Below are 140,710 nucleotides of genomic sequence, written 5' to 3'. Positions count from 1 at the left end.
GTTTTGGGAGGTGAACAGGAGCAAAGAGGTGCTTTTTTTACTTTTGTCAGAGCTGAGGCCAAGGGTGTCAGGAACTGGCGACGGTGTGATTCAAGAGCTGTGGGGTGCAGGAGGACCTTCACTGTGAGCTCTAAATGGTGGAAGAGGAAGGGAGATAACTGTGAGGTAGCAGGGGGATCCGGTTCTGTTACAGTGGATCTGAATGCAGACAAGCTTGTTTGTCTGTAGATGCCATGTCTATGTGAGAAAGATTTGAGGGACCTTGCTGCAGAGGGTTGTCAGTACCTGTTGCTTGCTCTGTCAGTGGTGAAAATGTCCTGCAGCATAGCTGGAAATAAAACTGCTGGTGGTTTTGGCTTGAGTTCAGTGCAATCATATCAGAGGATAATGCTGACTCAAACTGTTTGTTATTTATTAGCTGGTTAAGTGAACAAACCCCTAAAATTCAATCATTGCTGGGATTCATAGAGTTTGAGAAGAGTGGAGGATAACTTACTCAGAGGCACACCTCATCATCTCTCAGGAATTCAGCAAAGTGGTCAGGTCCTGAAGGTCCTGGGAAAGAGCAGGATAAATGAGCACATAACTGAACTTCAGGCTCTAGAACTGCTGCTCCAATTTACCTCTCCCCCCTGAGGGAGCAATTCATCATCTGGATTGGTAGCACGCCATGCACTCTGCTTGGTGTTAGCCTGTGTTCACTATGCAGATATATATTTTTGGGGACTAAAACTCAGGTGGTGTGTAATAGTCAGCTCACCTCCAGCAGCCCTTGCTGTGAGTACTTTGGTGTGTGTTTGTGTTTCAGCAGAGCACCTGCTTAACCACAGGGCTCCGGGAGGGCTTCTCCAGGTGTCCTCCCCCATCCTCGCAAAGCACAGCCACTGCACCTGTGAGTGAGAGCTGTAGGGTGAGGGGACAGGCACAGTGACCTCCCTGGGTGGCTGCTCCTTGGGGCACCTCCATGCAGAGGCAGGGCATTGCTGGGACCTGCTCTGGCACGTGCTGGAGAGAAACCCTCCTTCACTTGGTGGGAGGGAGCTATGGCTTCATGGCTCCCTTAATTTCTTCTTTATTTGCAAGCCACATTTGTTTTCATGACCACATCCTGGCCCTGCAGGTCTGAGGTATTGTGAGCAGGTATTGTGTCACTCTATCCTTCCCTGACAGGTCACTATTTTTAACCACCCTTGAGAAACGCTGGTGTGAATTTTCATTCCTTTTTACCAGCCAGGACAAAAAACGAACGAGTGTGTGGTTAACTTAACTGACTGTGTCTTTAAGATGGGATCAAGGGGAAGTTAAAAATGTGCAGATACAGAGGTTGGGGGGGGAATTTTGTCACCGTTCTCATTTTCACTAGCCTCCTACTTAAAATTCATCCAGGAAAACAGGCAGAAGAACACAACAGCTGCTAAAATTACTAGGTGGGAATCATTTTTAGCAGGCACAAGAGTCTTGCGGTTTTCCTGCTCATGCTCTCCCCCTCCACTCCTACCTCATCCCCAGCTGGTTGCACTTTCCTCCCGAGAGGCTTTCGTGTCGCTGGTGTCTCTCGAACAGCGGCCAGCCCAAGGCAATCTGTCAGTGATGTGTGGCAGCTGCCCCGCCGGCCCCCGCCGGGACCGGCCCGAGGAGGAGCCCTGGTCGCGGCTCCACGGCCCTGGGGGGACTCGCTGCTCCGACCCCACCACTGGCACAGCTGACACGAGGTCCTTGGAGATGCAGAGGAGTGCGAGGAGGAGGCAGCAGCTGCTCATGTTTAGGTTTTGCCAGAGCAATAAATTTTGTGTTAGTACTAAGCAGTGCATGCTCCAAATTATTCAGTATCTTAGGGTTTTTCTTCCCTGACAAAAGTCAGTGTTTGCTTAGAATTTTATTTTTTTGGAAGCAGCGTTGCTATTAACTTGATGGTTGCCAAGGCCAAACAAAGTGCGAAGTGTCCTTTGAGAAAGCTGCGTGATTCTGTACATTAAGAGCTGGGGGATGCCAGCACGCAGTCTCAGCCTTGCAGCGCCTCACATGCTTTTCTGATGTTGCCAGGCTCCTATAAACGCTTTTCTGCATTTTTTTCAAGAACATTTCCTTGCCTAAACTGCAGAAGCTCAAGTCTTGCATTCCTCGGTCTGATGCTCGCTTGGTAGGGGAGTGCACATGCACAGCTCATGGGAGGAGCGTGCAGCGGCACCGAGGAGGGCTGGCTGGACAGGGTGGAAGGGTCGCAGCCCGAGCCAGCACAGAGCTACGCCCAAACACTGGCCGCAGCCCGGGTCCCCACCCCGAGCTGACCATGGCGTTACGGAGCTGTTAACCCACTAACCCTGGGCCCCCTGACTCACTGCTGGATGCGAACAATAGGCCTGAGCACTGGGGAAACAATGCCGATTGCTGCCCGGGTGGGTGTCGGCAGCGTTGGTTACCGAGGGCTGACAAGGGAGGTCCTCGAGATTACTCTTGAGTCTGTAGAGGCACCTCGCATCGAGAGCTGGGGCAAAATTTGCAGGGCACAGTGTGCGTACTCCAGGTCAAGCAGTTCCGGGCTGGAAGCCGCCTGAAAAAATATCCCTTGGCTTGGATGCTTCCCTCCTTGCCCCCAGCTTGCCAGCGCCCTCTCCCCTCTGTGTGCAGCCGGTGATGTCAAGCAAGAGAGCAAGGGAGCTGCAAGGCAGAGAACTCTGCCTTTACTCCTGCTGTGAGGCCACACAGATCAGTCCCTGAGACACCTACTGCCTCCACCCCGCAGCAGAAACCCGGAGAAAGCTGCCAGTTAGTTCCCTCCTAGAACATGTGGTCGTCACTGTGGCTGCCTGCGGTCAGTGCGTTGCAGGCAGAGCTTTGTCGGGCTCGGTGCGGAGAGTGTGTGCTCAGATACGTTCTCTGAAAGCTTCACTGCCCTCCGCCACCTCTGGAGCAGCAGTGAGCGGCAGCCGAGCGGTGCTGGGGTAGGGCTGGATCCAGAGCTGCAAGCCGTCGGCCCTGCAGGTGCTGCTGCCAGGGGTGCTGCGAGATGCAGGCTGTGGCCACTGCTGCCTGTCCACTCCCAGCTGCGGGCTGGCGGTGGGGCCAGGCAGCGCGGCGTGCTTAGCGGGATGTTATGGTGGCAATGCTGTCACTGCTGCTGGTTGTCACAGGGGATGGTGAACACATGTGCTGCTTCTTGTGCTTTCCTTACTTGGGCATTGGGATGCCTGCAGATGCACGCCCTCTGATATCCAGCTGGACTTACCCTGTAGTGAAGTAACTCCCCCAGTCTGCAGCAAGAGCACACAATTCCTTTGGCTGCCTGTAAATCTCCAGCCTGAAATCACATCTTAATACCATCTTCTTTCCAGTCAGCCCAGCAGTGGAATGCAGCAGTGAAATGCAAACTGAACTCCGGTCATGCACAATGTTTGCTGACCATTGCCAGTTTGTGCCCTTCATGCAGAATCTGTGCCCCCAGTGGGGCTCAGGGTGTCTGCCTTCAGCCTCTGCAGGGAGTCTGCTGGCATAGTTGCAGCTCTTGGACTCTTGTCATTGACACATCCTTGGGGGGCAAAAGTGGATGCAGCTGCCCTGGCTCTGAGCTGTGCTCCCACATCCCTTTGGGTTGCAGGCATGCTCCCCTCTGTGTGAGGGTGGCTTGTCTGTCTGAAAGCATCAATCCCAAATCACTGAAGCTAAAAAAGGTGCAAAGATTTAATATGTGGAGGAAAAAAAATTCCACAGAGAGAGTTAAATGCTTTCCTTTGGCTGCAGGGTGAGCAGGACCACTCAGAGCTTGAAGACTTGAAGCGTGAGACAACAAATGGTAGATCACAGTGGATTGGCTGTCTCTGAGACTTACTATGGGACTTACTTGATGGGACTTACTATGTCATGTTGGGTCAAGGCAGAGCAGTTCATTTTTCTAGTGCTTTTATTAATTCTGTTTCTTTGGCTGTTGTTTTGAAATTATTTGTAAAAATGGTTTAATGCCACTGGATTTTGTAAAATAGCATTCATGTGCACAGATGATGTAGTAAAAAAAAAAAAGGAAAGCTAGATGTTTCTTTTAGTTGTAAGGATGATTTCATTTCTGGGGTGAACTGGAGGATTGTATGATGGTTAGTTACAAAAAGCATAGAAACTGGTGTGGGACAGTGGGCAAGACAATCACATCTTGCTCTTCTCCACCTTTTCTGCACCATTCTTTTCATGACAAAATGAAAGGGAATGTTTTTTTCTCTTCACAATAATATGAATTAATTTTCCAGAAACCATCCCGGCCCAGATTGCCTTAAGCAGAGTTATAAAACTGCATCTGGTTCAGCACACAATTCACGAGAGAGGACGGCCAGACTGTACCCTGACAGCTGGCTGACATGCCCTTCCTGTGGGGTCCTGCTGAATGCAAACCCAGAGCCATGGCCAGCCCTTATTTGTACAACCCCCTTCTTGGCCCTGCTCAGAAATGGGACTTTTGCAGTTTGCAGCTAATGCTTCTCTCTGCTGTTATGGTCTGACTCCTGACTAAGGTGGAGGCGGCAGAGGGAGGAAGGGGCTGCTTACCTCTGTGGGTGGACAGCACAGCAGCATTTCCCAGATGTTGATGATATTTTTACTCCTATTTAATTACTTGCCTCTGTTAATGAAGTTTGTAATCTCCTTCCAAAGCTGTTTCAGAGGGTGTCTGAGGAGTGGGGTGGAGGGGGGCACATCCACCCACCACAGCACATGAGGGAATGTCCTTTGCTGCCAGTGTCACACCTGAGCAGCGTCAGCAACACCCTGCACTGCGAGGGCAAAATAACATTTTCCTTCCACCTTCTGTTTCATTGCCTTCTAAACTCAAAACACAAGTGAAAGAGCAAGGGTGTCGGACTGAAGGGAAACAAAGCTGCAGTAACCTACATCAGAGTGCCAGGTGGGTCAGTGAAACAAACTTGGAAACTAAGGGCTCACTATGGATGCAGTACATTAGAATATAGAAGAAAATATTTTATATCCATAGGAGAAGAGTTGACACATTATTTAAGAAAAAAAACCATTGAGATAAGCCAAACCTAAATGTACTTCAGGAGCCATGAAAATTAAAAAATTAGAGCAGTGATGCATTAGCCTGGAGATCAGCTGTGAATCTGAACCTGCAGCTGCAGAGGAGACACAAGCAGAGCACACAGCTACCTGCAACACTTCAGAGCTGTAAAGCTTCTCATCCCCACGTCCCCACCCTCCTGCCAGTGCTAGCTCACAGGTGTCTTCACACTGCCTGAGCCTGAGCTATCCTGCTTGTCTGCAGCAAGGGGCTCTGCAGATGAGTGTAAGCCTTTCCCTTTCTTCTGCCTGCTGGAGCTGGGAGCAAGGCATGGCAATGAGAATCTTCCAGCATGGTTAGGGGTTACTCTGGGAGCTGGGCTGGTGGTTCCCATCCAGCTGACAGTCTTCTGCCGTGGTGAGTGTGTCATCATTGCCTCCCAAGCCTTTAAATATAGCTTAAACTTACAGCGAGAGGGTTTTGCCTTGCTTTCAGTGGGATTTTGCAGCCATTTTATCCCACCTAAGAGAACTCAGTTCCTTCTTTTCCCCCTTTTGAGACATTTGGAGCATGGCCCATTCCATATTTCCAGGAGCTGCTTCCTCAGGAATGAAGCTGACAGTTTTTCAATGGCTACTTACAACCTGCAGATAACATAGGTTTGTATCCTGTTGTTCTTTGAGAGCAGGGCCCCTCCAAGAGCAGGCTGAACTCTGTATCAAGGAGTCAAAGGGTTAAAATAATATTACTCAAGTGTGTCATTGCTGACTGAGGTCCTGGACTTAACAAAACCCCAAATTGTTCCTGTTCCACTGATGTAATTCATTATCCTGAATTCTACCCTTTTAAAATTATTTTAGTACTCTTGTGTCAAAGTCACAGCCTAAACATGTATTCTTTAGTTGTTCTCTCAAAAACTGGCAGAAATATGAGTTGGATGATAAACCAGTCCTGATCTTGTCTGTATTTGACATCATTCACCTGGTGAGCCAGTTTCCTGCTGATCAGAGTGCTGGGGTGGATTCTGTCCCCTCTCCAGGTGTCTCTAGCCCATTCCCTCCTGTCTAGTCATGTAAGTGGATCCAATTCCAATCCAGTGGAACTTCTTAGGACACGACTCTCTCCTCCTGGTGAAGCATTTACTTTATAAGCAGTTATTTCTTAATTTTTTTTTAATAGTCTTAAAGCTGGGGCATCCCGGTTTTAGGGTCCCAGTGCTGAAGTGGTTTCATTGATACCAATAGACCATTGACATAAATGAGGACAGAGTATTTTACATGTATTATGTATTCTCTGGCAAAGAGCAATGGAAAACTGGAAAAACAAAACCACAGACTATAGAGCAGAATGAATAAAAACAAAAAAATAACTAGGTCCTTTATTTTAGGAAACTCTCCAACAACCTCCAGTATGCATTAGTGAGATATCAACTTTCTGCCTTGCAGAAAGAACTATAAAATATTATATCCTAGCCCTGCACACTTTAAAGTTCCTTGTCCTTTATTACAGCCATTGGTTTATTAAAACTGGAAATGGACCTAGACTAAACCTCTGCCCAACTATGTCTGAATGGCTGAATCCAAACCCTGCACCTTTTGAAAACTGGTCTCTAATGTTTAAAACAAACCCAAGCCCAATACAACAGCAAACAGCTTCTCATTTCTCTTCCCTCAGGTTCCTCCCTGAACAAAAATCCCTGCACCTGGACATACAAAGCTGTTAGGTTCATGGGGTAACTCCTTACCCACTACTGTTAAAGGCAAAATGCCCAGTGTGGTTAGCAGTGTCTCAGGATTAAAACTCGATGCCACCTGAAACTCTTCCCAAGCATATATGATCAATATTGAGTTTGAAAGTATATATGTGTTTATTTTAGGTCTACTGATGTGATTTGTTCTATTTGTAAGACTAACTGGCAGTAAAAAATACTCATTTCCTATCACTTTTTTGCATATTGCTATTCTCCTGTCCTTGTAGTTTATGGTCTCTATTAAGGAATGTTGTCCTCTGGATCATTTTTATTGGCTTTGCTTTTTAAAAATCAGTATTCATGCTTAATATAGCAGTTTTTCTGGTAACAAAATTCATAGATTAAAAAAAAAACCAAAGCAGCCCCTCTTTCCCTTGGACAGATTTGAAATGCAATTACTATTATAAGCTATAAATAAAGGCCTAGTAGTTGATGTTTAGTGGGAAACTCTCCCAGTGTATTTCAGTCTCCTCTGATAAGAAAACTGCTGACTTTGCATTTTGGGGAGCTGTTCCTTGTGCTTTGTGTTCCTGCTGTAGCTGCCAGGGGTTAGCCAAGCTCCAGGCTGCAACGTGGCCAAACCAGGAGCTGCCTGTGCTGCTGGGCTGCCTTCTGAGGGTAACACCACACTGGTGGCTGCTGGGTTCTACCCACAAGCTTCTGGATCAGGCAAGCTTGGGCCATTGTCCCCTGGATCCTGCTCTTGGTGGCATCTCCACCAAGACCTGGGAGGGGTCTGTGACAGCCTTTACTGCACCTGGGCACAGCTCACACCCTCACCATTAGGTAATCCAGGTCTGCATGTAATGATGGCTGGTTTTTATGTTTACAGCCCCTGTAGAGGGTTTGTTCAGAGGAGATAATGCAGCTCCACACTGTCATATATTGTCATCTTGTCCCATGGTAGGACACTGGGACAAGTGTCAGGCTCCAGCACACAGCCCCTGGGTGAGCAGGGACTGGTCAGCTCTTGCTGCAGATACCCTGCTGCTGGTTTCATCTGCAGGCTGATGCAGGGGTGTTTTGAGGAGAGATAGGAATCCTTAGTGACAAATTTATGGGGAGACAGAGGATTCTCTAGTGATAAATGAATGGGATAGAAGTCTCTACTGGTGAATGAGCAGCTTCAACTAAAGGCAGCAACTGACAGATATGACTGAATTTCTGCATGAGTTTTACAAAGCAAAGTGAAGGGTTTGAAGTGATTGAAATGGCACCTAAAAGTCTTGATTTGCAATACCAATGTTTTCTCTTGACCTCATTTTGTGAGACCCTTTTGTACCAAAGACCAAAGACCATTCATGGACCCAAAGTTTTCCTGAAGGGTTTGTAATTTGGCAAAGGTAATTTGGCAAAGGTGCCTCTAAATGATCTGTCAGAAGTATTGGCTTTTGAGCAAAATGTGCTGTGTTATTGGGGTTCCCTGCCAGCCTGGGCTAGGTATTTCTTTTTTCTTTTTTCTTTTTTTTTTTTTTTCTTTTTTTCTTTTTTTCTTTCTTTCTCCATAGTCTGCTCCAGCAGAGGAGCAGCTCAGGATAGTTCAGTGGGGAAGTAAAGTAATCCCTGTCAGATAAAAAAGAGCTGTAAAAGGACTCTGGTTCTAGTGGGTGAGGGCCCAGTAAAAAATATGACAATCCAACTCAGAGTCTGTTTCAGTAACTAAAAAGAAATAATAAGAAATCAAGTATTTAAAATGGAATTAATTTTCACTTTGGATTGTGGTCAGAATGGAATCAAGTCTAACTCCTTCAAGCTATGCTTTCCCTCAAACACCATTAGTCTTTAGAAGCTTTCCCAGGGGAAGCCAGTTCATTTGTCTCAGAGCACATCATGTTGCTGGACTTTGTCTCAGTGGAGAGGGAAGGCTGGGCTGTAACTGCAGTCTCTCCTAATGAGCTCATACTTGTCACACATCCAGGACTAGATGGGCTTGTCTGCCCCTCACACCCACCCAAAATATAGCTGTGTCCCAGGGAAATGACCTCCACCCTGGGCCCCTCAAGGCCTGGGCGATGCTGAGGTACGCACAGGCTGATGCATCCCTGCCCCGGGACTGCCGGACCTACAGGGCTTGTGGAGTCAGAGGCATTTTACAAGGATTACGACATCTTAACCAATTCCCAATCGGTAATTTTCATCAATACCAACAGAAAACCACTGCTGATAAAACATATGGACAGAATGATGATAAACAGGTAATGATGATGGCAGGACAATAATGAGAGTGACTTGATGTTTTTTACACAGCCAGCTGCAAAGCTGTACTTCTGCAAGCAAGGGGGCAGCACATTTAGAGTGAGCATAGCATCCTAAAATCTGCTCATCTGAAGAAGTTAAGGGCTGCTGTGGAGTCAAAATCCAGCACGAGCTTCCATTATGCTGCTGTGGCAAAAGGGCTTCTGGAATTCTTGGGAATAGGAAGCAGAAAGAGAGGAAGTTTAAACAGGAGAGAGAAACAAAGGTGTGCTCTTTGTGGTTCAGGGACTGGTTTCAAAAGTTGTTGAAAAATTAGGCAAGTGGCAGAAAAGAGCAATAGAAATTATTTGGAGTAAAAGAAAATGGCTTAAAGAGACACTTTAGCTTAAAGGAAAATAAAATGGGAGGGAGGGAAAGAAATATCTGAGTGACATCATATAGGTGGAATGTGGGAAAAAATTACCAGGTACTTAATTTACTGTATGAAAGCACACACCTGGAATCTGAGGTGTGCAAATTTATATAGGAAATGAGGATAGGTTCCTCTCTTTGAAGATGTGCTGGAAGAGCTATTATGCTATATAATATTAGAGTCACTGGCTGAAATATAATGACTTCCATGAGCTGTCACAATAGATGCTTTAACACTCCATTGTGGCCTCTGACTGCATTTAAACCGCCCTTTCCGGATGTGGATCTTGCCTTCCCAGCACTCCTTATCATTTCTTTCTACTCTCGTTCTCAGTCTGTTCTTGGAGGAATTTCTTCCTCTCTCTCTGTCTTTCTCTCCACTTGTGTTTTTATTAAACCACTGCAGACAAAAACTGGCAGTTTGAAAGGTCCTGAAGGGAGTTAGTCTCCCAGCTTCATCTGAATTCAAAGAGAAATGGGTGCCAAACACAGACCTTGTGAAAGCCTTTACCCAGAGCCCTGAAATTTAGTATAGCTTTGAAAACCTCGTAAAAAGCAAGATTGCTGATAGTGGGCTGTCTTGAGTTTATTCCTTCATCTTAAGCACTTTTTCTGGTGGGGGTTCTATAAATATGCACACTGATGACTAGAAATAAGAAAGTACATGTCTGGCTGTCGCACACCAATTTTCTGCAAGGAAAATCACTACAGTTTTTAAACTAGCTCTTTATCTCAAAGCAGCAAGTATCCAGACAGTTGTCTCCAACTGTTGTTATTAAATTCAGCAGGAAATCCATCCTGTCCAAAAGAATTATTAGTTTCCATTGCTCCTGGAAATGTCCAGAGATGTTAAATTGTGTGTGTTTGTGTTGCTCAAGTAGCCGACCAGTGAGCAGGGCCCTGGTTTGATTTTGTCCTTGAGCTCAGGGAGTTGGGTGGCAGCTGTAAAACTGAAGTCAACATCTAAGCCAGGGGGTTATTTATGAAGGCAAAACACCCCAAAACACTCCAATTCCTCCAGCTAAAAATATGTTTCACATCAGAGGGTGGTATTTGAAATTAGTAGTTTAACGTGTCAAAGAGGTGTCCAGATGCCATTAGCGGCATTTTTTGCCATGAAGAAGTTGGTATTTGTCAGCTATTTCTGCCCAGAGTTGTGTGTGATGCCAGTTTCCCTTTTTACATACAAGAGGAAATAACTGTGGTGGCAATCTGGTCTTTGTCAAAGCTGTAGGTACTCAACCACAGAGCACTCCTTATTCATACCATAAGGCCCTTTGGGAGTGGAAATCATCTACCAAAGGAAGAGCCGAGCAAAAGGAAAGTGGGAGAGGATTTTGCCTTGGCCAGGTGCCTATAGCAGAGTCCCCCTCTTGCCAGTGTCACCTCTGTGTCAGCAAAGAAGGAGCACCCTGGGGACCTGACCCCTCACTGCGTGGAGTCCTGGGCTGCAGAGACCCAGCAGTCCCCTGGTAACTGCTGAACTCAGTGTATTTTTACAAAAATTGCAATTTTCACGTTCAATATATTTCTACATCTTTAAACTATAATGTTTATTATCATCATCATCATCATCATCATCAATATGCATACTTTTTTCTCCTCTTTTATAGCACCCTAGGGACCTGACCCCTCGCTGCATGGGGTCCTGGGCTGCAGAGGCCCAGCAGTGCCCTGCAAGGCTGCTGGGGAAGCACTCCTGCTGCCAGTGGTGCTGTGCTTCCAGCCCCCTTGTTGCTGCCTCACTGTGAAAGTGGCCAGATAAAAGGCAGCTATCAGAGGTAAATCCTGCTGCTCTGCCGGTCTGCAGCGCACAGGTTTCCCTCTCCTCCTTTCTACAGCACAGGAGAGCTTGAAAATATACCCTGAGCTCCCCCCTGGACCCCTTTTCTTGGCCAGCAGCCACTGATGGGATGGAGGAACAGGCATGCTCAGCCTTGGCGGGACCTCATGCTGCAGTGTTACCCCTCCGGTTCTGTCAGCCCTACCAAAATGATGGATGTTATCCTGCCATAAGCCAGGCAGCCTGGCAGTGTATTTGCAGTACTCAACCACCAGCCCCTGTTTGTTTTTCAGAAAAAAAGAACTCTAAGCTCTAATGTGTTGAGAACAGGCCAGATTTATCTTTAAAACTTTGGTTCAGCTTGAAAATCATTGTTTTTCTGGCAAACTAAATACATGAACGTTTTTAAGGGGCTCCTGCATGAGGTCTTCATTTAGCTCTCAGTAACACCACAGCCCTGTATAGCCATCTGGCAAAAGTCTTCTGGAGAGATATGACAGACAGCCCAGAGACAGCCTTCAGAAATAACCATGCAGCACTGACATGGTTCAGATGTTTGATTTTGCCAAAGATCCTTCCAGACATATATTAACTAGGCTTCAGTGAACACACCCCCTCTCAGAGGCTCACTGCCAGCACGGCAGCGGATAACAGCTGCAGTCGGTGGTGCAGGATGTCCCATGATACCAAGGGGGAATGGAAAGGTTGGAAATGCAGCTGGCCAGGAGCAGCAGCCCCCCAGCACCAGCACAAGCTGCTAACACAGTCCTGGGGACTTGTGAGAATCATGCTGGGTGCATGACAGTGAGTTTTGCCTCAGCCAATAGGTGCATCCCTGGGCTGGCTTTGGAGGCAGCAGGTAGAGTTTCTCAGGAATTGCCAGCATTCGCTGTGTCCTTTCCATCTTGTCCTGGGTGCATGACAGCATCCCCAAGAAGCAGTCACCTGGCTGGGCTCACCTGAAGTCAGTGAAATCTGTGCAACTTCCTTGCCAGCATGGGACAGGTTTGCAGGACAAAAATAGGGGCTGTATTGGCCCTTCATCTGGGTGAAATAGTTGATAGCCAACAAGCTGATGTGCTGAGGTTCCAGCTGCATTGAAGCTGACCATCTCATTAAGTTTTAAGGAACAATTTCAAATACATATGTAATTTTAGAAGGGAAGTGGGTTGTTGTGCTGCAGTTGGCCCCCCGCTTACTTTCTAATCCCTACATAAATATATGACAAACCCCAAAGACTGGATTTTATCTGTTGTGCTTTATTTTCACCCTTCCTTATGGCTGGGATGCCTGTGTCTGAGGAGCATTTCTCTAAATGCTGACAAAAAAACTGGCATGGGATTCTGCAGAGGGTAAGGGCATCTTCCCACGCACTACCCAAAAGCACCAAGCTGCCTGCAGGCTGTGCTTCTCTCTATATTATTCTGCCAGGTTAGTGGGGCTGGCACTGTACCAAAGCAAATGGTAATTCATTAAGCCTTCAGATCAAAATTTGGCAGAAAATAGATATAGAAAAGGAGAAGTATAGAAAATAAAACACAGAACACAAAGATTTGAATATCAGCAGTTGATTTCTTCTCCTATTTTCAGGGTCTATTTCTGCACTCCAGGAACATTGACACACATTTAGGATTCAGAGCTTCTTCATGTTTTGACCTTCTCTTTTCCCTTCTCTCTGCCTCCAAGCAGGCATCTTGGCTACCAGGAATTTAGCACACAACCAGCCAGTCAGTGTGGCCAGCACTTAGGTCACCCATGGCTAGCTGGGAATCCCCAAGTTTCTAGTCAGCTTTTTAACCTTCTCTGAGTAGTTTTCTCTTCATTCATAAAATTTTCCAGGGATTTTTAAGTTCCATTTATAGAATATTACTTGCAAACTCACGAACTTTGGTACATTTGGAAATTACCATGGAGAAATAAGAAAAAGGAGTGTGTTGTCCCACTGTCTCTGGGGCAGCATGCCCTTCCCACCTTCTCTAGCACTGGGAACTTCACGCCACGTGCACTCTTCATCAAGGCCCCACAAATGAGGCTTTGGCAATTAGTAACAAAACTAAAATACAACCATTCAAAGAAACATTACTAGAACCACACATACAGACTAAAACCACTTTTCCAGCGCTGAGTTCAAGATGGATAAAAACCTTTGCATGTCACGGGGTTCCCAACAAGGAAGAATTTGAGGAGTGTACCCTTAACATTTCCTATCTTTCAAGTGCTATGTTTTACTATCTAATTGCTTACTGCTGTCAACTCTTGATTATCTGGTGTAGCGAAGAATTGGGATGACCAAGACAAACTAAAAACAAAGATAATACAAAACATGTGGCAATTAAATGGTAGGAAAAAAATCCAAGAGCAGTGTGGAAGTCTGAGTAGCACTGACCTGGGCAAGGGTTGATGTGGAGAACCATGTGATGGAAAAAGTGTGCAGCTTTTGTAATTCACTTTGGGTTCCCTGTGTTCCCAGAATGATTAATGCCCAGCTTTGTTAACCTGCCCGTGAGTGGCTGAGGACTGTTTTATTTATTTTTCCTTTGTGGCCACATCACTCCAATAAAGTGTTTTACCCTCTGTGTGTTACTAGTGAATGTTTTAAGCAAGGTCAGCACAGGGGAATGGCGAGCAGTTCACACTGTCAGCCACCCCCGCAGGTCCCTGCCAGCCCTGCCAGAAGGAGTTGGCCATCCTGGCCAGTGGTGATGCCCTCCCAGCCCTGGTCCTGGGTAGGCAGTGCAGGCTGTCTCTCCACAGCAAACCTGCTGCAAATGGAGTTCAGTACAGGTGTATGCAGGGAAGTGATTCAGGAATCATTCCCAGATGTTGTAAAATGTCTCCAGCTCCCAGCCAAGCAGCTGGGGGTTTTCAAAACAGCTTACCACTGGCTGGAAAATGTTTATAGGTGGAACCAAAAGGCCAGAACAGTCATTTATGTTTGATTGTTCAGTGTAAGACTGAATCCCTTCCTTGGGCTTGGGCTACTTGGGCAGGTAGACTGCAAGGAAGATGTGCAAAGCTTTATCAGGCAGCTCATTCAGGAGAGCTTATGACTTTCACAGGGCTACTTTCTGACCGGCTTTTTTCCAAAGTAACCATCCTCGCTCTCTCCCTCTGGCACTGTGACCCTGGAACAAGCGTATCACAATTTTGGCATGTGTGGGACATGCTACCACAGTACAGCAATATTATATGGCAAGCACAACATATGTTTTGGAAGAGAGTTCAGTTTATTTTAGCTGCTCCAAATTTACTTGACCTGTTTAATCCAGCTTTCACACTACATCATTTCAATGACTGGGACTGCTTTTAGGTCGTGCCCCACAGAACATATGCAGCCAGTTGGCCTTTCATCTGTATGCTTAATTGTCCAAAATTATTTCCATGTGATTAATATAAACACCCAACATCCATGATAGGCCAGGCCACTCCATCATCCAAGTTATGTTTGGCAGGTGCAAGGTCTATCCCACTGAGAAAGGAATAGTGTGAACACAGCACGCTGGAGAGGAGTCCAGACTGCTTCCTAGCTGGGTGTTATCTGCTTGCTCCCTCTCTAGGCTGGGTTTGAGTTATTACTGACTCAGTCACCTACAGGACACCAGTGATGGGCAAAGCTCGTGGCACAGCCCCATCCCGCTCTGGAAGCTGAGCTATAGCATTGCTTAGTTCTTTGCTGCTCTGCAAGCGGAAACAGTAGCTCAGGTGGTTAAGGTGTGGGAGCTGCTGCCATCCCCAGTGATACTCAGACATGCCTCTTCTTTTGGGACCTCCCCTCTGAACCCACAGAGGATCACTGCAGCTGCAAGAGGGGCTGTGGTCCTGAGATGAGGTGAAGGCTCAGGGCCACGTGAGTCCCAGGGCTGCTGCAGGTGGTCTCTGGCACATGATACGCTAGGGGATGGGACAGCAGAGAGTGCCTTGCTTATGGATCACACCAGAAGTACCACAGGTGTTGTCAAGGGATGAACAGCCACAGTGGCTACACCCTCACCCTGCTCCCCAGTGCACCTGTGCTGCGGCTGTAGATGTGTCCTCTGTCTTACAGGGACCTTATTGTAGTACCCTGAGTGGGGCCCATGCCCCATACAAAATGAGGTGATTGCTGCGGCATCATTTCTTTACAAGAGAGCTTCTCTTTCCCCTCTTCTACCCTCGGTTTTTTCCTGTCAACAGCAACAACCCTCACCCCTGCCTGGCAGCCACTCCCTCACCAGCCAACTGAATCATCCTGGAGACAAGAGGCTTTTTTGGGTGCTAAAACTTTACAAGGCAAAGACTTAGAGAATACACCCATATGCCCTGCCTGGAAACTGGCTCCCACCTCTGCGGAAAAAGCCAGACAGTCTCAATTAGGCATTCGTGGAAAGTGGGGACAAGCTGGGGCTGGAGCCAGAAGCTGTAAAATTTTCCACGTTTGCCAGCACCGATCCTGCAGAACCGTCTGCTCATTCCATCTCGGCCTCCTTCTTGCTAGGCAACAAAATGTGCTGAAAGGAGAAATCAGGAAGATCGTTTTCATACCCAGCATTCTCTGGTTGGGATTTTTTTTTTGCTGTGCTGCAAAACCATTGCACTGTGTAACTTGTCTTCCCTAAAGCTGAGGGGAGCAAAGTGCTCCCCCAGTGGTGTGCTCCACCCCAAGGAGCTGTGCAGTGGCTCCACCAAAACAAGCAAAGAGGCTCCAACCAGGCCATTCTTGGGACAGAAAAATCAGGTTCATCCCTGATGGGAAATCCTCCTGGAGCTCTTGCAGTGAGGTTTGACAGAAGGAGCTTTGGGAAGAAGAAAAGGCCAGGACTATTTGGCTGTAACCCAGCTGCAATTGGCCACACCTGGGACTAGTAGAGCAAGCACGAACTCAGCTCACAGCCCTTAGAAAGCTGTGCTGTCTGCCTCATTTTTTTGGAGAGACTTTTTTGGTTCTCTGCTAAGCCAGTGACTGGGACCGTGTGAGAAAGACCAGAAATCACAATTGTGACTGGAATACAGAGACCTTGATTTGGTTCCTGCAAGGGCAGGGAGTTGTCTGTGGTCACTTACCCGCATCCTTCTGCAGAGCAAAAGAGTTTCTTAAGAGTATGACTGGAAGTGGAGAGCACCAGGGTGTTTGCCTGTGCTGCAGGTGGTGTGGGGCAGGGTCTGGAATGTGTGTGGCAACACAATTAAGGTTGTTTGGAGGGGACAGCATGTTAATGTCATTCCAAATATGGTTTTGAAAAAACAGGGACGGTGCAAAGCACGTAATACAACTTTGGACTTAAAACGAGCAACAACTGTAAAATACAGGTAGTGGGGAGGACTTGGTAGAGGCAAGAGAAAGTGGGGTAGTACAAGGCATAAAGGGACTTGAAATTTACAGTTCCAGTTGCTTTGGGCACAATCACTTACAACCTATATCTACAGGTGAAGTAGACTCTGATGAAGTTCACCAATTTTATAATCTAAACATACATGTCTCACTCCAATCACTGAACAGACTTTACCCAGCTGAGTTTTTTAAGAAATTAGTTTGGGGGGGTTTTTTGTTTGTTTGCTTGCTTGCTCTGGGTAACAGAACACAGCGTTGGAGTGAATTAGTAGCAGATTTGTTTTTCTTTTTCCTTTTTCTTTTTCTTTCTTTCTTAGGTATCCCCAAAGGGGATTGGTTACATGCCGGAGATCAGACAGTATCTGTGCTAAGAAAAAAGTGCCTTTTTTAACTCTTAAGAAAACCAGAATATGTGCCGGGGTGAAAGTGAGGCTTATATGCCGATCACTACCTGCTGTATTGTCTATCTTCACAAAAAGAACCCAGGTGACAAATTTCTCCCTCTTATCATATTTAAAAAGCTGTTTGAAATCAGTCAGATTTGCTTGTAAGGTGTTGAAGGGAAGATCATGTTTATCAAATGCATTAAATTCTTATTTAAAAAAAAAAATCTAAGATTTACTTCACACCTACAGTCCTTGAGAGAGCAAATCACACATACCTCAGGCTAAATTTCCTCTTTGCTGGGACTGTAAAGCCTTATTTGAGACCCTATTGTTTCTTCTCTTGTGCTAAATTCTTGCAAAGAGGTGCACAGGGTTCAGTGCAGGAAGGAAATCAGGGGAGAAAAAGGTCACTTTCTTCTCTTGGCTACATTTATTTTACAAAAGCCTCCTGATGTACTTTCTTTGGTCTGAATATTTCTGTCTGCCTCAGACTGACATTTCCTCCATGCGTAGAGAGATGGGCAGAGATAGTTGTGGCAGAAAAGATAAAAGCTTTTCTCAATCCAGACACGTACATCTCATGCCTTTCCTTCAGCTCCTGGGTGTGAAGCTGCACCCTTGGAGTAAAAGACATGACTTAAAATCAGTAGATGGGGAAACCTGGGTGCAGGCTGACCAACCTCCTTGTTAATTCAGGGTGTCCTTGGCTGTGGCTCGGTGCTGGCTAGAAAGGCTGAGCACAGCACGGCTGGAACCTGGCTGCCTCCCATGGTGACATGGTGCGTGGCTTAGCCAGAGCCTCTAACCTCATTGTTATGAGCTCCGTTTACTGGACCTTTTGGATGCTAAGAGGTGATTAAACACCTCTTAGAAATTTTCCTTGGCGCAGTAAATTCTTTTGTGACCCCAGAAAACCATATGGTAAGGCTAATCGAGAGCTAAACCCTGTCCTTGCCGCTTGGAGAGCAACAGTGCTGGTGTGGCCCGGCAAACAGGACTGCAGTGTATAGAGGCATTTAAAATAGCTTTAAACACAGCTAATTAGGAATAGCTTTTTTAAAAATACTGAATGAAAGGAATTTAAAAAAAATTAAACATTCCCCCCCCCCAAAAAAATTTGCTACAGTAGTGCAATATTCTGTTGGAGGCTAAAAATTATGGTAGTTTTCGATTAGTTTCCTGCCAATTAGCCCAACTAAGTGTGAGCATAAGTGAGTTGCAAGGTCTTCTTTCAGAGCATGAATGCTGCAGAACTGAAGGGTATTTCCCTGGGCATGTCTGTTTGAGTCTTGCCCAGCAGCTGTCAGGTGCCTGCTGGGTGCCACATATTTCCTTATACATGGGGCTGAAGTATGTTTACATTGACATATTGCAGCTCCCAATGTCACACAAAAAATAATCCTTGGGCCAGACAACAATCAGACTAGCACTTACTCAGATATCCTCTTTCCTACAGCAGTTTAGTAAGGGAAAAGATACAAACCACAGGCAGTCAACCTTCTGCTGGTGTCATCTCTTGCTGCTGGCAGCTTCTGTGCTTTGGGACTTCCTGAGTAGGGTCACAGCTTCGTGGTTAATAACCCTTGAAGAGTTTAATTTTTTTTTTAATGTGGTTTAGTAGTTGGTTTTGATCTCATTTATTCTTTTGACAGCTAGAATATCCCATGACTATGCATTTCAGTCTGCTGTGTGAAATTTTTGTTTTAATTATATTACCTCAGATGTTTGTATCCAAAATTCCTCTTTTCTAGGAGAGTTTTAGAAGCAATTAATATTTCTTCCCTTATTTGTGCATTTATTATATTGTGGGATACTAACACATCTGCCCTTAATGATCTCTTTTCCAGAAGATGGAGGCCCAGTGCACAGTCGCCTTTCACAAGGAAATAACTTCTTTCATTTCATCATTCCTGAATTTTTTGATTTCTGTTTTTTCCTTCTAAAGTGATAAGGATTATATAATGATGTTTTCTATTTATTTTTTTGTTCCTACTTCCAAATCCTCTGTTTGTGTCTTTTTTTAAACTATTATGACTTTGAGTTGAACAATCCAAAATGACACAATGCACTTATTCCTGACTATTACTAGCTAATTTAAAATCTGTTTTTCAATATGCACCATTTGGGGCATCTTTCACCGAGCATCAGGGATTCAGCTGCCACTTGTGTCTGGTTTTGCTTTTGCTCCTCTGAATCAGTGCATTACTGTTCATCTCCCAAGTTAATAAACCTAGTTTCATTTCTTCAAATCCTGGAACATGTTGGTGTGAGTGGTTGTCTTTATTTAACTCAGACACTTTTGCTTCAGTTTAATTAAGGAAATGCAAGAATACTTGTAGCCAAGTATCCAAAGATGTAACCACACCTTAGTAGCTGGGCAAGGTATTAGTTTCTTTGTGTAACTGCTTTGTGTTCACAAATTGTCTAAGGCATTCAGAGGCGTCCACAGGGCATGTTGGAATCAATTTTAATTAATTGATTTCAATGTGTTCTATTAAAGATTCTGTGTAGTGGAGCTTACTTGTGTATATTCCTTAGTGAAATTTCTACAGCTGCAGAAGCATTAACTGTGTTGATCTTTCAATTCCTGTGAACATTAAAAGGAGAGTTGTCTCTCCTAGATGTGAACTGAACTATCCTTTGCCTCCCAGCAGCCTGTGAGGATTCCTGTTGGTGGCACTGATGTCTGTGCTCTTTTTTCCTGTAGCGCTGTTGAAGAGGGCTCTTGGGTTTGTGCTGCAGCAGGCACAGCCAGGCAGGAAGCTCTTGCACCTGTGGAGGAGCTGGTGCCCACCCCCATTCCCCTCCATCCCTTTCCCACCCCCCACACAGCTGGCTAGCACAGATGGAGCCCTCAGCAATCAGGGCTAGTAGCCAATATAAGTGAGGCAGAGAAAAAGGAGGCCCTTTTCAGGGGTTGTGGGTTTCAACTCTGAATTTTAACCTGAGGGTACTCAGCAGAGGTTTTTTTTTTTCCTGTGCTAGTGCTATTTGTCTATTTATCCTTGGTTTAATTTGTAAGCAGACAGTTTTGAGGTCTTGCTTCCTATTACTTCTGCAGTGTTTTCCTGTGTTACTCCTTCAAGTTTTGCTGGGTGAAATCAAGTGGGGTATGTCTGGCTCCTTGGAAATCCTTTGAGTTGTACTTCCTTATGTTGCAGAACTCTAAGGAAGCCTAATGGAAAAACTGGCTAGTGTTAGATTTCCCATACCTGCCACTTTGATGTGTTCTGAAATTGTCTAAGAGAGAGCTTTCTTATGGTGTTCTGGCATTCTCTTCTCTGGCCTCAGCTGGTGAACAGGAAACTAGAGTGGTGATTAGAAGAAAGTCTTTCATTTACACCCTACTCCCCTTAAAATGTACATAAAGCATTTGGTATGATTTGCTTTCTTTGCAAGCATGGAGTTTGGTTGGGTAAGCTGGGCACGTAAGGTCCCTTTTTACCTCTTACTAAAAAAAAAAAAAAAAAAAAGGAAAAACTTAATGATGACAGTATTTTTATTTAGCTAAGCTCACGGCATAGAAATAAAGCTTTCAAAGAATGCCCAGGGTTACTGCTGCTCCTGGTCTCTCTGCCCAGGAGCCATGTGCCTGGGCAATGCTGTACCCAGGGCTTTCTCACAGTGCTCTGTTCTCTTCCGCAGCGGTGCTGGCTGCCTCTGCTGCCCTGGGATGCACGTCTGGGTGCTCCAACACCTCACAACTGCTATTGCCTCTGCTTTGGTCTTGGTTCTTTGGATAAAGACACCATAAAGGCTGACTGAGGTAGGTGTTTCTCAGCAGGTTCATTTACAAAATGTCTTACAAAGATTGCAGAAGGATTGTGAGAGGTATTAATCTGTTTGGATGAGGTTTTGCAGTTTTGGTATAATGACCAGTTTTCTGGGTTTGGTTATCTGAAATGTGTTTGAGATACAAATGCTGAGGAAGAGCAATTGCATTACTTTCAGTAAAACAAAAGTACTTGATGAGTAGGAGTGCTGGTTGTCCCCACACAGGAGTTAACACATTATCTGCTTCTCTAAGTCCAGAAGGTGAACACTAAAGAAAAGCAAACCTAAATGTTGCATTCTAATTTTTAGGATCACAAACTACATATAATGATGAGTAAGAATTTTATATGCTCCAGTTAAGAGATTTCTTTAGTTCTCAGTGGGAAGACCTGGCTGTCAGCATTCAGCCCTTGGTGTTTTGGGTTCTTTTTTCCTTGTCAGCATCTCTTGTGTACAGACTTTTGCAGAGGGGTATGGAGACATGAGCAGCCTTTTAAATATTTGACTGTGTTATATGGCAGTGAATATTCCCCTTCCTGGGGGGGATGTTAGGTCTAGTCTGTATGCCTGCTATACAGTGGGGTGATCTGAGAAGAAGCTTTTGGTGCAATGTGACTAACATGAGGAGTAGGAGCCTTGGTGTGCTGTTTAAATGGCCTTTCATTTAAGAATAATGGAACAGCTTTTTATTTTGAAGTATCAGTGTTATGTGAAATCCCTGTTAATGAAAGCACTATTATTTTCCTGTAGTGGGAATCATTTGGCCCTTCCATTGCAAGCAGGTTGGTGCACTGTCTCTTGACCTCATTCACACAGAGCAGGAAGGGGAAATGCTTCGGCCATGAAAAATGACGGAAGAGTAGTTTGATTGGTTTTGTTGATGCCATATCATTTGTGTCCATCTACTTTAGCTTTAAATATTAAAAGGTTATTTCTTTGAGGAATCATAGAAAATGTGGTAATAGGGAGCTAAGACATTGTGGTTCTATTCAGCATGTTTTCTTGTCTCAGTGAGTGCTATATCTGAGGTGTTTGTGGGTTTTGGAAGCCCCAGGTCTTCTGTAAAAAGAAAGATGTAGTTCAGTTCTGAGCTTGGCTTTGTGGCTTGTGTTTGCTATGGGAAAGTGCTGTAGCCAAATTTTAAGTGAAGAGCAGTATGTTTTATTTTTCAAACAAAAATTTACCAACAAGTTCTGAATATGTGCTTTCCCTTTCCATGGGGCTCAGCTGGGGATGTCTTTCACCATTTGATGAAATAGTCACTGTTTTTGAGGCTTCAGAATGGTACAATTCCTTGTCAACCTCTTCTTCCACCATTGCCTAACAATGCACAAATGTGGACATGTTTTTGCTCTCTCTCATGTGGACCAAATGAGGACTTGCATCCAGAAATCAGACTTGCTATGTGATGGAAATGTGGTGAAGCTCTCCAAGTGGCAAATACACAGTGTGTTTTGTAGGGATGATCAGGCATAAAAAAATGTGTGCTGGTGTGTCTAATAAAAAATTTCTGCTTCTTTTAAATAAAGGTTATCTCTTTTGTTAGAGGCAGGATACCTAAAACCAAAGTTAATTTCTTGGCACCCTTCTTTTAACTTTCAATCACTACAGTATTGTCAGTCTCAGGAGAAAAGTACTTGCCACTGAACTTTGGCTGGGAGTGTGAAAAGAGCATTGCTAATACACAACAAGCGTTTAGTAGGTCTAGTTCTTGCTAACTTCTTGTGGTTTGCAAAGAATGATGAATGTTATTTTTCACTACAGCAACTTTCTGGCACATAAACTTTCCTATCCAACCAAAGGCTACAAGTATAGTTAGATTATAGAAGGTTTTCCTTGAGAAGGAATAAGCTGTTAAAAACAGGAGCTGGCACCATTAACCCAAGGTGTCCCACTAGCAGTGGAGAGCTGTCACCCTGATATGACCAGGCTCCTTGCAACAGAGGCACTTAGTGCAGTGGAGAAAGTCTTCTTCCCAATGGTCTGGGTCACGGCTGTGGTAGGGCAGGTTTGCTCCTCAGACTGGCCAGGCCATAACCAGGAACCCACTGCAGCTGGGAGTAAATTGTCAAAGGAAGGAATGTTCAAGAAAACCATGCCACACTCTTGCTGGTTTTTTTTGCAATACTTTAATACAGCATTAAAATGCTAGAATACTAGAGGAAAGCTGTATACTATCCAGCAAATAAGGCACATGTCGGAATGCCATTTTATGGACAATCCACAACAGAGGTTTTACAGTCTTGGCAGCAACACAGTCACCAGATGAGCAAGCTGTCATCTTGATTGCTGAAACAGAACTGGTACCTCTGAGGCCTTTGTCCATAGGTTTTGTTTGTTTTAGCTGTACAAGTTTATTAACAGTTACAGAAAAAGAAATTACACAATTTGCAAACTGAATCTGACAAGGTCAGTGGGTACAGTTAAACAAATATAATAATCATTAGGTTAATTTTTTTTAAAGCTCAAGAAATTCATAAAATAGTGTTAGTTTTAGCACTATTACACAATGCAGTGAGTGCTGTACTAAATAACCTTTTAAAGGAAACAAGAATCCAGTATAGGGCTGGGCAGACCTCCCATTTTAGCATGGTAAAATATCAAACTAAAAACTCAATCCTTCATAATATAATCAAACTACATGAAATGTAAAGTGTAAAATGCTTTGAATACGTGCACATGCATATTCTATATTGCTATGAGTTCTAATTAAAATAAACGTAAACCCCTACAATAATCTACTTCAATCCTTTTCTCTTACATCCTTTGATTGATATTATTGCTGTAGATGATACTGCATAGCTGAGCTCACAGTCTGCAAAGAGTTGTGAAAGTCAAGTTAAACAGTGTCCCAACCAACTTTCTTCCCCTCTAGTTATGGGGAAGGAAAGAGCCACCATTTGAAACCCACCACTTGTGCTTCGGAGTTTCTGAAAGCTGAGTCTCCACGGTGCTTTCAACGCCTTTGTGTCTCTCACAAGGCCATAAAGTGACAGTATACTGATATTTGTTCCTCACTTGCTACATGTCTAGTGATAGCTTTTCTAGCACTCGTTCCCCAAATACACATAAATAAACCGTATAAGCATTTTCATATAAGTCTAAGCACTTGAATAATACACTGGTTACTTAATACTGATATTTTCATCCAAGGATAACAAAAACAATATGGCTTAAAGAATTGCAAGGTTTTTTGTCAGAATTATGTACCAACTTTCATATAATATTTTATGTAGACAATATTTCCTTCTTAATGTAGTTCTGTTGCATACTTTATACAGACAAAAGCATTGTAAAAAAAAAAAGTAAATTATTTCCATAAATATTTTCTTGAGGATACCTCCTTAGTTCTGCAAAATACTGCAAAATACTTAAGAAAACTCTTACCTCTGTTAGTATCCTAGTTGAGAGGAAGGCCCTTCTGAAAGCTTCCCAATTGTAAAAACTTTGCCCAAAAAACAAACAATACTTTTTTAAAAAGGCCCTCAAATATATACAAAAAAGTTACTGCAAAGAGTTTCCAGATAACAATTCAGTATTATAAGAAATATTTGTAACCATTCAAAAATTTTAACATCTAAAAAGGTTTCCAAAATACACACATAGTATTAAAAAAAAAATTGAAAGAAACTCTATGTCAAGTATAACTCAAGATAAATACACATCTGCAAGTAAAACTGTAAAATACTTCATACAGGGGTAAACATTTATATCAATCATCTATAGCTAGTAACTGCACACGATTGTCCCTTTGAAATTCATCCTAGAAACACAATCCATCATCCCTATATCTAAGATCTCAAACAGCCCTCTGAGCACTTGAGCAATATAGCAAACTCAATGAACAGCACTGGTTTTGCAGATAAGAAAGAGATATGGGTGGAAGCCCAGTTGGGAGTGGAGTGATATCTGAAAGAATGATTTTTCTATGGGGATAGTTCAATCACATTATAAAATATGTTGGCAAAGGCAAGTGGAAAATATATGTCTATCTACTTAACTTGAAAAACACGTGTTTATGATTTATTGCTTACTGTTCAGTGGACAACTCTTAGAATCCCAAAGAGGACAAAAAAAAAAAAAATCTTCTATGTGACTGTAGGACAAAGACCACTAGTCTGTGGAGTCTGACATTTCCAAAAGCTCTAAACTTTTAATGTTTTAAGTAGGTTTCAGGTTTTTTTAAAAAATGCTAGAGTGTCACAGGTATACAACCCATGTATAATCTAAATTTCATGTTATATAAAAAGGCAAAATGTAGATAATACTTCTAGGTATAAGGCTTCCCTCAGACATATGTAACTTCACATTTTTAGTTTAAAAACTAAGTCCCATATAATGGGGAACTTCAAAATACACCTATTTTCAGAAAGAATATATACTCTTGTGTATTTATCTGAAATTAAATAGCAACTTTGAGACAAAAATGCCTCAAACGTTGCTTGTGTGGCATCATTTTACATCTGTTGTAGCAGCAGTAGGGACTAGCTAAAATGGGGCCATCCTTTCAACTACTAGGATATTTATTCATCACCTTTAAATGAAGTATTTGTAATAACTTCATTGTAGCCTCATTAGGTTAAAGCAGCTAAAACCCATGACACACATTTCAAATTACTCAAACATTTTTCCAGAGGTGTGCCGATGCTAAATTTGATATGAAATGTTATGACCAACTCATGGAATAAATTGTGGGGTGTTTATTTGTTTGATTGTTTTTTTTTTGTTGCTGGTTTTAAAGAAATAAATAGAAGTTTAAAGAAAATCTCAAAAAAAGGTGAAAATTAAAAAAGAAAATAGAATAGGACAGAAATGTTGGTGGGCTGTCAACAGCAAGCAACTGAGGTTGAAAATCCAATTTGCCAAACAAATGCACAGGGCCAAACTGCTCTCAGGTACACCCCTAAAGAATACTCAGTTTAGGGAGGCCTGTATTGATTTAAAACTTTTTTTATTGATGCTTGCTTCACTCCTGCCAATACTGTCTATTAATACCTTCAACATTCGCTAGCTGATGCTTTCAATGCAGAGCTAGTTAGAGAACATCAGAAAGCAGTCTCTAAAATTTAAAAGATAAATCAATTTCTCTTTTTTCCAGTCAAAAATCTGCACCTTTACCTTTTTTTTCTGATTTGGAAAGAGCTGTAACCTATAGATAGGTTACATCTATAGGCGAATTACCTTTGTGTGGGGAGGGAGTAGAAGTAATGTCTATTTTGTAATCAATCATCCTTTCTTTCCTTTGAAATAAAAATTCAGAAATGTCCCTTCTGTGCCACGAACTAAAAGCCAATGGTCATAAGCTGTTATGACATACACAATTATGTGGATGTGTTTTTCCAGCAACTCCCACTCCGCTCCACTCGATGTGGAGCGAACGCTCGGGCGCAAAGCTGCAGTGCCAGCAGCCAGGCCATGCCGGGAGGGTCGGGGCGATCCGAGCTCGGTGCTCCTGCCCTGCCCGGCCCGGCTGCAGGGAGGCGGGTTCAGCCTGCGCAGGGACGCGCTGCCCGGTGTGCCCGGTGCCACCCGCACCGCCGGATCTGCGCCTCCGCCTTAGGCAGTACAAACCACGGCAGTGTCGCTCATTGCTTCCCCACACCTTGTGTTCTTCATCTGCTTTCCCCCAGCGCCAGGGCAGGGGGAAATCTGCTCTCCTCTTTGTTACAGATATGCTAAGTATCACTTAAATACTTTATATGTCTTCTGCCTAGAAACACATCAATCATATAAATACTGAACTCTCATAAGTATGCTCTCAAGAATTATTATGCTACACCTATAGACGTTGTGTTAAAGTAGATCACGTGTATTTTTAGTACAATCTAAAAATCCATAAGCTAAAGGCATTGCATTGCAGAGTTGAATCTGGATAAGCAATTCTTAATAGGGCACTGTCATGAAAATACCAATGCTTATAATGGCATCTTTTAGTAAGCTTTTTTTGTCAGAATCTGCTGGTGTGTGATACAGTGATACAGCTATATCAAGAGCTGTACTATTTTACTGGTTTTAGTGGTTATCATAACAGGGAGATCATTTCAGTACTGAAAAAAATGTTTGATAGCAACATCATAGTTTCAGGTAGAAAATAAAATAATGTTTTCCCTTATCTTCATCTAAGGGGATTTTTCTACATGTTGTTTAGCTAGATGTGAACCATCTAGGTGATTTTTTTTGTTCCTGTACTATTAAGTGCTCAAGAGGAAAAAATAAATCTGGCTTAAAATGCTGCTCTTTCAAAATTACTCATGCTTGAAACAAACTATTGAGATTAATCCTAGAGGTCAAGCTTAGAAAATCCACCCCTAGATCTGCTTGTGTATTTTCTTATTTGTATGGACAGATTAGTATCTTTGTTGAGAGAATTTGTATCTAAGTTAATTAGTGAATCTCTGCAAAAGAATGTGTTTGCATTTGAAAATGCTAAAACTGCATATCTTCACTGAGGCAACTGAACTGTTTATTAGTGTTACCTTCAATAATATTATTTTCAGCTATTTTAGTTGGAGTTGCCAGTTGGGCAAAAGTAGCTTCCAAGTGATTAATTTAGTTAATTCTATTTTAGCATTACATAGCACTTTTCATCCAGTGATGCCAAAATGCTTAAGAGATATTAAGTAAACCTCACAACTCTCCTGTGAGGTAGGTATGCTGAAGTATTATTACCCCCTTTTTGTAGCTGGGGAAACTGAGGTCCAGAAGGATCTTCTGACTTGCCCAAAATCAGGGAGCTATGGGAGAGCTGTGGTCAGAAGCCAGGAGTCAGGATGCTTATACATTGCTGTGAGCAGCAGGCTGGGTCACTTGGGCTACCCATAAATAATGGAGTTTGCAAGATATGTACATGCTACTCCCAACAAACAAGCAGATGCAATTTTGTCCTGCTTATAGCAAAGCAGGGAAATGCCACGAGTTTGACCCTGCAGCAGATTTGTCAGGAGCTTCACGTTCCCTAGGTGAATACTCATGATAAGTTCTCTACTTTCTTTATAAGAGCTTGTCTTGACATGCTGGTAACATCCTGCTCTCACTTGGCATAAACCCCCCAAAGTCTTTGCATTATGGAACTAGTCCTCAGAACACATTTAGTTCACATCAAGTTATTTAAAGTGTTTTCTCTAAGTATCATTCACACAAATCAATCTCCCTAAAGGAAACTTCATAAACATGCAAATTGGTGATGTAAACTCCCCCCCCCCCCAACTTCACACATTATTCCTCTAATTTTTTTAGTGAATGCTACAAATTAATTGCTTGTTGTGTCCTTTTGCCAATGTACTCTCACACAGACATACAATCAGGATACTGTCTCGAGGTACTTTCAGTTTGTATTTGCCAATCCCTGACGAGATGTTCTTTGCAGCAGGATGTCCCTGTGCAAAGTTCTACCTGAAATGGGACAATGAAATATAATTCCTAAATTTCTCCCCACGTATGTAGGTCTTCTTCAGGAAGACATAAAGAAAGAGGGTTATATAGAGTGTTCTCCGTGCCTTAAAACACCCCTAGGGCTAACATGTTTCACATCACAACAAATTTCTATAGTAGAAAACAGGACATAAAAATATTTCCAGAAAGTGGCTTTTAAACTACTATAAATAGTAAGTTTGGCTTATCTTTTAGTTAAGGGTATTGGGGTCAGTTTTAAGTATTCTTATCCCCTTATTCATAGTAAATTTAGTGTGCTTGTAGCCTAATGAACACTTCATGCACGTAGAAGGGGCTATGTCAATGGGATTATATGACAAGAGAAGGATCTGGTAGTTGCATAAGCCAGCCAATTTTGTCTCCTCCAAAAACCTCTTGGAATCTTATGGCATTCCCTTCCTACCCAACCCACACCCCTCAAACAATTATTCACTTTTTTTTCCATGTCCTGCAAAAATTATTTTGCCTAAACCCTGCCCAAGAGATGGTAACAAATAGAAAAAAGTCCAAGAAATCAGCAGCGCAAAACTCTTAAGACTTTCTAAAACTGGGAAAGCAGTAATTCTCCTTTTATGCTATGGCTTGTTTCATCTCCCTTTGTCTTGTCATATAATAAGAACAGTGTTCATGTTGTGGGTGAGTGCTTACAATTAGTGGCCCCACAGTTACTGAACCTCTGCAAAAGCCATACATGTAACAAAAATATTCCCTGTGAATATTATTCCTTGCCTTTTGAAAAGTACTTCATTTCACCTGGCTGTGATATAGGGTCTGTGTAAACAATCAGCAGAACCTGTAACTGTAGTTCTGTTGTGAACATCATCAGTAATACCTTATGTGTGTACATATATAAATTTACATATATATGTATACAAATCATAGTCCTGTAAATACCTATTGCATGCATGCACATGCACAGGAGAAATGTTACATTCTATTAATGGTAAGGCATATTATTAGATAGGCAATATTGGCAATTATTTTAGCTTTTATCTTGATCTGTTGTGCTGCTGTTGATGGCATGCTGCCAGAGAATCTTGAAGGATGATGGGGATGGGAAGAGGCCACGTTGAAGGTTTATTGCACACGGCGGCAGTAGTAGCCCAAGACTTTGCACTTCTCACACAGATGCTGAGGGTGTTCTTTGCTCTGGTCTGACACATCTAGGCCGTCCGGCTTTTCCAGGGGTCTCTGCAGTGGTGGGAAGGAAATCAGATTAGATCCAAGGTTTTGTCCTTGTTACTCTTTATTAAGCATGTGAAGTCTACTTTTATGCCCTAACTGAGCTTTCTACTGGTAATTTAAAAGGTACTGTTTCTTTCCTGAAGGTATGGAGTGATTTTTTTTTCAGCCCTTCAGCTCTACATTGGTTCAGAGCAACCTCACATTTAATGTCATTCTTCACAAAGGTGCTGTTAACTTTGTTGCAGACAAATAACAAAAATGCTGAATTGAGGACTTCATTTATAAAAGCAGTAACAAAAGAGTTCATTTGCTTAGCTCCAGTAACTTAGATGTCCCAAAGGCAGTAACACCTAAAGCATGGGAATCCCATTACCCAGCAATGCAGAGCAGGGATTATCAATGTTAGGACCAGCTGCTACATGAAGCAAACTGTCATAACTATGCACAGGTACTACATAGCTAAATGGTGCTTTCCCAATAGGTAATCCCATCTTTTTGAGGCTGAAACTTTTGAAGCAGAGCAGCTGCAAAGCTTTTAATAAAATTTTAAAAAATTCCAAATTTATACAAAACCAAAACAAAATCCAACATCATGACACAATCCTTTGCACTGAATCTGAGTAATAAATGATTTACTTTTAATAATATTCATGAAATCACAGTGTTGGAGGAAACTAAGCTGATTCATTGTTATTAGGTATTTGTACTTTCACTTTCCCTGGCATGTGAAAGGCCTCACAGTCATTCTGGAAATAAAATACCCATGTTAAATATTGTGACAAAACTAAAGGTTTGGAAAGTCTAATAGGTAGGGAAATGATAGAGGTGGGAGGTAGAAATTAATAAAGTGCACCATTTGCTTGGAAAACACTCCCAAGTTCCCTAACCCATAACTGATCTGTTTTCATGAAATGTATCTGAAAGGTTGTTTCATTGCATAGTGCCATGAAGGCAGCAGTTCTTCATGGGACTGTCGTAGACACAGCATGTGGTGTGAAATCTGAAAACTAGCCATAGTCTTCTCACTGTTTTTACAGGGATATTAGACCATTGCTTATATCTTCAAAATGTGATTCTTGGAGCAGTGGGTGGGTAAATAAAAATTACATAATCTTGGCCATTTATGTCTTAACACCTTTCTTAATCTTAAAGACTTTTCTTTATCTGTAAGGCCTTAAAGTACACCTGATCATCTAAGATTTCATTTATAAGTTCTTTGTCAAGCCACCTACCTGAAACTCTATGGACAGGAACAGAGATATTTTTTTGGCTATGTAATACTGCAAGAACTGCTCATAAATCAGGGAGTAGAAGGGTTTCTCTCTCTGAATAGCTAAAATGGCACAAAACATATTCTATCATCTTGAACAAGGGATGTCTGTGAATTCTTGCTTGCTTGTACTGGATTTTAAGTGCAATTATTACGTTGCACAGCTAGGCAAAACAGTATATAGGAGTGACTCAGTAGTGATTGTCAATGGTTTGTTTCTGATTCAGTGTCTTGAATCATGATATTGTCCTGCACCACGAAGGTCTTTGAGTCTAATTTCATTTGCATTTTGACTGCAAAGTGGATTTCCTGTGTCAGATGAGGAAGGTGGATGGACTCTTCATCCCCAAATGCCCTGCAACCCCACTGAGCTTTAAATGTTTGATGTCACTATGTTGGGATTTGAGATCAGAACCAGCAATTCTGTTTCTAGGCTTGCAGTCCAAACACTGGTCCAGATACTGCTTATTCCACAAGACAGTCAAGTTGAATAAGTGTGTTTGGTCAGAAAACTGCCCTTCTACCTCATCTACCACTTACTCCACCAACATCTGCCCACAAATATTCTTCAAGAATTTGCATTACATAAATATACAAAGATGAAGCATAGGTTCTGGAGTCCCAGGGGTTAATTTACACTCTTCAACAGTGAATGAGAGTTTTGAAATGCTACACTTGAAACAGGCTATTTGACTCAGCTCTGATTGCTTCTACATGCTAGCTGTGCTCTGATTAAAGAGAAAAATACAGCAGTTATCATGTTTATTGATATAAGCCAGATTTTTTTTTTTTAATATGCAAGGCCTTGGGAATCATTTTTCCTGGAAATAGTGCAAAGGACATTGGGAATGCCTTAAAGCGCCAAGAGTTTTTGGATGGTTTTCAGAAACAATAGCTCTCCATAGTTTGCTTTCCCCCGGCGTTGATTGAGCTCAGCTTTTTGGCCTGCAAAGCATTTTGATTTCAGAACTGTTATTGTTACCAGTATGTTACAACAGAGGCTGGGGAGAGAGGGGTTACAAATGCAGGAAAGCAGGTTGCCAAGGGCCAGCTGGAAGGCATGAAGCCGTGCAGAGCCCAGACTGCATTCTGGTGAGGTGGTGGAGGGCTGAGGCTTTGAAATTGGTAGTGTACTTGTGTGGTTTGTGTCTCAAAACCATTTCAACCCAGCTTTTGCATAAAATGAAATCCCACCTTATCTCCATTTGCCATTTTCTCTTCATGGGCTTCTTGTAAAGGCAAAAAAGAACCCTTTAATCACCGTGAGTAAAAAGTGTTCTTGTCCTGCTGCTGTCTGTTACTAATTGAGGAGAACCTAAAAGTAATAACTTTATACTCTTGGAACCTTCCTTACACCATGCTAAAAGTGTAGGATGTTAGTCACAGAGCTGTGTGTCCATCAGGGCTGGGCAATTCTCCCCAGCTCTGGTGGGGTGGGAGCAGAGGGGAAGGAGAGGGCACTGGCACAAGAGTGTGCAGCAGAGCCTGGCTGTTGCACACTGTGTCAGCTCTGGGGCTGCCTGAGTTCTGCAGGAGACACCAGTAACTGGGAAGGTTGCAAGAGCTCTGCACTGCTGCTGAGGACTCAGCCATGCATTTGGGCAGGGTGTGGAGAAGGGGACAGGCTATTTGGCTGAAAAGTTAACACTTTTCCTTAGAAAGCAGTGAAATAGGGCTTGTAGAACAACAGTAAATCCTGCTATGTTCCTCAGGGGAAAGGTATCCTTTTTTCCATTAAATGGAGAGTTTAACTGTAAAAGTTAAATTTTGTTGTCTTTTTTTTCCTTTTTTTTTTTTTTTTTAATGCAAGCATCCACAGTTGTATTCTTCCAGACTTCACTTTTGTGCATCTTTGTTTAATTTTCTCCTGGTAGTTGCAGGGTGGAAATAATCTTGTGCAGCTCCACCAGGAAAGCATTTGCTGGTGGTGAATAAAGATATTGCTGCAGGGGAATGAAGCTGACAGGAATTCAAACTTATATATCAATTCCTGACCTGCAAATTAACTTTTGACTATGAGTTATTGCTATCGCAGTCTAGATGTACTGCATGACCTGTGCATTCCCCAACAGTCAGCTGAAACCCTAAAGCTCCCAAACAAAAAATTCATCCTTATGAAGTGTTAGGTGTTAAAGAAAGCATCACTAGGACATCTTGAGGGAAATTGCTTCCACTAAGGTGAGGAATGGAATAATGTGCCTGCTTCTGTTTGTATTTTCTGCTGTGGAATGGAACAGTTTAATTGCACCACTGATGGATAGAGGATCATATCAGAATTTAAATGAGACAAAACACTTTAAAATAATTTTCTGGACTCATTTACATCACATCTTAATGCAGCAAATGAGATGATTAAATGTCAGATTAGGAATGTGAATAGAAAGATTCTGCAGCTACTGCTGGCAGGATAATTGTTAGGCTAACAGTCTTAAGGAGCCATGCTTCCCTCAAGAAAAACATGCTATCGTGAATTTGTAAATTTTTAGTCCAATAAAAAAAATTGGGCACCAGGGAAGAAAAGATTAAATGCAATGTCCATTCTTGAGCAGCAGACCCTCTGCTTTTCTATCTGCCTGGGGGAAGAGGGACATGACCAAGGCTCTGGGCTGTCGCTGTGAGTCCAAGAGACAGTGATAAGAAGGCAGCAGATCAGAGGCAGGATGCTTAAAGAGAGCAAGCAGACTCTGTCAGCAGCATGCCTCTGGGACAGGCCAGCTAAGAATGAATGATAACAGCATGAGGTAAATGGTGAAAATCTCTTTTTTAAGAGTTCAGAAAAGCAGCAGTCTGAGGTGAACTGTATTCCCATAGCTGGAGTACACAAGTGTGGGCATGCTAGGGAGGGTTTATTAAATCTAATGAGTCAAAAGATCATACTTGACTTGAAACTGTTGAAAAGTGTATCGGGCTTGAGTGATCATACCCACCCCTCCCCATACTGAGGGAAGCAAGGTGGCTGTGGTTGCACTCAGATATGGGAATTATGATGAGACCACTGAATTGCCCATGAAAGTAATAACTTGAGTATCATGAGGTATGTATTTACATACCAAATTATTTCCAGTCCAACAGTAAATTCCTGACAGCTGGAAGAAAATAGTGTCCAAGAGGACAAGTCAGTCACCAGATGGCTGGTTCTGCATCAGTGCAACAGCTGTCATCACAAACAGCACTGGCCTTAGCCACAAAGTCAGAGAAGAAGCCTTGATAAGAGGCCAGCCAGGAAATAACCACGGGTGCAGATGTTGCTGCTGTAGTAGGCAGGGGAAGAAAATGAGAATTCAGAGCTTGGCATCTGGGCTGTTACACTGCCAAGAATGCTGGTGAATGACTATAAGGACTGGCTCTGTTGCTGAAGCAGGGTAACAAGGAGCATAAACAACCATACAATCCAAATTCCTTGGAAGAACAGGAGAGGTTTAAATCTTGTCTGAGATGCCTATGTATGTTTAGAGTAGCTAAAGTAACTATCTGGAAAACAACTTTTGAAATTGCCATAGAGCAAATTTGTATGGGTAGTTCTTTAGTCTCCAGTAAGGCTTGAGCTCAATGGGCCTATGGTTTTTGCCCCATGTTCTGTGCATTGCTGTAAGCACTACCATGGGAAGGTTTGTCACTTGAGGGAGTGGTGAAAATGCAGAAGGAGGAACACAGTGGAATAATTTAGCAAAGCTTGCTTATGGAGAAGTTTTGCAGCTCAGGTGTGACAGCCACCTGATTCCCTACTCGGTGGATGAGTTGGGGATTGAATGGCAGCAGCCCTCCTGTCAGGCCCTTGTGTTACTTCTTGTAATACATGCTCCACCATCTCTTTTAAATAGAGGTTTAGAGCTGTATTTATAGAGCACTCTAAAGTATATACACAGCTGTAAAAGTGCTGAGAAGACTTTTCCTGCCCCAGAGAGATTAAAAGCTCATTCTCACAGCTAGGCCATGTGGACTAAGAGCATAGGGCTGCATTGAGACATTCCTTGTGGGGAACTGGCCCAGAATAGTTTCCTGGAGTGAAATGAGCCTCCAGGAACAATGAGCAGGTGGCAGTAAAGTGTGGCTGCTCTCCTCTCCAGGGACTCACTAATGAAAGGTATGCATAGGAAATCAGGATTTGAGCATAGCTGCACAAGCCATTCACAGAGCCAACATATGTGCTTAAATGGCTACCCCAGAGCTATCCAGAGTGGAGATTATTATCTTCAGTACTCTGATATTATTGCCTGAGCCAGTTACATGGGAGTACTTCAGCACCAAACCATTCTTTGTGAGACATGGACAAACCTTACAGTAGTGGGAAGTCCATGGATTTAGGAAAGTGGCTGGGGAAGATGAAATACTGCTGTGGAGATGAGGATGGGAGAAAAGGGCAAAAAGGGCAAGCCTGGCAATTGAGAAGACACTCCTAATTCACAGCGATGAATATTGAGCAATCCTGAAATAAGATTTTCAAATTTTTGTCCTAAATTGGGCACAAGCATCCTACTTTCCTACAGTGACACAGCAAAGCTTGGTGGCCCATGTGGTTGGATTTCAGCTATTTGATAGACTCTGTAAGGTTTGATCTGTTTGGTGACAAACTGGGAGAATGCAGAGATAGTCACTAGGCCATATAAGAGGCTGGGGAAGAATCCTCAGAGTTGACTGTTTTGTCTTGCCTATACACACACACCTTCCTGGGTCAGCCACTGCCTAGGACCAGGTGTGCAATGGGGGGGTTGATTTGACCTGGTGTGAGTTTTCCTGATGAATACACTGAATGGAAACTTTCTATCATATGCCCTCACCAGGGAACTGTGGTCCCTGACTGTTTTAGATATGGGCTGAGATGTTTACAGTTTTTATAATTTTGGAAGCTCTTGTAACTTTACAAAAGGTTACTTCATGTTAAGGGACCAGCAGTCATTTTCATCTGCTGATAAAATGACCATTATTTTTTAAATTATGTTCCAAGATATCTTTTTTTTGTCAGGTTACAATTATATGTTTACAAAATGATAGGGCAAAGAGTAAGAATAGAAGATTATGAATTCTAGCACATTGCTGAAGAGAAATATTGACAAGATTGCTTGAAAGCAGAAATAATTTATTTCACTAGAAGTAAATACTATCTGATCTTGAAAGGAGGTCAGACTTCTACAGTTCATCTGGTTTTTGTTAAACTGAAGAAAAATTCAATTTATTGATTATTTGTACTATGATCAATCACATCACATATTGTGGTGACATTGCTGTTTTGTAGTGTCTGTCTGCTGTTTTGTTTTACTGCAACACTTTATTTTTTTCAAATGGAGTTAAAATGACACAAGAGAATCATGGTGTGTAGGGGAGGCAAGATATTTCTCAGGTGAATTATTTAAGTTGGAAAATCTGTCCAGTGGAAGATTCAGTTGAGAATGCAAATACTCTGATCTGATATAATAAATGCAGAATGACACACATAACTGAGGACATCCACTGAGAGGGAAGTGAGGGCTTAAAAACCTCTAGAAAATGCATAGGAAATCAAACATGAATGAGGCCTCTGCTATGGTACATACCAACAAGATAATCAAAATCTAAAGACTAAATAGGAAACATATCTAGAAAATGTTAAGGTGGTGTAGCAGTGCTATTTAAAAAAAGATAATAAAACCATATTATGTGCACAAGACTTTTTCGTGCTTTAATTCTCAAACTAGAAATATTGAACTTTTGAAATCGTTCACTGTGCTTTTGCAAAATGCAGTTTTTGGTATAAGAGTAGCAGTGACTAGGTATAATATACTTTCCAAAATGGGGCAGAATAGCTCCCCATTGATAAATTTTTAGAGAATCTGGTGTGGCACTGGATGCATGTCCAAACACCACATATGGGATTTTTTAGACAAGCTGTCTAAACAGAGGTAAGGAACAGTAGGTGTTGGAAGCTCTGAGATTCTTATGTTAAATTAGTGTCATTAACCAATGAGTTTTGTAGGTAGGAGTCAGCTTAATATTGTTCTCCTTTATCACTACTCTTTGTAAGTAGAGAGAGCCCCTTGAGAAAATCCAACTAGTGAAAAAAGCAGTACACATGGGAAGTAATTCTGCTGACACCAGTGGAATGAAACAATAAATTTGTGTAAATATGAAGAGAATCAGAAGAGCTAGAGGGCCAATTACTATTGCTGAACTTTTATTAGTCTTAAGATTAAAAAGCCCCACAGTCTCTTTCTATAAGAAAGGCAGGTAAAGATTTTGGTTTTGAGGTAATTGTACTGAAAAAAAGAACATGCAAATTTTGCAGCTCTGATGACACCTGTCCAGATTTCCAGAGCTGAGACAGCTAATCCGGGAAACATTCTCTGTGTTGTGTTGCAGTCCATGTCAAATTCTTTTTAAGTCTTACCCACGCTTTACAAAGTCAACAGCATTCCTAGCTCCGAGCCTGTTGCCATCAGGTCTGCATTTCTCCTACCTGTTTGTGAGGATAGACATTAATGTGGCACTTGATACATTCTTGTCCCATGTTAGCCCAGGAGTTTCCACTCATCCATTTTCTCTTGCATTTGGGGCACTTATATTCACCAAAGCAGCGTTTCTTGCCCTGGTATGGTGTCAGACCTTCTCCTTTTGGACGAGCCTACAAAACAAAGGGAAGTAGCAATGAATGACTGAAAATGGGTGGGTGTGGGCATGTGTAGTAGAAAAATAAACATTTTTTAAATTAGGAAACTTTGGGCAGAAGATACTGAAGGAAAGTATGAAGGATGTGTCCCTTTACTGAAGAATTCATAGGTTGAAGCTAGAGTTTAACAGTTCTGAGAATGGTAAGAAGTATTCAAAAGTTCAAGAAAACATAATACTTGTTAGTGACACTGAGTGTTTAGAAATATACTCTTTCACTTTTTGAATAAATAGTTTTAATATTAGTTTCATTATGATAAAATCATCTCTATTGAGTATTTATCACTAGCAATATATATATCATTAGGAGGAGTAGCTCATTAGTAATAAAGGACTACTTTTTTACTAGAAATTCCAGTTTAGAAATCTAGTCTATTTTCCACTAAAAACCTGTAGTTAAGAAGATTTTAAATAGTTCTGCTTTTCACAGCCGATATGTTATCACATGGGAGTGCACAAACTGAGATTGAGTATGAAGGAAAGACATTTTGACTAGTGGAAATAATAACTTTTATTAACTTTATCTGTTTGCTGGCTCTTGGTAAATGGTTTCACTATTTCTGCCTTTTGAAAGAAACAGGAAAGGATTCTCAAATGGTGTGTTGTGATGTCTGAATGTTAAATGTTCCTTAAAGAAAGCCTTTTTATCTAGGGAAGCCAGCAGAGTTGACAATGACTGTACGCAAATACCAGGTTTATTTTTTGTACATGCATTCACTCACTAAAATTGTGTGTTGTGCTTAACAAAACATGGTGAGGTATGCGAAGATAAGGGTGTTGCATACAGCTGTGCTAGGATAGCTGTAAAGATGAAGCTGTTTTCCCAGAGTCCCTAGCAGGTGTTGAAACACTGTCCATGTCACTGTGTTTAGTTTGTTGCTGCCTAGAGGGAGATACTTTGCCTGTCTAGTGGCAGTGTACTGTGATCACCTATCAAAGGGTTCTTTGTCCCTTACTTACATGTCAGACCTAAGCAGCTTTACTTTTTTAAGGCTTCCAGATAAAGTTTACAAAAGTGAAATGAGCCATCATGCTGGGAAGGCATTTGTTTTTGTTTTGGGAGTTTGTACGATTTCTCAGGGTGCAGGTCCAAATTGCTTTCCATGTGAAAACACGGGTTGCACAAGCAGGTGGTTGGCAGAAGACCTGAGCTTGGCAGGAGCGCTGAGACTCAGGCTCCAGTGGCTGATGGAGATGGTGAACACTGTGTTACCTCCTGGGTCGCATGTGGGAGCAAGAAGGGAAAGGAACATTGAGTGCGCTCTCCCCCGCATGCTGTGGGTGGAAGAGCAGGGGACACCAAATCTACTCCAACCTTTTTCTTCCTTTCTGTAGTGTCAGTAAACAACATTCTCTCTTTTTTTTTATGCTTATTCCTCAGCATAGCAATATTCTTTAGAAGATTGGCTCAGTAGCAACCTCAATTACAAAAGGCAAATTTCTATAGTAATGTTCTTCTGAGAAGCCACTGTAAATATTCTGGCTGACAGCAAAGATAAAGCTGACCAGGACACATATATTTACAGTAGTATAGCACAGAAGAAAAAATAGTGCATTGATATAGTAAGAAACATTCAGACTTCCACAACTAAGTGAGTGCTGGCAGGCACTCAGAGTGTAGCTCTCCAACCCATGGTGTGTCCCTTGATAAGGATGAGAGATTTCAAGTGAATGTAGTGCAGGAAAATGTCAGTTTATGGAGACATCCTTATTCTGGATACTTAATTTGGTTCTGCCTCTGAGGAGCTCATAGCACAACTCAGTGTAAGAAGCCACATGCTCTCTTCATTTAGAAATTGTTATGAACAGAAACCCTGTGCCCAGAGAGCTCCTGTATTTTAGAGACCTCACAGATTGTTTTCTTTGCAGTTTCTATTGGGGGGGGGGGTGTTATTGAATGGAAAACAAATTATTTTTGATTCTCTGATTAAGTCACCCTCTATGTAAACTCCTCCTGCAGCCAGACTTGAAAATGCAATTCAGTGCCCCTACCAAGCAGCGGTCCTTTCAGAAAATGCGCAGTTCACAGGGTTCATTATTTCCAAAAGAAATAGTACTGGCTTAGGAGACAGAGTGCATCTTGGAAGTCTTGTAAATGTTTACAAAGAGTATTTGAACATAACACTCCCACAGCAATGTTATGTCAGCCATAAAGAGCATTTAAACATCAGACTCCCACAGCAATATGCTTGTGCCAGCCACAATTCCCAGATGGGAAACTTTCAGAGACAGCCACTTGGGCGGGCCAGTGACTGTGGGTTTGTCCAGGTCACATACGTGACTTCAGAGACACCAATGCCCTCACAAATGCACAGGGAGCACTGAAGATACTGATCTGTGGAGTCCTCTGTGTGTACAGCTAGGCATCAGAAATGGAGGCTTTTCAAATTAAAAGCTACTTTTAAAATCTGGCTTCTCCAACTTTCTTGGTAAATCGGAAGCAGAACCAGGAAAAGAATGTACGAGGCCTGACACTGTTGGTTATTTCCTGTTATAATTGCTAGACTAAACTTTTGATTTATTTTTATTTTAACTTTTTGACTGCCACAGCTCCCTCCTCAGTCAGTAACTCTAATTAGTTCATTGGCAAAGTTACAACATTCTCTGTAGGTGTTTTGCCATTCTGCTTTATGTATGTTTATGTGTTGCCCTAATAGATATTATTTTCCTTCCCATATCTTCAGTTTCCCAAGCCATGCCCCACAGGGAATTTAGACTTACAAACAAGCAAGTTCATTTTCTCTAGTGGGAAATATCATTAGGAACCACTGACAGCAGTGAAGGCAACCCTCCAACTCCCTCCACCCTGCAGAACCAAACAAAACAGGTATTTGACAGTATTTGGTAGAAGGTGAAATCTGAGTGAGATACACTAATGGCCTGGGAGATCTGAGGCTGGGTGTTCTGGTTTGTTTGTTGTTGGGGTTTTTTTGTAGCTGTTGGGTTGGTGTGTTTTTTTTTTTTTTTTTTTTTGGTTGCTTTTTATTTTTTTAATATAAAGTATCTGGCTCCAGCAGGAGCACAGCTGAATTGCATAAACATTTCCAAGAAACAGCCTGCTCCTTGGCACAGAAGCAGACAGCCCTGCCCACAGGGTGCTCGAGCACCCGGTCACTCTGCAACTGAGATCAGTGCTCATTCAGCTGGAGGGCAAGAACTATTTTCACCAGAGGTTTTTCCTTAACTAAATGCCAAAAGAGAGCAAGAAGACACATTCTGTCATTTGGTATTAACCTAAAAATCCTTACTTTACAGAATGTGAGATTTACCTTGTTTAAACCATTAGCCTCCTATTCTTTCTCCACCCCAGCTCCATTTGAATGGTGGTTAATTATAGACTTAAGTCCTGCAATTCCTGTACTGAGCATTCTCTTCTTACTCTGTCTGCAGATAGAGATTTATTTATTTATGTGCAGAATTAATCTGGCATAGTTATGCTTCTTTTCATAATGGTACAATATTTTGTTGTTACTCTATTGAAATATACTGTCCCGTTGCCTGTAGGCCTAAGTAAATCTTAGGCCTGGTTTCTATCCTTAGCTGCAAAAACTTGGTGTGTCTTCATTTGGATGTTTAAAGGATTTACTGCATCCTGGACAGGTAGGCCTTTGGGGAGGATCAAAACCAAACAGATTTTGCTACGAGGATCAGAAACTAGCCATTGCTTGAAGTATGCCTCAATGTCAAGATCTAGGTATTCGGGAGTTTTGTGATGTTTTGACTTCAGACAAGCTGACACAACTGCCATCACCTTTGCAGGTGTACCTAGTCAGTGTGTGTGTTTGCCTTGGCTGGAAATAACCAATGTACAAAGCCAGTGAATTTTGTGTGGCACAGTAACAAAAATTACCTCAATATTCCATCTCTCACTGACACCCAGCTGTCTCTATTTTTCGTCTTCTTTCTTTCTTGAGCCAAAACCACAAATTGGCCATCATAAGATTTTAAAAGTGTTTAAGTTGAGCTTTTCTGCTGGTAACTGGCCAGTCCAGCTCTCTGTCAACCCATCAGAGAGTGCATCTCCTGAGGGATCTGCCAAATCACTTGGCAATGACGTACATAATAAAGGACTCTCTGCTTTCCCTAAACAATTCCCTCAAAGTATCAGTTTGCAGAGTCAGCAAAAAGAAAACATGCCGCCCTCCCCCAACATGCCCTGCTTAAAACTAGATTTATTATAAACAACATGAGGCTGAGTTTCCTCAAAGCAAAATGCAGAGACACAATTTAATGCATTTCTTCCCCTCATCTCCCCCCAAGTTTGTTTTACACAGCTGAAAGGGCTCTGTACAGCACAGAAAAAGATGAAATCAGCCTAACATTGGTAGGTGGATCCCCTTCAGAGAAGAACTCTGAGGGTCTGCTTGTAAGCATGCTTCATCAAATGAAGGGGAAAGGGTATCAGCAAACAACAGCTTGATGCATTGACTGGCTCATGAGTGGTTTGTGGGAGTGGGAAGGTCAGAGCTGTATTTTGAAATGTGAATGCTCCAACACTCTCAACTGAAAGTCAGCACAATTGGGAGATGGTATTAAAAATGCCCTACTACTGTTATTGTGTGCTACTGTATGTGCCTATCATATCTTTTAATAAAAATATGATAACGCATCCCCAAGAGGTTCAATTAGAAAATGAAAAGCATAAGGACTGATTCAGTGTACTGGGTGTTGTGGCATTCTAGTCCTGAGGCTGCAGCAAGTTGCAGAGCGTTGGGAAATTCACAGAAGTGCTCTCACCTGTCTCAGCTCTGTGCATACTGTGTAAAGAATGAGGACACACTTTGCACACTTATGCTGAAATGGCACATAAAAGGGAATCTTTGGATTGGTCAACCTTTTTTTACTTTGTCCTTCCTCACTTTTGTGCTCATCTAAATCTTGAGTGTCAACAGACTACAGAGGCAGATAGGTGATGTGTTTAGGAATGACACTGCTGATGTCTGACAATGAAGACTTCTGAGGTATTGATTTACACCAAGAGGCATCTTTAATAAGTGTGTGCAATATAGGAAGAGCATCTAGGGGATACAGAAACCAAACTAAGGCTTTTTTTGGCTTTGTCTCTATTTTATTTTGTGTATTAGTGATATGATGAGAAGTCTTGATACAGGTCTGTTAAGGGAAAAAAACGCATAATGGTCAGGAAGGCTCTTCACTACATCATTACTATTTAAATAGAAAGTTTTATTTGTTTTGCTGAACAATAAGAATTATGGAACTTCTAGCTGTATTGGATATTTCAGATTAAAGATTTATGATAGGTAAAATTATATCTGAGCAAGACATGCCTGAAAAATAAAGAAAACTTATGCTTGTTTGTGTAGCTTAAAATAGGAGGCCAGTATGTGTTTTATTGGACTGGGATTTTCTTAGGAAACTTGTCTGTGGCATGGCTTAGGGCTACTTCAACCTCTGACTGGGGAGTCTTCTGTATGGTTTTCCCACCTCTGCATCCATAGAAACTGACATTTCATTGAGTTGAATTGAAGCTCATTGGTTGTTGCTGATCTGAAACCTTCTGTCACATGTGTGCCACTGAGGTCCCAAATAATGAAGCTGTTACAGTCAAGTAAAGTGTACTTTACTCAATTTCCCAGGAGTAGAATGTTAAACAAAATATGCAAGTTTGTGCAGTATGCAGTACAAACCAGCATTGTTTCTTTTATTTTTCTTAAATACCCTATTTCTGCTGTAACAAATGTTTTCACTTCCCAAGTCTTAATTTTTGCTAAGATTTAAAAGCATATTGATTAAACTGTGTCAATGAAATTTTACAGGTAAATTTTTATATGACAGAAGCCCGGTGTATGGCTTGAATATGTGCCTCTTGATTACTTTGAAAAACCAGTGTTGTCAACAGTGTTGTGTATGTTAACTGTGATTTTGATCTAGTTTCCACAAAGGTAAACCAAGAGAAAGGTTTAGCAGTTCGTTACTAATAACACGCATATAGTTTCTGATGATGATTAAATAAATAGGCATAGTTGCTATGGACATGTTGATCATAGTCTAGAAATCTGAGAATCTGGCTTGGCAAACATTCCAACAGTTAAATCAATATCTGGTTTCACAGATTTTTCAGAGTCCTAGCCATGCTGTCAGGAGCAAAGATATGATACCGTTACTATGCTAAGTTAGTTTGAAGCTGAATAGTTGCTAATTGGCAATTCTGCAATTATCTGATGTGTCAATTACCCAACAGTGAATGGTCTGAGAGGTTGATAGTATGCGTTTTCTTTGCCAGTCCTACTCATCATTCCACAGCTAATATAGATATAGGAAACACGTAAACACTCAGTACCATCCAGTCTGAGTAAACAAATCTGTTCATGAATAGCATGCTGCTTTCACAGGCCTCTGTCCAGATTAAAAAGATCACATTGATACAAGCAAACAGTAAAATAAGTATTTGGTAGAATGGTAACGTGTGATGGGACGGGTGTTGGACTTCCAGCACCTGGATTGAGTATAGAGCCTTAAGAGATTTTCTCTCTTTTTCTGGTCAGATTGTACCTTAGCTCTTCATCTGCAGTGGGGAAAGGTCTTTTTGCTGTTTCCTGCCACTTCTGCAGTTCTTGTGGCATTGAATAAATCACTTTGGGCTACCTATGGTAATGTAGCTTGTGTAGCATAGTGGAACCTTGACCTTCATCTCACTTATATAAGTGCTATTATGAATAAAACAAGCAAATAATACTCTTTTCTTTTTCAGTCAATCCTTTTCATAGAAGAACATTTGAGTGCATACTGTATTGCATAGATACCTGTTGTCCCTATAGTGGAGCCTTCTATTACAAGGGCAAACTCCCCTTGCCTTCACAATTCTAAATAATCTCAGATATACTTCTGCATTTCCTAAATGTTCACATGAATATTCTAGGTATGCTTATATATTTAGTATATCATGTGTCATATACAGGGCAACAGGCAGCCATCAAACATTTAATGTGTTTGGTAAATTTTCAGAGCCACAGAACTCCTCCAACCCTACCCAAATCTTCTGTTAAGGAAAGCTGCAAATAATTATCTTGGTTGACTGTATTTCAAGGATTTATTTTACCTGCATGTGCTATTCTTTGCTTGTTGAATGACCATGAAAGAGCTCCCACATGAGCTACCTATGCTTGTGGCCAAACACAGCTTTAATATGCTTGTTCCTGTAGGACCTTGAAAACAATTAAATTACTTGGGCATATAAATAGCTGCCCAATGAATCTTGTTTTGAAAATATTGCATAACTCTGTCAAACCCAAAACCTAAAGTTTCAAGAACAGGTCCTTATGCATGTGAAGGTAACCATTAACATCTGAACTAGATATTAAATTGTGAAACAAAGCAAGCAAACTAAAAAAAAAAAATCACTTAGGAAATTGCATAGTGAAAATTGTTTTCAAGGTAATGTTTAATGCAGTACAAAGTAAAAAAGGGGGTGGGGCTAGAAAGTGGGGATGAAGTGTGCCTAAGCAAACCTGGGTCTTTGCTGTGTAATTTAAGAACTGTATGACATACAGAAAATAGGGATTTGCATATCAAATTAGGCATGTGGAAGAGTTAAAATTACACTCGCCTGCTGGGGTGCAGTGAGGCACTTCTTTTCAGCATTACGAGATCATATTCTTCCAAACAGCTTGAGATAAAAGGAAGTGGTCAAAATCTTTCCTTTCCCTTCTCTGATACAAAATTGGACATGCTGAATTAATTATGAAGAAACTAGGAATGTATTCATTTTAATAGTTTCCTGATGTTTGGACTCTTTTGTTCCTCTTCATCCGTTGCTTAGAACATACAATAGCAATACTCTCCTCCTCACCCTCCCCCTCTGGTGGCACACTATATTTAATGTGTTCATATTTATTTACTAGTTGGAATCAGGGTTTTGGAGAAGAGAGAGTCAAACCCTTGCTATAATCAAGCATTACCTCTTCCAGGCTGAGGCCAAGACTCATATTTCTGGACTTGTTTAACTGGTTCACCTCAGACGCCTTCATGTGGATTTCACAATTCTCCTAGGGCTAACGTGGCACAGCTGGGGCACTGATCTAGTGTGAAACTGGCAGGTCTAAGGATTGTGATCTGTCCTTTCAAAGCTGTGGAATAGTTCTGATGGACCCCTTGCCTCCCCATAGGTCATGAGGCTGTTCAGAACAAGTAGGAAGGCAGACGGATGTCATTGAAGGCAATTCTATTCCAAATCTAAGTGAGTAGCAGGTGCTTTTGGAGCCAAATTCAACAACTGGGATGCTGCTTTCTGCTTCACTGCTGTTCTGAGATGTGTTTATGCAAAGTTTCTACCTGAAGAAAATATATGGCTTAAATTGTGATGATGAGATAAAGCTACAGATCTCCAGTTGATTCTGTGATGATATTTCTTTCCTTATTAAGTGTCCAGGTAAAGAAGACTAGGGTCCAGACATGGATGTAGAAATGTCCAGGCTAGACTGGGTACACCCCTATTTGGTCAAAGCATATTTTCAAGAGCATTTGGATCAGAGAATTTTCCATTTCATGGGGTGACCATAGAGCTTATGTTGGTTTTTGGTGTGTTACAGGTTAGAATCTGAGGCTTTGCTCTTTTCCAACTATATGCAAAAATAATAGTGTTGTCCTTACTATTTGAACTGTTGGAAAGATACATTGGAAATTTAATTGCAGACATGGCAACTTCCAAAACATTTAGTACTTGCTTTTCATGAACTACTGTACCTTAATCTTATACTGGGTGCAGCTGGATATAACTTTGGTGTCAGTTTACAGAGGGGAGTAGAGAAAACAGCTGTATTAAAGAACTCCGTAGATGCTGAGAGGACAGAGGTTTCTCTGCTGCTTGAGTGGCACTGTAAAATCCTGCTGTATGACAAACCATATCTTTTGGTGCCTTTATCCTTTTGTAAATCTAGACCTGTTGTGGCTTTCCTCCAAGCCAAATATCTGCTGTGCTGCACTTGCGGAAAGTACTTGGGGAGGGACTTTAATGTATCAGTGATCTGAAGAAGAAATGTCAACTTGGGAATCTGCTACTTTGACTTGTTCTTTAGAAACACAGTGTGTTGATGTCCTAGGATGTCAGGGGAGATGACTGCTTCATGTAAAGGCACTTCTTCATTGGAGGTATAGTTGTTTTAGGACTTGGATGATGCTAACAAGGATATTACAACGAATAAGAATTTTGTTCCAATCAGTATATTTGATGTTCATATATCTAAAAATAACATTAATTTCTTGCTTAGTTTTTAAATGAAACTGCATCATCCCAAAATATTGTTATTCCCATACTTACAGTTTATAGCCCACAAATTTAAACTCATACAACAGATACTTTAATATTATTACTTAACTAATTTTATTACTTAATTAATAATAAAAAAATTAAGAACTATATCCAGTTTGTATGAAGTTTGCTGCATAGTCATTGTCCTCAGCTGACAGTGACCAAAGGATGAGTGCTTTGTACTCTACAGGCTGGGCAAAGGGTGTGCAGGGGAAAGCATTGCACTTGGAGGTGGGGAGGAGAAGGAGGTGGCAAAGCAGAGAATATTTTAATTCAATGCAATATGAAATGCAGCCTCAGCAACTTACCACTCAGGAAATTGCTTATTTTGCTCTGATTTTGTTATGTTACTTGTTGCACCCTCTGGACCGGCACACTTTTTTTTTTTTGTTCCATTCATACGTGTATGAATTATTATAATGCTGGATTTCTTTTAGCCTGAATTATAAATGCTTTTGCTCATGTAAAGGTTTTATCTCTTCAAAACAACTCTTGGAAAGTAAAGGAAATACTGTTAAGATGATAAGGGCAAGTTTCAGGGGAAAGGATGTTTCTAGGAGAATTCAGCCTTCTTCCTTCCTTCTGTTCTGAAAGGCACAGGATCTCTTTCAACTACCCACTAAATCCCTAAGGCTTCAAGACCTGGTTCATGGTATATCCACACACTGTGTGAGAATTGGTATAACTGGAGTAAGAAAATTCCAGCAGGAGAGTGCTGGATCATGAGAGTAATGTGATCTTGTGGTTAAGGCACAGGACTGGGTCTCTGCAAGCCCAGGGTTTCATTCCTGGCTTGACTACAGGCTCTTTCTCTTGGTTTGTGCCCAAGTTACTTGATCTCTCCATGTTTGAATTTTCATCTGGAGTATGGGCAGTGCTAGTGTACCTCACATTCTGAGAATTTAATCAGTGTTTGTTACTACAAAAGTGAGCAGTATGCATGACTCTTGTTATACAATTCTCAGTCAGGAGTTTTGAACAAGGACTACCATAGGCCTGTCACTGGTGATGCTGGCCTCACCCCTTTGAGCCATTTTTTATAAAGTCTCTGCTTTTGGATGTTTTTATTCTGTTTGTTTTCTCTACAACCTGACTGGTTAAAGCAGTCAGAACTGTCATTTTCCATTATCTGCTTGTGGCATCTCCACTGATATATTATTTAAAAAAAAACAAACAGCATAATATAATACAAGTACCTATGGAGTTGTAAGGATTTCCAGCTAGGAAATTCTTTATGCAAAAGATGAAGCTTGGACTCTCTTAGAAAGCTTTCCCCTGTACCAAATGCAGCATAAGGACCTCCTGGCCCTGTAACCTCCCTCACCCCACAGCAGCACAGTGGTACAGGCTCCCAGGACACCAGCACACAGGGCAAGCTGTGGCCTGTCCTCCTCCAAAGTGAAATACCATAGCAAGAGTGTCATTGCTTCTGGCTGGAATGAGCCCTTTGCTTGAACTATTAAGAAACAGGGATAGGAAATAAAGACCAGATGAGCAATCACCGTCGTTTTCTCCACCTCAGCCTCCTTCCCTCCACCTTCCTTCCCCCCTGCCATGCTGCCTATGAGATGACATACAAAAACAACAATTGAGTCAGCCTGCTTTAAATTACAGCATTCTTTTTGAGCCTGGAAAAATACATGCTATGCATAGCCCAAAAATGAAACATGACTTCAGATGCTGATATGTAAACTGCATAAACGTGAAGGGGACTTTTTTCTTGTCCTAGTATTCTGTCCTCTAGAAATACTGTGCCAGGCCATACATGAGTATATTGCATAGAAGAAACTCTTAGAAACTCACCCTTTCTGCCCAGAGCAGCCATGTGTTTGTTCTGCTACCTCAAGAGCCACCAAATCCCAGCTACCTGACTTGGTTCATGTGCATGACACTGCTTGAGTGCTCTTTGCTTGCTCTGGCCACCTGTGCATGTACAGGTGCCTGGGAGGAACTCCTAGATAGCTTTCTTCTACAGTAGGCTTGTTCTCCCCATTGTGAAAGAGCAAGCTTTTAACATCTTAACTGAAGTGCATCAGAAAGTCTCAGCGTTTTAAATATAGCCATGGGATTGCAGTGAAAGCTCATAGGCATATACAATCATACTTTTAGATGACCCAAAGGCAACCGTCCTTTGCTGTGCATTTAGTGACAATACAATAGGAATCTGCACCTCTAATCTCTCCCATCTTTCCCTTCTCAGTGCCTCCTGTTCCTGCAGTTGTATTTGTATGTTCCACTGGGCTTCTTGACTGGTTTTTTTCTACTCTGTGCAAAGCTAACTTGAATAATCTAAAGAATCACTTGTCATTCCCCAAGAACAGCATTAGCAGCTGTCAGACTTCATCAACCATTCTGTAAGATTCATAGTTCATGTTTGTTGTGTTACAAGAACTTAGAGCATTTTACTGAAATTCTCATGAAAACAAGCTGAAGCAATCCAGTTCCCTCTGTAATGTCTTTCTTAATCACATGCAGAAATATGCAGTACCTTGAAGGTGAGGAAGGATGGAGTGCAACCACTAAGTACAGAGCAAGAATACTAATGGTATGTGAAGGTTTAGAGGACAACATAGGTAGTGTTGGGTGAAGAGTACTTCTCACATCAGAGTTCTTGCTAGAATGAATGGGGAAAGTGGCATCTAGGAGGTGACTGTTACACAAAAATAAGAAATAAAATTTATAGCCTTTTCAACTGTTCAGATTTTGCCTTCTTTTAGTTAACTGACTCTTTGTCTTTTCATAACTAATGATTTTGTTGTTCTATTCAGTCATAAAATAAGCCAGAAGGACGTTTATCTGAAACTTCCTGGGAAACAAAAAGGTCATAGGTTGACTCAGGCCATGGATGTTGTGTGAGTTTTTGAGAGAAATAAAATATTTTCTGTGTTGAAATAGGAAACTCATATCTGACTCATCAAGCTGCCTGCCGGTACCATAAGTAAGTCTTTTGAACACTGATGTTTTAGGCCCATTCTGTATAACACAGTCATTGTCGTTAAACATTTTGAACGAAAATTGTTTTGACCAGAATATAGTAAGAAAACTGAAACAAAATGGGAACTATCTAAACAAGTGAGCTGTAAGCCCCATTTCCTTTCATGCAAGTAGATGACATTTCTATTCCAAATTTTTTTATTACTGCTTTGCCTGGTCCTTCTTCAAAAAGCAAAATTTTTCAACCATTTGAAATCTTCACAATATGTTTGTCCAGTGGCACCAATGGCATTTCCTACATTTAAGAATTTATTGTCAAAGACACTCACAGCATTTCCTTATCATGGATGTCTAAAGTCTCACTTCCTGAAAGGCAACACTTTGTTGCCTGTGTACACAGCAGTAGCTGTCACCATAGGACACATTTCACCATAATCTCACACTGGACAGCTTGGAGCATATGATGTTGGCAGTACCCCAGACCTGTTGCTGGCAGCTGAACCAAAATAGGAGAGTGGCCAGAGGCCAACTGGTAGTTCCATATTCTTCAACATGGCTTGGCTTATGACCATGCCTTAGAGAGTAAATCTTTCTACCCAAAGGAAGAATTTTTTTTCAGGAAAAAAACAAGCCAGCACCAGACCCTACGACCAAGTTAGGTATCTCTTTTACTAGTGAATAACGCAGTGCGCCACAAAGCACATGGAAAGGACAGCTGTTCAGCTACTCTACATGACTAGGAACAGCTCTTTCCTGAGGTTCTAGCTCTATTTTAGAAATTCATTGCCTGCCCTGTTCAAAATATCTGATCCCACTTTTGTACTTTTATGGCAGATAGTTTCAATATCCACAGGCCAGTGAAGTGAAAAGCTCATTATTAAACAATAGAAAGGAAGAATACAAGTTCTAATTGAAATCTCATGGGACCAGAGGATCCACCAAACGGCTGTAGGGCACAGAAGGCATGGCAAGGTTTTGTGCTGTGCTCAGTTCTTGTCATGGGAACACATTTGTGACCAAGGCCATCTTCAGTGTTTCTTAAGTCTAAGGCAGTCTTCTTGACACAGTGAATAACCCACAGGAAAATATCTTTACTAGATGCTTCTCTCTGTTGTTTGCTAAGAAACTATTCATTTTTAAAAAGGTATTGTGCAAGAAGCATCTGGTGTAAAATGCTTGTCATGGTGTTTGCTGCAGAAGATGATTGGAGAGGCAGATGCTAGTCTAAGGATAGATTCATGGCTGCTCTGCTTCTAGGGATGTAGTGCAAGTGAATTTGCCTTGGTCTCGGAGGGCAAAAATTTTTAAACCATTGAGAAAATCTTATCAGGAATCCTTGATTTTGTTTTTCATATTAAGGTACTCCTCTCTGTTACATGGGATAATCTCACACTGGACAGCTTCAGCAGTATTACTGATTTAAGAAAAAATATATCAACAAGGAGTGGTAAAATAGAACACAAACAAAAACAAGTCAGCAACACCTGATGTATAATAAGGTCTCTGAGTGTTATTTTTCCAAATCAAGGAGCATTGTTTAAAGGGGTGCTGTTCTGGTAAGCTGTGGATTCAGGCTCTTGTGAGGAGATTGGCACAACATCAAAAGTCTGTGAGCCCCTTGATTTATTTTTTTCAGTCTTTCCAAGGACCAGTTAATTTTATCCGCTCTGCATTTTGGGGGGATGTGCAGTTCAGTGTGTGCCTGGTGAGAGGCTCATTATCCTCCTCAGGCTCAAAACAAACCCTCGATTTTGGAAAAGCAACAAAAGAGGTGGCTGCTCCTGGTTTCCGGTGGCCCCGGCCGGGCCAGCGCGGCGGGCTCGCGGCCCCGGCGCAGCTGGCTCTTTGTGCGCTCGCTCGTTCGCTCGGGCATAATGAGGAGGGCTCGGGAGGAGGAAGCTGCCACAGGTGTGCCACGAGGCCGAGGACTTGGCTGGGGACAGTGGCCTGGCTGTGCACGCACATCTCCCCACACACAGCTCCTGTGTTCGGCCTTGGCCGCGGCCTTCAAGGGCCTCCTTGTCGCAGCACAAACAACGGCGTCGCGCAGCCTCCCTCGTGCGCTGCATCCTGGCCCAAACTGCCCGGAATAATCCCCTTTCTCAGCCCTAATACCACAGCAGAAATGTCATCCTTATTCTGCAGTGCTGGCATTTGTCAACTTGGTGGGTACAAAGACAGCATTCATTGAGCATAAGACAGGCACAGGGCCCCAGGAAAAGCCCTTCGAGGGGACAGAAAATGGGCTTCTGTCAAACTTTGAACTCTACAGGAGCTGCTGTTTGTCTTCAGGTCTGGCAGAACTGGAGAAAGGGCTGTCTTGTGTTGACCACATCTTCAGCTGGGGTTGTGGGGCAAGTTCAGGTTTAGTTTTTAGGACAGCTGACTAGCAACAAATGGCCTTTCTTCTGGGGCAGTGCCATCTTTAGCAATTGTACCATCTCCTCTGCTCAGTTCTGTTCACTCTTGGACAAAATTAAACCTACAAGAAATGGATTTATCTTCACACTTACTTTACACATAGATGCAGCTATTTTCATATCAGATACTTTTGTCTCCTGTGCAGCACTCAGAATTAAAAGGTTCTTGCCAGCCCTAGGGGACAGCTTGAGCTCCCCAAAAGGTGCCAGTTAGAGGCAGCAATACAAAGGACGGGAAGCCTCCTCTTTCTTGGACATCCTAGTAAACCCTGAAGTATGCTGAGGGACAGTAGACATTTCCACTGGTGACAAATACATCAACAACAACCAACCGAAGAGATAGAGCCCTTTAGACAGTTTGCTCAATGAGACAGCAGACTCCTCACAAACAGCCTTGGTTCCTCTTGCCCTTGCTGTTGAGTTAAAGTACATGGCTCAGGATAGCATGATGTAACCAAGAATATTCCACTTTATTGAAAACAGATCCACTGGTTTTGTAAATATCATATTACCCACTATCTGAACACAAGCCCTGAGCTCACTTAAAACTCTTTATACTTGGGGCGATGAACAGAGGTTATTAACCCTGGAGGATTTCTGTTATGAAGACAGCTGCAGTGCAGGTCTTGGAAGGCTTGATTTCAAGCAATCTTAGTTTTCTATTTTAAATTGTTCTCTAATGAGACTATTAAAACATACCTCACTGAAGAAGTTGCTGTGTTTTAGTGAAAAGTTAAACTAATTTTGTCAGCCATTAAAAACATGTTCTGGGCTATTTCCCACTTGTTCCCATTACAGAGCGCTCTAAAATTATAGAGTACATCTGCTGGTATGGAAATGCACCTTTGGGGTGGAGACCGTTCCAGCCTGTGCTTCGCCTTTTGCTACCTCTTCACAGTAATAAATCTGTGTGAAAATTCTGGGGTACACTCAGTAGGTCTTCAGGAAGAGAAGCTACCAAATAGCTTCCAATATGTGAGGTATTGGAAAAGACAATGAGGTTTGAATCAGTTTTGAGAGTCTGAAACAATTTTATCATAATACATAATTACTCTAAATGTGGAGTTAATGACAGCAGCAATAGGAAAAGGACACAGAAAGAGAAGAATAATTATTAGGCATTTAACTTCCATGGGTAGACAGAAACAAAAGAGTATGTGTAATGTATATTTAGCATGAGGCATACAATTCACTCAGCAAATATAGGTAATTTTCCTTATAATGGTGAATGTTACAGTTCACTTTGATATAATATTGTTAGAGGCCTCATCTGTAAAGCTCCATACTAAATACTGAGAGCTGATGGAAATGGACAGAGAGACTGGGACAGTAGGATAGTGCTTCAGGTGATCCCTTCCTAAATGATGGAGTAGCCAAGCCAGCTTGGAGGAGGAATATGTTCCAAGGCATTCCAATTCCTCCTTGAAAATAAAGGAAGAAATAGATGTCAAGCATGTCACTGTAAATCCATTCTGATGGTTGTGGGGGGTGCTTAGGTTGTACAACAAGATGCTACAGCTGTTGGACAGGGCTGTGGGCAGCACGTTCTGTGCTGCCAGGATGCGATCAGGGAAATATGTGCAAGAAATCACTTTAGAGACTGCCCACCACCCACTTCTTTTTAAGGATGTGGTTCTGCACATGAAATCGGGATATAAACAGGAAAGGCCTCCTCATTCTTCTTGTTATCAGAATAAGTAGTATAAAAGGAATTTCTCTAGATTAGCTGTGGACAAGTGCCTTATTCCTAAATCATCTCTTGGGACTTGAGTTTAAACAGCATAAACTGAAGTCATGCTTTTAACATCAGCTAAAGGAGTATTTAAAAATCCCTTACTTTGCCTGTCCTTTATTCCCCACCAGGTATAAAACAGTGGAACAGATATATGTCTGCTTAGAAAAATGTCAAGAATGGGTAAAGAGAACTCTTCAGAGTGTGTGGACAGACAATTTAAAGACTATAAAAATAATCTGTATTAAACAATCTGTAGTGAACAGACACAGTGAACTAAAATAGAAACATAACAGGAGAAGCTATCAAGGAGAAGGATGTAAGAAAACAGCATGAAATTATGCATCCACTGTAATTTGCAGTGTAGCAAGGAAGTTTAGTGTTAATACCAAATAAACCTGCAGACAAAGATGTACCCAGCACTCAGAAATTCTTATCTGTGCTATCTCAGCAGCTTCTTCAACAGTCAAGATTGTTTCCTGCTCTTTCACAAGTTTTTTTTTTTTTTTTAATATTAAAGTATTACATATCAGAATAGTCATCTTCTCTAGAAGGGGGGGGGGGCTGAGACCACACTGTTTGAAAGTTAAAATGGTAGTTGAGATGTTGTTTCAATGCTCTGCTTTTTTTGTTTTTTTGATTTGTGAAATGGCAAAAAGTTCATTGTGTTCTATCATGTGACATTAGTAAACCTAAACATATTAATACTTCTGAGAAAAACTTTAAGAACAGCCCCCAGTATTTATTTATTTGCCATCACTGATCACACAGTGTTAATCAGTTTAGGTTCATGATCTAGTAGCTTGTTCAAAATACCAAGGTAGATGCGTGTCAACTGGAATGGAGCTCATTTTTTACTATGCCTACCCTGTCCTTTTGTTGTTCTCCTTAGGCTTTATCAAAATATTCATCACAGCGCTATTTTATATTAAAGCTTAAAATATGTAGCTATTTCCTGTAAGTAGGAGTAGGTAGGGAAATACAAAAGAACTTATCTGAACTTTTTATTTTAAAAAATTGAGTCTCTAAATTGGGATTGCCTCCCAATTAATTTCTCTCTATGACATCTTGCAGTTTGTGCCACTTAAATGATCTGTTATGAGTAAATTTGTCAAACCAGAGGTGTTAAAAAAAGCTCTTGATATCAAAAAAAGCTCTTGATATCAAAAAACTGTAACCACACAGGGATAATCTTTCAGTTCTCTTATGAGACTCTTGTTTCATTGCTTCACTTTAAGGAAATGAAGGTCAGCTATTTACTTCACAGGTTGGCCTGAGACTGAGTATGTTGCTCCCCATCAATGTGAGAAATGTTTTAGAAATGCATGGTTTGACTTGGGAAAAGGGCAGCAGTGAATAACCAGCTTGGAGTGGTACTTGGCAAGAAGGTTGTGATGACAGTGTATTTTTGAAGGCACCGTGAAACAAAGAAATGTTCCCAAAAAGGAGATATGCACAACAAATTCCATGGCAGAACAACAGCTGCAAAAATCTTCTCTGCCTTTGAACTCTGCTTTTAAACTGAGCTGCTTTGTTTCACAGTGCCTGCAAATAACTGGAGCACTTCCAATGTCAGTATTCATACCTGTTAGCAGAAAAGTTGCAGCTATTTGCAGCCATCTCGGGGTGTAGATGGATCTGCATTTAACAGCACTTTTTTCACCAGGGAGGAGAGCTATTTAAAGTTATTAGTTCAGATTTTACAAGTGTGATTTCTGCAGGCTGCACTAGCAGCCTGTGCTCTGCAGGCAGAAGGGCTCACCAGGGCTGGCTTGGTGCAGAAGGGTAGTGTGGAGGACACAAGATTAGGGGTGCTGCTGTTAGGTGTCTGTACACATCTGTCACTGGGGTAACTTGCAGGTATCTGTCTGCCTAGACTGCAGGTCCTGACATGTTCCTGGATATGCCCCCATGTCCCCTGGGGAGCAGAGAGAGGCCCTGCTTGCTGGGTGCTGCTGTCCTGCAGGCAGCCAGGCAGGAGTACATGCTGCAGCTTCTGCTCAGGTAACTGCTGTGGGCCATGGCAGTCCTCAAGTGATCTCATAAAAGCTGGGTGGTCTGCCCTGGCTAACACAACCATAACTTTGCAGATTTTTGCTTAGGATGTTGCTTTGGAAAACATTCTCACTGTCTGTATTCACTGGAAGCTGTTTTGGGACTCTGTTCAAGCATACATTTAACACTGCATGTGGAGAGCTGTGCTGAAAATGTAAGGCAGTGCTGTTACAGCAAAGTCAGGTTTGTAGACTTGCAGAAGAAATTGCTTTCAACCACAACTTAGCAATAGTTTGCTGAAGTGTGTGGGGCCAGTTTAGGATTTGCATTTCTCTCTTTCAAGCAATTAATTCATCTAAAATTAGATTGTACTACAAGAGAAAACAGGTAATGCCTCTTCTGTTAACCAGGATTATGGATGAACAAAGACAAGAAGTAGAATTGCACATGAAGCTCCTGCTCAGCAGTGAGTTTTTCAAACTACAGTTCAAAACTTCTCCCTAGAAAAACAGTGATTAAGATTGCCTGGATTTGATCCTGCAGTGCTTGTGTTGTGCACAAAAACAGCTGTTCTGTCCTGGCAGGGGGAAGGGGACAGTGTGGGGCTTCCAACAGCTGGGAGCAGGTTGTTTTAGTATTTGCACTAGTAAATAGGAAGGATAAAAGGAAAAAGTTGACTGTTGCCAGTAAAAGGGCATATAAATAATGGAGAACTTTTATTTTGTCCAAGAGATAGAGACTATTCACAAACATGTTTGCTGCAATAAATAAATAAAAGCCTTAGAGCACTGAGTTTTGCACTAATTTGAATATGGTAATTCTCTTCAGACCATTCAGATAGAGACTAACAGCCCCACAAGCAAAGGATATTTTCATTCCCTTTGATGGACAGAGCCAAACAGCCCCTTAGACTGAAAACAAGGCTGAGTTTGCAGAACAAAGTAAGAACCCAAGGCATACTGATGTCCTGTTGCTGGCTTGACATTCCTGGACTAATGGTGTACTATCACAGAAAGATTTAGAGCAGGAGAAAAGGGCCTGTGACCACGCTGACCAGTGTGAAAATGAACTTCCCTTTGCAGCATCTGTACTGTCTGCACATTTGCTTTCCCTAAGCCAAGTGCTCAGTCATGTTAACAGGTATTTGAAAACAAAGACGCTCAGGTGTTAGCTGACCTGAGCTACTAGGTGGCACTGTGTTAACCAAGAGCCAAAATCCCAGTCTGCTGTGGTACCTGACTACAGAAGCAGCAAACGGAATGCCATTTCCTCCCATATTACATGCAATGTGTTCTTTGGTCCCTTCCTAATAGGAATTTTAGTGCGCAGCAGCAGATTTTGAAAGGAATACTCAGAAAACTTGTGTTGCAGACCTGATGTCATGAAATAGACAGACACCATGCTTGCTGTAGATGGTTTGATATTTGGTGAGTTACATCGAAGTAAAAAACTTTGTGTATCACATCTGAATGCGAATCAGCTTCCAAAATGCTGACTAGAGCTGAAGGCAGGTATGACTTTGATGCCCTGTTTCCCTTCAGCAGAAATGATGTGAGCAATGCAATCAGTTCTTCCAGCCTTGCCTACACACATATCCTTCTTGATGATCAGCGGCCTGAAGTCAATTCTCTTTCTAAACACAGGAGACTAAATGAGATGAGATGAGACTAAATGACCATCATAGAGTCTGAATTCACTGGTAGTTAATTGACAGAATTCTCTATTTTCATGGTTTTTTTCTTTTCAGCTGTAATTTTCATGCTCTTCTGTATTATTTTCTTATTTTCTTCTTTATTTCCTTTAGAATCAGTGTTAATGTTTAAAAACTTCAACAGTGGAGGAAAAACAGGATGTGTAAAATCTCCAAGTCATTCATCTCTGTAGAAAAGCAGTGCTCTGTCATCTACAAATGAAGCTTTCTTTCCAGTTACACCTCTCCCTCCCCAGCACTCTTCTCCACCCTGACTACTTGCTCTTTTTAGTCACATTATGATAAACAGACTCATCTCTGTGGAGCTCAGTGGTTAGTAATAACTCAGCCCCATGAGGCAGAAATATAACTTTATAGTCTGTGATCTGTCAGAAGTGGTGATATGTAGGATTGTACTGTAAGGAGTTGCAGGAAATGTGGCTTATGGACCTATTTATTAAAATCTATTGTAGAAACAGATGCACAAGCTGTAGCAATTAATGAAAAAAGTCACAGAAATCTGACTGTATACAACTTGCAAATTATTTTTAAACACAAAATTGCACCAGTAAACTGTTTTCAATTAATGATTTACCAGTTTTATTTAAAAATGAGCAGGAGATCACAACAGAGTGTAGAAAATGCAAGAGATGGAAAAATATTGCACATTGGCTTGGGCTTTTTCTATTTCAAACCAAAAATGAGCATAGATGATGCTTTTTGTTTTACTTCGAACAACTTTCTGGGAACTTGAAAATTTGCCTTTTTATCTCTTGTACAACATCAGAATTACATTTGCTTTTCTACACTTGACTGGAAATAAAAATGCTCTTGACTGGTGGAAAAAGAAGTTCCTTTAAGTAGAGAGCAGCCACAGACAAACACTAACTCATTTTAAACATGCTACTTAATACATTGAAAGAGATCACAAGAGTTGAAGTGTTCTACATGCTGTGCTGTTTCAAAACCAGCAATAAGATAGGCATCCTTTAGATTCACAGAAAGATGGAAAAAAGTATCCCATAAAGTTTGTTATTCCAGTATAATCAGCTTTAAGAACAAAGCATTTAATCTCTCCCCCTTTCCTTTAGTGCAAGAGAAAGCTTGTTCTAAACAAGACTTCTAGTTTTTAAATATATTGTAAACATACATATTTCAGTACATGTTTTTTGAACATAAGCTTAAAATGTGCACACCGTGTACTTGAGGAGGCTTGTGGGAATCATCAGTTCCTGAGTTGCCCTTGTTCCTGAAACTTTCCATTAGAAAGGTTTTTACCCTTTGGTGACAAGTGCTTGTGGAATTCTTGGTGATACTTAAAGGTGGGTGCCCTCAGATAACATGGCCCAGTTAATGAAACAACTTGAAGATGAGGATTTTGTGGACCAAATCATGAAAGCTATTTAGAATATCTCATGAACTTGGTACTTCTTGGTCTGTAGGATCACAGCATGTGATTCAGCCTGTACTTCTGTTCCGTGGAAAGCTACAGAACACAAGCTGACTCCTGAATTGCTGGAGATACATGCTGCACTATACTTGAATGCCTTCAGCTTCCTAAGAGGTGTAGGCATCATAGTCAGGTACACAGGACTGCACTCAAACAGTAAAGCAGCCTCAGCAAAGAGTGGATAACTGCAGCATTGCAGAGAGACAGAAAAATATTCCTTTAGAATTAGGGCAAGTTAGATTTGAGGAGTAATACCACAACAGCCATAAGAGTGACTAAATTTGATCAATCTTCAGATTACACTAGTCCTAAAACATTCCAAAAGCTCTGTCCTCTGGCTGCCAGTGTCAGCTCTTGCTCTTGTTCACCTTCAAGCAGCTGTTTTTCATCCCTGAATTCAATTCACCCCACCGAACACAGGCTCACTACGTAGGACTGATAGAGTTAGAGGCAGTGGAAACCAGCTTGTGCTCTGTGTGTCACACACAGAAATATTGCTGGCATTTAAATGCAACTTTTCTACCTAGTAAATACAAACGCGCAGAGACCAGAGGGAAACTGATTGTTCTGGAATGTCACAACGCTGAGCTGGGAAAGGGGAACAAATATTGGAAGTGTTGTTCTTGTTAAAAAAGACTGAAACTATCCTAACACATCACTCTGGCTGTCTGGCACCTCTTCCTGGTGGAACAGCTATATCTCATGGACAGTTATGTCAGATGCTAAAGAGGTGCAGGATGAAGAGAATGGATGTGATGTTTCCTCATTACTGGAACGAGGTCATCCATCAGTGCCATTATAGTGGTTTCATTTGTGTCCTGGCTTGCACCCAAGTCATACTGGGACTCCTTCAGTTAGTTAAGGTAGGCTCCCTTAACTCTTGTATGACACAGATTTCTTGCTACAGGCAGAACCTTCCTTAAAGAACCCTTCCTTAAAGAACTGTATCTATATCTCTGTGAATGAACTGTATCTATACTTCAGCCCGACAAGAAGCTGTCCAAGATGCTCACATAGGGAAGTAGTCAATTGATTTGAACTTTTACCATACATTTAACCAACTCTTCCATAAATATTAAAACATTAAGCATGCACTGTGTCATTTAAGTTGCTACTGCATTGTCCTAACTTTCCCCCTCCCCCTACCACTTCAGCCCTTCCAGTATCACGTTAATCAATTCTGCAGACATTTGGGATCAAAAAATACTGGCAGAAAAGGGTAAAAAAGTTTCCCTAGTATTACTGCTGAGCTATAGGCTGGACCTGGGATTAAAAAAAATCACATATTAATACTACTGGCTACAAAATGGCTAAATTCTTAGATCCTGCAGTAGAAATTCCTTCAGCAAATCCATTTAATGATTCATCTTCATCTCTTTTAAAATAAATATAACTTTAAAGTGTACACAAAACATATATTGCAATTTATGGAAAGGGGAGGAACAATATTCTACCAATTCCAGGCATCCATCTTGTTAGTTTCAGGCTCAGCAGCATTTCTTTACAAGCATACAGGTAAGGTTTTCAAGCATTGTTTGCTTATTCAGCCCATCCAAGCTGTCTCCTAGTTTGTCTGTCTTTTGAGTTTAAAATTGTCAGCTTTCATGATTATTGTTGGTCTCTGCAGCTCACAGCAGATACATATATATTATTATTCATTTTGTTTCTGTTAGTTGGGTTGTGTTTTGATGTGAGGTCATTACAGGGAAAAAGTTTTATATATAAATCCAAAGAGGCTGAAAAAAAATTATAAAGGAACTCCACTGCTGGCTCTAAATGGAAATAAACTGACAGGGTTCAAAGTTTCTACAGATTCCTGTAACTTTAATGAAAATGAGGCAGTACAGTTGCACACAGCAACCTAGAAATGAGTAAGGTGAGTAGTGCTCAGTGTATAAGCAGGATGTCAGGACTTGACCAGTGAAGCCCTAGAAAAGCCCTCCTGTATCCAGAGACAAGGCCAGCCTCACCAAGCAGCCTGTGGAGAAAGGCTGGACCCGGTCAGTGAGCCAGCCCTGTCCCTCTGGGATACAGGTCTGATGGAAATAGCTGCCACTGTGAGTCTGGTTACCCTGCACAAGGCTCCTGACTCCACTGGTGCCAACTCCCTGACCTTTACAGACTAACAGAGCTGCCTTTGCACAGCAGATAAGCAATCACCTGTTTGAGGTCAGAGGCGCTGAAGCTGAGTCCTAGCATACAGGTAAAGCCATATCTCTGAGTGGATTTCCAGCTGTGAGGATCCAACTGCATGGCACATTCTTGTTTTTTCCTGTCTTTTAGGCATAGCATTGAACATGTACCTATCTTTCTCCCAGAAATCAAACTGTCAGCGCATGTGTGATTGATTATTTATACATGAAATGTCAGCTGCTTTTCTTTAGTGTGTGCTAGGGATGTTCAGCAACTTTAAAGGTGACTTAAAGGTAAAGTCCTAAATCTCTTGCACAAGTCCATTGCATTCATTGGAGAAAGTTAATGATAGTAAACCACACATACAAGTTGATGCATCTAAATACAGTATAGAAGTCTTGGCTTGTGTGTAGTCAGTAAAACTGCACTGTTTCCCACAATTCAAAGATTGTCTTTTGAAACAGAAGGCTGGGAAGAACAAGAAGCCGTCAGCCTCTGCTTTGTGACCACCTGCTTTAGTGCTGGAGCAAGAATGGCTAATCCAGAGCAAAGTTTATTTCACAGCACTAGAAGGGGGTGGCCCCCTCAACAGCCTTTGGCTTTGAGATGACTTTAGCTCTTTGCAATTGCCAATGCAGCACCTGCACTAGGAACAAATTTTAAAAGTAGGTCACAACTGCACATGCAATTACTGATTGCACAAAACAGGCAGGCTACAAAAGTGTCCTGGTGTATCTGCTTTAAGTCCTGGCATGCGATGTCAGGAAACCCAGAAAACACAGGACCACCTGTGGAGTCCTCACTGCAGTATGATCCTGTTAAGTTAATACTCTCAAGCCTCTCTGCTGACTAATACAGGCAAACATTAGAGCCAGCCAGGATTTTAATAAGCAGGACACTTCTACCTAGGGTACGTGCCAGCCCTAAGCTTGCTGCAGAAAGCAAGCACAAAAGTAAGCAAGAGGTTAAAAAAGAAAACGTCTGGCTTTTTCAACAGCTGGGTTCCATTGTGAAAGGGTCATGTGGTGCCAAGGAAAACAGAAAATAGGAAGGCACACAGATTTGTTAGTTTGAAGTAATTGACCACATGGTGTCCAATGGTTTGTGTTCTCATGTTCTCCAGAGTCAAGTCCCACGGGAGCTGAGGCAGGGGTTCCAGTTCCTAGCACTCTATTGTTTACCCTGATGGTTTCCAGATGCTGGAGACAAGGACAGTGAAATCTTTGGGATGCTGCCAAAGAATGAAAAAGACTAAAGAAAACACTGAGTGTATTTTTTTAAATTTTATTTTTAAAGAGACAGTACTTAGTGAAAAGACCACCTTCTTTTACAGTTGCTTGCTCCCTCAAATACACATGCCCACACTGCTTCTCTCTTTTTCTGCTCCTCTGCCCTTCTCCCCCTGTTTCTTCTCTTTTCCTTTTTTTTTCCCCTCCCATTTAAACAGCTCTGTGACTAATCAAGGGAAAGCAATGTAGGGTTTTGGAGTTTTTTCCCCCCTGGCATCCACATCTCATTTAGCTGTTCCATGGTGGATGTGCAGAAATGGTCAGAAAACCCCAGCAAAAACTTCATAGCAGGCAGATCACCAAGAGTGTGTCAGCAGTGATGGGAAAGCCTCAGAAGGCTGTGAGTTCAAGTTTGCTTTGGCATAGCTGGAAGAAGCTTGCAGAAGTCTACAAAGTGTTTTCAAACATCTGAACCATGGAAATCAGGGGAGCAAGAGTGGGAGAGCAGTACACAGTTTCACCAGAAAGCAGAGAAGAGCAAGGGAATGTAAAATTAGGAAAAAAAGTCCCAAAACCCTTCTCATAATTAATTCTTTCAGAAGGATGAGGTCCAAGAGCAGGGCTTCAGTATTTGGAGGCCTATATTTTAGTGGAGTTCGGCTGCCAGCACTCTGAGTTAGAGCAAGTTTCTACATTGCACCTACGTGTATGCATGTACTTGGGGTTAGGCAGAGACTGGGGAAATCTACAACAGAGTTCCTGTTGTTGCCATCAAAAGGTGGTATGGAGAAATCAAAAGGAAAAATACCAGGTTGAGCCTTTCTTTTCTTTTATTGAGGGGTATCTGCTAAAGTAATTTTGCTACAGTTTTCATGTCTCCTGAGAGGGGTGAATGGGTGTTTTGCAGACAAAAATGCTCCTCTAAAGTAGTCTAGGTTGAGTTTAATCTGCTACAATAAAACTTTAGCAAAATCTGCTGTTCAAGAAAAAGCAAACAACAAGTTTGATTCTAGATTCACTACAAAGTGTAAAATCTACTCATATCATAGTTCAGAATTCATCTATACTCAGAACCTTAGGTAACCTGCTGGCCAAATTTCATACCCTCTGATATAACCTTCTTCTGCTTATTCATTGTCTTTGAAGGAGACTCTTACCAAACCCAGTGATGCTGAAACCTGGTGTTCTAAGGAATGATAAAAGGGCACAAGTGCCTTTGCTTTTTCTCCTTCCTGTCTCCTGGACAGGCTCAAAGAGCCCTCATGTCTCTTCCCTTTGTGATTTTGTAGTCTGTGTGTGCAGGACTGATAAAAATGCACCATTCAGAGAGGAGCATTGGTTTGTTTGTACTGTACATTTAAAAGATTTTTAATGCTAAATTACTCCTATATTTTTCTTACTGTATGTACTAACATTAACACAGAAGAGCTGAATTTAGACAGAACTGAAATTAAAAAGAGCTTAAGAATGACTTATCAGATGCTGTAAACAGGACTTTCAACATGAGCCTATACTTCAGAAAGTGAGTACAGGGTGTGTTTGTACACTGACCTGTACATGCCCAGAGGTTCTGTGTGTTGGACAAATAAAGGATGGTGCTGACATGCAGCTCAAAGCACACACCTGGTAAATCTAGTCAGAAACAAAATGAGGCACTTTATGTTTAAATTCATGTATATGTTTGATGACATGCTAAAGATATTAACTGTGTTATTTTGACACAGAATTGTGCTGCTTTCCAACTCCAAAACCAGATCAAACCATGCTGAATGCTGAAACAATGCAACATTTTTATCACTCTTGAAGTGATAAAAAGCACAGACTCAACCTTATTTTTTTGCCTTTTTTTAAAAAACCTATAAAAGCAATTCTGTGTTTGAAAATAAGATTCCCTGTGATTTTCTAGTTCACCTTTTTCCTTGTTCCCAAAGAATATGTAATAAATGAGTAGCAAGCCTATTTCCCTCTCCACAAACTGAAAAGAATTTCTAAGGTTAATTCTACCTAGTACTTGATTCACATCCTGAATGGTGCCTGACATCAGCAGTCAGGTGGTTCTATGTCAAGATTTGGTTTTATTGTATAGCATGCATAATACTTTAATTTTTTTGTAAATGAGGATCTACTAGTAGCTATGGTAACTGTATTGCTGTCTCTGAACTTGGGCCTTTTTCATTTTTATTGTAACTAAAGGTTATTTCCTTCACTGAGCACAATCATTTCATATAGGTACATGCATGCCAGAATGACTGAACTGGGCCAGACAAAGTGCTAGCCCAGCCCTTGGTAAGTCCACCCATGGATGTCAGAGGAGACTACAACACCAAGCTAAGCATAAAACAGTTTTACCCCAGTAAGCTCCTCCAGACCTCACCAATTTGCAACTGAGGGAGGCCCTGAGCCAGTGGGGGTATCTTTACCCAAACTCTGTTCTGATCTTGCTGCTCAGAAGTTTAATCCAAGAGTACTGTATCTGACAGAGCACAGCTGATTAAAGAATGAGTTAATAACCCTGTCATGAATGTGTTAAGCAAGTGGCAGTGCTGGATCATAATTCACTTCCACTGAAGAAATCACAAGAGACTAATGTTCCATATTTCCTATTTTGAGTGGAGATGATGAACAATGATAGTGTCAAATGCCCTCTGTTCCCCACACTTTGCTTCTAACTTGAAAGACACAGAATCAAAATTACTTACAGTTAGCACATGAAAGATATGTTTTCTTTCAGACTGGTACTTTTTGGAGGCTCAAATGGTATCAAGTAGATTAGCAAGAATGTTTTTATAAAAGGCTCTGTTTTCCCTGTTGAAGTGTCTTGGTTCAAACACGGTGCTTGTTTTGGACTTACCAAGACATGTTTTTCAGTCTAGTTCTGAAAGACAAACTCCTGCAGACCAAAGCCATTACCCCATGCTCTTCTTGTGTGCTGATCTTACAAGGGCAGAGAGAGGACTGCAGACAAGGCTGACAGCTTGCACTGGCTCCCCTGCACCTGTGCTCAGCATCGATTGCATGGTCTCTGCAGGCCAGCAGAAGAGCTTTCCCCAGGGGCTGTCCAATGAAAATTTTAACCTCAACCAATTTTTGATCTTTGTGCTATGATGTAAACAGATAAAATGTGGGGGAAATACTTAGAGATGGAAAATATAGCTATAATAGCACTACATTTGTTCATTGCCGTATTCTTATTTTTCTTGCAAGACTTTGTTTACTGCAAAAGACACAGAGAGTCCTGTAGAGAGCCTGCATCAATCTCTGAGTATACATTGCCTCCCTGATGTTTTCTGTCAGCAGACTTGAAAAGAATAGATGCAAAACCGAAATTAGTTCTTGGTATACATGGAAAGAATACAGTGAATTGGATGACAGAGGGTAAAGTGGACAGAGCTTTGAAGAGCCCTTAATAGATGTTGATTTTTCCTACTTATTTTCACAACACCAGATGTGGTGGAGATGAGCAGGGACTAAACCTTAGCTAAACAGACATCAATATATGGATAAATGCTGCTTGGTGGCTTTATAATGGCTGTGAATCCAGTTCCTAGCAATTCCCTCCTAAAGTCTGTTAAAGAGATGAGCTGTATAGAAGGATTTTTACTGCAATTCCCTAGCTACAGGTCCTGCAATTTTGACTGGCTTTTAGGTACTCCCAGAGGGGTATGTTACCAATTTCCTTGTGCTTTCTGCTTTTCCAGGCACCTGAATGAGAGTTTCAAAAGCTTTGTAGAAATTAGTACACTTGAGGCTGCAGGTCTGTGCCACAGCACTGTGAATATCTAACATGCTGTGTTAAAGCTTAGCAGTGAGATGGAAACCTTTCAATTCCATTGCACTTTCAACTGCTGCCAAGCTGGCACTCCAGTGTGCAAGTTTTGAATCAAGCCTGGTGTAGTTTTTTTCCAGGCAGATTTTTTTTCCTTACTGTAAACTGGCTGTTCTATTTCCGAGTAACACTTCATTTAGAGCAGAAAAGGTGGCTTGAAGGAGCTCTAGGACAAGCCTTTGCTGACTCAGAAAGAAGAAATAATTCCTTACTAACTACATTTTTCCTGTATGCACATTTTTGATATCAGAGAGATGAACACAAATACTGGATATTTATCTGCCTTTTTGTTACATCTGTTACTGAAAAAATTGAAATGTTTTAAATAATGAATATAAGAAGGGGCAACAAGTGCTTCATAAGGAGCAAATGCTTTAGAGAGCCTCTCAATTTAAATGCTGAGTTTCAGCCATCAAGAGTTTTGTTTTCACAAAGTACAGTTCATCAATCTGTTCTTCAGGTATCCAACACAGTATAAATTAGGGTTTTTTGTATCTTCTGTGATTTTTCAGAAAGTTAGGAGTACCATACAGGGCAAACTCAATCCCTAGCACCAGAAGTGAAGAGAGTATTTTGTTTTGTAATTTTTTTCTGTAATTATTCTAGCTGATTATTCAAACATTTAAGAGCTCAAACTCTTTATTTAATGCTTGGTATTGGCCCTGGAGATAGATCTATGATCAAGACAAGAAAATTTAAACACAATATGTGGATATATGTGATTCTGTTTGTTAGAGAGATGGAAAAAGAGAGAGAGACGCTCAGCATTTGTCTGGGACTCAGTGTGCTAATAATGTGCTGGCTGCAAACAGCTGATTCTCTTCAAGTATGTCTGACCTAGCAGATGTCTTGAAGTTAGGGAGCTATGACCTCAAGCACTGGCTCATGGAGAGATTGGCTCCCAAAGAGGAGCTCCCAATGAGGCAGTCGGAGAGAGAAAATCAGAAAGAAAAATGGTTTTATTTGTTGCATCCGGTTAACCGGTAACAAAACAAGCAGAAAAACATACACAATTATACCCTGACTTTCAAGAGCTTCAGCTCCAAACTTTGTTTGACCTGGTTACTTTGGGCTGGCTTTAGAAAATGAAATGCTGTCTTTCCTCCTTAGACTTGAAGACTGTTTCCTGCCTGGGATTTATGGCTAGTGGTGGACCTCAGAGCACTGCATAATGTTCAGTATCAGAGGAAGTGAAGTAGATTTAGCTGTGAACACAAACTGAAAAGGGGATTATCAGCAGATTTCTGCAGCACTTGTGTGTATTACGTGTAGCAGGCGCCAAGGAGTTTTCTCCCTTCTTCTTCTGGCTTGTTTATACTCAGTAAATTGCATATCTGGGATTGTATGCTGTGGTCAAAATGCCATCAGTTAAAATTTGAGTGGTTTTAAGCTGGTTATATTGCTCTAAAATATTCCACATTGATACTATCTTGTTCTTCTACAAAATACAGACATTGGCTATTTCTGCTGTAACTATTTAATGTTTTGGGGTTTTTGCTGTTTTGGTTTGGTTTAGTTTTTTTTCTTATCTTTGGGACTAAAGTAGTGCTTTCTGTTATAGGCATTTTGAGTTTGCATTTTATTGTCAGAATGTGTGAACAGATTATGGTACAGACAATACCTACTGCTCATAATCCACAGGAAAATCAGATAATAGAGTACTGAAAGACCCATGTGGTCTCAAACTGGGCTTAACCAATGGCAGCAGAAATTGTGCTGGAGAAATCACTGGGAAAAAGACCCTACCGGTGGGATTAATGTAAATAGAGGAGTGGTAACAGGAGCGGTGTCTGATTTGAGAATTGAATACAAAGTGCTAAAAGACTATCAGTTTTAAAATTTCTTTTAGTGAGAGCCTCACTGATGCAGAACTTATGACAAGCAGTAATATTTTGCATTTGTTGTTTTTGTGCTTTCCTTGAAGTACTATATGGATATCAGTTTGAATTCCCAATTCTCCTGTGCACACTGGAATAAGCTTGCATGCCAGTGCCTTCCCTGCCAGGCACCCTGTTTTCACCCCACCAAAAAGCCTGATTATTTTTTGAAAATCACTGAGCATCCTTCCCCAGGCCACCTTAAATCTGTATACAGCAGGTCACTTTGCAATAATCACTGGGAAATTTTGATGCCTGTACATTTTTAAGATGCTGGCTGTTGCCAGGAGGGAGAATACACAGCTGATGCACTGCAGTTGCTTGGGCAGAACCCCACAGAGGAGTTCAAGCCTTTCAGACCCTCCAGAAAAGTTGTGCCTATGGTCCTGTTACATCTTGAGCATTTTGGTTGCCTCTTTCTTTTATGTTGTGTATTCCATACGAACAGGAAGCCACTATTCCTCAGGTTATGTCACAAAACAAAAGCCAAACTTCTAGTAAGAAAATATTTACACAAGATGCTGAGTAGGCATAATTTTCTGGTTATCACAGTAAGCCTCTGCCTACTGTAGTTTTGGATATAAAGCACAAACTATGGCTGAAGGAGAACCTGTGTTATGGGGAAAAAAACTTTTCCAGATCTAGAACAGGAGCTCAGGGGGAGGAAGGTTTACTTCCAAATGCCACCTAGGACATGTCATTGCCCTTCTTATTCCTCACAATTCCCTATGGATTACTAGATACTCTTGCCTTAAAAGGAACGTGACAAGGCAAAGTGAATAATTTTAGACTCTTCTTATTATAGCAATGTGGGTCAAACATAATAAAATGAGTGTAAGAAAAGAAAATTATCAAGTTTTATTACTGATGGTGAGAAGCTCTCTGAACCTTAAGACTGCAGTATATGGTAAAATATTTGAGAATGTAAGAACTGTGTCTTCGGCACTTTTTCATACCTAAAGCTCTCAGCATGAGAACTGAGATCATAGAATCCCCAAATTCCTAAATCTTCTGTCACAAGCCTGATCACCTAAGCAAGCAAATTCTTAAATTTATATTTAACTTCAAAAGCACATAAAAATTATACTGAAATCAGGTACATTTTGCTGGATTGTGGTCTTATTATTCCAATAACAAAGCTAATTTGAAGGCACCTGAACTTGGGTTTTTCCTTTGAGAAGAAAAATAAAAGTAGTCTTATCTCAACCCACTTTCATTCCTCTGTGTGAGTAATGGATGTGGGGAAAAGTTCAGTGCTTGCTACTCTTCCTAACACTCAGACTATTTTAGAGCAGACAAAAAAAGAAAAGAACCATTGCTGAATGAGACTCTGTGTCTGTTGCTTAGCATGGATCTCCTCTTGCTGTGGAAATACATGTGAAAGCAAAAGAGACATCTGCACCAAAGAGCCCGGTAACCCAGAAATTTCCTGTCCCATTCTTTCCTATGGAGAATGCAGGGATTTGGGAGCTCTCAAGACAAACATGCATCTATATTCCCGTGTAAAACAACTGTACAGCTGGCAGGATTGCAAGGTGCCACAGAGTGTAATTTTTTTTTGGTCAAACTATGCTAGGAATGAATAATCCTGTCTTTTATTTATACATTAAAAAAATTTGGAAAAAAAAATCTATCAGGATATCTATTAAAGTCAGATGTAAACAAACATGTAGTAAATAAACATATAAATGTCTGTTTCCTAGGCTTTATGATTGTTTCATTGAAACAAAGAATTTGTGACAGTTTTTGCTGTAGTGCTTTATAATCCTTGCTCACATGCACCAGAAAGACTATGGGAAAAGATTGATTGGTGGGGGTGGGTGTTTTCTTTTGGTAATGATATAAGGTTACATAAAACTGGAAGAAAACAGTTGTCTATCACTCGGGACAAAGATGTTTTTCTGCTGAGTTAACTTCAGATGCAATTAAAACCAGAGCTGTGATACAGACTGGGATGAATGGTCATAGGAGACCTATGGAATTACTGATGCAACAGACTTTCCTGGCAGCTGTAGAAGTTAGAGACTGTATACCTATGGCTTTGCTCCCATTTAGTTTCAGAACTGGCAGACATCCCATTTTGGTCCTGAACAGCACCCTGATGCCAACTGTGGGCTGTCCTCTAGAGAAGCCACTGCTTTGCCTTGGGAGCATTGCTCTCTGGAACTGCCTGTGCAAAACCTGACCAATTTACTTTTCTACTTTATCTTATTTCTTCAGCTGTGAAGAAATAACAGCAAGAACAGAAAGGCAATACCAAGTGACATTAATCCTTTTACTGGGAGCACTGGGACATTGCTTTCTGGATCCCAGCTAGAGGTGGAACCTTATATGCAAGGTTTGCCAGAAGAACTCTTAGAATGCACTCCTTCTTTCTCTTTTCTTCCTTCCCCCACACCTCTTTCATTGTATGGCAATGGTGGAAGAAAGGAAGGAAAGTAAAAGACAGGAATAAAAATAAAAGATAAAGAAGTTGATATGATCAGACCAAGCAACTGATTATTTCCATTGTATTTAAAATCCATGCATTAAAAAAATGTTGAAAGTGTGCAAACACTCTATGTGACTGCATCAATGTGAACTGAGTTACTCTGCTGTGACCTGCTGCCAGTGTCTGCATGAGAACACTCCATCACTAGGCCCAGATCAGTAACGAGTTCTGAGAAAGCAGTGATTTAAATAGCACCTTATAAATACCTTGTGCTTATCTTCATCGTTTGGTCTTTTCTTTTCTTGGCAATAGATCTGCAAATATTTTTTGTTAAAGACTCTTAGATTCTATCATGCAACTGTACCCTCTTACAGAAGTTAAAGTCAGTCAGCTGGAGTTTTTGTGTGGAAAAAATAATAATCTTAGGTTCCACTCTTACAGCTAGATTCATGCAGGATGACCTGTGGCACAGTTGGAAATTCCCAAAAGTTTAAGGAAGATCTTTATGCAAATAAGTATCTGACTGAAAATTTAAGACCTTGTATGTTTTGCCACTTACTCTAAGACCAGAGCTGTGCTCAAATGTCTTGCTATTTGAAAAGGAGCATATTAAAAATTCAGTCAATTATCCTTAATTGTATTTTTTTTTTAAATTAGAATTAAGTATCGGCCTTCCCTCATGTAAATACTGAAGCAAACACATATGTTCAGAAAGACAAAAATAGGATAAAGAAATTTGCTGCATATTGGCTTGGGATCATTTGTATCAGTTGAAGTACAAGTAAAAAGATTCCTTCTGCCCTGTCTCCAAGAAGCAAGCATGAATCTGATAGAAACATCTGTGCCTGGAAAATGTGCTCTGCTCTGGCCAAGCTGTCAGTGCAGAGTGAAATATGGGGTAAGTGAAAGTACTGCCCAGAAAACTTAGTAGTAAAGCTATAGAGATGTGAGAGAGAGGCTTCTCTTCTGCTCAGTGATACCTCCTGCCAGGGCAGGCCAGGGAAAGAGAGGAAAGGACAATAAATGCTCAGGGCTGAAAGGAAAATAAGGAGGAAAGAGAAGGAAATCAAATGGCATGTGAGGGACTGCAAAAAACACTGGAAAGAATTGTTTTGTTAGCATTCAGGTTTTTTCCTTACATTTCTCACAACACATTGCTAACTCACCCTGATATGTCAGCCAGCCAGCTGGCACCCTGTCTTGCAGTATGCTAGCTGACAAAATGAGGAGAGCAATGCATTTTAGGAATGGCTGAACCAAGCATGGTGTCTGCATGCAAAACTGTAAGGTCACCTCCAAAGAGCCCATTTAGTCTACAAGCTAAACAAATGTAACTGATGTTCCTTCAGGTGTACGACTGTTTCAGTAGTCCAGCACAGATTTCCCTCCAATCTGACAGTATATTTCTGACCAATTTATTCTGAGAGGATTCAAAACTGCATTGGTTATTCTTGCTGCATTGGTTATTTCTTGTGTAGATAAGATCCTGCAAAGACCCTGCTACCTGTTTAAATGTGGGCTGTGAGAAGGTCAAAAGGGTGATCTGTGAAAATAAAGGCTGGTCAGACTCTCTTAACAAAACTCCCCTGTTTTTACACAATAAGTGAATGAGCACATGGTAGAAGTGCAGAGTGGGTAAACTGGAAGTTCTCCTGGCTCTCACACAGATTAGGATATTAAACTGAATTAGAAAATAAAACACTGAAAAGATATGCGTTATACAATGCGTAATTCCAATCTTTGGCACTCACTGAGACTGGGGACCAAACTGCATTCAAAACCAGAATCAAGGATTTGTAAAGAGTAAGAACAATGAGTTAGGCATGGTAAAAACTCATCTGCAATTAATAAAAAAACAGTATTCAGCAGGACATGTGGCAATTGCAACTCATAAAACAATGTGACAAAGATACACTTCAAGATTTTACATTCATTTTTTAAAATTTCTTGAAGCATCTGTTTAGTCATTGTTCTTTACTAAGAGTGATCTCTCTTTTGATGCTGTTTCTGTATAATAGTCTGAGAAAAGGTGCTGGGTGTCTCCAGACTCTTAGCAGTTTTGGCAGAACTTACACAAGCAGTGTTACTGTAATGTGGCAGATGATGACTCTATGGAGAGGGCTGGAAACATGAGTCAAGAGTGCAGGATTCTATGGGAGCATAGCAGCAGGCAAAGATGAGCTAGTGAAGGGGCTTGGTGAAAACCAAGATGCTCATAGGAAGAGAACACTGACAATTATGCTAGTGTTGGGGGAGAGACAGAAGAGGATAGAAGCAGAGTAAGGGAGAAATCTGAACTTAAGTGGCATTGTGCTGCAGGCGTGCTGCTATTTTAGTCAATCTCCTGGAACTGCAGGGTTATTTACTGGAAATCTAGTCTGAAAATGCATTCTTTGTGTAATGCTCTGAGTAGGAAGCCACCCCAAGGGATGTGAATTACCAAATACTGTGACATGATGGTGTAGAAGATAAACCCAAACAAACCATTACTCTCAAAGGCATATAGCTAAATATTTATTTCAGAGTCAATTGGAAAAAAAAAAAGGATTTTCATCCAGCAAGAGCACACAGTATAACTGCAGGTCTAACTTGGCTCTGCTGTCTGCCCATGCTTTATTCCCAGACAGGACAGATTCAATGTTCACAGGCTTGGGGTCTGCAGTGGGGTCAGTCCTGCCTCAGTCAGGTAACAGAAAGGGCACTTTCCACAGCACTTAACAGTGCAACACCTATTCAACACACAGTATGGAAATCATAACTCAAGTTTATTAAAAAATTATGTGGAACAGACAGGATTTTTAATTTGCACTAGGATTTACGCAGATGTTTAATAATTAAAATACCATTTAATTCTTCAACCAGTCTCAAATTAAGGTTCCCTGGAATTCATCCAGTAGTTATGTGGCAAACTTGCCTTTCATGAATTTGAGTTTCCACAAATCAATCTGTTACTGACAAGCAAATTTTTGAACATTTGGATTTCTTCAGGGAAGTTTTGTGAACATTTATTCCTCTCACTGAATATTTTCATTCATGAATAACTAAATGCAGTTATTTTTTGAGCATGAGGTCCTCTTGAATGAATAAATGTCTCAGCATTTATCTTCATCTGTGGACACCTAGATAACTGATCTCTCAATTTTATTTTTTAATACATCATAAAAACTTTGTGTTAGATAACAGGCTATGATAGACTAATAGATGAATTTAAATTCTTTGCTACCAAAAGCACAGTAATGCAACTTCTATTTGTGTAACCTGCTATTTACACATGTAGAATTCTTGCCATAAAAGACTGATTTTTTAATTTTTTTTTTAATAGCAATTCAAAGATGAGCAGGCTTTATGAATTTAACCATGGAAGTCTGTTACCAATTTTCTACACAAAAATTAAAAGAGAGACTAGGATCAGAGTCGGTTCCTCAACACTGGCTTTTGGTTACAAGCTTCGTCTGTTTAACTGGCTGCCAAGGCAAGTCAGCTGTAAGTAGCAGTTACCAAGTTTCAATAATTTTGATTCTGAAGAAAAGCTCTAGAAAGGTATGGCTGAGAGGGTGGTGCATGGAAAAGCTTTTTTGATTGGTGTCATGAGTTTACACAGACCCACAGGCTTTAGAGTGGTGAATGTCATGATCCCCACTTTACAGATAAGAAACAAGTTGCAGCTTTTGCATATGTTGTCATTATTAATGCAACCCTGGGACATGACAATTTAGTGAAAAAAGGATGTTTCTCCAAGTGTCCTAGGTCTGGAGCCTGATTCATTTGCTATGAAGCAATCATTTCTGTCTTCCTGTTAGGAGTGCTGCCATAGGGCCCCTGATGCTGCTGAATCATCCCCTCATGATCATACACACTGGTAATATTTATTAAATGAAATGCTATGTCAAAAATCATTGCTTGGCAGTGGAGAATGCATGGAAGGAGATATCTTTAGTATCAAAAGGGTTGTTACCCAGCAGGATACATCACTGCTTGAAAACAGAAGTTTATGGCTGTCGGGCTGGCTGTTTACTGATTGGCATCTAGAGAAAAAAACCTGGATTACTGATAAGGGGCTAATTGGTGTGTTAACATCCCACTGTACCCTACTTCTTTAAAGCCCTGCAGTTTGTTGCAATACAAGGTTCTGATACAAAATCAGAAGCAACTGCAAAAGCTACATGTACTGTTTGGTTACTAATAGGACTAGGGCAGTACAAGAAAACGAAGTATTGGTGAACACAAAGAATAAGACACAGATGTGGTGTGCCTGTAAAGCAAAAGAACTGCAAGCTGAAAGCAAGACAGCTTTGTCAGAAACAGTGGGACTTGAGTGTCCAGTTTCCTAAGGCTCCTTTGAATTTTATCAAAGAATGGAAAGTTTATTGCACTCACTCCTTCTGAGACCCAGCTTCTCTTGGAGACTTGTGGGGAATAAGGAGTGCTCAGGTGTCTAAAAACCAAGAGCTATGGGATTTGGATCAGGATCTGTTTTTCAGTCTTGTCTAGGGAAAAAGAAAGGACCACAAACCACATCACTATCAACATAATAAATGGCTGTAGGTGAAGTTTCCTCTGGAAGCTCTGCCCTGTGCCATTAACCAACACGGCTTCCTGCTCAAAATTCCTTTTCTTCAAGAAGCAGAGACTGACTGGAGAGAGAGAAAAGGCTATTTTAGCTACTTTAGGGCTTGGGTTTCCATGAGGGAATTGGACTTGACTAGAAAAGAAATGCTTTGTTTGAAGGGGGAAAAAAAAATCCCCACAACTCTCTTGGAATCTCATTCCTTGAACATGAAGCTTTTCTGTTCCTGTCATAATAAGCTTCAGTTTCTGTTTTGCAGTCCTTGAGTCACCAAGTGACCAGAGACCAAGCTCTTCCACACACTCACATACTCTTCTGCTCTCTTTGCCTCCCACTTTGCTCTGCTGGGATAAAGAACTGCTATTTTGCTGGGAGGGAAGAATGTAATTGATTATGTGCAAGAAGAATTCGGAACTTGCTTTACTGGAGGTGCATGCTTTAAATATAAGCATTCTATAATTATAAGTCCCAGAACTGTTCTTTGTTTTTCTTTTTTTTTTTAGCCTGTACTTGGAATTTGTGGGGGGAATCTCTGGGTACTCTAATCCAGGCTCACTACTCAGAGTTTTGCTTAGTAAGCATTACAAATATTTAATAGCATCTTAGCATTATAAGTAAGTGCATGTGAGGGGGAAAAACCCAACCAAACTAACTAAAAGATTCAGAGGTGTCTTGTATAAATAACTAGGAGAGAGTTCAGGATGAACAAAAAAAAAAAAAAAAAACCCCACAAAAAAACCAAACAAACCAGAAATACACAATGTTCAGGAGCTTATGAGCATCCAGGTCCAGGGTTTGGAATTGTCTGTTTCATAGCTGCAAATCCAGCGTTGGGCTGGGCTCAGACACTGAACAGTTTGCTCAGGCAGGTTCAAAGATTCTCTGGTCTGGAGCTGGGATCCAAATTACTTCCAAGAATAACTTACATTTACATTTTTTCCCCTTGTCTTCCAAGGCCCTAACTATTTTCCTCTTGGCTTATGAAATGTGAATGGACATCAAAGAGATCTTCTATATTAAGGCAATGTGTATCGGACCCTACATAAAAAAAGAGGAGAAAAAAGTCCTTCATATGTTTTACAATGATCTAAACTTTACAGCAAATTCTCTGGATGTCACAGGCTGGTGCTGCTTACTGCTCCACGTAGCAATGAGAAATGAATGACTATGGTGTTATGTTTTCTCTGTCCTTATGTACCATAATTCATGGTTTCAAACACTATTTCCTGGAGCTAGAAACTTAGCAGAATAGATGGGAAAAAATCCAGAAACAACATATCAGCCATTATGAGCCATAGCTTTCTCTCAACATACCAACATTTCTTTGGTCTTTCTTCTAATTTTTAGCTTAGCCAGGCTGAGGTGATAGTGGTGAAGTGTTGTGAGACCACAGAATTATTTTTCTTAGCTGCTAAGATATGGTGGATATGTGTTCGGCAGAACATATATTCTTCCAGGCTTGTCTCCAAGGGCCTGGTCATAGAAGTGTTTACGTGGAAACCACTACTCCCTGAGGAAAACAAAATTAGGGAGGAAAATTTCTGTCTACTTGCTAGAATTTACTATAACCTCTGGCACCAGCTTATGTTCCAGAGAGAGTTTGATTTTTTTTTTTTTTAATGATATATTACAAGCTACAGAAAGGTGTGCATTGAAAGTACATACTCCTGTGCTAACCAGGGTTTCAGCTAGCCTGCAGAAGGAGTGTACTTCTGTTGGAATATATCCAACAGATCTGTACTTCTTTGAAGTACAGATAACTAAAAGAAGATACATAATGAAGGCAGCAAAAAAAAAATACTCCAGTGAAGATGCATTTTAGCTGAAGATGCCAGAATCCTGCTGATGTAAGTCAGAGCTATGCAGCTGCTCAGAGGATGCTTGGGTTAGGTGCCTTTGCACAAGGGAGGCCTCAAAACTTAGCCATCCCAGTTAGTTTATTTCCATGCTGTGGAAAGAAAGGAAAAGAGCGAGGAAATCTCTTTCCTTCTCTCTATGGATGATGTGTGTAGGATGAAACAATTCTCTCTGGAACTGGTAGGAAAGCACAGGCAGGAGCAGATGTACCAAAGAAGGTCCTGGATTTTAGGGAAGAGAGTGGTGAAGTGTAGTTCAGGTACATCTAATGGCTCCCCATCCCAACAGAAGAAGAAATAAAAAAGATTAAGCCAAGCTGTGTTCTGGTAGAACAACAACAGCACAATAGCAGTGTCAGCATTTCAAACAGTGAGCAGCAAGGAGCTCGACTGCAGTTATAGGAGGGTTACACACCTCAAATTTCACTCAGGCATTTTGGGTGTCCTGTACCCATGGCACATTGTTTGCTGTCTCCCACTTTCCCCTCTGCCACAAAAAGAGAGCCCAATTCAGTTAACCTTTGTAATAAATTTGCATACTTCCACATCCAAAGTGATGGGAAAAGGCTCAAAGCCTACTACAAACAGAAGACTAAACTGAGATTCCTCTCCCAAGAGCCCAAGAACCATGCTGTGAACAGCACATCTCACCAAGCTTAGCCTACTGATCTTCCAGGGCTCTGAAACCTGAGCCTGGGTGAGCTACAGTGAGATATAGAGCCTGAGTGCTGAACAAGGACCTGCTCTCCTGAAGCTCTTTCTTTCTCTCCTGGTTTTAATACATTTTCAGTTCTAGTTACAATTAGAGCTCTCTATTTTTTCCTGTCAGGTTCTCCACCTCAATACACACAGATTGGCTTTACTTCTTAATGCCTGGGAGTGCAGAGTCATATCTGTATCTTTAGATAGACGGGAAAGAAAAGGCCCAAATAATAAAGACCAGATTTTGGTTGAAAGCTGAATTTCAACCAAATTAGTGGTTTGCCATTAATAATGTGATTCTTAAGTTAGAAAATTTATATCAAGGTGAGAGCCATTGTTCTTATTTTATAAAAACTCATATGAATAATTTGAGTGGAGGTTCCATGCTTACAGAGAGTTTTAAAAAAAATCAGGACAGTATATTTCCTCATGACATTGTATAAAAGTTAAGTTTTTCTAACTTATCTAAAATATCAACAGGAGAGAAATCTTTAGAGGGGAAGGTATAAACTTCATCTCAACATGCAGAGCTCTGGGTTCCAAGTCCTTATCTGAGTGCTATAACCACAATGATAAAATAAAACCCAGAAAGTCTTCATTATATGAAAGAAACGTTGTAGAATGCCATTTCCTGGAGCTGGCTTTAAACCAGAATCTCTTGTGTGGGTGAGACTTTAAGGATTCCTTCAAACATGACTTGGGTTGCAAGGCATCTGCAGAGCATTACTGCTCAGATCCCTGGACCACCACTTCTGCATATGGATAGCTTCAATGCATCTATTGGCTTTTTGAGGGTTTTCTTTTCCACTGATTTAATGTTGTACCATCTTCTCTTCACCAAGGGAGTGGTTTCCTCATTTGTGATGTGGTAGCTTTTGCTAGTTTTGGAATTCCATCCTGGAAAAAAACCACATCAGCATCTACAACATGTTGTTATAATTATGTCTGAACCAAAAATCATTTGCATTATCTAGTCAGAGGAGAGTTACTACTCTGATCTGTCACTGAACTTTTCAACTTGATTGGCCTGCTTTTTTATGCTGCTTTCTTATGCTAAGAGCTTCTAGGAGAACTAAAAGTTACCTGATATGGGATAAATGTTGATAGAGCTGATTGTATGTAAATTGGTATTAGCAATTTATTTAAATGCACTTTTGGTCTTGACTCGGCCCCAGAAAAATGATGCATTAAGCTGCCCAGACCACCTCGCTCAGCTGCACATTTGCAAGCAGGCTGCCTTTCCTAGGGTGTCTGTACAAGCTATGGAAAGAATTCCCTGGCTGGCAGCAGCCTGGAAGGCAGCAGAAGAACACAGGCCAGAGGAGCTCTCAGCTGCACAGCCTATGCAAGGGCTGGCTGTTCATCACAGAGTTAAAGTTCAGAGCCACGAGGTTTCGCAACTGGGTTCACAGTGGGGACTGCTGTTGTTTACTTTAGGGGAAGATGGAGGCCTGCAGGGGAGGAGGGAGTCACTCCCCCATGTGCTCCCAACTGCTCGACACCCCGCTGCAGCCCTGTTCCCAGTGATTTATGCAGCTGCTGGATGGGGTCTGGTTTCAGGCGAGGTGAGCTGCAGGAGCAGGTGGGACTCCCAGACTCCAGACCCGGGACAAAACAGAAAGAAAAATCCTCCTCTTCCCAGGGTGGTGAGGGATCTGACAAGGAAGTACTTTGTGAGCTTAACTTTCCCCTATGAAAGCAGCCCCAAGGATCCCTGAAAAGCCACCTGCCACTTCCAAGGTAATGGGAGCCTCTATAAAAATTCAGGACAGCTAGTCCAAGTATAAGAGCAAATGTTGCTGCACTGCTCAACATCAACAGCCACTAAGTGCAGTAATTTTCTGTGTGTTAGAAGTTCTTTGTTTGGGTCTGTGTGCATGCACATCCTTTCAACTCATCAACTCTGACATGCAGCACTTGCCAAGCTAGGAATTTAAACTACCTCCCACATTAGCTGTGGCATAAAGAGGGACAGGATGCTCTTTATTTACTGCCATTCTGGGGATTCTTCTCCGGGGCTTGCTATGGATGTTTTTACAATTTAAAGTAATTTGTAATTTAAAGCCACAATACCCAGGCCAATGATAACAACAGTTTTTCTTTTGAGCTCTGTAGAAGTTCACATCCTCTGCTTTGTATTCCCCTTCTCCCTTGCCTGCACTTGATGTGTTCTGCCAGTAAGCTGACATCAGATGTAATTTTAAAAGAACAGAAACTTCTGAGATATTAATTTCAAATGCTGGTTTTTTTATACTGAAGTGTGTACACAGGGAGATCATTCTGGGGCAAAAAGCTGTGTGGTTGAGGACAGGCCTAGGAAGAGCTGCCTGGGACTGAATCTAGCTTTTCTCAGTTCATGCTTTACTCCTCTGTGTGCCATTTAAGAGTCTGTGGCAGGCATGATGTGCTGCCTACCTCAGGCAGGGGCTGTGATGAAGGTCAACCCGGATAGAGAGCCCTGTGCCTCAGCTTGGCTGGGGTTAGTGGGACCCTCATACACATTCCAGGCTTCTGAAAATATCTGTTGATATCAGTTTAATCTCTTTAGAAGAAATATGTCATTATTCATTTTCCAATTGGCTTACAACCTTTATGTGTGATATATTCCTTTAAAGATGGAGGTTGTGACTGTTTCTCTTGGAAGATTAAAGGTTGTTGGAAGGAAGTCTGGACTCAGAAGAGGAGAAAGGGGGGGGGAAGGTTTTAGACCACATTTTCAAAGTGATCTCATTAGCCCCTCTAAGTGAGCAGCTCTCCAAGTCATGGCAGTGACAGACCATAGGACTCTACTACACATCAGGCCTGCCTGGCCTCCTGCGTGCTTGGATATGTTTTTCCCATGGCCTTCTTTGCTCTCTTGCCAGACCAAGATTTGTGTCCGTGAAAAGTTCTTGGGACAGTTGGAGTCTCCTTTAGTCCAGCTCTGAGCTCCTCTCTGCTCTGTTTGTTTAGCTGACGCAGATGCTGGAGAAAAGCTGGTGTGAAGTTACTGAATGAACCTTGTGAAAGGAGAGGGGGACACTGAGCAATCTTCACCTGTGCATGAACAGAACGTACAGCTCCTTTAGCTGCATTTTATACTGAGGACATAGAGAAAACTGTCAGCTTTATATATTAATTTCTTCAACTGTAGGCACAGTTACAGGTTGGTTTCTCTAAACCACTTCAAAGAACTGAAATCCTTTTTTTCTCATGGGTGATGCATACTTGGTAACTGGTCTCTATCAGTGTTTAAGAACTGTAACAGAGCTTTGAAAACTGTTTTGAAAACCATGTGTACATGTTATTCTGTTTTGTCACTCCCTGCTGGCATGCTGCTCTCTAGCAAAAGGGATATGTTTGTACCAGAGCCTGCAAAGCCGTGCTCAGCCCTAAGCTGTCTGCAGGAATCTACATACCTCCATGCCCATATTTCTCTCTTCAAATGGGGACATAAGTGGCATACGGAGGACACAAAATCTCTGCCTCCAAATAGCCCACATTCACATCGTATCAGCTCTTGAGAAATAAAAATCTACCTTGTTATTATCATATTTTATAGCTATTTTCAAGACTGCAACCTAAAGGATGGGATCTCCATTTCCTTTTTTTTACAAGTGCACTAAACTCCTGTCTCTTCTTGACAATACCTCAAAGAATCTAGTGCCAAAGAAGACCTGAAGGGGATGTGTCTGGGCTTTGTTTTCCAATATAAGAAACACCTTTTGGAAACTTAAGTTTGTGTTTGCATGCTATACACATCATGACTTTTTGCCCTTTGTCATCCTTCCAAAATCAGGCAATTCCACAAAAAGTAGAAGTGCAGGCATTCTCTGTGGGATAGGTGATCGGGTTAATCAGTTCTTTGCATGCATCTGGATTTCCTAGTGGAATGCTGATTTTCAGGTTGTGTATTTTGGGAAGGGAATATAGAGCAACAGTCAATTAATAGTTATTTCAATGAACTAAGCACCTACCTTAAATTTTCATTACTGACTCACATTATGTGTAAGTAAACAGTTTTGAGATGATATTTCTAAACAGGCTGAGCAGTGTATAAGCCTGGTTGCTGCAATTGTTCTTAGCTCAGTTCCATGACCCTCAACAGCAGTTTTTGTTATTCTGGTCTGTATGGTGATTATATTTTTCCTACTAAATTTGGAGTCCTTAGCATTCAGTTTGAATAGGATAGAAATGTCTTTTTAAAGGACAGTCTCATCACAAACAGATGAAAGAAAATAGGAAAGAGTGGTGATTATCTAAAGACTTTACATACTTGGCCCTTTGTCATGCTATGTCTGATTCCCATTTCTATATATAAACTGGCAGAAACACCATTTGAAAATTTAAAAATGTTACTATGTAGGAATTTCAATGATAATATCTTCATTGAGCACCCCAGAAAATGAGGGCTTGCTTTACAGCTTAATTCTGTTTAATTAGTTCTCCTGGCAAGAAACACACAGATCTGTTTTGCCTGTTTGCCAGGAAGAAAACAAAATTCTATACCATCACTTCTATAGAAAATCCATTATTACTCATCTCCTTCCACATAAGCCATTTGAACTCCTCTGATCAGTAATTTAAAAACAGTCCTAGATTCATCCCCAAAGCATCTTTCCCTGAATTAATTCTTACTTTTCCCTTAGTGCCCATCCACCTGCTGGCCAGAGCTGCTGCTTCCCTATCTGCTCTGCACACCAAATGGTGCAGAGCCCCATTGGTCACTGGCTGGTGCCAGCTTGGCATGGCACTGACCTGGGCAGGCAGGGGGGACACTATTGCTGAAGGACAAAGCTATATGTCTTCTTATAAATTGCTTTTTAGTACACTGAAAGCTAGGATTAATAAGGGTTGAATTCTTCCCCTTATTAGATTCTCCATATAGCCAGTGATCTTGCACCTTTCTGGTGATTTTTGCTATCTCTTGACATATACATGATCTCTGCAGTTGATCATCTTCACATCTTCTCTTGAAGCCTCATCATGCTAACTCTGTATTTCAGGATTTTCTTCAAGAAAAACACAAAAAGGTTGTATCTCCTGCTATCTCCATGTATTTTAGTTCTGCAATTAAGCTTGTTCTCATCATTACTTGCTTAGACCAAGATGAACAGCACAACCAATACTTTGTGCTGTTGCTGAAGCCAAAGTATAAACAGAATGAATATTTCCAATGTTCCTAAGATTATGGGATAAACAATATGACCAGTCAGGTCATTTCCAAATAAGCTATTTCCTATTTTTATTGCTTTTTAGAAGTTTCCTTCCTTAACACAACAGAAATCTTGCTCTCGTTAGCTAGGCCAAGCTTCAAACAAATGCAGAGGTAATCTAAATGTTTTTAAACCAGCTCTTGTTAGTGTTAGCAGAGAAGTCCAGGCATGATGAACAGACTGCTCCAGTGCTAGCAGGAGGAGTTCAACAGCAGTGTTTAAAGGCAGGTGCTCATCAGCTTTAGCTGGCAACCAACACCAGAGTTCTACTTACAGTTTCCTTTGAAATTCAGAGATCAGGTGTGCTGAGACACAAACAGCATGGACATGAGCAATACTGATAGCAGTAAACACAAAGCATTTCAGTCGAGGACACGTGCCAAACACAGCCTCAGAAGCATAGCCCAGGGTAACAGTAATAATACCTCAGCCTGTATAAACCAGTTCTATATTCAGATCCAATTCTGAATTGAAAACATTTAGGTCTGATACTTATACTTGAGCCATGCAGCTAACACAAGAGAAAGAGCTGGTAAGGTTGCTCTTCAGTATGCTGCTGAAAGAAAATTTAATTCTGGATCACTGAGACTCACTTAGCAAGTGGTTCTAGGAAATGTGGACTGTGGATCTTTCCGCTCAACAGAAATGCACAAGCAGTTTAGAGAGCATTTAGGGGCAGAAAAGGGAGTGAGGCATACCCAAAGAATCACTGTTACAAAGGCAGCTTCCACTTTATTGCGGCATTTTTGTTTAAGGCTAATTAATTTTATTTAAATAAAATCTAATGTTGGACTTGGGGATGATATCACAATCATGCCATTCAAAGACAAAATACTTTGAACCCTCATCAAGCTCCTTAAGTTCTCTTGACAACAGCAGCATTATCCTACATTTATCTAGCATAATTTAGACAGTATAGCTTTTAACATTAGGAGGTAAACTCTTTCTAAATTTTTGTGTTGAAGATGACATACTTTATTTATAGGAAGGTAATTTCTCTCTTTTTTTTTTAGTGATTTGTCTGTGATACCTGATCTGCACCTTTGTAGCATTCAAGCCTTAAGAATATTGATTATTTTTTAATGTGGCTAAAACAATAGATTTGTAAGGGCAAACATGATGAATAAAAGTGACTTATTTTATGCACTAAGCTTAGAGTATTTGAACATAGTATTTTACGTCTTGCAACACTGTTCACTGAAGTATGATTGTATTATAACAAACACACATGCAAAAATTCTGTATGTCTGACTCAGGCTCATTTCAAAGCTTGGTGGAAGACAATGGAATTTCCATTGCCCTCAGTTAGACTTGGGCTTATTCATTATTGGTTATTTAGTGGAGTATGTGACTGTGTTTGTACACACAGTAAGAAGTGAACTCCATGGGTGCTGCTTTATACTGACAAACCAACACATTTCGGATAACAGGGATTTGGATTACATCCTTTCTGGTAAATCAACAATACTGATCCTGATTTATGTGTTCCCTTTGAGTGGGTCTGTGGCTAAAAACATAGTCTCAATCCTTCTAGGTGGCACAAGCTCATTAAGTGCAATTTTCCTTTCTTACAAGAAAGCCTGATAGTTAACTCTCTCCTGTCTAATCTCAAATTGACTATTGTATTCCTGAGCTCCAAATGGGGCTGCTGCATAGCTGACAACCTGTGCAATGCTGTCAGGGTCAGCTGGGATGGTTTCTGCAGACATGGCCAGTAATAAACCCTGAGGGTCTGTCCTGTAGAAGTGTCCTCCCATATGGACATTTCCTGATGGGCTCTTGCACACCCTGAGCCAGCAAAGCCTGCTGGTCAGCCAGACCTCTTCTGTTTGCAGCGAAAGAAAAAGGGGAGGCTTCTACATGTGCTTTCCTGTTACCCTTTTATAACTTGCCAGATGAATATTAGCAGCTGAGGAAATAGTGGTCAGATCCATGACCCAGGGAGGGATTTTGTACACTACTAAAACACACCTTGAAGCAGGATTACAGCTAATCTCCTGTGGAGATGGGTGGAGGCAAACATGCTTCAAAATGTTGTGCCATCTTGAAACTGCAGGTTTCTCACAGACTCTGGGTTTCACTTGTGGTTTGCTCTTTATACAAATGAAAGAAGAAATATTTGTACACGATGCTGAGGCTTGCAGTGTCTGCATTCAAGATCCAAGGACTTATTTGCCTGATCATCCCTAAGAGAGGGAGCTCTCTCATACTCCCAGGTTTGATGTCACAAGTCACATGACTAGATTTAGAAGACAGTCTGTTGAGCTATATGCATGATTATGATATAAGAACACAAGTGGCTGCTTTGGGCCTCATGGTTTTGGGGACTCTGCATTTTTGTGTGACAGTGCTAGGGAGGCCGTGCAGTTTGCTGACAACAGTGCTCTCAGCAGAAGTAGCTGCTCCCCAGACCTCTGCAAATTGAAAGGCCAGACTTAGCCATGCTGTTTCTTAAAAGTGACATAGCCACAGGAATGGATTTGTGACAAGATGGCAAAAGAACAAATCCCACCATAAAAGAACAACAATGAAAGGCCATAAGGGGGGAAAAAATTAATTCCAGAGTGGGCTGATGTGCTTACGCAAGACAATTTACACAATCACAGCATTGTACAAAGAAACAAAGATATGGCCTTGGGGAAGCCACTGCCATTTTGTAAGTAATAGTTAAAAAATGCTTGCACGGACTGTACCAAGAAATGCCCGTAGAGGCAGGGGCCCTAATAAGGAGCAGCAGGCAGCACCCCAGTGGGTAAACAAAAAGACATGGCTCCCTGAGCAAGAGACTGGCCCCTCGTAAACACAAAGGGCTTTATGCTGAGTTGCATGCACTGGCTGTACCTCTGAGCTGGGCAGCCTCACACCCATCTTCATGTAAATTCTTCTGGGCTGGACATATTCTCAGAGATGCAGAACAAGGGGTTTCACAGCAAGAGCTTCCATCCTCACTTTACATTATTGTCTGTGTCTCCGGTGCATTGGGAACTCAGCATGCTCAGCTGTGTTTTTAGAGCAAGTTCCTCCAGCATGGCTTCTTTGTTCCTGTTCTGCTCCAGTCTGCTTGTATTTAGGCTTCCCAGGCAGGGTGGGAAAACTCCACCAGTGTTAGTAAAAATTAGGTCTTGTTTTTGTCTTTTGAGCTAAGAATCTAGCAAATGCTAAAAAGTGCTTCAGCAATCAAGTGTGGAGGGAAAAAGGTGCTTGTGCAGCTAGAAATATAAATTATTGGTAACTGATTTGGAAATTGGTAGCTGTCATTTAAAACAAGCAGTACCTCCCCAAGGTGATCAAAACAGTGCCGAACTGGATTAGGTGGTTTTAAAATTCTGACCGAGTTTCCAAAATGTTGTGGATGAGGATTTCAGATTATGGGAATTCTAGTTTGCTGAGGTGACTTATGTTTGTGTAAGCATAGATGAAGATGTAAGCAGAAAGTTATTTTTAAAAAGTAACAAATAAAACTTAGGAAAATAATCCATAAGGAAAAAAACCAAAAAAACTTGTATCAGGTTTTCTAAAGGAGCCTGAATGTATCAAGTACTCAGCTTCATAAAACTGCAGTAAGATTTGGTGGCAAAATCCCAATCTAGATGATATTTTGCTAGTAAATAAGTAAATGTCCTATAGATTTCAGAAGCAGAATGACACTTCTGTAGATACATCAAACACAATTCCACGGGAGTAAAGAATTACTGTGAGCAGTTTTAAGTGAACATTGTCAGGCTGTTATAAAGTAAGTGGTGGGAGGTGTTGCTACTCATCTTCCTCCTAGTATTAGATGTGAGACTTCAGTTTAAATGTCTAAGATGAAAATTCCTAGCAGTAAGGTATAGCTGTCAGGTTAGGAAATTGCAGACATGCCACTCTTTCAGCTGTTTGAAGTCCAACTGCAGAGGACACTTGAGAACACACAGACTGAAAGGCAGCAGCATGAGCTGAGGAAATGGCAAGGCTAACTCAACAGGCTGTTCCATTTTGGGCAGTGACTGCTGCTTCCTCCTAGCTTCCAACACTATCCTTCCTCTCCATTCTGCTCAGATTTTCACTTGTAGCTAGAACTGTGTAAATATCTACTACAGTCAACTATTGTGTCATTTCATGTGTCTCTACCTTCTGATTTCTTCATTTTCTAGTCAGAATAGACAAAAAATTGCCAAAGATGGCACAGCAATCCCTCTCAGGTCCTTAGCTGGACAGGCTGTACAGCTGTGCTTCAGTTTCCAAGTCAGTAGGTTCAGCATCAGAGAGAAGCAAACCATGTTGGCACAGATGTGCAGGTTAGGTGGGATTTAGGTCTCTGGCACTGTAAAAGGGATCATTACTTTAACACTACCTACAGCATTTCAGATGGGTATACTCACAGATTCTTAGGTCTGTATGCAGTTTTCCAACAGCTCTCAATTTAGCAAGTGTCTAAATTTAAGCCACCAGTTTGCCACAGTGTCATCTTCAGCAAAGAATTTGCTGGCACAGTGCACTACATGAGCTCTCCTGGTGCTTGGATGTCACTATCTTTAGATTCTTCTGTACTAGCAGGATAACACTCTCTTTCAAATAGATTTAGCTAAAACTTGGAAAGTTTCTTCTCCTCCACTGTGGTTTTTTTTTTTTTTAATAATGTGGTAGACAGATAGTCCTGTATGTGTATCTATCATATGTGTATGCCAATTTGTTATTAGCCTGCCTGATAAGATACTCCAAATTGTACCAGTGACCAGTGATTACAAATGGTTGTTTTGTCTCAGTTTTTGTTTCAGCTGAATGTAAATCTTCTAGGATCAAAGGGCTCTGTAATCAGATGTTATGAAAGAAATGTTTCCATCTCCTCCTGCCACGTGCCTTAGGGCTACAAAAGCAGCTCTCTTTCAACCCTGAAAAGAAATAGCAATAAAAAAGCAAAGCATCAATTAGAACGTGGAACTGTCTTCAGTGTGAAACTCCATGGCTGAGTCATGTAAAATGGGACAGCAGGAGTGGGAAAACACTGCTTTAGGGAAAGACTCTGCTAATCTAGATGACTGAGGTGTTCTCAGGCAGAATTTCTAGGGGTCTGCTGCACAGCAGACCAGCAACAGGAGGCTGTTGCACCAGCTGAACCATGAATATGTTGAAACAGATTATGTCCTCTAAAATGAATGTTTTTGGGGGGTTGCAATTGTTTATAATTCTGTAATGAGAATTTCAGATGTGTGTATAAACAGTGGGAAAAGTGAACTAAGCAATGTAAACCAGTATTTTACTTATTTTTGAGAATTCTTTTGTAAAACTTGATGTTTACGTGACAGTTAGCACCGTCTTCCTGCCAGAAGATATTGAAAAGGAAGGAAATGAACTGTGCAGAGATTTACACCCAATGAAAAGACATTTGATAGCTTTGAATGATTTCTTGGTTTCTCTAGTGACTTGTTTCTAATGTCAGCTTGCTGTCTTTATATTCTGGTCATGCACAGAGTCAAGCAAAAGCAGCACTGGGGAAAAAATTGTAGGGCCAAATCCATTCTAATGTAGCTTCACCACAGTCGGTGGAGTTAAGCCAGGAGATAATTTGTCCCAAAGATTTTTGAGCAACGAAGTATTAAACTGAAGCTTAATAGAGCATTAGAGATGACAGGAGTAACAAGAATTTATTTGCAATTAATTTTCACTCAGAATCTGGTAAAAAGGTAAAAGGAAAATTTTCCAAAGCTGTAATGAGCATGCACAACCTCTGTCTTCTCTGAAAAGGAAGCTGGCCTTTCCCATAGGTTTCCATAAACATATCTCCCTATAAATATACACTGTTATCTCCTGGTTTTGATCTGCTCGCTTGTCCAGTTAGGTCCATGCAACTGCTAACTTTTAAAGCTTGCCAAAGCTGTCTGTGCTCTCAAAGTAAAACAAAACATTGCACATAGAAAGAAAAAAAGAAAGCGTGTTGCTGATGAAGACAACGATAGGAATGACCTACTAGGACAGATGCACACCATATCACATAATAAATACATTGTTACTGCATATGGTATGACATCACAGATGTGCCTGAACACACTTGATGATTTAGCACCTTTTGCTTAAGATAAAGCTGTGCCAGATTATGGCAGAAAACAATCCAGGCAGCTGAAGTATGAAACGCTTTCCCAAAGACCATGAGTACATAATTTAATAAAGTGCTCTGCTCTTTTCAATATTGCATGTTTGATTCTGAGGGACAACAGGTGTTTCATGATCAAAGATCTCCAAGTACAAAGATGTATAGGACAGAGAAGCAACACTCTGGGATGGTGGGACTTTTTCTGTGTTTTTTTCCTCTGATTTTCTTTTTTTCTGTAGTACCCTATCAAGGGGCTCTGGGTATTTAGTATAATTCCTTTCCACACAATCCAAGCCATTTTCCTTTATGGAGTAAGGATACAAGAAACGTTTGGTTCAGCCCATTTAAGGCTAATAGTTAACCTGATATTCTTCACTTTGATCTGGGCTACATTATTTATCTTTTTAATCCTCTCTGATAAAGAATTCTCAAGGTTTCAGCTAAACTTTCCCAGGTTTGGATTCCTATCAAAAATATTCTAGGCCTGATAAAGTGAAGTGGATATATCTAGATTAAAGACCACTCCAATGACCTCTAAAAGGAGTAACAACTGTACTAGCTAGATATTTGAGATCAAGTATAGTACTGCTAGTGGAACTAAAAGTCATCTGAAATCTTAATTTCAATATATTCTTTTAAAGGTATTAATAATGCAAGGTTTCTAAAATAGTATAAAAAGGTTTGTAAAGATACTTTTTGAGTAAAGAAAATTCGTCAGTACTAAGAGGGCACTATGCTCTGAGGGTAGATGATATGTGCCCTTCAGGCGGGCTTCATCACCATCTGTCCAGACTTAACACTCTTGTTATAGTGCAGTACTAAACTATGGAATTTCTCTCCATCATATCACTTTCCAGTTCTGTCCATTATGAATCTGGCTCTGAATCTGTGGAAGTTCTTTTGCTCTTGCTTGGTACAATAATTTGAGACAAGCACAGACTTTGAGAACACCACCAACAGCATAAGTGAAAGGGACTGCTTTGGTGAGTCCACCTGAAGCCCAACACAGTGATCACTTTTCTTGGTAACTGCTGCCCAGACCTGATTCCAGCCCTTAATTCCTCCTTTGGCATGCTGACAGAGATCAAGAAGTATGCAGTACTATTTTGTGCTTCTCACAGGAACAAGCAAGAATCAACTGCTGATTTCACCTGGGGTAATGGTTTAATCATGGCAAGTACCTTTCTTCTACTAATATGTATGCAACAAACTGAGGTGCTAAGAAAGCTGCAGTGTTGAGTTCTTACCCAATGCAATTTGCAAACTCTAGGAAAGGCTCTAAAAAGACCTAAATGGGAATTAATTGTCTGTTTATTGCTTGTTCATTTTCCTCTCCCTTTCCCCTAAACTTTGCTAGAAAGAAACCTTCGTTTCACCCTTTCCTTATTCTGGATCATATGGATCAGAACAGGATCTTGTTGCACATCTTGTTTTAATCAAAAGAGGCAGCAATAGCATGACCACAGGAGCCTATTTTTATCATCTGAGAAACAGCTGTAGATGAATCAAGAAATAAATTCCAGCCTACATGAAATTTCAGTGGTCCAGAGTATGGTTATCACCTGTCCCCAGAACACAGTTCAAGAACACATGCAATGGGTCCTAATACACATACACTTCTCGGGGGAGATTGATTAGGGGAGGACAGTGCTCTGAGCCACACTGAAGAAAGACTGAAAGGCTCAGTTCATCCACCTCCTATTCCCCACTCCTGAAAAAAACACAGGGTGTGTACCTACAAATGCCCCAAATTTCAGCTTTTTGTTTTGGCAGGCATGCTGGCCCAGATGACCCTGTGTTTAGAACAATGCTGCAAATGGCCATAAACAGATTAGCTAAGAAGTTCATTCAAATAGTGTCATCTGAAAAATTGAGGGGAGGGGCAAGTGTGAGCTTAACTGCTTTTCTGATTGCTATCCATAGTCAAAATCATCTCCTTTGTAAAAGAGAGGCTACAGAGACCTCCGTTCATTTGAGTAGAAGAAAAGCTTCCTAGCAAGAGGGCTAGAGAGATCCTTTCCTATTAACCCTTGTGTATTCTATGATTCACTACTTTATACGGAGAATAAATGCTCCACAGAAGAAAGGGCTGGTATTAATGGTATCGTTTGCTATTTGCTATCACAACACACCTGGTAGAAACTCATGGGTAGGGTCAGTATCTGCCCCAATGAGTTTGTTCTTTAGATGATGACATCAACTGATTGGAAAATGACATCGGATTGCTTTTGGGTTGAAGGTAGGTGGAGTGCATTCTGTGAGCTCTCGTAATCTTGTCAATGAGTACAGTGGCTACATCAAGTCCCCACTCAAGTGAGTCCCCACACAATGTTCTGACATCAAGTGGGAAGTTCTGGGGTCAAGTAGACAGTGGTGTTAAGGTAGTTTGAAGGCTGGCTTCAAGGACAGCACATTCTTCTCCTTAATTCAAAGTCATCTCTTTTAAGAATGAGACTTCATTTTATGCTTTCAGTTTCTTCTGGTGATGAAGGATTAAGCTGTATGTGAGGCTGCAAGTTTACAGCAGCAAAATAAGGAGGTATGAGTTAAAAAACATTTAAACCTGAAAGTAACAGCTGAACATAGATAAAGTATGAGAACATGAATCTTTCAGGCTGTAGCTGAAGATCAAACACACTGAGAAAAGCTGTTTTTTCCCTCAGAATTTTCACATGGCTCTGCCTTCAGGCTTCAGGCAAGACCAGAAGCAAAAGTGCCAAAATATCATGAGAAAAGCTGCTCTTGCAAAATTTCTGGCCTGACCAGAAGTAGGAAAATCTCATGAAACACTGTTCTCATTTGCTTTCCAGCCCTGCTTGGCACGTCCAGGAGGCTAAACCAGGTTCCCCTTGGTTTTGAACCATATTTGAATTCTTCTTTGGTTTCTCATGTCTTTTGTAAATAGAACTCTGTAAACCTGTGGTATGTCAGCTGTGCTGACTTGACACATTGATCCCCAGACCAGTGCAGACCAGCAGTGATAAAGTGTTTTTCAACCTTGTCTAAAAATTATTTATCGTTTATTACTATGTGGAGATCCCAAGTCTATTACAGTAGGAGCTAAACAAAATGATAGAAAAAATACTTTGGCCAAAAGAGCTGACTCTAGTGGGTAAAATAAGATTTTGCCACAGTTCCTTATCCATAAAACATGGACATATAGTATTGCTAATATCAGTAATACAAGTGTATATAACTAGTCAGCATCCAACCTACATGTTTTTGAATCTTAGTCCACATCTTAAACCACAAGACCATTCTCTCATTTCCAAAGTAATGTTACACATTACAGGAAGTCTAAATGCAAACAAAAATATCTGAAAAGCATGTTGTGCAGGAAACTGGCTGGGATTCCATGAGTTCAGCCTGACTATGACCATGTAAGCTTGTATGTTCTGTTGTTGTGCCTGTGGACAGTAAGCAGAACTGAATTTAAGGTCAATATGCACAACATCTGTGCTTACTGAAAGGAAAAAAAAAATCTAACTCCCACATTCTGAAACTAGTAAAACCAATGATGACCTACAGAAGAAAAAGATATATTTTTAAAATACATGATTTAGAGAATATATCACTGTAAAGTTGAGTACTATAACCACCAAACAAAGGAAAGAAAGTTTGGAGAGCTTGCTGACTCAGCAAGCTTCTGTGGAATCAAGTTCTCTAGGAATTTTTCCATTCATTTCAGTTGCTAAAATCCATATACTTTTGCTCACTTTAGAGAACGCTGTTTCAGTTGCTACAATGTAATTGAAGTAAGAATGTACTTCTCATTAAACAATCCCCTTCCTCCATGAAATAAGCAATATGGTTGATTTCAATGAACTACAGGCACATAGTCCAGTTTCTCCTTATATTAACGAAATGAGACAAAACTCCCATGCTGTTTTCAACCTATGTTTTACAGTTATGACATGTAGCCAACAGCAACATGCTGCACTGAAGGTCCAGGGACACACACATTTACCAAAGAGGACCTGGCTAGGATTTCGAAAAGCAAGAATTCCCTGAGGAGAATCTGTGGGGTACTGCAGTGCCTCAGGGCAAACTGGTACAGCCAAAGAATATATTTCTGACTGTGCTAGAAAGATGCCCCATGCAAAGTCCATTAGGCAGAACAAACACAGTTCTGTTTTACATGATACCAATGGATTCTAAGGGCACATTACTGCCTTCTTGTAAAAAAGGATCTTCTTTGTGATTGAAATTCCTGAGCATAGTGCACACTGCAGCTAAACTGGGGAGGTCTACACACAATGTCTCTGTTGTATTTCTGTCCTGAGTATGTGGTAGTGCAGAAGACAATAGCAGATGGGACAGTTCAGTCCTCACTGAACAATGCATGGGGTTATATTTTGACTTAGAATGTTTTTATAATTTAGCAGAATTGAACTGTCTAGGATTTAATACATGGAGCAGTATCAAGAAGCAGTTTCTGGACCAAAAGTGTTTAGAAGTAGTCCATTATTTGGCCCAAAGATGCTGTGATGCAGAGCTTCACACTGATACAGTACAAAGACAAACATTACCAGTAGATGTTCTGTGCAAGATGCCCTAAGAAAGACCAGTCTGTTAGAGAAAACCTGGTATATTTTAGGAAGGTTTCCAACTTTTATTTTCTGTATATATTTTGTATAAAGTAGTTGTCTCTCCCATATTATTAGTAGTTATTAAACAGTAGTTGAGAACTCATTTTCTAGTTTTCCCGTCCCTGTGGGACAAGGCCCTTTTGTGACTATGTAGAAGAACAATGCCTAGCAGAGTGAACTAAAGACAAGTGACCATACTATAAATGATTATTAGTATTACTCCACTTCTAGATAAAAGAGGACAGTGGCTGCAACTTGTATAAAAAAAAAAAATTAGATTCTGTTAGCTGACCAATGCGTTCCTCAGGGTACCACTATGTTTTTCATTTTATCTAGTGCCTGACAATTACAACTTTCCTCCAAAGAAGTAACAAATTAAGATTTAACTTTGATTGCAAAATAACAAACCATTGCCTCCCAGAATTTCTCTTCTCTGTTGGTTAACCATCCCTAAGTGCTTTAAGCACATATTCTCTGAACTAGCAGAGTTTTGATTGAGGAATATTTTCCATAGACCCATCATGGTTATCTGCCAGCTGTGCTGGTTTTCCTTCCAGAATGACACCATTAACTAAAACTACATGATCACTGCAGATACAAATGACTATTTGCTGTATGTTTAATTTGTCTTTCTTGAGTAACCTTCACCAGAGTGAAACAGTGTTAGTTAAAGGTGAGAAAATGAGAAAGACATAAATGGCTCTGGAAGGAATCACCACCATGATACAACTCTCTCACTGAAATGATGAGCCAAAAGCATGGATGTACAGTGTTCTTATTCTTTTCTAGTCCTTAGGTCCTATCTTGACTAGCTTAAGCCAGAGCTCTGAAAATACAAAGTTGAAAGGGAAATCAATGCTGGGTTGATTTAATAGTGAGACAGAAATTAGAACCATGACAACAACTTATGCTGGCATTTAGGAACCATTAGTTTGAGTGATGATGTATATTTATGCATGTAGAAGGTGCTCAGGATTGATTTGTAGGCCTTAAAAATTAGTCACTGGCCTTAGAGCAAGCCCATAAAGAGTGATTGAAAGTGTAAGAAGCAAATGGGGAGGGAGAAAAAAATATTTCAGAGAAACTTCCATTCCAGAATAGCAAAATTACTAGCATCACAAATTCAAACATCAGTGGGCAATCATGAAAGCCAGTTAGATAACTTTTCTCCAAAATTAGATGAATAAAAAAAGTTCAGAAAATAATATTTGAGTTTATTTCTAAGCTTTTATCAGTTCAATAAAACAGCTAGGCTGTTTCAACTGGGTTTTTTTAATGTTTTGTGATTTTCATCACCACACAAAATATTCTAATTTTTCATCAAATATAACTTTGAAGTGCTGTTCTTCCAAAACCTTTTTTGCAGGGGTTTTCTAGGATTTTTATCTATTACTCTTTATAGATAAACATTTAAGATGTGATATTACCTGCTTGTAATTATACAATATTCCTATAGGGCAAGAGACCATAAATAGAATTATAATTACACTAATACAAACAATTATGTAGATAGGGTCAAAGCCAAACATTCAAAATTAGAAATGCTTTTATATTTTGGAAAAATATGAGAACAGCATTGACTCTTACTTATAGTGATGACTTGGTAATTCAGTGTCACAAATTACCCTGAATCAGCCCCATAGTTAAATTGGTTGTAATGAGTGTTTTTCAGTAGCAAAAGCTGTTTAGGAGTGACTTGAATCTGAAAATAAAAATTCATTATTCTTAATATGTGGATGCTGAAGCAAACCTGTCTTTTATTTCACTTTGATATTATTACATGAAGATGTAGCCAGAAAGAGGAACATAGGTAGTAAGGAATAATAAAGTCTGCAGAGTGTCTGGGATGTGGTAAATAAGAAAGAGACCAGCTAACTGATGCAGTGATCTCAATCACTGCAAAAGTGGCACAGGACCACGTTTTACCATAGGCAAATCTAAAACTGAAGGGATACAACTTGTCAGTAGAGGTTTCTTCTCAGGAGAATGATTCAGAATCAGCTAAACTTGAGTTTCCAGTATGACACTATGAAAAAAAGTAAACTTTTTCTTCATCACAGATGATCTTGTGCACTACAGCACTGGGTTTTTTGGTGGGTTTTTTTTGTTTGTTTGTTTGGTTTTTTGGGATTTTTTTGTTGTTTTTAATCAAGGCTAGTCATTAAAAAGAAACGCCTACTCTAATTTAGTTCTCTGAGCAATTAGGTCAGCTGTGCAAGAACAAGCAGAAAGTTTACTTCTTCCAAGTGGGTAGTAAAATGCTGGGAACGGAGTGTGCATGTGCCACAGGCCAGCTCTGCAGCACTGCCCCACATCTGAGCCAAGGGTCTTGGAGTCAGCTGAGATGCAGGTAGTCAAAAGTTCTATCACCAGCCTTGGATCAGAAAGAAGCAGATAGCTTGCTAGGGAGTGCCATTGGACAAAAGGAGAAATGTTTGGTTTATAAGGAAATGCATGGAAAAGTAAAAGGTACAGTAATTGTTGAAGGACGTTGCCTTGCCCCTCCCGACAACTCAAGAGTGGCATAATCACTGTGATTTTCAGATCTTTCCATCACACATGAACACGCCAGCTATTATCAAGTCAGAGTGCCATGCCAAGTGAAACTCTCAGCTAACAGCATCTTCTGGCTTTTCCTGTTTATACTGTGGACCAGATAATCCAATATTACAAACAGATGCATCCTAACAGACTTGAACAGAATCATGCTCATTTGTCTTTGAGGGCTTGCCTGCCTTGACCTTTAAAGCCTAACACACAAAATACTGCTGCAAGTACAAGAGAGGTAGTGAGATAAAAGCCAGCAAAGATGGAGAAGAAAGAGTGAAGGTCTTGAAAACCCTGGTCCTGTAGTTCTGTTTAAAACAGAGAACTAATAGCAAACTGTCTCACTGCAACACAAAATCTGCAGCACAAAGAATATTCTCTGTCAAAACATTGATGAAAATACTGAAGCTAATGCAGATATTCTGATTTAAAATGAAGTTCTGCTTTTATTTCTCTTTCTTTCCATTCTCTTTCATTAAATTGGAACAGAGAAAATGGTATTTGAGGCAGTCAAAATGTGTACTCTATATAATTGATTCTGCATGTGTTAATCCAATGCATTCAGAGATTCATTGCCCCCAGCATCTGAAATGCACTGCCTGCCTCAAGAGAAGTTTCCATGTCAACTACTTAGATGGGCAAAAGTCTCTCAATTCATTGACTTGACTTTTTTCTTTCCCCAGAGTGTATTTGAGGGACAAAAAGCTCCTTTTCATAGACATGATTACCTGTCATGACTATATCTCTTAGTTTCTGTTTTATGGGACTGGTAGGATGGTAGCTCTGAAGAAGCTACTTCCAGAAGTGGAAATTGCATGCTGCGATGCATGCAACCCTAATTCTCTGCATGACAGTGCCCTGTAGCATGGAATGTGCAACTGTTTTATGCACAGCCAGAGTTTAGGTCCAAGTGACTTCTAACATCCTATGAATCACATATTTTAGCATCCACCTTGTTAGACTTTGCATCTCAGATGGCAAAAAGGTGGCCACAACATCTTCCCTCAAAGTGAAAATCTGTTCAGCATGACTAATATTTAATTCAAAAGGCTCCTCAGATTTTGTGTTGTGTAGCTGATATGTAGCACAGGAGAGATTAAAGAAGACAGACACTTTTCACTGGTATCCAGTGGTAGAGGAGATCTGATCCAAAAGGCAATGAGCCCAAATTGAAATACCAGAAATTTCTTTTAAATATAAGAGCTGTTTTAAGGTGAGGGTGACTGAGCACTGACACAGGATGTCCAAGGGGGTTGTGGTGCCTTTATCCTTGGAGATACTCAACACCTGAGTATTGGGCAGGGGGTTGGATTAGCTGATCTCCCCAGATCCCTGCCAGCCTCAGCAAGTTTGTTGTTTTTGTGATTTAATATTCTGGAGTCATGTGGAAGGTCTCCTGTAAAGCACCTGTGTTTTGAAGAGTAACAGGGAGAATAAAAGTGGTATTTAGTATGAAAGTGTGGGGAGGTTTGGAAACACCAGTGGGTTTTCAGCTTTAGAAGTTTAATATAGATGTGCTGAGCACTTCATTTCTTGATTTATATATGAATGCAAAAGTACATTAGACTGGATTTTGAAGGGGACTGAGTACATGACAATATCTTCTATAAATACCTACAGATCTTTAGTAGATTGTTTTCAGCTGTCTTCACTTTTTACAAAAATTTGAGCAAACATATCTCCTGGTCCCATACTTCTAGAAAACTAAAAATTCTATTTTGGTTGTAAAGAATAGTATAATAGGAATTTAGTAACCAGCCATAGTTAAGCAAAAAAACCTGAATATCAGAGTATTGGTAACCCAACTGCCAGTTAAAACTGTACCAGACTGTTCAGATCCAACTAAAACCAGACTCCTTTCCCACAAATTGATCATAAATGAAATGAAAATAGAGTATTTTGTTCTATAGGCTAGATGTTTAGTGCTACCAGCATGAAGTGACACTACATTAGCAGAAAAGGCTCTGCTTATATGTGATGGAACACCAGTTCTTCACATTCTGTATTCTATTGGATGTTTATCTGATCAGTCCACATAATTTTCTCCAACAGTAAATCAAGGAGTCAGGGAGGGCTTAGAAGAAAAATCAGCTGACAGATGATCTGTCTTATGGACCTGTATAGTAGGGTACTTTTTACAGTATCCAAATTCAGTTATTTATCTCTACCTCAAGTATGAAGGAATCAGGATTTTTTTTTTTTTTTTTAAGAATTAGTATGGAATAAATCAACTTCACAAGGAGGCAGTGAATATATACTGCTGGTTATTCAACTGCTAGCTAAGTCTGACACGGAGTCCTACTAAAATGTAACCTGGGCTTTTTCAAGAACTTTAAATTGCTTTTTCACAGATCGGAATCTATACATTTAACTAGTTATGGAACACTGCACTTTGGCTGTGTTTCTTGCTGTAACATAACCACCCAAGGTATGTTAAAATATCCAGAGAAGAAACCACTGTATCTTAACTTGCAAGATGTGCTAAGCAGATAAACAACATCTTTTCTGGAGTGATTAATAAAATGGCAGTGATGAATGACATTAGAGTCACTGGAGATTAAAAGAAAATTATGGAAAAAGGTTGAGTTTGGAAAAGCTAGATAAGGCTTGTGTTTCTGGGAACTGGATACAAGGAATAAGAGAGCTGTGCTTTCCATTCTCCACCTGTTTTGGTGTGCTAAATATCCATTCTTCAGCCTTAATTCTCTCACACCAATGGAAGACACCTTGGAAAGAGGACTGAATGGGTCAAAGTATTGATCTTAGATACTCTGGGAAATAAATGAGGGATTTACCTTTAGCAGCTGGATAAGGAGACTAATTGATTGGGAAAGAATCTCAAGAATGGAGGTGAGATAAAGAGAAGGTATGACATGATGCAGAATGTGGGGTCAGTAGGGTCAGACCCTCTGTATGTGCTCCAATAATTCTGCTGGAGTGAAACAACAGCCTATTTCTGAAGGCTGACCATCCAAGGTTGCTTCTATCTGTCTTCAGTTCCTACTCAAAGAAGAAGGTTTTTTGCACAAACAGAGATCAGAGCTCAAGTCTTTATTTAAGTTACCTTAGGGTGATGGTCTATAGTGCCCTCTGATTGTTTTTCAACAGCTGGTAGTCTTCAGGCAACAGCTGTCTTCTCACTTCTCTCACTTCCCTGGCTCTTATCTCTATAGCTTCTGCTTTTGGCCCTTATCAGACATCAAATGTATCAGGGGCTTGTAACAGAGATGACTATGAGGCAGAAAGAAAAGATGTGATAAGAAATGTTTATGAAGAGTGATGCTTTCATAAGATAAGAGGAACTGCTGTTCCTCATGTAAAAGAATGGTAAGGTCCAAGGAATTGCACTGAGGTGGTTTGTATCCCTCATGAAAGGATCATTTGGCCTGGCCCCCTTGAGAGCAGAGACTCTGCCACTGGTCCTCACTGTGGTTTCTGTGCACAGTCATCCTGTTGAATCCCTGTGTACAACTACCAGAGGAACTGGTTAAAACAACACAAGCTCTAATGCTAAGTCTGCACACTGGACCAAGTACCCATCCATCATCACAAGTTATGACCATTGTGACCGCAGCTCAGATAAGAGCAGCTGATGAATAATGAACAGCTTGATAACCTGGGCCAAACACATAGTAGTGAATGTGTGCTTTGAAGGGCCTGTAGTTACAGAGCAGTTCCCTTTGTAGGAGGCACAAATTTCAACAGCTCTGTTCAGTCTGACAGCAGAGAGCTCTGGAGCTTGTGCAGATACTAAGATACTACTGAGCAGTATCCATGAGTAACCGTGCCATTTGACAGCTGCAAGATTTGCTTCTATCATAACAGGTTTAATCACAGTATTCTACAGAAAAGAGTGCAATACTGAAAGATGTGAAGCTGTGGCATTTAAAAACCCTAAATCTACAGATTTACATCTCAACAAGTAGGGTTTCAGGACTTTTGCATCAGAACTAGCCTGGCCAGGGGTCTGCAGCAGAGGCAGAATGTGCCCAAGTCTGCAAGCATCACAGTCAGACAGATCTGGGAGAAGTGTGGCCACTGAGAGGAGGCCACTGCTGTCGACCACTCTGCTTCCAGTCACAAAGGAAACTTCCTGCAGCAAAGCAGCACTTTGTGACTTGGCTTAAGTCAAATACAGCTGAAATGAGGAAAGCTTGCAATGCCTCACATGGGCCTAGGGATAGATGCCTCTCAGAGTCAAAACAAACCCTGATGCATCCTATGGTTATTGGAAGTACAGAAGACACCACTTTTAATTATTTCTTATTAATTAATTATTTTATTATTCAGTAATTCTTCAGTAGTAGCACTGCCTTTGGGATATACTAGGTCTGTTTAGGGCTCAGAGTAAATGATAACATAATCACGCAATTTCTTCTCATGTTTGCACCAAGAATCTTGACTTGCTATCAATTTTACCTTCAAACCATCCCCCTGCTGCCCTCTGCTCTCTGAACACACACTGAAATCTAAAGTTTCAGACATTCTAGGAATCTTTCCTGAGTCTTTTTTTTTCCATTCTCTGAGAAACCTGATCCACCAGAAGGGTGGGAGAGCTTATTGTTTTTTTGTCTGACATCTGGAGTTCATTAGCAGACTCATGCGTGCTGAATCAGGAATGGGAGCTCAGAAGAAAGCAGATGAGAGTTAAAATTACGTTAATCTTGAAAAAAATGCCCCTTCTCTTCTCCAACTTTGCAAACAAACATAACATGTGAGTCACATTGTGAGCTCAGCACAAGCACTACAGCCATATTAGCTGTACCCACTAATACTGGATCTATTCTACCTCAAGCACCTATGGAGGAGAACATTGTATTATTTACTTATATATGCCAGTATGTAAAAAGACCCCAACCAAACCTTTCCAGTAGTTTCATGTTAATACCACCACTTGGTAGTTTTGTAGTGTCTCCTATCTTCTATTTAAATAAATTCAATAGAGTATGAAAGGAAATAATTTATCACAAACCAACCATAAAATTACAGTTAAGACTTGCTGCTTAGGAGACTTCTATAAACAACAGCAGCAAGAGAGACCACTTTTTTTAAAGTTTCACAGGACTGTTAGTAGTGGCTGAAAAGTCAGACAGTTATTAATAAGCATAGCTTTCACTGCAGAACAGCAGAAATAGCAACAGAAGCAGTAACTCTGTCAGTGCTGTACATGGTGCTATGCCAACAACTTCTGGATGACTGAAAGAGCTCATCATATTTGCTAAGGCTGATAGTTGCTGGCATAAAATATCCACCTTTACAATCTACTTTATCCTTCTTCTCCCTCCCAGTGCAGGACATCTGGCTCCCAGACCTTGAGTGCCACACTATCTAGTCAGACAGCCCTGTCTTCTATGGGCTCTAAGAAAATGAGGAGACTCTTAAGTATCATTTGTGTCTGGGTCACACAGAGAAAGGGGGATTGACAGGAAGCTTTTGGTCATGTTTTAGAAGATCACATGAGTCTAGGATAAGGAATCTAGCAAAATTACAAAATGGTAAAATGCTGAGAGGGCAGTGTGATTACAGATACTGGAGAAAAGCTGAAAGAAAAATAAAGCTGCAGAAAAACATGGAAGTCAGGCTTTGACACTCCCCTGCAAGTCACCTCAAGAAAACTTCATATAACATTCTCTACCCCCTCTTGAGGGCTTCACCTACAGATTTGAGGACCACATGACATCACATAGGATACAACTGTGTAATATATTTAAATGAGCTAAAAATTGATAGAAATTTTGAGTCACTAGTGCAAAAATGACTAGCATACTGTAAAACCACAGTATGGTTAGTTTCATATGTGAAACAGCACTCTATGCTGCCTCAGGAGATATGAATACCAACTTTCCTGAGAAAGGTACATGCCTGTGGCAGGAGATGTGCAGGTAAATATGTACTTCCCATCACACACCTCAGGATAGGGATGAGGCCCTTTATTTATACAAGAAATTCTTTTCAAGGAAACTGGACAATTCATGGGCTTGATTTGATTTTCCTCTTTCTCATGTTTTGTGCAAACACTTTGACCAGTGGCAAGTGCAGCACAAAAGGCACTGCAACCATTTTGGTACTGGTTTGTCCTCACATAAAATGTACAGATAATCTGGCCTTGAGACAGCTGATGTAACAGGAAGATTTTTTTTCATGAATTTTTGAGGAAACATATGAAGACAGCAGTGAGGTTTGTCTTTATATTCTAAGCTATTGAATCTCCTTAGCTAGAGTTTACAGAAGTCTGTTTTAAGTAGCAGAGTTCCAACTTGCTATAGAAGAAATAGAAAAAGAGGAAATACAAAATGCAGGTCTGGAATTACTGGTATTGCATTTTGTTTTTTAGAGCTATTTAAATCAAACCCATCTTTCTACTTAAATGATGACTCCTCTTGACCTTCTAGGAAAGCTTTCTTGTCTGCCACTTAAGAGAAAGGAAGAAGCCTTTCTCTTTCCCACTTTTTGCTCTTCTAATTTTTTCAACTGTGTAATCAGGAGTAAGAGAAACATGACTTCTATATAAAATCCTCTCAGAAGCTATCTCTGCTCTCATGAAGCCTTCTGAGGGTCTCTTTTCCTTAAACTGTGAGACTGACAGGGCAGTGTTTGGGAGGGCTGAGTGTGCACCTGGGCTGCATGTTCTTGGCTGCCAGGTGGTGTGGGCAGCCTGGCTCAGGTGCAAGTATTCATTTGCCTGGACTGTTGCAGAGTTTTAACTGTAGCTACACACCTGCAATGTGGTTTAAAATTAGAAATTGACTTGAAACCAGTATTTTGTATGTGAAACCTTTGAGCCTGGGAAATGTTCAGGGTTACCCTGAACTCATTTCCAAGGTTATAGCTTGAGACTGTGTTAAAAAGTAGTTGAAATGTGTTATTTCTCTCCAAAATGAAAAAAAATAATTATTTACAGGGTTCAGTAGTACAGAAGATCTCAAAAGGTGCCGCTCTCTTCCTATGCACATTTCTACACAGTCAGGAAATGAGTTAGAACCCAAGAGTAGCAAGTTTCTTGTGGAAAATCAGTCAGAAATCTGAGGATAAACTGGTTATCAAGATTATGTCATTTCCAAAATGTCTGCTGTTGCTGCTAAAATCCCCAAATGTTTCAATTTAAGTGTCTGTATATAGGCTTTATTGCTTTAGCTAATAATTTGGCACTAACCAGGCTCTGAAATAAATGGCTTATTCATTGTTTTCTCCAATTACTATACAAACATTTTAGATTTCCTGCCAAATGAAGGACATTTTGGAAAAAAAAGTCTTAAAACCTTTTTTTTTCTTGTCTTAAAAAAACTTCTACAAACCTGTGAAACGCCTCTTTTTAAATAACAATATTCTATCAGAAACAGGACTGACAGGTTATAGTATAAAATATAAAATGTTAAGGAATGAAGTCTATACTAAGTTTACCCCAAGCCTCATGTCTATGAAGCTGACATTCCCTGTATCAGCATAGCAGAGTCCTGTGTTCCTTATCCATGCAGTGCTGCTCCTCTCCTGCTTCTGTCTCTCTCTCAGGCAGTCTGAAGGATATCTACAATCCTACCAGGCACAGGTGACAATATCTACCTGAGAAACTCTGTTCATATCTCATAGTAGAGCTTTTTATAGCTGTGAAATGAGACATATCCAAATATGTAAGGCTCCTTCTACATTTATTGATAAAAGCCAGATACAGCAGAATACCACCAGTATTTGTGCTATAGCAGGGAAATGGAATAGGGATTAACTTCCATTTAGTGTCTTAATTTCTTGAGGGAAATGATACAATGGGAGGGACAGGCAGGACTGTGTGGTACACACTGACAGCAGGAAAATGAGAGGGGGCCCCTGGGTTGGATTTGTGCCCTCACAATCTACTGACTGTCCTGGGAGAAGCAGGAAAGGAAGGAGGGGCTGAGCTGCCACTGTTGGCTGCTGCCGGCAGAAACTGCTGATCTGCCTTCAGCCATTTGCTCTTGTTCACTGCTTTTGCTGTTTGCCAGCTTCCTCCTCTGGAGAGGAACTTCAAAGGAAAAGGGAGGGAGAGACACAGCAGTTGACACCCTTGACAGTCACTTTCTCCTCAAGAGCCAGAGCGTTTCCCATTTCCATGACACCATCCCAGCCTCTGCTCAGACCTTGAAGGCCTTCTCTAATTGGGCATGCAGTTTATCAGAAAATACTTTTTCATTTTTGAGAAACGGGGAAACAAGGTTCTGGTAAAACTGGGAAAGGGAGTTGTAATATTTATACAGTTGGCAGATGGAAAATTTTTGGAATTTCAAACCAGAAACACCATGAAATAAATTTTCATTTTGGGTAAATTAGGCTTTTGAAACATTTCCAAACAAACTCTTGCAAAACAAATTCAAGCCATTGCAAAGTGAAAAGCTTCTACTTCAGGTGTTTGCTTCAACTTTTGCTTTTTCAGCTGAACAACTTGTTGAAGCATATTTTCCTGGAGAAAACTCCTTTGGAAAAAAAAGTTATTTGATTCATTTTTTAAATATAGATTAAATGAAGCTGCCTTTTTACAGAAAGTGTTTGTGCAGGGACATTTTGACAGGTGGTAAGTTTAGGGGGGCCTTTTTATTTATTTGCTGTTGTAATAAATGCCTGTTTGCTTCTACTTTTATGCTTTTATTTAAAAGCATAGTGAGGAAGGATTAGATATTAGAGCTGGGAGACAGAGATCTTGAAGAACAGTGATCATTTATTGCAGAGCATGAAAATTTATTTAATTTTCATAAACAACTCTATGATTAAATTTGATGGGGACATTGGGAAGTCACCAAGTCCAACCTCCTGCTCAAAGAAGAACCAATACTGAGTTCAGGTCAGGTTTACTACGACTTTGTCCAGTCAGATCTCAAACACTTTCAAGCATGAATGGAAATTCCACAACCTATATTTCACACTAAACCAAAATACTTTTATGAAGTGAGAAAAAATGGTTCACTTAATTTTCCATTATTCACTTCTTATCAGTACAAATGAGGAATAGATAAATGAGTGTGGTTTGACCTGGTAGCTCTCTCATTATGTTATCTATAAATCAGCTGGTGGAGGGCTTGAAAACAGACCTTACTTTCCTCCTCAAAAGGAATGGTCTCAGTACTAATTTCAAAGCTAAACACCTAATTATGGTTTATCAGGATTTTTACTGCAAACTAAGCAAATATTAAATTATTAGTAAACAGAGTTCATATTTAGACCAGTGCAATAACTATGTTCAGTCTACTTCAAATGAGTTTATAAAAGTCTCTCAGTGACTTGCACAGGATTTGGACCTGGATTATTGTGCATGGATTTTAACTATAAATTATGCATGTTTAAGATAGTGAATTGTAATATTAGCATGCAGATATGTAACAGCAGAAACACAAGGCTGGGAGGTGCTTTGGGATGTTCTCCTCACTTGTCCCTGGGCAGGATCACCAGTGCAAATCTTGGATTATATTCACCTACATTGTTCTGAAAGTCCTCCAATGATCAAGAGCACTCTATTTCCAGGCCTTGTAGTTAAAGCAGCCTAGCAGAAGGCCACGACTGGACTCATTAGCTGTGGCTGTGGAAAACAAACTGTGCCCTTCATGTGAGGCTTTCTACGTATTTGCAAATTTTTAATGTGACTTTTTGTGGGAACAAACCACACTGGTTCTTCGGCCTTTCAACACAAGTCACGTTTCAGAGACCTCAAATTGATTTTTCTGCTCTCCACTTTACCCTGAATTTCTGTGCCCAACGTGGAGCCAGAAAAGACTTTATCAGTGCTAAAACCTTATTCAGTTTAAATGCTGGGTATCCTTATGGTTTTGCATTTAAACAGTATTCTTTTCCTGATATCTACCTTGTTGCTAGTTGCCAGTTGGCTTGAAATTATCTACATAGTGAATATGAAAATGAGATTCAAAGGTGAATAAAAAGTAGTTGGAAAACCTCAATGAAATGCAATCCCATTCTGTGGTGGATGATCCAACCTGTCACACAGCCATTGGTAGCTATCACACAAGACCTGGGACTCCAAGGCCACTGCAAAGACCAACCAAGCACTGTTCTCTTAGGGTTCTTTCCTTTATCACCTCTGTCTGCATTGCAGACATCCCACAGAGATGAAAAAACCTTTTGGAACTTGTATTAGTATATAAAGACTGAAGCACAGTAATAACAGCTTAGTCATGGGCCTGAAGGAGGAGCTTGGGTTTGGCTGGACTTCTAGACTTTTGGGAATGTAATGTCAAGTAGTGTGCTAGACAGGAAAGGGACACAGACATGGTTTACTAGGTGTTTTCTGTTTTCTTTTTCACTATCCAACTATTCTTACTTTGGTATGTTAGGGTTCAGTATCTTCTTTTTAAGCACACAGTTTATCAAAAAACTGGACATAAATGCCACATACTCTAGACACAGCTTTGAAACAAGAACTTGGGAGCATGCTCTCAAAACAGGGCTCTTTGGATCCCCTCTACTCATGTACAGCTGTCTGAGTTATTTGTCTCTGATAAATGGTTTGAATCCATGACATGCACAGTTTATTGAGAATTTCCAAGAGAGTGCACAATGGGTATTTTTTGATCTTTCAGACACTTAAATAGCTTACATTTTCAGAGGTAAGATGGATGTCGCCAATTTCTAGCCCACTATATTTTGGTTGCAAGATTTCTGCAAGTCCTCATAATAAAAGTAGAAATTATCTGAAAAAATATATTCAGCTAATCTCAGAAATGCTGAGAAAACTTGGCACAGCTAAGTTCAAGAATATGAGAACAAAAAATAACAGCCTGCAATAAATTTTGTAGTATATTTAATATCATGGAGTTGTCAAAGTGGCTCCATGTGACAAAAAAAAAATTAAAAATCTTAGCCAAGTCCAAATTATCTACAATAGTTTAATGCAGGTTTTCAATGAAATAATAGGAATAAATGAAATCAGCATGTTGTGTATAAAGAGGACTCTTCAGAGCTTCACATTCATCCAGTATCTTGTAATGTGGAAAGTATTTGCAGAATGAACACCTAAAAGCTACAATTCCTTCTAGAACAATGTGTAGGTGAAGAGATGTGCATACCTAAATGTATTTCAAAGCTAGAGAATGAAGGGGCTAGACATACAGATGTTTTTTCTGGAGTGCCACACATGGTTTAAAAGCAATTACATACAGCAGAGATTTAACACCTTTTCCCTCCTTGTAACACAGGCTACCAGCTTCTGTCTCAGCACTGATCCTACTAACACCACTAACTTACCACATGTAAAATTGTTGTTTTCTTTTCTTATGTGTCCCATATTTTCATCTTTGCCTCCTCTGCAAGAAGAATGCTAATTCTGGTGATTCAAATACTGCTTTATTTGTACCAGGGATACTTCAGTAATTCTCTAGGCCAACAGAACTGGAGCATAAATAGGAGAGGCCTGTACAGCACCAGATTAAATGCTACCAAGTATACTCTGATCAAAAACTATGGTGAAACCTGCAAAATTGAGCCCATACATGGTGTCAGATTCCTCCAAGAATGGGGAGATTAACCTCTCATCTTGTAACTGAGTAATAATATTATCTCACTCAGTTCAATAGAGAAAAGACACATTTATTTGGCTGCTGTCACACAATATCCAAAAACCTACTAGAAAATGTAAAATGTAGCAACTATCAAAAACATTTTCAGAGTGAATATTAGGATTTTCTAAGGTCTGTGATCTCCTTTAATTCCAGAGCTCTTTGAAATCTCACCTTTGCTTTAAAGGGAAGATAAATTCCAAGAAGTTAGTGTTTGTTTTGCTTTGTTAAAAAAAAAAAAAGATTTTGGAGCTAAAAACCACAAAGTTAAATTTTTTCCAACTTTGTAGAGATGCTAGTTTGTTCCTCATTGCCATCTTAGTCAGCCTTTGGTACCTGGAGATATCACAGCTGTGAATTCCTTAAATGTTATGCACCTTTGAGATCCTTGCACAACCATAAGGCACAAGTCAAATCAGATGAATGTTTCAGGCATGAGAGTTGCTTCAATCTTGCAGCCAAAGAGCTGCCTGCTGAGGCAGCTCCCCTGCCAAAGATGCACTGTATCTGACCACAGGGAGGGACAGCTTCAGGGCAGCGTGATCTGGCAGGCCAAGCTATGGACTAAGAAGAAAGGACTAAACTCAGCTTGACACTGATTTCTTCCACATCCTGCATGAAACCACAAAAGCAAATCTATGCAAACTCAAACAGCCACAGCAATTACCTACTGCTCCTATTGACTTGAATTTGTGCTCTTTAGGCACTTCAGTTTAACAGGATCTGCTTCAAAGATCCCTGCTGGCAGTGGAAAGACTCCCACTATTGGCCACATCAATAGATGGACCATGCCATGCATTTCAGCCACAGGTTTAAACATGCAGTGCAGAAAGAGACTAACAGCTTCCCATTACATATATGTCTGTACTCCTGGGAGCACATGGCACTTTTCTCTGTAAGTACAATGTGAAATTGGGAAACACACTGTGCAACATTCCCCTGTCTCCCAGAAACTGGGATAGTGGCAGTGCATGGGAATTTGACTGCAGAACAGGAATATTTGCCCATTTACTTTCCCTACCACATCACCATGAGGCAAGGGTTCCTTGCCTGTGCAGAAATTCACAGGAGTTGTCAGAAAGGGTTTTTCAATGAGCTTGGCACTGGCACAGTATTTGAATGGCACAGTTAGGGCAGAGACACCAGTAGATGGAACTGGTGCTTGGCAGAAAGACCAGGTAGAGCAGTTTGAAAATTCGGAATACAGAGATGTTTTGCTGGAGCTCCAAGCTTGGGCTTCTGTTGCTCCTCATTAAATTAACAACTGGAATGACGTAAGCAAAAAATGAGGTCCAGGATTTGTGTATTTACTTTCCTAAGTAGATTTTTGAAAAATGGCAAAGGTTCATTCACTAAGGAACATCTTAGAATGTGAACTAGGTGTTTTATTTACAAATGTGTACATAGACTGTATCTAGATATAGACACCATACCCCATTATTCTATACTTTTTGCAAATTAAACTTCTATGATAGGTCTGAGTTTAGGTTGGTGACCTCATGGAAGAGAATTCATGTCAATAACATTCTTAACAATTTAAAGGAGCAAGATTCATTTTTTATAGGCCACACTTGGTACAAAGGACCTCCCTGTTTATATTTTATAGTATTTAAAATAAAGATATAGTGATAATGGGTGAAAAGAGGCAATGTAACTTTTTTTAAAAGATCTTCTAATAATTTCTGCACCTGCTATATAAAACAATGTCATATAGAATCATATATCTTTAATTTTACTGGTCCAGAACTCATTGGGGGGAAAAAGCCCCTATGGTCCCCAGGCATAGGTATGGTACCTCTGAGTACACAAATAAGTATACAAAGTTTTGACATATCTATATACATATATATATATATTTGTATATCATACAATCAACCCCTAGTAAACCAGACAGGAAAAGTACTCTCATTCCTTACCTTCCTTGCTATTTTAAGATAAAGATCTTGTTTATTTTTTATGGCACTGTCAATAATAATTTAATAGCAGGGCTATATTAAGAACACTGCTTTTAACCTTTATTCTCTACACATTTTTCACTTCATTCAAGTCAATGAGAATTCTGTATGTGCAAGAACATCAGAGAGGTATGAGTAAGATGTTACTGTCTAAGCCACTGAAACTCATAAATGAGTTTTGTAAAAAATGTAGGTATGCTATAAAGATTAGTGCTGGGTTTTTCATACATAATTATTGCAGCAAACAGCTTTTTGCAAATGTAGGCAAATTGGAAATGATGAATTGCAATCATAACATTGCTCTTATTTCTGGTAGTTTCCTAAACAGAAAAGAACACTTTCTATCACCATGCATGACACAAACTACATGGTAAAATAATAAAAGTCTGCTAAATCCCATTTTGATTTTCAAACAGATAGTTGTGGACACAATATTAGACAAATTGCAGATACAATAGGTACTTAAAAACTAAAGCAGGCAATTTTTGTTTATAATTATTTAACCTCCTGGAATATGATCAGCACTTAAGATATATATCTGAACTGATACACACATTTTCATGAACTTTTACAACAACAGAAAAACAACATATATTTTCAGTTGTGATAGCAGGCAGAATTAAGGGAGGATATTAAGTCCTAAAGTAGTTGCACAATTTCTTTGCTATGCAGAAAAAACTTCATAGAACACCCCATTTCAAAATGTGTTTCTTATTAGGAAGTTTCATAAAAACAAAAGAAAAACACTGTATGATTTACTGGTACATGTTTTGTCCAGATCAGATTTTCTCTATCCAGGTTTAAAGACTTTAAAAACACACAAATACAGCCCTTTTTGTGGTAGGATTTGCTAAACAACTTTTATTTTTGACAGCACTAGCAAAACTAAGCATCAAAACCTAAGATATTAAGCAGTGCATATAATGTTCAAATTAAGAAAACAGTTATTGTCAAAAGCAGTGGTAAAAAATGGGGACTTTATGACAAAAGCCTGATCCTACCATTGCTGCTCCCATTTTGTGCACAATGTTTTCATTGTTTTGAACATAACTTGTATACACAGAGTCATCCTCTTTAGAACTGTCCTCAAACTCAGATAACATAAGCAAAGCGTGTATGTTCCTGTGAATGCTTAACTCTGCTTTTCCTCAAGAAAGCACTTGCTGATTAAACCAGAAAGCACTTGCCTGTGTTAAAAGAAATCTCCAGCTAAAGAGAATCAATATCGTATCACCTGTCCCTTAACTAACATAAACAGAACCGTGCACACACAGCAGAAGGCACTGACAGGCTCTGCTCTGGGATGCCACATGTATGTGTAGCCATGAATGAGCAAGGAGATGAAAAGCACAAGAGAACAGCCTTGAGAAGGCCAGGGGAATAGAGGCTCTGTATACTTTGTGTGAAGAAACTGAGAGAACCTGGCTTGGTTAGTCCTACAGAATGAAAGCTGAGAGAGGATGTGATTGAATGCTGAGAGAGGATATGATTGCAGTCTATTAATACATCCTGAGATAAACACCAGGGAGGGATAAGAGCTGTTTCAGTGGAGGACAATGTTGGCAGGAGAACAAATGACTATAAAGTGGCCATGACTTACACTCATCCTAGAAACTGGAAGATTTCTAGTTAGGAGGGGACTGAGGTTCTGGAGCAGCTTCCCAGACCAGCAGTAGCAAAGGCAAAATACTGAAATGCTTCCCAAGTAAAACCTGATCAGTTTTCAAAAGGGGCTGTATGATATGGCTGCCTATAACCATAGACTGCACGTGGTGAACGAGCAGATGTTTCTCTGTCCTGTGTTCCTTTACTCATTCCTCCCAAACTCACAGGATAGTCACAGAGTATGCCAGTAGGAAGTCTTTCCACTTCCTGGTTCACAGAAAAATTGAAGACTTTACAAATTAAATCTGGAAAAGAAAATATACAGGATGTGCAATTTAAGAGAATTAGCATTCCTACACAATCCTTAATTGTTCGTATTTCCTGGATTTCATGGTGTGCATATCTTCAATTTTCACTAACATGTTTAATCCCTAGTGCCTCAAACCATAAAAATACCTATGAAATAAATAATGCATTACTGCTCCAACACTGACGCATTCACTTGGTCTGTGTGAGCTGCAGCTTGCACATACTGATTGTCAGGAGGCCCGTTGCATTCATTTGGCTTCTCACACAGCATGGCAAAGCACAACCATCCTCCCCCAGTCCAGCAGTTTCTCACTCTGCCACATATTTAGTGGTTGGAGTTTCAATCCTCTTGTTAAGTAAAGTATGCTATTTCATGGTTCTGTCTTTGCATTCTTCTGTAACATTCTAAATTAAGTAGATTAAACACTTAAGTAAGGAAACCAGAGTACTTTTGATCTCCTAGCAAAGAAAATATCATAGTTTTTTCCTAAAGAAAATTCTTACTCAACCTAGATCAAAATAAAAAGTAAAAATATTTTCAAGTGCCACACTTAAGACTGCAAACATACTTTGATTCCATAGCTTTCATTAGAATTAATGAAAGATATACAGTGAAAGTGATAAAGTTAGTCTATGCATAACAGCAAGAGGAATACACTCAAAGCTCATCTGATGTTAGACTTGATTTCATGCTCTCCTTCCTCTGCTGGCAGATGTTTTTCCGCCTGTTTTGGTTTACAAATGTCTGACATCCTCAACAGCAAATTAACTGTAGTTAATTTTTATGCAGATTATTTCTGCTCAAAGTCACACAATAAGAGGCTAGGAGGTTAAAGTCATAATGAAGTGGATGCTAGTAATGTCCACATCTGTGTTTTTAGAGTATTGGCAGCATTTTAATTTCCTTGGGAATTTACATAGGATGTTGTTGCAATTGTGAAAGTTTAAGCCAGCAACACAACTGCATCCAGCTGAAACCAGAAAATTAGGAAACCTGGTTCACTGTGCTTGGGAGCCTCAGGGGAAAAAAAAAATTGTAGATTGGCAAGTACTTTTAGTGCACACTGGTTTATACCTCTTTTTGAAGGAAATAAATATTGCCAGCTTTGCCACTACAGAAAAGTTCTAGGAGTCAAAGACCGCATTTTGCGAAGTACAGCAAACCTCTTCTGTAGGACAAAAGACTGCAAGACTTTGCACCCAAAATACCTGAAGCCTGTGTTACTGCAACACTTACTCTAAGTTCTCTCTGATTGTAACAATTTCTTCTCCATTAGCATATGTAACTCGTTGTATTAAGTGCCATTGCCAAACTGATAATACAGAGTGCTGCCTGATAGAAAATTACAGAGTAGACATTTTTAAAGTTACCAGAATCTATTTAGCTGTGTGCCTAGATTAATGTCTTCTGTAATACTTACAAGGCAAATGAAATAGTGTACTTTGTCCATCAGCATTGTGATAAAGAATAGATTAAAAGAACACATGGCTAGCTTGGCACTTTGTCAAGATACTTCTTCAGTGTTACTCACTCTAAAGTATTTCAGTCAAATTCTGTGCTGATAAATCAAGGACTGATTGCATATTTGATGCATATTTTTTCAGAATATTATACATCACTTACCTGGGGGCAGTCTTTGATGTAGTGTCCTTTGTTAAAGCAGAGGTGGCACAGGTAGTTAGGAGGTGGCCTCTTGCTGGGTTTTCTGGCTTCTGAAGAAAGGGATAGGTCAGAGAAATGCTCAGTGAGGGAGCTTAACCCATCCACAATGTTATTAAGTGAGCCATAAGGTGAGGCACTCTTGTAGAGACTGCTGCTCAGAGCCTGCAAAAGAAAACAAGTCACATGCAACACAGTACTGTATTAAGGATTGTTCTCAGGGAGATTTGAATAGGGGATAGATAAAAATAGCAGGAAAAACAAAGTACTTATTTTTTTCTTAGGAACATGGCTACACATTTGAGGGAAGCAATATACAGGCTTCACAATGGCACTGCAATGGAGCTGGTCACCCCACTGTTGAGGAAAATTTTGAGCTTGCCATGGTTCTCTTACTGCAACCTTTCCACTAAGCAACGATTGCTTTCTTGTGTTTGGCCATAATGCATTCATAGTACAGTTAGATTATGCAGGCAAAAAGCTGAAAGAACAGCTCACAAAACAGAACCCTTTTGTGTCCAAAACTACTTAGGCAAAGAATACTGAAGTCAGGGAAAGGAAAGAACACCAAGAAAAATGCAAAGTAACTTCTAATTTCCAATCTGGTTACTCAGACAGTCAACACAGAGTCCCATGTTCAAATAATAACAAGAACCATTGAGAGCTACATCTGGTTTGGATTTTCTAAGGGGGAACCTGCTGTGATTTAAACATTTCCTGATAAACAGTAAATACCTAGGTTTTGTACTTCACCTCAATAGGATCCTCACTCTCTCATTCTGCAAATCAAAATCAGTAGCTCCTAATTTGCTATTCAATAGTTTTAGAACAGCAGGAAACCCATCAACACCTAAATAGGTATTCTCCCTAATGGAGATAACAAGGATTAATTCACTTTAACTGCTTAAGGCCCAAAAGAAACCTTAGTGGAGTTCAAAAGGAAAATTAAACTCTTTTAAAAATTAACATCATAATGAATCACTGTAGAAATAGGACCAACTATTGAGTGTCCTTTCCATCCTCACATGATGGGACACATTTCACATGGTGTTTCCACCTTAGGTCTGCAATGTTATGCTCATGTAATTCTCCTGCCATCAGAGAATTACTGCTGGCTTATCGGAAAGTGAGGTAAGAAGAGGTCCAGTCTGTGACTGTGCTTTAATTGTACTGAATTCAATTTCAATGGGGTCTTTATATGTGATTTCATATGTTTATACATGTTATATATATTTTGAAGACATGCACTGAAATTGTTTTAGAGTTTGTGAAATTAATCTGAAATTGAAATTAAATTAATTTCAGAAATCTCAAACATTCAGGGTGCCTGCACAGTGAGTGTTTTCTGGGTGACAGCTGCATACCAAAAGAATAATATTAAAGCTCTAGGGGCAAATACCTGGGTGAGCCCCAACTATCCCTGCATTCCATCCTTCCACAGATGGTGTACAGAAGAATTCAGCCTAGTAATCTGCCTCACCCACCTGCACTGTAGTCAAACACAACATGCTGATCTCCACTGACTCCTCTTGCAAAGCTGAAGCTGGTGCACAGCAGCAGGATCAATTCAAGAGGTCCCAGAGTGGAATCTGATCTCACCTGGGACTTCACATATGCCCTGAGGCTAAAACATCCTGTGTAGCACAGTTCCGTGCTGTGCAAGATGATGTGGCTGAGAGGAGCATCAGCCACTTTGTTTCAGGGGTTAAATCCACAGAGTTTAAGAGAAAAAGGTATTTCAAAAATGAATAAAAAGATTTTAGCTGCTTTAGCCATCAAGCAACCAAAGAGACCTCCAATGGTCACTGGAATTTAGTTCTAGGATTTATTGGATGCTATTGGAATGAGAAATTCTTGGCATCAGATTTTGAAAAGGAAGGGGAAGTGCTGTGAATGCCAAAATAGTATTAATTAAGGGTCTTCAAGAAGTTCTTGTCTCCCTAGGAGCCACTTTCTCTTATACGCTCTTGGTAAAATATAAAATCCTTCTTTTTAAGAGAGCCTCTTGCCAAGAGATTCTTCAAGTACTCCACCTACATTACACCCATTAGTAACTTTGCAAATTCTTTATTATCTGATTTTATAGAAGGGTGAAAGTATGAACACAGACCGTATGAAGTCGCAAATTCTTTACCTATTGCCAAAATCTGGAATATCTTCTGGGGATGCAGAATAACTCCTGCCCATCAGGAGGTTGCTATTTTTTCCCCCAGGGCCAACTCAGTAACAAACAAAAACATATCTATCTGCTGCCTACAGTGGGCTTTGAATTGGACATAGGGCATGCAGTGATGACTGTTTTCTTTCCTACACATCCTTTACACTGAGTTATTGTCCTCATTAAAAGGGAGCAATTTGGAACCACAGCTGGGTATTATGTAACTCACTCCTCCACCAACCCTTCCTGGCACGTTTCAGGTCAATAATGAACTGGGTGCAGTTTGGCACCTTGGCAGCAAACCTTCACAAACTTTGTTTCAACCGTGGCAGCCAGAAGCTGTGCCAGAGGCTAGGATCCCATCAGACTCTGGGCTGCACTGAAACTAAATCATACCCTTAGCAGCCCCCAATGGTTCTGTGGCCAAAGAGTGGCACACTGCTCTAAAAGTGGCCACCTGGTTCAGCTGGCATGCCACCTCTGGACACGGCAAAACATTCAGTGCACACGTGGCACCACGAAACACTTCCCTACAATCATCCTGAGGCCCAGTGTAGAAAAGGAAGAAACAAATATAACATCCCAGAACATGACAGTAAAGGAGAAGATGGACATTGCTGATGACACTGGTACTTTAAAGAACAATGCATTCCTCTGGAAAATGACTAGATGCTCCCAAGATGCAGCCCATCCCTCTGGGTATAGTCAGGCAAACCAATTCAGCAGTTCCTGCCAATCTGACCTGGAAAATGGCCTTAAATCTGTTTCACTCCAAGACAATGTGAAAAACACATCAATCTGGCACTTGAAAGTTGCTATAAAGAGCACCAGCACAAATGGTGCTACATCCTGTTTCTAGCTCTGGAAATCTCTAGTTCTTCAGAAAGAGATGAGGAAATAAACCATTCCCAAAAGCTAAGTTATATAATAAGGGTGGTAATGAGAAAGTTCATCCCAGCCCCTGGAATCAAATAGTGAAAGCTTAGGGCTTGTAACAAATGTGATGAAATGGTGATTGACTCCATTTTGTCATTGTAAAAGACAAGGGGTGAATGAATATTGCTGAGATACATAAAACAGTTTTGGTCTTTTTTTTTTTTTTTTTCCTTTCTTTCTGGGGCACTCAATTGAGCAAACAGGCAATTCAGCCTTTACTAAGTATTTGCACTGCTGCAAAGAGGATTTTTAAGAAGGGTTTTGAATAAAAACTTTGAATTAGCTTCACACCAAAAGGAGATGTCCAGGGGGTGATTAGAGTGCCAGGGAGAGTGTTGATGGCCTCAGACAGAAAACAGAGATGAAGAAACAAATGCATTCTGACTCACTCTGGTCTCAAGTGTATTAGTACTCATCTGGGAGGTGGCAGGGAGATTGCTCCTCTCATGAATTCCACCAAAAGCAATGACTTGCTCTGTGTTCACAATGCAACACTAGCAAAGCCAACCTATTTCTTTAAGTGGTAGACAATAGTACCTCTCAAATAGAGTCTCATTTTGAGCTTGAACAGGCAAAAAGGATTTGGCAGTGAAAGAGTTAGTGCTGTCAAGGCGCCTGAAAGACCACACTGCATGTCCTAATTACAAGGCTCATCAGCCCAGCTGCAATGAATTCAGGATTTCCTTATCTTGCCATACTGGGGGGATGGGGAACCTGGTGGTAAAACTTAGAAACAGCCTTGGTGGGAGGTTCGAGCTGATAATGTAAGTTTGTCTATGCTTGTTTTTTCCTTCCTATGAAACTTGTTGATTTAATTGCATATGTACCAAACTGAAGATCTTGTATTGTATTTTCCAAAGGTAACCTCACTGCTGGGTAGATCTTTAAACTGTATCTGTTGGTGGTGCTGGGAAGCAAATTTCTCTTTGTTATTTGCTTGCTCAGTGTTTCCAGTTAAAGGGCACATAACCTGCAGGGTTGCAGTGTGGTCCTTTGTGAAAGGCAGCTATTGTCTTCTATAGCTTCCTCACTCTGATTTCCAGTAGATTACCATATGTGAGTGACTCAGGAGTTCCAGTATCTAATTCACCTCCAAGATATTCCTCATTACAAGAATGATTGGCTAATGCTCTTGATTCCCTTGGCTGGGCCCCTGCCTTTCAGAAACATCTTCTGTGATTGATGTGTCAAGAGGTAGAAAGAGAAACCCTGAAATCCTGGCTTTATCTCTTTAGTTTCTTTTTTAGCAATGGTATAATGTTGAAAAGAAAGACAACTGTTGTGAATATGCAATTAAATATTGAAAGATAAATAAGAGGCAAGTCTTACTTTCCAAATTTCCCTTTGGTATGTATAGCTACTGCTTTACCTATAAAGGTATGTTTTTAAAAGGGACTAGAGAGCACAACAGCCTCTCCATTATGACATTTTTGCCTGAGCATCTACCAGACCAGCTGGTATTAATAAGCAATGGCAACTTGTTCATGTGGGATTGGTATCTTCTTATTAGGCATGGACTGGAAAAGTAGAGGTATCTCTAGAAAAACCAGTTTCTGCCCCAAGTTCAGTTTGTGGTTGCTGGACCCTTAAGGCAGTGATAAAGATGAACATATCCACCAGTACAGAAAGCTAGAATGACTTGTGCTAGGTGATGGGGGCTGTATCTGGCCAGTGCATCTGTCTGATAGTCTAGAAGTTAGTGTGATTTGTGCCTATGGTTCTCTCTACAATTGTAGTAATTGCATACACTGAAGTGAGGCCCTGCAGCACTCCAATGGTCCTACAATCTAGTCCAGTCATCAACGCTTCCACAACATGAAATAGGCTATTATTGAAAAGCAAAGAGCAAAGAATTTTTGATTACTTATTTTTGCTGCTACCTAATAAAGCAAACACAAATAAAGCAGTCTTAATGGACAGAGTTAAGTTGACAGACACCATGGCTGTTTGAAGTCTGTAGGAAAAGGGAGTTGGATTGCCCTGTCATCAGTATGGAAAATGTAAGGTTTTCATCCACTGTAAACTGTAAATATTTTCCAGCCTGTTTGACAGTAACCAGGCTAGCCATGCTACTCATTAGCCCTGCACCAAAATATCAAAAGGTGCTAAAGTTATCAGCTTGGATTTTCACAAAGATAAGAACTGAATGGTCCCTGTGCTGTGTCATGGATAAAACAGTGGGATAGACAAGTCATTGCCCTCAGTTGCTACTTTCATGTTGGAGGAGAGGGAAATCTGAGCTACCCAAACAGTAATTCAGTGGCTTGTATGTGTAATATACAAAACTTAACCCGAGGGCCTATAGCTGTCTATTTACTAGTGCCCTAAGGCTTGTTTCTGATTTGAGCTTTAGCCACTGGGCCGTGCAATAGGTGTGAAAGCACAATAGTTGCACCAGAAGAGAACCACGTTTGGAGAATAGCACTTCAAATCTCTGACTTCTCTGTGCTTCAGCTCTTCGTAAGTGGTTAAAACAGCTCCCTGTTTTCGTCCCCAAAGAAAACATCCAATGCAGAATCACAGAATAGAATCATGGAATTGTTTAGATTGGAAAAGACCTTTAAGATCATCATCAATGTTTATGGCCAACCCCAAAGCCTTCTGAAAACAGAGGGATTAAATGAAAATACTGCAATAAATTTAGTTGTATTAATTTGAGCCAGAAGAAATAGAGACGTTTAATTACCAAGGCTGAACTGGAAAACCTCAAAAGCTGCTCCTGTATGGCTTGTGTCTGCTCTAGCTTCTCTGATAAATTGGATACTTTTACAAAAAAACAGCTTAAGAGTTTGTTCAGTAACATTTTATCATTGGAAAACTAAAAGCCAAGCTCATCACTCAGTAAAGAAAATGTTTGCCTGGAGCAAGAAAAAAAAAAAAAGACTCAGGTTTCTGTTTTCTTCTGAAGTCAACTTTTAAGTCAGCTGTCAAAAAAATCTGGTCTTTAGCCTGACTTTTAGTAAAATCCAAATTACTCAAGTTCTCATATAAAACCACAGATAAATGTAGATAGCCAAGTAAACCTTAATGCATTCCTGGCTAGTTAGACTAGCCAAGTATACCTTAATCTTTCTTCTGCAGGGAGTTTTAGACAAATACATGTTTATGTTAAACTGCTAACACTAATGTCTGCTTCTAAATATTTTCAGATAGATGGCACTAGGCCCTTCCTTCTGCAGAAACAGTATCTTAAGGAGACAGCTACAAATGCAGTATGACCTGCCAGTGGTTGGGAAACAACTAATTGGAGGGCAATGAATCTTTAATCCAGCATATAGATCTCTCTAATCTAGTTATTCCAAATCTGACAGCTCAGCTGGCTGTGGCTTCTCAGGCAGCAATTGCTGAGATTCTGCAGAACAGCAAGGGGGTGCAACACACTCCTCTGAGCATGACTGGTGTGTCCCTTCAATCACAGCAAGGCTGGAGAGCAACACACGCCACCACCTCACCTTGCTTTAGATCTGCTGGCCCTTAACACTTGGATCCAAAGCTTTCAATGAGTTTCTCAGGTCTCAAAAAAACCCTGCTCCCTCTGAACTGTACAGTGGTAAAGCTATGGAATTGCTGACAGTTCAGGAATTGCAAAGTCACCATCTCCAGGCTTGCTGGAGCTCCCTTTTGGCTTTCTGCTAGTAGTGTGATCCTCATTATTTCAGCCTCAGGGAAGGGTTTGCTGTGAATATCAGCGAGGACATGCCTTTTTCACAATGTACAGGGACCTCACAAAAGGCCTTTAAAGGCAGATGTGGGAGAGGACAGAGATTTGCTCTGGTCAGAAGCATGCAGTCTTGAAGGAACTTTCTAAATCTAGCACCAAGTTCTGCAAGGTTCCTTTTCATCTGCTGAATGCCCAACAACTGCCCATTTATGTTCAAGAGAAGCTCTAACACATGAGCACTATATTAGGGACAACAGAGACCATTCACATTGCGAATTGCTTTAACACATCCCCCCAGGAGCCCTGGATTCCCAGGCTGTCCCCTGCCTGCCTGAGCCGGGTCTGCCCTGGCCACCAACCTCCCAGACCTTTAGGGAGTGGCCACGGGGAGGGTCCCTGGCAGGCCCCTCTGTCCCCCTGCCCAGAATCAAGTTCTTTTGCCCTAGACAGGGGTCTCTGGCGAGGAGCAGGTCATGAAGGCTGTATAGCACGAAGTGAGGGGAGAAACGGATGGACATGTTTTGATCCCTGCACTTTCTGTTAACATCTCTGCTTCCTGCAGGAAATCTTGTCTCAATCTGACCTGCAGTCTGAAAAACAAGAGTCGAGTTTCCTCTCATTTGGTAGGTCTTTTGACACTCCAAACGCAAGAAAAATAACACCCGGAAATAGATATGTGCCTGTTCAAGACACACTTAGGAAAGCATTCACCTCCTGTGCAGCTCTTGCATGATGAAAGGTTTTGCTAAGAAATGTCCATTTTGGGTTAAACAGAACTCTAAGTCTGAGACAGTTTTGTTTATATCATTTACATCCAGTAATGCCTTCTTGGCACAGAAACCTCTGTGACGGCTGCCAAAGTTGAAAAGAGGCAAAGCCGAGGTCGCTGTCAGAGGTAGGAACAATACATCATCTGCCCAGAGCGGGCCCCTCGCAGTGCGCCCAGGGGCCCAGCTCCTGCGCTCACAGCAAGACAAAAACTTTTAGTAAACTGAATATAGTGAGGAAAATAAATTATTTCTATTACTAAATGACAGGCTGGAATTTCATTTTGTGACTCCAGCTTTTAGATAGTTTTATCTACGTCTAAGGCTACCCTCTTAATCAACTGTGATACAGCACAGCTTGAAGTGTGATCTCAGCAAGCAAGCCTAAAACATCACAATCTACTTCAGATAAATTATAAAATAACAACTGAGAAATCTGGTTTCAAAGTAGATTTGAGGGGTTTTCTTTCCATGTTGTGACTGTTAGAGGAATTTATTATTCTACTAATTTCAGTTGCAATGTATGTTAGAGAAAGATGGTTATATAAGAACACCTCTGTATTTCAAGGATCACTGATGCCCAAACCCTCTTAAAAACTCTTGCTAGTCCTCTATTTTCAGGGTGCAATGACTGTACAATAGATAATTTGCTCTCCTTTCAACCACAAGTATCCACAGCCCTAATGACTATTTACAAAATAGTTGCCTAGCAGGCTCCCTTAGTGTGAAGAAATATAGGCTGCAACTCCCCTGCAAAGATCACTGAGATACCTGGAACTCCTAGAAGCAAGAGAAATCTTTGAGACCAAAGCTGATGCCCTAAAGTGTTTGCTTGGTTAGCATTTAGCTGGATGAGAGGCAAATACAGATTTCCAGGTACCCACAATCCTTCTATATAGGGTATTGCACTTGTGTTCATTGAAAAGAGACACCAAATCCTACCACATGCAGGGAGTAGGTGTGGGTGGCCAGTTAATACTGCAGGAATTTATCTCTGCTTTGCATATGAGCTCAAGTCCTGGATCATGATAGCATTTGCTAAACTTCAAACTAAATTTGTCAAAACACAAAATGTATTTCTTAAGAAAGAGGTTTGGAAGACCAGGCAGCAGTTCTCCCATCAGCAGCAGTTGAAAGAGATAAGAAAAAGGGTCTACATGAGGCTCCTTAAAACTCCTCTTAGTCAAAGTATTGGATTTGTTACTAGTTGCTTACACCAAAACATATGAAAGTAAGGGCTTGTGATAAGTAGGGCTTGTGATATGTTAAAATTTAAAAGCCACCAAAACTCTCCACAGCTGTGCTGGCCTGGCTAGACAATGAGGGACAGGGAGAAAGGACTTGTAACCCTGCATTTATTCTGCTTTCCTCAAGTGAATCTGTCTATAATTTTAAATTCTACTTTTAGCAGATTACAAATCGCTTGCTAGGGTTCTGAGAGTAAGAACCAACCTGCAGGAAAAACAAAGTGATCCAGGCTTTTACACTTATGAAATACTGTCTGTCTGAATTATGTCAGCATTACTGTAACATTTGAATAGCTTTGTAAAATTTAATTAGTTGCTTTGATCTATTATAATTACTCTGGAACCCACACAGAACCTAAGTAAACCATGAGGAAAAGACTTATATTCTCTCCATTTAATTTAGTAATTTCATTGAGGCTTTCTAAAAGAGGAAGAGCAATTCCAGAGTTAGCAAAATGGGCATCAGGCCGTTGGCGATTCTTCTGGGGAAGACAAACTGGGGAGAGGTATGGGTATTAATTGTGACATTTCATTAATCTGCTCAGAAAATGGAAGGTTATACTCGGTATCACTTTTTAGGTAGCATTTTTATGTATGCATCCAATTTGGGTAACAGGATACAGCTGCTTTTCTTCCTATGCAAATACATATTATCAGAATTGTATGATTTGGCTCTGTAATATCTGTGCCTGCACTTTTTGGCAAGTGCACTATGTCATTATTTTTCATGCTTCTTAAAGCAGCATGGAGAAAATTCTCTGGTCTTAGATTTAAATTTCACTAAATTGTGTTTCAAAGACCTTTTATGGTGCACTTAAACTCTGATCTAGGAAACTTTCCTTCATGTTAATCCTCACCTAGCATCTGTCAGTAAAACACAATCTTTTCTTCTAGTTGTCAATTACCAAGTAGCAGGACCATCTCTACAAGTTCTATCTTGTACAAGTACACAAAATCTCCCAAATGTAACCAAAAAGGCCTGGGTGGGGGGGAAGAGTGGCATTGGCTTTTGGATAAAAGCAGTTTACTACACCTCTTGGTTATCTAATTCATTCCATACACTTCATAAATTAATATATTGGTTCAAGTCAGACTCGGTTGTCTGATTATTTGTGCAGTTCACTGGAGAAGGATGTTCCTTTTCTTTTCTGAATAACTGAGTCTGTGTCTGCAGAGCAAAAGAGGAGTGGATGAAAAATCATTACCCAACACACAGTTACATCACCCCTTTGTTTGGGTGCTTTGGCATGGAAGGCACTGTAAACGCATAAAATAACTGTAAATGAAAGCTCTGTGTATAAAATATAATTGTAACAAGAATTCTATATCCTTTTGCCTCCAATTATAGGTTAGTGTGTTTTTCTTTTCTATATACTGCCTGACAGGTTTTTTCCAAGATGTGAATGTATTTGTGAAGCAGAAGAAGCATGCCAGTGCTTCTCTCAATGAGGAATTTGCATAGAATACAAAATCCCAAGTGATTTAAAAGAACTGGCAATGATTTTTAGCTAATCTGGAATAAAAAATATAACTGTAAAAAGAAATATAGCTATAATAATATAATATTTCTTGATTTTATTTTTCTTTTCAAGCTATGAAACATAAATCAATAGTAAAGCAGAAAGTGAATATTCCTCTTCTTGAAGACTTGATTTACTTTCAGCAATTAATATTTTAGTTCTTGCCAGCTTTCCAAGCGTGGTTCTGATTGTGATGTGAAAGCAAGTAGCTGCAGATGACTACGGTGGATAATACTTTCACTGTAAATAAAATAAAGCCCAGGTGTAAGTCATGTTTGAATTAGTTAAAGCTGGAGGTAGGGCAGGTGTGCTGCAGAGCTACAGCAGCATTTGCTGGGGCAGGGGCAGTTTGTGGCTAAGGACACAACACAAGAGGCTCTGGCTGTTGGAGTAAATTCAACACATTTTCTTCTTACTTCGGGAACTTTCTGCTGTTCTTAGTCAAGTAAGGAAGCCAGAGTAAAAGCAATATAATTGTATTTAGAACACTTTCTTTGGTGAATCAAATTTGACTCTTGTGCATTTCTTCCTGCAATCAAACTGCTATTAGGTAATTCAGCCTACGTGTCAAGAGTAAGGAGAGTATCTGCTACATGCAGAACTGTCCACTTACAAAAACACACACAAACTTGATCCTGGACAATAGAGAAGCCTAAAGCCATATTGAGGTGATACAAATGGAAGAGTGTAATGTGGATAATAATTTGAGTTTCACGCTTTTTATCCAAGATATAGATCTTATTTTCTGACTCCAATTCCTATAGTACATTCACATGTGGGGTTTTTATTTCCCTGGCAAATGTGGGTGTTTTCCAAAGGCTACAGAAGTAGCAAAGCAGGAGGCCATGGCTGCAGAGATAAGAATAGGGTGCAAAAGAGAAAGCTTATAGACATAAACCCTTGAATTTTTGCATTTTAAAGCATATATCCAATTGGAATTAGGAACAGAATAGTTATTAGCTCAAATACCTGTAATAGGATGTAAGATTTTGAGACCAGTGTACAGTGGGCTGTGAAAGCTGCACTTTGTATGCTGAGGCAACATCCTCAAAAGGGCTCTGGAGCTGGCTGTGTCAGGAGGACAGAGGCTGGTCCTGCCAAAATCTCCAAATGCATGTTGTCCTCTGATTAACATAAGAGATTCAGCTCCCTGGAATCTCTTAGGAGGTCAGATGTGAGAATTGACATTTCACTTCCTGAAAGGCATTTTGGAATTACTTGTCTGGCACTTTAAGTAGCCACAAAATATCGGTAGTGTACAATCATCCTGAGGCAGAGAGCACAAGTTCCTGCAACACAGGAATTGTTACACTGGTGCCCTTTCAATAAAATCTGGAGACGGTTAAGAGCACTCCAGTGTTGGTACTTACACAAACAATAGTGAGAAAAAAAATAAAATTAGGAAATAAACAGTAATCATTATTATTAAAGGACATCATCTTTAGGTACCATAGACTGTTACTCTGTCAGCCTGTAGCCAAGAAAGCAAGAAGTCCTCACTTGAATGCCTAGCACATTAAGCACCTTGTGGATCAAAAGCATGCTGTGTGTTAGAATTACTAACAATCTTACACAAAATTAAACAAATTGGACATGTTTTGGAACATATGGCAATTTCTGCTAACCTGCCTCTCTGCTGAGTTTGCCTTCAGACCATACTGGTTGTGAGCAGCCTCTTAAAAGGCATTTGGTTTTCCCTTTAAAATCTTTTAATCATGGCTGTTCTCAAAGATACTGCACTTAATTCAAGGAACAAATGGCCTGATGTGGTATAGCAATCAGTGTACTCTTCTGATACTAACAGAATGGAGATTTTAAAAAATCTTATAATTATCCTCCAAATTACTTCGTCTAGGCCAAATAACAGATCTTTCTTCAGCAGGTATCAGCCTAGTATGTACTCCGCTAATTCTATGAAAGACAGATGGACAACAAGCTTGTCTGACAAAATGTATTTTCTGTAGAACTGCCAATTTCCTTCCCTATGTTTTTGTTCTTCCAGTGTTTCAATAGTTTTTGTTAGTTTCATTCATAAGCTAACATCTTCTCTGGGAAGTTACCTAATCTATCCCAGTGCTTTAGACTTGCTTCTGTTTCACAGGGTTTTGAATGTTATTTTCCACAGCACACTATGAACTTTTTTTAACTCCACACATTTTTCCTTCCAAGCAAGTGATCCATAATTTACTGCAGCAAACTGAGCTAGCTGGTGTGTTCGCATTCCCAGTTAGTTCCCCCCTTGCCTATAAGGACTGGAAGTCTCTAAGTCAGAAACATGAAAATGGTGATTATTTTCTCATCTAGTACATGCAGTTATTTGTGCTTAAATAAAATCTGTTTTAGATCCAGAAAGTGGCTGCCATAGAGGCTTCTAGAAGGAATTTTGCTCTTGAAAGACACAGTAGAGAAAAAATTTAACTATTATATTATGATAATTTCTAGTTACTGCTTGCTGTCTCTTCTTGACCAAAGACAGCATGGACCTGGTAGGATGCCTCCTGTTAGTATAGAAAAATACCTTATGAGTCTCTTGCCCCCTTACTCTAGGTTGTTCAATTATAACCCTCACTGACAAAGCCACAGATACCTGGCTGTGTCTCAAAGGCATTAAATCCCACGTAACCAGCCTCACAACAAAACCTCAAATACTTGGCTTTGATGGATGGTGTTATAATGAGGGTGGAGCTCAGTTCAATGGCCAATTTATTGCATCTTAGTGGTCTAACATGCTTTTATTTCATATCTAGGATAACAAATGCTGCCATAAAGTTCGGTTTAAAGCAGGTCTGTTTTGCAAAACAAGTCTTGCATACAGAACAAAACACTCATTGTTGCTTTACTGTTTAAACCTTTATTATTGTTTTTTTTTTCTTGGTACAATAGGCTTTTATGCACCAAACAGCTGTGTTCATCATGTTTATTTAGAAGGCATCCATTGTAGTGGAAAAAGTCTGGAGGACAAAAATCTTGAAGTACAAGACTACTCTGGGGGTGCTGGCACTTTTATTATTTTTCTGTCCTGTTCCTTTGGTCAGTATGCAAGTCACATACACAGGCAGTGCCATGCAGACTTGCAAACCCTGTATAATAGCAACTTCTCACAAGTGCTGTCTCTTATTCCAAGTGTTCTTCTCCAGAAAGTTTCAATTGCAAGGCAACATACAGGACACACAACTATTTTACACCCTATGATCCTATCATTTTTCAATCTGTTGCTATTTTGGACCCTCATTAGGTCACTTTCCAAATATTGTGTACAGCTATGTGTCAATCATTGTCACAGCTCGGCTCCAGGCTAAGCCAACCCAGGACAAAACCGTGAGGGGGGAAAAAAATGCCAACCAAAGCAAGCACTGTGTAGAAAACAGTCAACAGTTTGACTGTGGAAAGCTATGTGTTGTTCCAAAGATAGCATAAGCCCACTTGCTGCAGAAACTGCATACAGTACTAATGCTCTCCAAAATAATTTTATGTGGTTGAAATGTGTAGTGTATACCCAATGGCAACTGCAAATAAACAGATGTTAGAATCTCAAGAATTAGGAGCATGACATTGTCGGAAACTCTTGGGTGACTCCTGCCAAAAAGCAGTCTAGTTTCCCGTTTCTGGAAAGAACAGAGCATCTAACATATTGACAGAACTTCTTTTGAGCAACAGTATCTCTAGCACCTTCTAAACCCTTGAATGAAAGCTGCTGTATAAGCAGGCAGTGCTAGCCTGGGAAATTAGAGGGTTCCCTACTTCCTTCAGGGCATATCCAGCAGGGAGATGCATTCCCATACCATAGGAGATAGCTGTGCCCCTTTCCCTCTTTTCAGGTTACCATGTATTAAGACATAGTTCAGGTGAATACTGGTGGAAACATAGAAGTGTCTCCACCAGCCACAAAGTCAAAGCTATCATCACAGGCTGGAAAATGAATGGCAACAAACTAACATGCTTTATCTTTAAAAAATAATAAAATAGCTGTATAGAATGAGATGGCTTCTTATTTTCTGAATGGTAAATGCTCTTGGCTTTCTACAGAGCTGCAATTCTCAGTTGCTGCTGCTGCTGCTGTTCATGTGCCACAGGAAACTGTAATGAGGTTAAAAAGAGCAGAATAAAGTTACAGCTTGTGGATGATAGGAATCCACACAGAAGGTGACTTCTGGGATCTGAAAACAGCACAGCTGGGGGGAGGCTGCACAGGCACTAACTGCTTGGAGCTGGGGCAGAGACAGGGGCCTGAGGAAGGCTAGCATAGCAGGCAAAGTATTTTCCAGAAGAAAGGTTAGGGGTGAAAATGGAAAGAACTATGAGCCAAGTGGAAAGGGAGTGTGACAAAAGGATTAGCCCCTCCTTGCACAGAGTATAGTAGAAGCTGAAAATGAACTCGGAACTGTCAGGAAGAGAAAACTGTTTCTCAGAGACTGTTTCAAAGACTTCCTGAATGCAGACTCCATTTACTTGTTTCTTCCTTTTTCTCCCAAAAAATAAAGGACCTGCTGTGAGCAGAATGTATCCCAACTTCAACAAACACGGGCCTGAAGAGAGTCCCAATCTGGAATCCATGCTGGCCAAACTCCTGGAGGCTTGCTGCTACCTGGGTACCATAAAGCTCAAAAGCCAAGCAGGAAGGGGTAAAATCTACAATTTGTCATCAACAGGTAGGTAGCTAATGGTTTAAATTGCGCTGCCTGCTAATCTTCTTGAAAAATCAATGTGCTTGTTAGTATATATGTTGTTGAGCTGCCCATGTCATGTCATGCTTAATAAAACTTAATCAGGTTGAACGTCTTTTAAGCCACATACTTTCAAAAACAGCATCTATTTTGAAATTGGATGTGCTTTGTTAAATTCTTAAAGAAGAAAATATTTCTAATAAAGGAAACCGTGTCTATATAACTCTGGCTCTCAACTGTTAGCAGCTCTATTATGAGAGCACTTGGGGAATTTGGTTTAGTTTTAATTAATAACGCCATAACTTTTCTGACAGAATAGAAGGGTGTACTTTGACTGAGAATACTTTTAAAGTCGATGTTTAACATAAAAAGTGCTGGAAGGACTTTGAAATGTCAGTCTGTGGGAAGTGCCAGAGCAGGTTGGGATGTATAGTCCATCTGACCATATCAAACAAAGCCGCTGTTGAATGCCTCCGGCAAGAGTCCCACAGTAGGGTGCCAACTGTAGCTGGGTCTTTTCTGGAGAGGCTGGGAGCTGTGGTGTGTGAGGTGCCACCTTGCAGTATCTCCACACATGTGAAACCCCTCCAATGCAGAAGTGCTTGACCTCAACAACTTCCTGTGACAGGGAGTTCCACAGCGAATTGTCTTTGCATATCCCAGTTTTTTAGCTTCCTTCCCTTTGGTTAGATTTAGTCTTGTTTTGCGTTACAAAACGTGCACAAAACTTTTTGCTGTTTTTATCACGTTCCTGTTTATATTTCTTCCTTTCAAATGGTGCCTACCTTTGATCTCTCATAAGCCATATCTAGTCTTGTATCAAGTTTTTTAAGTAACGCTTTGGGGGGGAGGGAAATAAAGGGGGGGGGGGTGGCGGCTGCGGTGATATTTTTGCACGTTATGACGGATGTAGCACTTTTTGCGTGTCCTGCCCCCCGTCCCTCCGGCTGCGCACGGGAAATCCGTGTAACCATTGACCAGACTGTCAACACGGGCGCCCCGCGCCGCTGGCGGGCGGCGGGAGGAGGCGGCGGCCGCGCCAATGCCGCGGCGGCGGCGGCGCCTCGCCCCGGCCCGTTAGCGGGACGGGCAGCGAGGGAGCGCCGGGCGGGAAGGAGCCGGCCGGGCAGGAGGATAAGGAGCCTGCGCGGGTGGCCGAGCCGCCCCGGCGTGCGCGGCGGGGAGCGGGGCTGCCCTGCTTCGGGCGGGCTCGGTGTCGGCCCGGGGAAGGGGGCAGGAGGCTGCCGAGGCATCATGGCGGTTGTGGCCCGGGGGGGCCGGGGGCTCCGCGCCGGGCGGCGCGGCAGACTCACCTCGCTCCGCTGGAGCTGGAAGAAGCTGTTGAGATAGCTGGAGCTGAGTGAGGAGCCCAGCTCCGGGGTGCTCTTGGTGTAGCCGAGGTCGGGGTGCTGGGACGAGGAGGGCTCGGGTCTGAAGGCATCAAAGGCGCTGGCCTGGTGCGTGTCTTGCAGCGAGAGATAGACCCAGTTGAGGAGCTGGGCGGGTTGGTACACGGGCGCGGCGCTGGTGTCGATGGTTGACAACAAGCTCATCTTTCCCCCCGGCTCCGCCGGCGCGGCTGGCCCCGCGGTGCCGGTCCCCCTCCCCGCGCTCCGGCAGTGCCGCTCTCCCGTCCCTGCCCGGGGCGCTTCCTCCTGGCCGCCCGGAGGAGAGGACGGGCCGGGGGCTCGCTGCCGCGCCCCGCGCCGCTCTCGCTCCCCTAAGGCCAGCGGCGCCCGCGCAGCCCCAGCGCTCCGCGCAGCACGGGCATCGCTGCCGCCGCCCGCGGGCTCTGCAGGAAACTTTGTGTGCGCTACGTCCCGCCCGCCCGGCCGGTGCCTGCCCCGCTATCTGTCTTTATTCCCACTCCCGCAGGCAGCGGCGGGGAGGGGCTGCCGGCGCTCCGGCGGCGGCGCCGCGCCCCCATAGGCCTCGAAGCCGCCGCGGGGGTGCAGGGGCGTCCCGGCGCCGCTCCGCCCCCGCCCTGCCCGCCCGAGCGCGGCCGGAGGAGCGTGTGCGGCCGAGGTGTCCGCGCCGCCGGCCGCGGGTGTCCCCGGATCACTGGCCCCTGCCCGCCGGGGTCGGACTGGCTCCCTCCCTCGCTCCCCGGCCTTCCTTTTCCTCCTTCCTGAAGATTTTTGCGCCAGACACGCGCAAAGTCCTCCCGAGGGCTCCTCGCTGGGCCCTTTTGGGCTTGTTTTTAACTCGACAACTTTCGCTCGGCTCTTGTCAGCCCTCCCTCTCTTTTTATTCTCATTTCTGTTTCTTGCTGGTGCTGAGAGTTCATTGCAATCTGAGGTTCCTTCTCGTTAAATCTCTGTCAGTCCTCCAGGTTTACGAAGCCCTGCGCTGCCGCTGAGGTTGTGCCAAGCCATGCAGAGTTAGGGTTTTCCAAATAAGGCAGGCGAGCGGCGCGATGTTCCCTTTGAAATCCATCTAGGTAGCCCGGCGTGGGCTCTTGGGGAGCCTGGCTGTGGTGGGATACCCGGGAGTTAAAGCTGAGTAGGCCTTTTAAGGAGTGGGTAGCACAAAAGAGGATGATGAATGATTCCTGCTTTAGGAAGGAGCCTGAGTGGGTAAGCTGGTAATTACAGTTCATAAACTCTTCCCTGCTGCCTTCCCTGCGATGAGTGGAACAGGGCAGATATTTCTTGCTTTGGTACAAACACCGTAGTAGTCAAACTAGGAGTTTTCAAAGGAGCTCCCAGGAGGTAACTTAAAAACTTGATCATAGCTCCTTGTGCTCTTTGCTGAGTGACAAAAGGGTAAAAATTAATGTGTCTTCCCAATATGGTTTTGGGGGGAAAAAAAAGCCTCCTTTACTTAGATAACGGGAAAAAAAATCTGACCTTTGAAACATCAAAGTTGGCATCTTGGTTAGCTGTAATAAGCCATATGTCTCTGCCAAGATAGAAGAAAAGTCACTCTTCTGAAAAGGCCTGGTTACAAGCAACAGAAAATGAGGGTAAGTGTACACACAGTAGAAAATGCTGTTCAGTTGTCAACTGCAAACACCAAAGATGGATGCATTCAACTTTTGAGAGTTGCTAGTTAGGGCAGCAGAGCTATCTGCTTGCAGGAATTTAAATGCAGGTGAAGATTCTGACTTTCCAGAACTGCAATGTCAAGCTTAGAACAGCTGAATCAAATGGAATTCCTTTAACGAGGCTACTTTTTTTGTTTGTTTTGGGTTTTTTAAATTTTTTTTAGTGACAAAGTCCTTGCAGCAAAAATGCAGTTCACTCTTTTGTACACTCCCTTGGTTTAGAAGCCCTTTGTGGCACATTTAAATATGTGTGCATCAGCCTGAGAAGGAACAAACTTCTACCAGTGTCAAGGGTCTTTATGTTCTCTCCACAACAGAGATCATAACAGAAGAATTCAATCAAATTGCATCCCATACTCGAACAGTTGCATAGTGTTTTAAAGAAGGAAAAGGTGGATAAGGCTTAGTGACTTAAATTGTGGAGGACAATTTTCCATGATTTGCTGGTAAATGAAGTAAACCCCCAGAAACAGATATTGCATCTGAGGAACTTGCCTTTCTGGCAGATGGTATTTAAAAAGTCAGGACATGGTAGAAAGTCTAGAAGGGGGAACTAGGCTGAAGCTGCTTGTTTTGTTGTTGTGGAGTTGTTTGGATTTTTTTCTTTTTGTAGGCATGCTAATTCCTTCCTTAAAGACAATTTCTATTCTTATCACTTCCCTCTTTTACTTGCTAAGTTAAATACATGTATTTGTATTTGGCAGCTCCAATGTGCACTCTGTTTAGTAAGATGCTGTGAAGGAAATAGGAATTTTGAACAGGCAAAAAAGATAACACGACAGGGGTTTTGTAGCAATAGAGGTCAAAAGCAGAGGTCAAAATAAAGAGTGGTCAAGGTGATGCAATATTTTCAGTGAGGAGGTTTTGGTATATTTTGATACTTTTTCTCCCTAAATTGAATATAGTTCTTATTGTAGGTGGTTGCATTGCTTTAGTTAGACAACACAGTAGAGATTGCTGTGGGGCAGGGGAAGGTGGTGTTAGGGTGCATTTATTGCAGCAGCTGCATCCATGAATGCAGCAACCCCTTATGATGTGAGGGGCACCGTGTACTCCACCAGATGCATTTGAACACCAAGAGCTTTTGGCTGTCATTGCCCCTTGGCAGTAGCCCTGGTGGCTTCTAGTAACCATGCAGAGGAATGAGTAAATTGAATAGATGCTTTGTTTGGCATATCAGGAAAGGGAAAGGCTGCAAATGCATGCATTATGAGGAGCTTAGCTGAAAAGCACCCACTCTTTGAGGTCCAGTTGTCATCCTGGTCTCCTGTGCAATTTCTTCTGGAACAGTTTCAGGCAGTTCCTTCTCATTTCTGTATTTAATACTGCTCTTAGCCTAGCAAAATGCTACTGTCACACTTGTTTCAGTCCACTTAGGTTCAAGATAGCAATTTTTTCATTGGAAGTCTACTCTTCACCTCTGGGAGTTGTGGATGAGTGAGGAGAAGATGGATACAAATGGTCTGTTTAGCAGAGACATGACAGTACAGAAGAAGGTGCTAAGGTCAATTGCATCTATTCTTCTCAGAAGTACTTGAGACAGAAGTGCCCAATACGGTAGTGAGATGGCTTTGAAATATCTTCCAGACATGCACAATATCTTCCTATTGATTATTTTGGGATGGAGTATAAGTGACATTAACTACATGGATTTTACATCAGCCTTCAGTTGCCAAAACATCTGTGAATCCCCTTGGTTTTATTTAAGTATTGCTAATGAAGTAAAAAACAACTGAAACTTTAACATCAAACTTTGAATAAATGGAATAGCTTAAGTGACCTGGAAAATAGAAGCCTTGAAACAAGTCAAAGGAAAACACAGGGACAGGATTCAGCTGCTTCAGTCCTGTTGTTTAAGTGATCATTTATTTATCCAAAATCTCCTTTTAACTGCTCACTCAGCCTGTCCCCTTAGTGATCTGGACATCTTGTGGCTGCACCCTTCCCACAACATCTTTGCAAGAGTGAGGAACATAATTTTTCACTTCTGGCCAGGACTTATTTCATAATCTAATGTATTTATGTTCTTGCTTGCAATGTTCATACCTTTAGATGATGTCAGCCTTTAAACTATATATGTAATTTAAATTTTTTCTAAAGAAAATCTTAATGTTCTTCCATATTTTAAAAATGAATGTGCCCTACTACAAATATCCTGGATTTTTGTGCTTTTAAATTTGTCTTGGTATGAATTGCTGTCTTCTTAGTCATCTTCTAGATTAAATGGGGCTCCAGTAGGAAAATAGAATGAATACCCAAAACTGCCAGTAAGACTAGAGAACATGGGTAACTTGAGCCCACTGTATTCTCCAGTTTCTGTAATCAGGATATACATAATGCAATAGGCTGTTCATCTGCAGTGTAGCTGAAATATTCCAAACAAATGTTTTTCATCTGCTGCAGCAGAGATTCTTATCTTATTATGAAATAATTTTGCTATGCGGTGGAAACTGCGTGAGCACTCTTCAAATTATGAGAAGGCAATTCAGCAGAGTTATAAACTGTGAAAGCACATCTGCATGTGGCATTTGTGAGTTATGGATGTTAAAACCACTTGTGTTTGCTGGGTAGGTACAACAGTTCCACTGCCAGCAATGAAACGTAGCATAAACCAAAGTTAGTCAAAGTGAGTCTGGGAAATGCTTGTGCTTGGGTATGGAACTCCATGGATTTTTGCACCCATCGAAAGGATCAACTGCAACCCAGTGCTTAAGTACAAAAGTAAAAATTCCTGGTTTCTTCCTCCTATAGTTTTGACATAGAAAATCCTGGAAATATATGGGTATGAAGGTATAGTTCATCCATATGTAGAATGTTAGTAAATATATACCATATGCAGTAACGATTTGCTATGGATAGTGTGTGAAGCACAATTCCTGCAAGACTGTCTCAAGCCACCAAGTAGGTAATTGGTGTAACAGATCCTCTTGGAGCACACAGATTCTGCACCTGGCCAGTTTGTGGTTTCAAGTCCTGGGGCCTCCTTGCTTGCTCTCTGTTAAGATGTCAATGCATTGCTGAGTAATTGCATGAAATAAGCCCAGGATCTGAGTAGCTGTGTGAGAAATAGTGGTTTGTCTTTCTGTATTGGTTTACAAAGCTTCCTGTACCTTCTTCAGCTGCAGCACAGTCATCTGAATTGTTCCATTATTTCAGTTTTGAAAGGCAGTATCTCCTTGTTTCTAGTATTGATCTAAAAGTTCAGCATCCATGTCCAAAACAGTAGCTGAGGTATATAGTTAGCTCATCCTAACCCCTTTCACTTGCTCGACCCAGGAATCTAAGAGACAGAGTCCAAGGAAAAGAGCAGAGCAGATGAGAAGAGCAGTAGCAGTTAGGGAGAAGAGAAATGGGTGCAGGGGAGCCCATCTGCCTTACCTGGAAGTGTCTGCATTGGAGCAGCTGCTGATGGTTGCTTCTGTAACCAGAGAAATGGCAGGCAAGGGGGGAGGCCCAGGGATTTTGTGTCACCTGGGGATCCCTCTAATCTGCCTTAGGCTCTAGGAGACCTCTTACTGAGGGTTAAATGGCCTCAGTGCTTTGTAGCTGGTTCCCAGCTGAAGAATACGTTAGGTGCTATTTATGGAGCCCCTTAAAGACCTTGGTGTTAAAGAATGCAATAAAAATCTTCAACCAACTACTCAAGGAGGGAAAGGAGGATTCTTTACTTGATCCTTTTGAAAATGCAGGGAGGGTTTAATTTGCATTTTTCTGTGTCCCTTTATTGCATATAGTATCTCTGCCCATCTACTTCTCTCACCAATTCCATGGTACTGCAAGCTTCAGGAGACAGAGATAGTGCTTAATTATTTGCCACTTCTCTGCTTTTCCCTAGGAGCTCCACCAGATCTTTTCCTTAACCCTGCTTGCTGAGGTAGAACAAGGCTTTGAGTTAGAGCAACTTCAGGAGACAAAAAAGAATGCTAGAGATAAAGGTACATGCAATGTGATTAGTGGATGGCACAGGCCATAGTGGTAAATAGGAGATGAAAATGACAAGAAGCAACTGTTGGGACCTGCAAACAGAGTGGCTGTCGTGGGATTGGAAGCTGGGATTGTACCTACAATTATCTTTGGATTAATGGAGTGTTTGACTGCTTTTTGGGATTGTCCTGAAGTTAGATAGGGTCTGGAAGCAGTATTTTATTCATGGTATGGCAATCTGCTGGCACCCCAGCCATCACAGAGCATACTGCTACTCCCTGTGTCAGTGCTGCACTCTCACTAATTTCTTCTTAATGCTTTCTTTACATACATAGGATTGTTGGTGGGTTTGCTTTTTCTGTTTTATCCCCACTTTCTGTTAGTCTGGATAACAGAATGATTTATTTGTTGAGGAGTGTAAATATTTATCCATGCTGAGCTGCCATGTTAATTCTAGAGCAGGCTAGAATTAGTTGCCAATCTTAATTGGCACTAACCCTGTTGCAGGGAAGTTTGTTTCCTAGGTACTTTGAGTCAGCACAATATTTATATCAGACTTGAAAACTCTCCAAGCAGGTTTCAGGCAATTCTTCAAATAAAAGGAATGAACTGCAGATGACTGAAGACACAAGGTTGGTTTTTTTTTCTGAAACTTGGACCTCTCTCTCACACAAGGGCTCAGTTCTTGCCTCAGTCAGCACACCTCACACACCTACAGAGTTTGCCAGGGCCATCTGCTTTTGAGCTGGCTGGTGCAGGCAGTGGTATGGCAGTAAGTACTGATTTTTCTGTGCAGGAAGAGGCTCTTCCCTGCTACCATCCCACCAAGGGCCTAAAAGTCATCAGCTTTTACAACACATATGTGCTGTACAGGTTTTGGATTAGATTTGCTACATCAGTCCTGGTATATGGTTTTATGAGAACAGGGATATTGGTGCAAACAAGTATGGACTAGATTCTAGTTAAAAAACCCTTTCCATATATATATATATACATCTGTAAATCCTAGATAAAAGTCACAGTGATATTGCATAAGTTAGCACTGCTTATGGAACACTAGAACTACTTCAAAACATTAAAAGCTGTCGTCTTCCTTTTTAATCCAGGGTGTTCTTTTCACCTCAGTTAATACAACTGACAGACGTCATTCTCTCTCACATGTATGTCTTGTTTAGTAGAAGCACTACATTCCAGTCACTCACCAAGAAAAAGGAAATATTCACAGGGAAAAGTGCTCTTTTAAAGCCAGTGTAAAAACAATTCTTGGTATAAAACTTCTTGTCCCTACTCAAGTCCCTATTCATGTTAGCCCAGCTTAATTCAGCTGAAGGCAAAATAGGAATTTCTATCAAGACATTTTCTTTGTTTCTTCAATGCAATCCTAAATAAGAAAAATTAAGCTATAGTGAAGATTACAGTAAATAAATGAACCAGAAGGGTATAGGCATGCATGCCTTAGGGAAAAGTATACCACTCTTCTTAGTGTAAAACTGGAATATTTTGAATTCTTATGGTAATTTTTTTTGCCTGTTAACCTGAAACTTTATTTTTACTCTCTGTGTTGGCCTAAACACTACTGTAGGCCCTTACAATGAACCTCTTAACTTAAGACTGGTGCCAGCCCATGAGTACTGACCTGACCCTGTCCAATGCAGTGAGACAAGTAACTTCTTCTCCTCTAAAGGGCTGAACAAGCCTACCAGTGTCTCTATCTGAAACACAGCTGTTAATTTGGAAGTGTTAACATGTACCACCTGGTCCTGTGAGGATGGGATTAGCCAAGGGTATCATTAACACTAATAACTTGTTGAATGAAAAATAAAAGTGAAAGCTGAGGAAGTCTGCAAGGGTGTAATTGCTCCAAAATTAACTTTCCAATATTTCTACCTTATGGAATGTCATATTTGCTCAGAAATGTAGACAGCCAATGAACAGATAATATGTTTATTGATGAACAAGTGAAAAAAGCATAATGTTTATTTTCCCACCTTTAATATTGATTGCACCTTGTTTTCTTCCACTTCTCTCAGCCCAAGCTGTAGGCCAGGGCCAGCTACAGAGTGTGTATGTGACTGTGAAGCTACAGAAACACCCTCTCCAGCTGATGTGTGTCCACCTCACTGTTTCTGCCACATCATCCCTGTCACTGAGTGAAAAACATTCATCCCAATCAGCACTGTCACAGATATTCCTTAATAGTGTCAGAAGTGAATTGCTACGTAAATAAGGACATGAAGGAATGGGTGGATGTCCCAGTGTAATCTTAGTTCTCACCTTACAAACCATACCAAAAGGGAAATATAAAAGGTAAGTATAGAAAATCATAGTTTAAATCTTTTCTTGATGGCTTACTCATATGTTGGTTGCCTTTCATGCCTTCAGGTGAAACATCTTTCAGGAAAGGGGCTTCAGCTCAGTAGAACAAACACCACTGCTGTCCAAGTACTGTGTGTTCCTGCCATTGCCAAATTTCAGCTTTGTTAATGGCACAGTTATGTATTGCATTCACCAAAAAAAAAAAAAAAAAATTCCCATCTCTGAATATTTTCTTTTAAAAATGCTACAAGAACGTTATATTCAACAAGAATGTATCCAGTTCTCTAGCAAAATGGGACACCACTTGAGCAAACTGAGCTGGTTTTGTTACATTGTTTCTGAGTTCACAAAATTTCCACTAAAAAAAACCTATGTTAACTGATAATATTTTCACAGAAAAATCTAAATTAAAATCATATATGTTGAGTCTCTGGGTCCCCAAACCAGCTAGATTTTACAAAAACAAAAAAAAAAAGTTAGAATTTTAGATAGTAATTACGTATTACTTTTACGTATGTGGAATATGCAGTTTGTTTGCTACCTCTTCTAGTGGTACAGATTAAATTATTGAACATATGAAATTGTTGAACCATTTTTCTGACAGTCTGGCTTGTTTTTGCTTAGTTGCTAATGTACTTTGAATCAAGGACATGGCAGTGAGTAGGAGTTCAGCTGCTAGTCTGTGTTCATCTTTGCTGTCTGAGGTTCAGAGGAAAGGAGAACTAATTTTAAAAACCCTTCAAATGTTAGAAATGGGTTATTATCTACCATTTTAAGAATCAGAACACTTTCATGTACAGATTACTTCAAAGGAACAGATGCAAATTGGTTTTTATGGTCTGAAAGTTGGGGTGCAGTGTATTGCCCCTTAATAAGAACCAGAGGGGTCCAGAGCACAACTGAAGGCTCTGCAGAAAAAAGTTCCTGTTCTGCTTTACCACTGGTGTAATGTTATATGTGCTTGTCATTTTGCCTCTGGTGTCAGCACGTGTGTTTTGACTGTATCTACATCAAAACATAGCAAAGTGGGGATGACAAATAGTAACATCCCCAATGAGGCACAGCGCAAGAAAGGATTATGCTTTTCAGCTGTTTCTTTCTAGGTCATGAATGACTTGCATCAAGATGTTGGTATCCTGCATTTGTTTCCCTATTTTGCCAGATGTTTTGGGGTGAGATAAGAGGATTCATGAAGCTAGGAAAAAAATCCCACAACCACTTATCTGTATTATGGTTTTTATTGTGTTAGCAGAAAAATATCAGGCATCCCTTGGCAAACTGAGTGTCACCAAAATGTTTCCCTTGTCTTAAGCTTACCTAAATTTAGTAGATAATTCAGCAATATATTAGAAATAAAATCCTTTGTTTATTTTAGAACTTTCTCCTTGATGAACTGAAAATATGACTGTGCTGCAATTATTGCCAAAATTATGATTTGCTTTAAAAAGTCTTTTGAGAAGAACTGAGAGTGACAACTAATATCCCCAGTAAAATGTTGTGGTTTGGCTTTGATTTGTGGTTAACTGTGGCTGGGGTGTCAGCTGGAGTAGCAATTTGCAGAAGTACTTCCAAAATCATAATTAATTTTCAGCTGTAGTTGGACAGTTTGTACAGGAGTCAGATTAGGTTCTATTCTCTGTTTTAAAATACCTTTATCTTTTTCTGTTTGTACACTTCAAATGTTCTCTTCTTCCTTCCACCATCATAGCTATGTGATTGTAATTCTTTCATAAAGAATGGCTCTAGAAGACCAATAAATAAATAGTTCATGATTTACCCCATAAAGATCTGCTTTCTGGATGGCTTGATGGCTGTATGGTAGCAGGAGACTTGGGTTACAATGGGACATTTTTAAATTAACAGTCACACTTTAACATGAATAATTGCTTTTCCTCATAATAGCAGCCAGTCTACAAGGACTAATAAATTCCACTGAGTTACCAGAGATAGACCTTAGTCTCCTTAGGTTCTATAATGAATTTTTAATCGGACTACTATGGCTCTGTGGTACTTGCATATTCCATTGAAAGCTTGAAAATCACTCAGTTAGAACTCAGTAGAAATTGAAAGAGTCATATATCCTGCCTGGGTATCTTAAATTTTTGGCTTCTGGTATTTCTCAAAGTCTGGGGGAAAAGCCTTATTCTTTTCAATCTGCTTCTCTAATCATTCACTTTTCCTTACTGAGATAGTCTTTATCACTGAATTCTCTGTTCCTTTTCTTGGCCTGGAATAGTTTGGGTGCTTATTGTTTTGAACGTCTGTTTGGAGAAGTAACAGAGCGGCCCAAGGGGTGGACAGCAAATAGGATTCTATCTGTGTTAGTGATTTAGTTCTTTTTAAAAGGATCAATGGATCTGGTATCCCCATCCTACACATTTTTGTGGTTCTTTCTCCCTAATGCAAGATGATAGTCTTGCCATCTAGACCAGCAGTAAGAGCACAGATTTGTTTAGCACATGCTATGGATGCTCTGAGATGTGAATAAAACCAAGTGAGAACAGCCCCAACAATATTTATGACAGGAATGGTCCTGGTCTGGATTAAAACATTGGCATAATGTTCTCTAGGTGAGCCTACCTGAGACTGGAACATGAAGTCCACTGTTCCTCTGGCTTTCCTCCTTGCCCTTAAGAGAAGATGAAGTGTATTTCTGTTACTGCTGTGCTGGTCCTGGGGCTAAATGCAAGTTCCTGCCTTTCCCTTTCCCATCCATTCAGGATGTATTATGGTAGTTCTCCCCCTTGTGTGGGTTTTTGTTGTTGTTGCTGGGTTTCTTTGTTTTGGCTCTTTGTTTGAGAGGGGTTTGTTTGTTTCTGAGGGTTTTGTTTGGGTTTTTTGTTGCTGATTTCCTCACCCAGTTATACAGCTTTTTATGCTTTCTCTGCTCTGGAGGCATGAAAGACAGCTCTCAACCAAGCATTTTTGTTAGCAAGGGTTTCAAAATGGTAAGATGACCCCCCTCTGTGTTTTTGAAGAGCACAGAATATTACATGAAAGCTTGCCATACTGGCATTTCTGGAATAACAAAATGTTTTCACGCTGTGATACCTTGAATAGTTTGACTTTACTTGTACTATTTTTATGTTTCTTTCATTATGGAGACTATTTGTCCTTTCTGTGAGGCTTAGTGGCCCAGTTCAGTACTGATGTTTACTTATTTGCTTGGAATGGAATCAAAAGTATGTATTATTTGTCACAGGATGCTAAACACCCATTAAGTCAGGATTTTATCAGTGGTGTGAGACAAGTTTCAGCCATCAAGGGAAAAAGAAAATGGCCTTGTATAATTATTTTCATGCTCTAAAATAATATTTTTCTTCTGTGACTTTCAACTCAATGATACTCTTGAATCACTAAGTCCTTTATCAATATTAAATAAGGGTTAGTGTATTCATTTGCAAGATGTTATTAAAACAAATTCTGTAGGTATATAAACTTGGACCAAGGACCTGACTTGAATGTGGAGAAACGTGAACCCCTAGCAGGAGAAGACAGCCGAAGCTCTGATCTCTAATTTCTAACTCAAATCACTAACCCACATAGCAGGGACTTGATGAGTGTGCTTTAACTGTGGGTATTCTCGAAATACATCCCCTTTCTTGAAAAAATGGTCTACACTTGGGCTGCAGTCTCATCCTGCTTTTACCTCTGAAATGAGAAAAAATTTCAGTTAAAAAAAAATCTTAGTCAGCCAGTCTGCTTCCAGAATTTTTGTCCCACTGAATTCTAGTCCTCTTTAAAGGGCTGACTAGAATCTGGACGCATGAA

At 40.8% G+C, this 140,710-nt stretch overlaps 1 protein-coding gene across 1 annotated transcript; it reads right to left on the bottom strand.

Moving 5' to 3' along the window:
• Window positions 1–22,714: 22,714 nt before the first annotated feature.
• On the bottom strand, window positions 22,715–129,506 carry ZCCHC24 (zinc finger CCHC-type containing 24). Its single transcript, XM_059851269.1, has 4 exons — window positions 128,967–129,506; window positions 112,665–112,865; window positions 36,921–37,085; window positions 22,715–29,226 (listed from the first exon to the last, which is right to left on the bottom strand). The coding sequence occupies exons 1-4, from the start codon at window positions 129,204–129,206 to the stop codon at window positions 29,113–29,115; spliced, it is 720 nt and encodes a 239-aa protein (XP_059707252.1). The 5' UTR covers window positions 129,207–129,506; the 3' UTR covers window positions 22,715–29,112.
• Between the last annotated feature and the right edge of the window lie 11,204 nt (window positions 129,507–140,710).

The sequence above is a fragment of the Haemorhous mexicanus genome, chromosome 7 (genome assembly GCF_027477595.1).
Source record: "Haemorhous mexicanus isolate bHaeMex1 chromosome 7, bHaeMex1.pri, whole genome shotgun sequence".
Lineage (NCBI taxonomy): Eukaryota > Metazoa > Chordata > Aves > Passeriformes > Fringillidae > Haemorhous > Haemorhous mexicanus.
Note: the sequence above shows the minus strand (reverse complement) of the source record. Positions and strands in the feature narration are given on the sequence as shown.

Excerpts from the sequence above, each read along its gene's own strand:
- ZCCHC24 (XM_059851269.1), bottom strand. The coding sequence starts at position 129,206 with ATGAGCTTGTTGTCAACCATCGACACCAGCGCCGCGCCCGTGTACCAA. Across the intron at positions 112,866-128,966 it reads TCCAGCTCCAGCGGAGCGAG|GCTCTGAGCAGCAGTCTCTA; the intron begins GTGAGTCTGCCG and ends TTTCTTTTGCAG. Across the intron at positions 29,227-36,920 it reads ATGTCTATCCTCACAAACAG|AGACCCCTGGAAAAGCCGGA; the intron begins GTAGGAGAAATG and ends CCACCACTGCAG.